We start from the raw sequence: 143,710 nt of genomic DNA, 5'->3' as shown, positions 1-143,710 counted from the left end.
AGAAGTCTGCTGCAGCCGCTGAAGTGAAGGATGCCCCATGCGACAATGCCGCTGAAGTGTATCCACAGAGCTATGTAAGACAGTAGGCGGCCGGCAGTCAAGACGATAGAGTCCATCTACCTCACGACCCGTTCCAATCGTCTTCCCAGTCGAGAGATCCTGAAACAAACAGTAAGATGGGAAAAGTGAGACTAAACAATGAAGAGATTTAGTAATTTGGCTAACTGAAAGTAAACTAAGTGGTGATTTTGGGACACATAAAACAGAAGATAAGGTAAGAGCAGGATGAGGGGAGATATGATCAACACCAGTGATAGGTGTAGTGGACCCATCAGCAAGGGTGATAGACTGAGAGGGAGATGAGAAAGAGCGAATAGAATGAAGCTGAGAAGAGTTACCAGTCAGGTGATTGGATGCCCCAGAGTCAATGATCCATGATGCTGAGCTAGATAGAAGGGTAGTGGGTGAACTACCTGGCTGGCGAAACCTGCAGAGGGAGGACGAGAACTGAGCCGTAGACGCTGGAACTCCTCATAATCGGCACGGGATAATGTATAGGTGGAATCAGCTAGTGCAGGAACAGAAGCAGAGGGAACACAATCTGAAACCGAAGCAGTAGTAGCACCCATGTGAGCCGAGCGTGCCTGACGAAGCTTGGGATGCAGGGTATAGCAATGGTCAATATAATGTCCCTTGCGCTGACAGTGAGTGCAAAAAGAACGGCCACGGCCACCACCAGAACGACCACCACCACGGCCGGTACGACCACGGCCACGATAAGAGGAGGCTCCACCACGAGGAGGGCGAGTACTGCCATTATAGGTCGCGAGAGCAGAACCATCAATAGGAACAGATATCACTGGATTACCAGGAGAGCACTGCTGGACGCGGGAGTAAACCTCAGTAAGGGAAGGAATAGCGCCAGAACCGATAATCTGCTGACGAAGATGCATGTACTCTGGACCCAAACTCTCAAGGTACTGCACAATACGGATCTGATCCCTCTGACGGGCAGCCTCTGTGAGATCCGTGGTAAGTGGCATGTAAACATCAAGCTGCTGACAGAGGCCAACGAATTGGCTGTAATGGGTGGCAAGAGGAGGATCACCACGGCGGAAACGCACCCACTCAGAATAGGTAGAGCAGATCCGACTAATGTTTGCCACGCCAGAGTAAAGAAGAGTAACCTGACCCCATATTCGTTTCGCAGTAGGCACAAGCATCAAGGGCCCAGAGACGTGAGGGGCCATACTCAGCCACAGAAGGGTGTAAACAAGAGCATCCTCCTGTTCCCATCGATCAAAGGTGGGATCCGTCGTAGGAGGAGGATCACGACGAATGACGTGCGCTTTCCCACGGGCAATAAGATACTTCTCGATGGCTGCTTTCCAAGTAACATAGTTTGCCCCATCTAACTTAACAGTAGTGATATGTGGGAATGATCCATCCACAGATAGAGATGATGACGAAGAAGACACCAAAGAGGGTGTCGGACTAACACCGGGAGCCACTCCTGTGAAAGGATTGTCAAGCACCTCCTCCATAACAACAAGCAAGAAAGAAACAGACAATCCAAACTAAGACGAATAACAGGAGATAACAGAATAGGTGGGCAAACTAGGATAGGCCAAGAAAGCTAGACGCGGCTTCAAGAATGACGGGCATCGACGAAGCTTGACAAGAGGGAAGCCATGAGACACAGAGGGGAGCCGCAAAGACAAACAAGAATCAAAGTAGGGTAAGAGATGAAGATCTAACACATAATAACAGGGAGAAAAGAGTGGTAGGGTTTACCAAGTGATGAAAGGAAGAGGCGGAAAAATGATGTGGGTTGAAAAACTTGGGGTGTGAGGCTTACCAGCAAACTTAGGAATTGGGGGCTGGAAAAAAAATAAATTTCGGAAACTTATTTCCAGGGGGGGGTCAAAAAATATTTTCCTGAAAAATTTTGGGGGGGTGCAAATCCTCAGTCCTGGAAAAAGTTTTCCAACCTGGATAGAAAATATTTAGAAAATAATTTCCGCCCTAGGTAAAAAATGTGTGGGGGTTGCTGCGCGGGGGTACAGGACCAGGAGCTTTGCGCAGGGGGGAAGAGAAGAGAGACGTGGCGGGTGGGAGGGACGGAGGGGCTGCTGCCTTCGGCTCGGACAGAACGACTCCTCCTCAGGAGGTAAAAGATGGCGTGCCGGTCTGCCTCCAATGAAACTTTGCCCGGAGTTGGGTTTCGCGGCGAGGGGGGTGGCGGAGAAGATGGAGGCTGCTGGAGAACCCTAGGGATCAGAAAACCCTAAGGCTCTGATACCATGTTAGACGAAAGTTTAGACAGAGAAAATAAAATGAGTTAGGGTTATCTCCCCCTGACTCATATCTTTATACTAAAACATAAAAGAATGTACAAAGCCCTAAATGCCCTTTGGCAAGTTACATATTCCAACAAAAGGGATTTAAAAAAAAAGAATATTTATCTATATTTACCGACGGTCAGGACGGTCGGTGATTTCAACAATGAAAGTGCAGCCATATCCTATTCAACGACGTTTTGTGAGTGTCAGTCTTATCACCGACGCTCCAAAAACGTCGCTGAATAGCATATTCACCAATGGTCAGTAACCATCGGTGTACTTACCAACACTCCAAAAACGACGGTAAATATAAGTATCCAAAGGCCCACTTGGGATTTAATGACGGTCGTAACCGTTGGTGTAATGTTATATACACCAACGGTTTCTTAAAGCGTCGGCGATTAACTTAACAGCAACGTTTGATTTTTATTTATAACGACGTTCATAAACGCCGGTATAAATGGTATCACCGACGGTACATACATTTAGGCACGGTAGCATCAGTGACGTTCACTAAAAGTGTCGGTGTAAGTTACACCGACATTCATTGGTATATACACTGCCGTCGGTGAATATCCCTTTTCTTGTAGTGGGCTCCAACTATCTATATATGTGGGGCCAATCCAAAAGAATGGTTTGGATCTGGGACCGACTAAATGAATGGTTTGGATCTTCCAACAAGGTGGCCCTGCTACATTATTTGAAAAATATGTTCAAACACACGCAAACATCATATAAAGATCTCATCACTGCTAAGCATGTTCAAGACAACAAACAAATCCCTGTATTCAACAAAATTGCTAATTCTTATTTAGAACAGCCTGTGGAAGGACTTCTATCTCCCCCCCCCCCCCCCCCATTATTTTTTTTATCAGCAAACCAATTCCGATGAGATGTAATTATGTATTAAGAGTTAGATGTATTGGTTGACCCTACTCACATGATGTTACAATGATTTTGAGACATTTTTCAGAGAAGCACAATTTCAAACATACTGTTGACAAAATTATAAAATGCATGCATAATGAAAATTTTATTTTTATGATTGTTTTCTACTTTTACGTCACTTGAGTTTAATCAATTAAAAAAATCCAAAATATTCTTCTTAATTTCTTAAACTAACACTATCAAATCTACTATTCCCATGCATTTCTCCAGTATTATAAAATCAAAATAAATTTATATTTTTATAAATTAATTAATTTTATTCTCACAATTCTTTTACTTGCAAAATATCCAAATAATTATAAAATTAAGATGGTCAAGAAGAAAGAAAAATAGGAACTTTTTTTAAGTGAACGGGTTCTAAAAATCGCTAACGACGAGGATGAACGAAGGAGAGGTGCAATCCTTACCCTACGAAGACAGTTGCAAATTTTGGTAATTGTACTAACTCACCTTGTCTTTTATTAATTAACCAGATGTCAAAGATTCACTACAATTCAAAGACAAGGTGAGTTAATGCAATTATCAAAATAGGGTAGTTCCAATATCAGTGGTCTTGTGAAAACTGGCATGTTAATTTTTTTTCATAAATAGCAAAAGTTAGAATTTTTAGATGATGATTGATGACCATGCCTTGCTGAGCATAATGAGGTTGCCACCCTTGATATTTGATCCAATGATAGCCTCTTGGGCTGCCCCTAAGTTATACCAGCATAGAATTTCATGGAAAATATTTTAGCACTTTTGGAAATTAACAAAGAAATCAGGTTTGGATTTGACCATAGGGTGCCGTACACCAAAAGACACTCCAACCCAGCAAACCTAACCATTTGATTAAAGGACTTTTGGCTGTTGTACCTAAGTCATCTCTCCATTCTTTGTTTATTTATTTCTTTCATTCATTTGCAAGCCATTAGTCAAATGGTTAGTAATATCTAACTCGTGTGGTTACTGGGGTATTATTCTCTCCTTAGGCCCCAACAGACAAAAGGTCTAGGTCATACCAATGCCATGTAGGTGGGCCCAATCATTGTATCTCATGTGAACTCTTACATAAATTCATCTCAAGCAGTTGTTTAAGGAATAGATACTCTTTATTATTCTCTGTTCTAATTCCAAATTTGTCAATTCTGTCATTCCTCAATCAATTCATACCCTTTTTATATGTTGTAAAATGCTCAATCTATTGGGAGAATCACAGATGACGATTCTCTATTAATTCTTACTAATATTCTGAGAAGAACATCTCTCTTCACCAAAATGAGTTAGAGTTAGAGTTAGAGTTAGAATGGCCAATCGTGCACGCATTTAGCACCAGAGATAGTCAATGATATTTTGAAAGGAACATCTCTCACATCATGTCCATTGATCCGTCCAGCAAACACAAGTTCAGCACATTGCCATCGGCCTCACCTTGATTGACCCTAATCACTTGATCTTTTTCTTTTTCATTTTTTTTTTCTTTTTTGAAAATTTGAGGACTATATTAAAAGAGGGGCAAGCCCAGAGACAAAAGGGTCAACCTTAATCCCTTGATCTATCAGGCCTGCCTAGGGTTCTGCCAAGAGAGACTAAAGGATATAAAATCCGCATGTTATCCTTCGGCTAACTTTTTTCTGTTGAGTAATTGCTCTTCCACTCAATACCATTGGATCACATATGGCTTGGGGGTTTTGATTGGCATTTAGGTGCAATGTCAGCAAAATTCCTTGTTTGGTTGCCAATAAAGCATTGAAATCCGTGGAGAGTGGAGACTCCGAGATATCTCCTGGTTAATCTTTACATGTCTGATGATGTGTCACCATTGTCCCCTCCCCATAATATCCAAGCCCAAAGCCAAGATTTCTTGGGAATGATGCTTTTTCTCTGTTTCTCTCTCTTCTCTCTCTATTTTGGTATTGACACCCACTACCACTGGTCCACTACTTAATGAGGTAGACAACCAAACACTACTCATCACTATTGTCCGAGCTAAGTTCCAGGCAAATCCAATGCTTATCTCTTCCCTGTAGACTACTTACTCAACAACCCCACAAACAAACAGACCTTGGGCTGACTTTCGTCCCCACTCCATCGGTGGGTCTCGAAGTCAAGCTACTCATTCTTTGGCAGACGAACTAAAGCTATTGACTTAACTTTGCTTATGCAAAAAAACCTGGTGTTGATTTATGTAAGCCTTGACCTAACGACGGGATGTTCTTTCGGCAAGTAACCAAGGTTGCCTCATGTTGGTCCACCATATCAACGGCCTCGATCACACATGCATGTGGGACCCATTGTAGATCATTGGAATTGATCTAATAATGAGCATAGTTTGAAGTAGAAATTGACTAGCAATAATAGAACATCTTGAATTCTTGATTAATGAAAACGGCCATAGCTAACTGTATATGAGGCATGCAAGTTTTATGATCAGAACCATTTATTGGTCTGGTAGATCATGACTAGGCAAGCCACTGGGTCCAAGACCAATGCTGGACTAGATCCCATTTGCAAGATTGAGGCTTGCAAAGAATCAATGAATTAAACACATCTTAAAAGGATGCCCATTTCATTAACTTCAACTAAGGGGCTAAGATTCCAAATAACAAATTTCCTTATTTTCTAGGAAAATTGTCATACCAGCACCTGGGATTTTTTTCATGAAATACCTTTGCCATGTTTCCCTAGGTCCAAACAGCCCTTTAGGGCATGTTTGGATACCATGAATTTATATTCCTGGAATATTAGCTTAGCCAATGGTGAGGGAGGGTGAGAGAAGACACGAGAGGGACTAGGTGAGGAGAGAGTAAAAAAAGAATGAAAACAAGGAAACAAAAAACTCCACTCAAAAAGTTTCTCCTTACAATCATGCATCCTAGCTTAAGAATAAAATAGTTCAACTACGCGGAAGATCAACATCTGATCCCGTATGAGATGTGTTTGTGATTGAGAATGTTAATCTACCGGACCCTTGCAAGGTGACTTACATGGTCCCGATCCCATCCTAAATGACAGTCTTTCTGTTGGATCAAGGTCTAAAAAATCAACATTTTAGGCCCTGTTCATTGTAGATCCGATCGTCGGCCCTAGACCGATTATTGGACTCACAATCTAAAACGAACAGGGCCTTAGCTTCTCTTGGTGAAACCATCAGCGGATATTTGGCTGGGAGGACAAAAAATTCAAGGGCCTAAAAGGCTTGCAATTTTCATTGAAAATAGAGAAAATTTTAAATGACGGAAAAAATTAAATAAAAAATGCAGGAAAATTTATTTTTCATGGTAACAATTTTCAATACAAAATTTCCATGCATCCAAATAACCCGTAAATGAAGCCTAATAAATCAAGGGACAAGGATCATCCGATCAATCGTTGGCCGGATAAACAGCCACACGGCACGTGGGGCCCAAGGGAGTGATTAGTTAAAATACTACTAGGGATAGTCTTTATAGCATTTTTCTAGTAAAAAGTTTTACAAAATTCATTTCCAGTTTCAAACTTACTCGCTATACATGATAATGTCACTTACATTAAGAAAGCTTTCTTAATCTCCACCTTCTCAAAAAGAAAGCCAGCTAAATTCATTATTTAAACCTTGTAGTGGATCTCTTTATTCTCCACCAATGTCCTTTCAATGGGATTTGGTGCCATGTCTTTGTCGTTATGGATAATTGAAAGCACTAGCCATCCACACAGCTATTTTATGCTCTCAATTTTATCAAGACATTGCCAATGGCAACCCAAACCCTAATTTGAAACTATTCTCTTCATTTTTTTATAGGAATCATGCTATTGTAGCACTTTTTGAGCTTACATCTAGGGCAAGCTAGTTGTTAAACACAAACCTAGACTATAATTAGAGAATTTTATATACCACACGATCCAAACCACTCGTTTAGTGATCCCTTTGATGGAGATTTCAATGACCAAAAGTCACTTCGATCGGATAATCCTAACCATTCAATTAATGCCTTGCAAACCAACGATTAGAAGAAATGATACTCACACCCCCTTATTTCATTAAGGGCGGTCCCCCCTGCTTTTCTACTTTTCCAATTACTTGTCAAAGGTTGTTGGGTTCCCAAAAGGTTATCAACAGGCAAAATATAAAAAGAAAGTGTTTAATAAAGCGAGGAGTGTCATTAGCAAAACAAAGGAGTATGGATATCATCTCCCTTAGGAAAGGGATGGAGCACTGTTCCAAATTCATCTAGGCAAAATTTGTCCAGCTGCTATTGTCTAACCAGAGTGAAGGGTGTGGCTCTTTGGCGTAAAGTCATGGGTTTGCTCCCCAGTGACTAGCGTTCGAATCCGCCCTTGCTTACGCGATGCGCGTGGTTTCCGGGTGATTGCGCGCATCCGTAGGAAGATAGTCCTACACCCGAAGGGGGTGGGGACAGCCTTCGTTACCAAAAAAAAAAAAAAAAAGGTGTGAAGGGAACTCTCATATAAATTCATCTCATATTATCAGGGCGTGCTAAACTCAGGGGCGCCCTTGCATAAATAAGATGAAAGGTCGCCCACATTAGTTCAAATCACCAAAGTGCATTTAATGCCTTTGATTTTTACATTTTATATATGGTGCCATTATAAATGCACTTTGGTGACTTTCAACCAATAGGGGTGCCCTTTCATCTTATTTATGCAAAGGTGCCCTCCATATTATCATTCCTCCATATTATCATTCAAAACACAATAAATGTCGCTTGTTTTTTTACAAGGGTAAAAGGGTTTTTTCCTTGTATCATGGTGGTTAGAGGCAAGGTTCTATGTCCTCTTGTAACTATTTTTTAGTATCAATAAAATTTTAAGGTGCCGCCTTGGGTGATAGATAAATTCCTGGTTGAAAAAAAAAACACAAGCACATATATGTTATCAAAACAAGCTGGGGCTGAGGCACATACAGCATGGGGTGGCAATGGCCCCCCAGTGACTTGCAAAATCCCTTTTATCTCTAATTCAAAATCCCTTATATAGCATGGGCGGCCCCCAATGACAAGCCGGCCCCCCATGACCAAGCCGGTCCCCCCAAATGTAAATTCCTGGCTTCTCCCCTGCAAACAAGTCTATTTTGTATCTCTTCAAAGTAAACCATGAATGATTATGACGAGAATACTAAAGGGCATTTTGTTAAATTTAAAACAAGAGAAGGGTTCATAGTCAATGCTCTTAATTTAATTAAATACATAAATCGCACCAGTATCTTACTCTTAGTGCCAGACATGAAGAAAAGTGGCCACCCTCACCTTTATGGTTTTAAATTTAAAACCATAAAGAATGCAACAAGAATGCATCTTCCCAAATAAAAAATTTCTTCTTTCAGTTCTCTCTCTGGAGAGTGAATCATTGAATCCAATTTATATTGAAATGCAGAAAGGGACCATCTTTTGCTCTATGCACATGATAGAGAAGAAAGAAAAGTAGACAACTCTTCTAAGTTTCTCATGATGGGTTTCATAGCTATCAAGAAAATCACCCTCCTCTTCATTCTCATCTCAGCATCATTGCTTTCAACTTCATTTGCAGGTGGGTTGGTGTCAATCTCTCTCTCCAGAGATTTCATAAGCCAGTCAGTTTTCCAAATGATGTAGGAATTCAAGATAATTGTTAATTGCTCAGCATCTTCTAAGCTACAGATTTTTCTTATTATTGTGTTTACAACTTTGAAAACAAATATATATTACTAAAATTCCAGCAGTATCATAAAATTATGAATATTATTAGAACTATCTCTAAGAAGAGGATAGATTAGTAATATTAATTTACAAAATTTTCAAAATTATTTTTTCGAGCCGAATACTAGTAAAACTTATTTGCATTTTTCTTATTTTTTGTTTACAGCTTGAGACTTAAATATCACAGTTCTGTGATATCCATAAGGTTCATCAATATTGCTAAATTTACCTACTGTTAAGATGTGGGCATGCTACTAGAAACAACTATTAATTTCACAATATTGTTGTTAAGAAATGAAACCCGGAATTTTTTCTCTCTGAAACACTAATTTTTTTCTCTCAAATGGATGTTAGAGAATTGTTTCAAAGGTAAAGGCATTTTTATTTTCCAACACACCCTTTTTAGGCTTTAAATGCTCAAACTTTAATTTGATTCTTATCATTTATCTTCTATGAGTCTTTACCATTTGGTAGGTTATTTATTTCCTAATGTATATGTAAAAACTACTTTTGCAGGTGGGAAACTGAGGTTTATGGATAAAAATGTGATACAGGTGGGTGCAAAGACTAAGGTATATCAGTCATAAATAGAGAGAGAAAAGGTTATGTATGCGTGCTAGTTAATTTGGGTGTGCGATCTAGTTGGATGATGGGTGCAATTTGCAATCTAAATAGACACCACCCCTGAATTAGACTGTGATCGCACATCAAAACAGCCATGGAATTAATTTTCCTCTTATCATTCTCTTCTAACTTTTTTTTTTTTTCATTGTTCAAACCAATTTTGTAATTAATAATCAAGTCTTCAAGATGAACAACCCATATTTTTGAAAATTCCAATTGAGATTTCAAAAATTATTAAAATGTATAATTTGCAATCTAAATAGGTTTACACACAAATTGCACCACCACTTAATTAAACCGTGATCGCATACCAAAATAGCCATGGGATTTAATTCTCCTTTTATCATTCTCTTTTTTGTTTTCTCAATTGACAAAACCAATTTTGTAATTCATAACCAAATCTTGAAGATGAACAACCCATACTTTAAAATTTAGGAAATCCAATTGAGATTTCAAAAATTATTAAAATGGCCCTACTTTCAAGGTCGACAATAAGCATAGTTCTAAGTAACACGACTAGGGTTTTGATATTTGTTGTTTCTATATTTTTCTTATCTTCTAAAGTTCATTTTTGTGAAGTTAACAATTTCATTACACTGGTAAAACACATTAAAATAGTAATGTTCTTTGCAACTTTTATCTTCTTGTTCTTCTCGTTCTTCTTTAAGTCTATATATATAATGATCAGACATGAACGGGATTACTTTTTGAAGCCTTTACTCTCTCTCTCTCTCTCTCTCTCTCAATGTTCTTTGTAACTTTTATCTTCTTGTTCTTCTCAGTCTTTTTCTTCTTCTTCTTCAAGTCTATATAATGATCAGACATGAACATGGTTACTTTTTGAAGCTCTCTCTCTCTCTCCTCCTCCTCCTCCTCCCTTTGTTTCTCTCTCTAGCACTTACTAATCAGTCCCATCTCTGTGGTGGCAGCTGCCTCAATTAGCAGCTAGGGTGCAAGGATCATAACAAGAAAGTCATGAGTTCCCTCAGTTTAATTCACCCATAAATAGAAATACGAATCCTAATTTTTACAAGTCAGATAAATCCTAAACACCATCTGTTAAATTCAATATGTTTATCTTTTCCATTTTTCTTTGATTTGAATTTATTTATATTTTGCAGGAAATATCAGAAAAGCCCATGAACAATGAAAAATCCACTCATGTTCATGAGAGAATCCTCAAAGTTCATACAAAAGATTATGATAATTATGATCCTGCCCCAGCTCTAGGCAAGCCTCCTTTCAAGCTCATACCCAACTGATGTTTGCACCCTTCCTTAGGGTTTGGCACTCTTTATGTAGTATTCGAATAATCGGTCGAACATATAATATCTGTATAGATAGAAGGATTACATGTTTATTATACATAGTATGGAGATTGTAGTAAGTTTTGGGCAATGGAGATTATGTGAAGTTATTGTGTAATGGAGATTATATATGAAGTTATGTGTAAGGTATTTCGCTTATGTTATGGCCTCAAAAGGCACATGAACACCTGTAAAGTTCATGCATGATGCACTTACGAATATATGCTTTCTTATTGTACACTTATGAATATATTGTCTATACCTATCAATGCCTGGTGAGTGTTAGTGATGAGTTTTAACAATAGAGAACGGCCGTATTTTGAATTTTATAGGAAATGTGCTTTATTGTCCTATTTTCTTCACCTTATTTGATCTCTAGATTGAATTAATCTAGTTTTAGTAGATCTACTTTAAAATAATGGAATTATATTTCCTGATTTGGTCCAGAACCATGAAAGCCAACATAGAGAGAGAGAGAGAGAGAGAGAGAGAGAGAGAGAGAGAGAGAGAGAGAGAGAGAGATTGCATGGACTTCAAGTTTTTCTATTGCCAAAATTAAAATTTTCAATTCATGCTGCATTGGAATTCACACACCAGTGCAAGCAAACTAATTCTCCAAGCTCCATTTCAAAAGCTTCACTTTCAACTAAGCAAAATGGGATTCTATCACCAAAACCTACAAATTAATTAATCTAGCCTGCCAAGCTTTCATAAGTTTCTGTGTGAACCTTTGGTGGGAGGATTGTGATGTACAAAGTTTAAGAAACATTGATAGAGATTCAATTCTGATAAACAAATAAAAAAGTTGATAGAGATTCAATTCTGACAAACAAATTATTATAAAGGAAATATGATGTGCTCCACATTCCTCTCTATATTTAACCATGACTATTGACATTGATTTAATTGCTTTTGGCAAACTAGCTACATCTTTTTATTTGAATTTGTGTTTTTTTTTTCTGGTCCTTTTAATGAGGCCAAAGGTAAGAACAAAAACAATTATTCATAATTAAATCTTGGTCTTGGTCGATATATAAGATTTAGACTTAAATTAATTAGATTATATATTTTGACCAATCAGATTCACACTGATTAATCAACCTATGAAAGAATTCGCTGGTTGATTATTTTGTACATAAAAAGCCGAACAATGCTTTGGATTGAAGGGATGGAAGAACTATCTCTCAGGTTGCTTCTAATTTGTTTCTCACAGAAATAGCTTCTCATAGTGGAAAGGTCATAATCTTAAAAATCCTTCCATTCCACACCATTATCAAGTAAGCTATCAGTGACCAAGTTTCCTTCTCAGTGTATATGCAAGAAACCTAATCAAGAGAGTGATTCCACTATATCGTGTTGCTGTATATTCAAAATGGTTATTTTAAACTACAAATATCTATTTTTAAAATAATACTACATTCATCTCTTTTTTTTTTGAATGGTAAATAATTGAATTAATAAAGAAACCGGGAGACACCTAGGTGATCGAGATGATCAAGAAAGTATAAATTAAAAAAAAACAGGCCCAAGCATCAATCATCAAGGAGGGAGAAAGTCAAAAGTTTCCAAGGACACCCTAGCCATTCCCTCCCTAGCAAGCCGATCAGCATCACTGTTTGCCGATCTTCTCACATGGTGAAATGAGATGGAGGATCCCGCCACTCGATCTAAAATCTCATCAACACACTGTGCAAACCTTCATGGATGAGCGAAACTTCCCCTTAGCCATTTTATTACATTAAGGGAGTCATCTTCCACAATTACCCGATCAAGGATATTTGGATCTAGTAGCCCTCCTCCTTGATTTACTGCTTATTTGGATCTAGTTGCCCTCCTCCTTGATTTACTGCTTTAATCTTCGCCTCTTTGGAATCTGCAGAATTGAAAGGGAAAGGGAAATCTTGCCTTGATATACCGACAATCTCGCCTTAAATACATTCATCTCTCCTTTAAAATATACAGAAATGAGAGATATAAATGGTGACGATCAATTCTAGGGTCCCAGATAGGGATATGTATGTACAATCTAGCCCATTGATCTTGTAGAACATCATGAGGTGTCCAACATGGTCTTAATCCATACCATAGTTAACGGAAACTTCCTAGTATGATGGGAAGCTCGCTTCTCCGGAAACTCTCTTCGGAACCTAAGTTCTTCTCGCTTCCCAAATTTAGGGGGGGAAGGGTGCTTCCCAAACGCTTTCTACCCGTTTCCTCTTAATTAAGACTACACTTCTTTTTTAGGTGATTATTTCTTCCTAAAAGAATATTTTCTTGTTTTGATAATAATGAAGGAAAATATTTAAAAAATAGTGCATTTAAAAATTGAAAACTCATCTTAAGTTTCAAATAAAAATTATGTGGATCTTTTTCTAAAAACTTAACATTATTTACATGAATAAATCATGTGAAACTTGAAATTCCTAAAACGTGTAATTCTAATTAGCCGTAAGTGTTCATTTTTAGTTGTAATCCTTACCTATGTTAACCCTTCCTCCCTAACTTACAACAATCCTACTCATTCTATGTACTTGTTTGCTTCCAATGAGCATTGGGTTTTTACATGCTTAATGTTGACTTTCAAAGACGCTTCCCACAAATTTCTCTTTTACTTTCTTTAGAACATTTCGCATCCCACATTTTCTCGTTTTGCAACCTCTTGCTTCCCGCATCACTTTTCGTACTGGCTTCCCACTTTGATAACTATGGTCCATACTTGACAGACATCTCGTGCGTAAGAGAAAGAGCTAGAAATTAAAAACTAGCCGTTTAGCTTTTGTTGGCGAAACTCTAGAGGAGGTTAAATGGTCTTTCGTGATCTATATTACATAGGGGTGCAACTCGGGTCAGGTTGGGTCGGGTTGAGGCCAACCCGACCCAACCCGATTTCCAATTCGGGTTGGGTTGGGTCGGGTTGACCCGATTTGATATGGTACCAACAGTTGACCACCTCAACTCAAGCCAGGTTGTTTTTTTATTTTGAGAATCAATAGTGAGTCACCAATAATCAGTTTTTGACTCACAATCGGTTCTCAAAATCCAAAACAAACAGGGACTAACAATTAACAAAGGGAAATGTTATCCGCACTACTATATTTTGACGATCACACTCCTCACTTTATTAAAGTAAGGTATTGCCCACACCATAGGATTATCCAAACCATCCATTGTGGAATGTGGAGACTATGTCAATGTTGACAAAGAAAAACACATACAGAACTTCTTCAGATGGAATACAGTAATATTAATATAAACTAGGATCATATGTATATGTTGGAATTAACATCACTACCAAATGGGAAGTTGAAATTTCCAATTCGGGTCGGGTCGGGTTGCCCGACACCCCAACCCGACCCAACCCGATTATCAATTCGGATTTTTCCAAACCCTAACCCAACCCAATTTGCGAAAAGCTTAACCGGACCCAACTCAATTTTGGGTTGAACCCGACCCGAGTTGCACCCCTTATTATTAAGAGGAACTTGGATAACTTTTCAAAGATTTTCCTCACTCATTTATATCATAAAGGAAATTTCAGGGAAGAATTACTCGTTAATCATGGGGGTTTATGTTCAGATGTAATGAAATGGCTTGAGATTCTAACTTTGTAGATTTTTCTTTTGTCCCCTCCCGAGGCCCTGCTTATATTGTTCATTTTTATTAATAAAAATTTACTTTCTCAAAAAAAGTGAGTAAACATAAAAGGTGCGCTTGGACTATTGGAATTAGCCACTGGAATTGTGATCCTATTCTGATTGAGGCGTTTGGTTAAAAAAAGTGAACGGATTCAAGAGGAGGAAATGGTTCAAAAAAGTGAACGGATTCAAGAGGCGGAAATGAACTAAAGAGATGAAAAATGCTGGAATATGTTTCCCGCCCGAAGAGGTGGTATTCTGATTCCATCCTGGTTGGAATGAAATTTTTATTTGAATTATTTTTTCCATTTTGGTTTCCAAGGTAATCGAAATCGGAGTCAGAATAAGATATTTCAATTCCTGATTCTCGCAAAATAAGGTCAGAATTGTGGTTGTCAGTTGCACCAATGGATACAATCATATAGACACGGCAAAAGCAGTTGCCTCACAGAGTCTGTTAGAAACGAACCTAAAGGCCCATCTTATTAGCATTTTACGATCAGCAAACTCGGTATTATGTGTGATTTGCAACAAACAAAGGTATTATGTGTGATTATTCTCACACATGGATCGTGAAAATGGGTCATTATCTTCTTTCAAAACAAGCAAGAAGCCCTGCAAAACAAGCAACAAGCAAGAAGCCCTACCAAAAATAAAAAATATAGTGTAAACATGGAAAATGAAGTTCTCATAGGGTCCAGAGTTTTAGGCTTAGGCCCAACTTGTTATTTGGCTAAAAGTATTGTGCGGCCCGGCCCACTCTACTTCATAGGATGATTAAAATCGTTCATTTGTTGGACCATAACTTAAATAGGATGTAACCCCGTAAAAAAATCTTCATAGAATGATCCTAACCCTCTGACCTGTACACGGCGTGCAGTCCCTCTGCAAATTGGAGGGTTAGGATCATCCTATGAAAATGATTTATTTAAGTTGTGGCCCAACAAAATAACGGTTTGGATCATCCCATTAGGAGGGCTCGAAGATACTTCTTGAAAAAAAATTGACTTAACAGGCATACACATAAAATCTCATTTTTCCTTGCCATGCATCAAAAGAACAACTTTAGATGAGGCTCAAGCCCGATGCAAGCAAATTACAGATTTACCCTTGCCTGATATTTACACTACTATGTTTTAATAATGAGCCGAACAGACCTCGTCCTTTCTATTTTGATTGGTTGCTGAGAGCTTTTTGGAAATGGTAATTGCCTGACAACTAATTAAATAATAAAAAACAAGGTGAGTTAGTCCCATTATCAAAACACCATTATCAAAACAAGGTAGTGTCAATAACGAAAGTGATTTGCTAGGGACTCACGGAAAGGCATTCTGCGGCTCGCTGTTACATGAAAGAAAAGTCTACAATCGGGCTCACTTTTCAGCAGATTTTGTCTTATTCATTTAATTCATATGCGACCTTACAAAAGCCTGCCACGAAATGCATTTCTAAAGTCTCCAACAAAGCGAATCCCTAATTTAGAGGAATTTAGAAGCGTCCATTGCAGAAGGCATTTCGCGGATGATCTGTTGCATCAGACATCAGCCACATTGGCTCAATTTTCAGCTGATTTTGTCTTCAGTCACGAGCGACCTGCTGTCAGAAGTAACATACCATCTCCAAAATGCTTTCTGCAATGGACGCTAGCAAATCCCAATTTATAATGTTTTGAGGTTTATCAGTTCTCTATAGTCAAAATCGTGGAAACAAACAATATAAATCCTAAGATTTTTTTTTTCTCAAAAAGTATTTTTCTTGGAATCCAAACAGATCTTGATAAAAGAAAGTCGTCAGTTTTGTATTGTCAATGTACAAGATATTAGGGCGTAGTTTTTGACCTGATGAAGAAACAGGGAGGGGGAGCAAGAGGGGAGAGGCCGTGAAGTGGTTCGTTAAGGAAATATTTTTGTAGACTCGTCGTTTTTGGCTGCTGAGAAATAAGTGAGAGAGAGAGAGAGAGAGACTTTTTTTCGAAGGAAAAATTGTCAACTGGTGACAGAAAAATACGAAAATAGTGAATGGGTGACACCCTTTTGAAAGTTGGTGAACGGAGGTCGAAACACCTTTTTCTGACATGGCCTTTTACCCAAATACCCCTCATGGCAAAAAGAACACGTTATACTAGATTTTTCTCTCTCTTACTTTTCACCTACCAAAGTATACCGCCTACCTCTTGCAAATTTCTCCATTAACGCCTGAAACCCACGAAGTGTAAGTGAAGGTTAGTAGCTTATCTACTCTCTTAGGATTAATGCTTCCATTAATGCGTTTGAACCCTGTCTTTAGTGTGTGATAATAACCATGTCTGTATTGTGTGTGATAACCCTATCTTTATTGTGATTGATAACCCTATCTTATAACCCTTTTAAAATTACGACTTAGGGCTTCTGCTTCTATTATCTCTGAAACTGTTCTTATAGAGTTGGTACGCTACTAATAAAGTTGGTATTAGTGTTTGATGACCCGAATATAGACGGTTTATGTAAACCCTTTTGTACATGAATCACAATTTTTTGCACTTGATAATCCCTTATTTGCTGTTGGTAAGTCCCATATATTTACCTGATAAACTTGTTTTGACACGTATGGTCGGGGACAAACGACTTCACTAATCCCTTATTTGCTGTTGGTAAGTCCCATATATTTACCGAAGAAGTATGCCGTTCGATGCAAGGTAGAGGGTTGAAAATGGCGTATAATGGGTACTAATCATATGACCTGTGTATTAGTGAAGTCGTTTGTCCCCGACCATACGTGTAGAACTAAATTAAGGGGCAATGATCACCCTCTTGTCACAGCAGTTTGGGTTGCTCAGACAATTTACGCTTATTTGCTTGCCCAGATGATGTGAGGACGAGGATGATACGAGAATATATCAAGATGCATTGGGGTATAATTATAAGCTATTGGAAGGCGTACAACGCGATGAACATCATACTTGAGATTAAGTGTGAGAATGTGGAGGACTCTTATCGAATATTGCCTGCACTTACAGTTCAGATGATGAGAAGAAATCCCGGCAGCTATATGCGTGTTTTCAGAGCCAGAGATTTACAACCTAGGGGAGATGATAGATTTGTTCGTGAAATAATCAAGAGGGGGGTGAATTGAATTTAACTCAATATTAGGCCTTTTGAAAATTACCTATGAACCCTAATTGGAATTTTTCTTCACTTAATTAAATATTTGGTTAGTGCAAATATAATTGAAGAACAAAATGAAATGCCAAACCAAGCAATAATGGAAATGCAAGAGTGAGAAATGACACACCGATATATAGTGGTTCGGCCAACGGCCTACTCCACTCTACTCAAGGTCGCACTTGAGGGATTCCACTATTGGAGACCTCCACGATGCCCGGCTCCGAGGCGGTTACAATTCCAAGGGATATTAAACAAGGATGCCCTTACACCTTTACAAAGACTCTCCTTCTCCGCCGAGTTCTAAGCGGTTGCTCTCTAGGGAATTAAAAACGGAATGCCCTAGCCACCTATACAAGATATGAAAGATTGATAGCTTGGCTTCTTCTTGAAAGCTTGATGCCCTTTGTAATTCCTTGATTGCTCTTCAATAAAGATTTGCAAGTGATAGCTCTAAAATATCCAAACTCAATAGGTTCACAAGTGAAAGGCAAGTTTGGGAAAACCAAAAATCTTAAGCTTGAAAGGGTTGCAAGTTAGCTTGAGTGCTTAAGAGGGTTTTTCAAATGATCAAGAGAGAGGAAATAATCCTCTAGATGTTGTATAAATAGCCTCTCCTCAAAATATGACCGTTTGGGGGTGTAGATAACAAAAATCAACTTTTAAATCAAAACCCAACGGCTCTTTTTTGAGCTGTCGCAAGGTTCTCGGAGTTCCGAGAATCATTCTCGGAGTTCCGAAAAATATTCTCGGAGTTCCGAGAAATTTTCTCGGAGTTCCGAGAAAATGTCCAGACGCTACTGGACCTTTTCTCGGAGTTCCGAGGGAACTCTCGGAGTTCCGAGAAGCCTAAAAAATCTGATATTTTGATGTGTGATTTTTGGCTTTTGGAACTTGACTCCTATGATAATTTTGGAATGTTTATGAGGGTCCCAACATGTTGGTCCACCACATAAGCATTCACTAAACCGTTGAAGTTCTTTAAGTGTTATTTGAAAAACAATTTTGAAAACACTTTGAAAATACTTTGCCTTGACTTGAAACTCTAAAGAGAAAGGATGTACACTGATACCTATGCAATCTTCGATCCCTCTTTAGCTTTGGTCTTCAAATGATCTTCCATCTTTGGATGCTTGCTTGAGTGATGATGTGAGCTACACTTAGCTCCTTTGGCTCTTGTTTGGTACATCTTCAAGCATGACCAAGTTGAGTGTTGGTTTCTTCAACGATCAATCCTATCTTAAACACAACACTTCAAATCAAATTGATTAGTATTCAAAAACACAATCAATTATGTTTAGAATCATCAAAACAAGATTGGAGAGTAGACCCTTGGGCTTACAGTTCGCTTATTTTGGACATTTGGTCCTAGCATACGGTCTTTTCATCGAACACTCAGGCCTATAATTTTGGTTGATGGGACACATCTGCGAGGGAAGTATCTAGGAATCTTATTGATTGCAATCAGGGTCGATGGTAACAACGGTTTATATCCATTAGCATTTGGGGTTGTTGAGACGGAGAACGAAAATAGTTGGAGGTGGTTTTTTATGTTGCTGAGGCAGTACGTATTGGCAGCGGAGATGAACATATTCACCATATGCTCCGATTGACATAAGGGGTTGTTGCAGGCAGTGCCTAATATATTTCCCAATTCTCATCATAGTTATTGCATGCGTCACCTCGCCGCCAATTTGCGATCGGAGTTCAAAGATGTTCTACTTGAGAGATTGTTTTGGAAAGCCGCACGGACTTTGAGAGAGAGTGTGTTCAGAGAAACAATGGAGAAGATTAAGGTGAGGAATGAACGTGCACACAAGTGGATAAGTGACATTGCGAACGAATACTGGGCTAGTTTTTATTTTAAGGGGAATAGGTATGATGTATTGACTACAAATAGATCGGAGTGTTTCAATGTTGTCCTGAAGGATGCGAGAAGATTGCCGATTGCATCATTGGTAGAGCACAGTAGACATCAGACTACAGACTTCATTCAAAAGCGTCAGAAATTGGGTCATAGTTGGCAAACAAAGTTGACTCATTACGCAGAAGAACGTATAACATTAGCGAGGGAAGAGAGCCGCCAGTATACAACTTATCGAGTTGGGGTTCATGAATATGAAGTACGGTCCCTTGAACATACAAACTTCTCAGATATTGTGATGACTTCTTTTTTGTTATTTTATAAAGAATGGTTGTAATTGGAACATCAATACATAAACAATTTTTTTGGATATAGATATGCTATTTGTTATCTATTTAGTTGTCGCTCTCCTACATCTAAACCATGAAAAGGGACTTATCAACAGTCAGAATTGGATTACCGGCACAAACAATAGGATTATCAACCAATTCCCTAGGTTATCAACTAAAATCTAGGTTATCGACTCTCCCAAAATAGGTCATCAACCAATCCGAAGTGAGGTTATCAACACTCAAAATTGGATCATCAACACATTCCCTTGGTTGATAAAGCTACTGGAATTCAAAATCCAGGTTATCGACTCCCTCAAAACGAGGTTACCAACATTCGAAAGTGGGTGATCGACCGAAAAATTAAGGTTACCAACCTCCCATTTTTTGGGTCATTTACCTTGGAATGTGGGTTACCAACCCAGAAAAAGGGTCACCAACTATTTTTCCGTCCGAGGAGTGAAGCTGCTGGACTTGAAAAGTAAGGTTACCAACCTCCCATTTTTTGGGTCATTGACCTTGGAATGTGGGTTATCAACCCAGAAAAAGGGCCACCAACCATTTTTCCGTCCGAGGAGTGAAGCTGCTAGACTTGAAAATTAAGGTTACCAACCTCCCATTTTTTGGGTCATTGACCTTGGAATGTGGGTTATCAACCCAGAAAAAGGGTCACCAACCATTTTTTCAGCCGAGTAAAGCTGCTGGAATTGGAACTTAAGGTTACCAACCTCCCTTTTTTTGGGTTATTAACCTTCGAATGTGGGTTATCAACCCAGAAAGAGGGTCACCAACCATTTTTCCAGCCGAGTAAAGCTGCAGGAATTGGAATTTAAGGTTACCAACCTCCCTTTTTTTGGGTTATTAACCTTCGAATGTGGGTTATCAACCCAGAAAGAGGGTCACCAACAATTTTTCCAACCGAGTAAAGCTGCTGGAATTGGAACTTAAGGTTACCAACCTCCCTTTTTTGGGTTATTAAACCTTCGAATGTGGGTTATCAACCCAGAAAGAGGGTCACCAACCATTTGTCCAGCCGAGTAAAGTTGCTGGAATTGGAACTTAAGGTTACCAACCTCCATTTTTTTGGGTTATTAACCTTCGAATGTGGGTTATCAACCCAGAAACACACATGTCTAAAACCTGTTTAAATTTACAAGTTTCAATATTCAAATTGAAACACAAACACAAATACACTTCCATAAAACCTGCTTACATTTACAACTTCTCCACATTCATAAACAAGTTCACAATTCCATAAAACCTGCTTACATTTACAACTTCTCCACATTCATAAACAAGTTCACAATTTCATAAAACCTGTTTCACCAACCAAGTTCTCCACCCATTCACAAACACAAACACACTTCCATTAAACCTATTTCAATTTACAAGTTCTCCACCCATTCACAAACAAAAATACAGACCATAACAACTTCCCTTGCCATTTAACAAATCCTCTGCCAATCTCCATTAAAAAATAAAGTTTGATCATCAGAAAAAATAAACATCCATCAACATTAGAAGGTGTTCTTATATAAGTGTGCAGTCCCCAAACTCTCCTCGTAAAAATCTCTCACAGAGTTGTAGTCGAAATTCATGAATGTCTGTCGGCCCAAAGTTCAGTGGTTGACCATGGTAGAGATGCTCAATCGCTTTTAGGACAAAAGCGCCGCAATCAACCCTATATAAAAGCATGCATTGAATGAAGTTACTTTTAAGCTAACTACGAATGAGATAGGAATACTAACAAAAAATTGAAAGTTTTAAGTTTGAACCCACCCATTGTTCTGCTTTCGGAAGCCATCCATCTGTGAATATGGAAAGTCATCGATGTTGCAACCCCGGCCCTTCAAATATTCCTTCATTAATGCTACCTGAATTTAAGACAACGAAGGAATATTGAGTGTTATACATATGGAAGTAACTTTAAATGTTACGGAAGATGTTAATTTACTTACAGTGGGAGATGCTCGCTCCTGAAATGAGTCCCCTTCCATGAGTTGAACTCGACCATCTTTTTATTCACCATATCAACAAGCACAAGAGCCCAATGAAAGTCTTGACAGCATGGGATTACAAGCATCACAATATCTTCTGACGGGATATGGTCAAGTGTACGATGCAACAGCTCGTTCGCCAACCGATCGGAGTCCAACTTATTTTTGTCATCCATTGAATCACGCCCTGAAGTCTTATATCCCTGTACAATGAAATGAATTTTGTGGGAACACTAAATCATGGATAAGTTGTAAAGTAACATGTATAGCTACAAAAAAGCCTCTTACATGTACTGACGAAGGAATATATACAATCCGTCCAATCAAGGCATTGCTGGAGGCGCACAAATACTTCCCATATACATCCAACACCTACAACTACATCAAGTGTCAAAACAAGTTTATCAGGTAAATATATGGGACTTACCAACAGCAAATAAGGGATTATCAAGTGCAAAAAATTGTGATTCATGTACAAAAGGGTTTACATAAATCATCTATATTCGGGTCATCAAACACTAATACCAACTTTATTAGTAGGGTACCAACTCTATAAGAACAGTTTCAGAGATAATAGAAGCAGAAGCCCTAAGTCACAATTTTAAAAGGGTTATAAGATAGGGTTATCAATCACAATAAAGATAGGGTTATCACACACAATACAGACAGGGTTATTATCACACACTAAAGACAGGGTTCAAACGCATTAATGGAAGCACTAATCCTAAGAGAGTAGATAAGCTACTAACCTTCACTTACACTTCGTGGGTTTCATGCGTTAATGGAGAAATTTGCAAGAGGTAGGCGGTATACTTTGGTAGGTGAAAAGTAAGAGAGAGAAAAATCTAGTATAACGTGTTCTTTTTGCCATGATGGGTATTTGGGTAAAAGGCCATGTCAGAAAAAGGTGTTTCGACCTCCGTTCACCAACTTTCAAAAGGGTGTCACCCATTCACTATTTTCGTATTTTTCTGTCACCAGTTGACAATTTTTCCTTTTTCGAATTCAGGTTGAGTACCATTAAACCGGGTCGGGTTCGGATTTATTTCAATTATTTTTTAGCAAAAGCTCAACACGAGACTACCAAAATTTCACGACACTACCAAAATTGCATAGGAAGATTTTTTTCGAATTCATGTTGAGTACCAAAAAACTGGGTCGGGTTCCAGTTTATTTCAATTCATTTTTTAGCAAAAGCTCAACACGAAACTAACAAAATTGCGTAGGAAAAAGCAGACGAAGGTAAGAAAATAGTGTCCGAATGTTTCATTCCCCCTAAATTAGGGTATCTCTATAAAAACTTTCTACATTAATAAGAGAAGAAAGTCATTGACTTCCTATCTTATCGAGTCAATAGACACTCGTTCGAGGTGACGACTCAACCTACTAAAGAGTCAAGTCCATATTGTGAGTTTGTCTAGTCAATAGTCTCCTATAATAATGTCTAGTTGGATGTGAACGTTACTTATATCAAGTTTTTGACCGTCCGTGTTCATTGACAAAAAAAATTGATTGCTGAACGTTTTCTGGGATTGGATGCATGGATTTTATAACGCTGGATTGTAAAATCCTGTTTACAAGCTAAAACTTAGATTTTACAATCTCAAAAATGTACAATCCATGTTTTAGCTTATAAAATCAAGACCATTGATCATATAGAACCTAGTGAGCATCCCATATGGACTCGGGATGGGGTCCCATCCCGAACGGACATTGCTTGCACAAGATAAAGGATGGGTGATGATATTTTCACCCCCACTGCAGTACGCATTCGCCCTCTTTTAACGTGATTTGATGTCAAAAAGCATTAAATTTGCCCACTGTTCATCCTATAAGGGGGCGAATGCGTACTGCAGAAGGGTGAAAATATCATCTCCCTAAAGGATCACAAAATTCAACAGTTTAATGTTTTCGTTGGAACACTAAGGCCCGTTCATTTACGATTCCGACAATTGATTGCCACTCCAATACCGATTATTTTTTTTGAAAAGGACTCCAATACCGATTATTGGACTCAATGTTAAACATAATATTGAGGTATTGGAGCGACAATCAGTTGTCATAATCACGAACGGGACTAAGGAAGGCATGTTCGATCAAGGGGCCTAGATCATCAGACCAAGGTATTCTTAAGTGTCTCTCAGGAAGGAGGTGTAAAACTGAATTTTTTTAGCCTTTTTCAATAGAATACTGGGGAAGTGATATATTTGCCCAATTTTCTTCGATGGCGCTTGAAGTGTTAAAAGAATAGTCATAAATACAACAATGAAGGCTACGGGAAAAAGAGTCCTATACATCGCATCCTAATTAGTAATACAAAGGCTCCGGGAAAAAGAGGCCGATACATCGCATCCTAATTAGTAATACAAAATGTTAGATAATCCTTTCGTGGGCCAACCTCGTTTTTGGTGGACGTGTAAATTGACATCCAACCTGTTTTAATGGGTGGTCATATCAGATTCAAGCCTAAATAACCAAATGACGTATACCCTCTATTTTAAACTCGAAGCTAGATATTTTTTTGGTAGGTAACCTGAGTTCAACCACAAGACCTCACCTTAAGAACAAAGCGTGGACCAATTGCTCTAGAGGCTCAATCCCTTGAACCTAGATATATACTAGGGAAATTGTATGAGCACAACCACGTTTTAATAACTGCACAGGTCTAACTTGTCTTTTCTGTTTTAATTATCCTGTAAGAGCTTTTTGGGAAGTGTAATAACCTTTTGACGGTTCTTTAAATACTAAGAGACAAGATGAGTTAGTGAAAAGATCAAAACACGGTTGTGGTGATATCATTTCCATATATTTATACTTCGCATATCAGAATCGCCGGTAGGGCCCGAAAGTGATCCAATGCATCTACTTGGCGGGTCATATTGTGGGTCGTTGAATGAATGGTGAGATTGTCTGATAAAGTATATATAGGTGGCTCTTTCATAATCAACCAACTAGAGGGCCCACTTTTGTTGGAAGTTGTTTCAAATAGAAAACTACGAGAACAACCACTTACATTCTCGCTTTTACTATCAATCGATTGAAGAAATTTTGGGCATCTGATCACGCAAAGGAGGAAGAAGTGAGGACCAATATGTTTCTTTGAAGAAGCGTAGACGTTTCTTATCATTTCTCGGTGGTGTTTTTGCAAAGATGTCACTATTTTGCAAACTATAATCCTTTAGTAATGATTTTTTCAAAAGTATAGCTTTTATAAAATAATTTATTAAAAAGACATTTGAACCTACTTACGCCTAATAGTTCATTAGACTCCCACGTTTTGGTTACAAAAATGCCCTAAATGATTTCATCATGCTCGGCTTTCAACAAACAACGGGGCGAATTGCGAATTAATTAGCTGGGGATGTGGTGAACTGTCATCTTTGGAGATGTTTGATTTCCTTCCTCTGTGATCTGTACCCTTCTTAGCTTTCTCTTGTCTTGTATCTTGCCTCTATAACTCCTCGGCCTTGGTTTGCCCCCTTGTATATATTGATTTCATCATTTCTAAAAAAGGTCCTTCAATCATGATTTGCTTATAGCCTTTATCATTTCCTTCTTCATGTTCCTTCCAACCTCTTTGAGTGCCTCCTCTTTTCTGACCAAACCCCAAATTCACCTTCTGAAAAAGGCTTGCACAGTTGAAACAACCCAATCAAAACTACATCTATCCCAGCATCAGCCTCACAACTCGCAACCCCATTGGATCTTCTCATTTAAAGATGAAGAAGATCAAAACCAATACTTCTCTCCAAAGTATTACTTCATGTTGAAGAACAAATCCTTGACCCTTGAGCTAGAATCTCAATCCTTCATAGTGTCCCTTGTACATGAATCTCATACACTTATATAGCCTTATGTTAATGTGTAATTGGTTAGAGGTCAGGGTTTAGTGTGAGGAAGAAGAATGAAACAAGATAGAGACTAAGAATCAACTCGAGACTTTGTTCATTAGAATCGAAGGAAAATGATTTTGAATAAAGATTTTATATGAGGGAAATAAATATTCTCCAATTATATCTAATGACATTCTACCAAACAAATTAACCTTTTGTTTAGGATTTTGCCATTCACGCGTAAAGAATGAATTCTTCACCCATGCGAAATTCTCACCTGACATCTCTAAATTATAACCCACGCAAGGTGCACAATACGCCCAACCTCTTTTCAACAATCAGTGCATCTTCTTCACCCTCCCAACTCTAGTGTGCTCCGCGTGTTCTGGGGGGCGTACGTTCCCCTACGACGCGCCAAGTGTTGCAGTGTTACAAACTCAGGGGCATTTTCGTCATTAAAGAAAGCTCCATAATGCCTTGTGCGCAATACGCACCACATGTTTTCCCGCGTTAAGTGTTGGTAGAAAAAGCAAGGAAAGATTCCGCACTCGGGCATTTCGGAAAGCAAACGAACATCTTTAAGTTCCGCCTAGTGCGTCTTACGCACCCCCTTTTATCTAAAGGCATTGTGTAAATTTAGTAGGTCCAGCGAGCAGTGTGCACGTATGAGCTGAAAAGCAAAGGAATGCTTAATACGCACTCCGCGTAGTGCAGAAGGAACCCTTCACAGTTAGGCCTATTACCGTTTCCTCAGGTAAAAAGGCAGAATATCCTACGTGTCAGTATCGTGAAAGCGTGCCACACACGCCTTACCTCACTCCGTCAAAACTAACGGCGCCCGTACAGCCGGGAAACGAACAGACTCTGACGAAAATATAAATACCGTTTTAAAAATGCTTTGTTACTCTTCTCTTCCTCCACGACGATTAGTCTCTCTCTCTCTCTGAAACCCTAGGAAGTACGTTTTATTCACGTCACGTCACGGTCTCGAGGGTTTTCATTTTCTTTTACAGAGATTTTTCGTCTGTTTGCGCGATTTTTCGCTGATGGAGTCTGAGAACATGAGAAATTCGTGAATCAATTATCGAGACCTACTTTTCTTCAGAAAAATTGAGGATTTTACAGTCCTTCGTCTTTCTCGCAGCGAATTTCGGATCGTTTTGACATAATGATGGAAGGATCCTTCGTGTTTTAGGGATTTTGTGTAGAACTTGCGGTGCGATCTTTGAAAACTGGTAAGGAGCGATGGAATTCGATTTTACGAGTGCAATTTTCTGTTCCGTGGATCTCAATCACTCAGTCGTGTTTTTTTTTTCCTGTTATTTTTGGCAGCCGATTTGTTTGCTTCTTTTTATTTATGTAACAGAAATTCATGGCCTGAATCTGAAAACCTAGTCTTCTTGAGCTGTAATGGCGGAATGGACTTTATTTACTTCTTTTCGCTGTGAATTTCATTTGGTTAGGACCTGTTAATATTAGGAGTCGCCCTACTTTTGGTTACTGTAGCTGGTTTCCTGAAGTTGATATTTTTTTTGTTTTATGTGCTAGTTTTAGCAATCGGTTTTGTTTTTTATTCAATTCAGAGAAATTACTTTTCGGATATTGACAAAAAATAAATTCCGTCATTGAGTTTGAAGGCCTTGTTTTCTTGACAGTAATTACAGATTTGACTGTGATTACTCTCTTGACCTAGGCATGGGCAGGGTCTTCTCGAAGAAAAGCATTTGCTTTGATCTTTGGAATGAAACGGATACAATTGGATTATAGGTAGAGGAATCGATTCGTTTCTCCTTTTGGTCTCTCGCTCGAGTTCTAGCAACTCATTTTTTTTTTTTTTTTGGGGATTTAAATAGAAAATTAACTTTCTGCAACCGATTTTGTTGTTTTCTGGTTTTCATTCTAATTTTGGCAACTTGTTTGGTAATTTCCTGTATTTAGCCTTGATTTTGGCTTTATGTGGTGGGAAAAGATCATTTCTTTTGTGATTTAATGCAAAAACGCTTCAGAGGTTTCTAAAATTCGATTTGAAGTTGAGGGTTGTTGGTTTAGTGCTTTCTTTTTATAGTTTGGAAATTCAGTTTCGGAAAGGATCTCTTGAGGTTGAGGAATTATTCTTGTTTTGTGGATCTGTTTTCCCTTTAGTTGTGAGGATTGTTCTGTGGTTTTTTTAGGCGGTTTTATTGATTTTCTTCTTCCTGGAAATTTCCAGCCTTTAGAGGTGACATCATGTTTTAATGTTATCTAGTTTGGCTGGGTTTTGATTTATTTATCTATGTTTCTGTTTGGAGTTTGTCTTCTCGCTATGATTTTCTCCTTGGTCTATTTGCTAGTTGTTTGATTATTATATATGTTGTGAACTTGTGATAGAAATAAAGCGTCTTTGAATTAATTAAAATTCAGATGCTTGTCTGCATTGGATTATATTTTCCATTACTTTTCTTTTCAGGACAACTGGAAATACAAAGTTCTTTTTGGACCATTCTGGAAGGATCCAGAATTTTTCATCATAAACATTATAGTTTGTAGAAGATTTATGAGTCTCTTATCATCCAGTGTATATATGAGCGAGCATGGGTTCTGCATGTTGTGTTGCTGCGAGGGACAAAACTATACCCAGCAGAGCTGTCATCCAATCTTCGAGCAGGAATGTTAGATATTCTCCATCGTGGAGCATTCAATGGGATAGCCGAGCACATATAGAGGAGCGCTTAGATAATCATGTGCGGTTTTCTGTTGACAACTCCGGGCGTCATGGTTCAGAAATTAAGGGTGGGTTGGAAGCAGAAACAGAGAGTTTTTCAGATGGAGGTAGTCCCATGGAGAATTTTCGGACACCGACATGGCAAAAGTCCCCAGTTTGTGAGGGAGCTGCTGGGAACTCCAGAGCCAGTGCTTTAGGTAAAACCTTTTGGATTTATTTTTATTTAAATTACCCAAGTAAATATCCTGTCCCATACCATAGAATTATAGTAATAGCTAAACAAAAGTAAAAGTGATTCTCAACTATTTCTTCTTGCTTTGATGAATAATATCGGAGAAGTTTTCTGTCCCGTTAAAAATGATAAACAGGTTATCTATTTGTGTCAGATTATCTTATCCGTAGTTTCATGGACCTTTTACTTTGTGTTCTTTCCTGCTTTGCAATCTTATGATTCCTAGCGTAGCTACAAAATTATCCAAAGAATTGAGAAGTGCTTGAAAAAACTCGATTTTGATGCCCCATTTTAAATCTTAAAAGATCCTGAATAATTTTTATTTTTTTTTGCAATTTTCGAATTAAATGTGAATTCTCCAAATTAAACCCAAAATTTTCAAATTAAACATGATTTTAACGAACCGTTTTTTAATTTGTCATGCTGTCATACATTATTTTTGAAATTTAAAATTATTGAAGAAGACTCTACAGTGAAGATAAATTCACATCCTAATCTAGCAAACATGTGCACTTAACCATCTGTCATGCATTTGTTGTGTCTTTTAATGTAAGTATACATTCTCGCAAATAGAAAGTCTCATTTTTCTTTATTTTTCCTGAAATCTTCCTGGACATTTTCGAAATTTTCCTACTTTCGCCTTGTCGAATTATTCCTGAACCTTGTAACTATGATTGATGCCTTGGATTATCAGCTAACTTCTTTGTACAGTTTCTTGCTCCTTCCACTGATTCATCGGCTCCTTTCTACTCACTCCACTATTAAGGGGAAAATGCATACTATTGGCTTATGCTATCTTGTGTCGGTTAGTGTGATAGGTCTCTTGTTAACTTGCATTGTTTCTCATATGTTCCACCTCCGACTGTAGTTGTCTTTTTCCCTATGACCTAAACTACTTAAGTGTAATCAAATGGCCTTTTGTCATTATTTTATAGCTCTACAACTATCTTGCAGCAGATCTGGGCAAGTTCATCCAAATAGCAAAGGTTGACACCCTCACTCCCTCCTCTGTAGCATTTATCACAGCTACACTAGTGACTATTCGCCAAACTTAACGATTTACCGGCAGGTATCCTATTCTCCTCACTCCATCCCCGATTTCTTTCTCTGATTCTGCTCTTTATGCCCATTAGCATGTTCGTATTCCTCCACATTTTCATTGCTTACTTAGTCATTTGAATATCCTTGCATACAATACTTTTGTTAAACAAAACGTGCCACCTTTTTTTATGGTTTACTGTTCGAAGCAACCGTCATGGTTCACTTGTTATTTCTTCTGTGGTCCATTTTGAGCTTGAAATCCCATCTGAGTTTGTATCAGTTTCCAAATATGCATAGGAAGTGACCAAGCCATTTCAGGTGTAACATTGATGTCAAAAAAGTAGATTGCACTTTAGATTTACAGTTTCCTCAAAATGTGGCGAGCCCCCGCATCCTTAATTAAGAACTCATTCTATTTCCTTTCAGGCGCGTGCAGAGCATATTTCCTTTCATCACTTCAATGCAATTCCATGAAGAATCATATTTCCTTCTAGCATTGATCATAACTGATTTTGAAGGTGGAGTTCGAAAGATCAAGACCGTTGTTTTTGAAGATCTTGAAAGCCTAATGATAATTGTGTCCAACAAGATTTGGGATCCTGGTGGATTAAATTGTTTTTATTCAATAATTCGACCTTGAGGACAAAGTTTTTTGTAAGGGGGAAGGAATGATACATACCTCTTATCGTGTATGTGTTGTAGTTACAAGTAGTTATTAGATGGTTGTTTGTGTTAGGGTTATGGGTGTTAGTTTTAATTATGTGTCATGTTAGTGGGGTAAATGGGCTGATGATGTGGCTCTCTTTGTGTTTGTATTTCACTTTATTTCAATGAAATGAGGAGAAGATAAAGTTTACAGCAAAGGAGACTTTGTTAGGAGAGTCATGGTTCCTCTCGAATCGAGCCGTTAGGAGGTCCGGTTGCCTCGAATCAACCTCTCACCTCCCTCATTTCTATTTTCTATTTTGTTTATTTGTGTTACGGCCGATTAGGCACGTAACAAGTGGTATCAAAGCCGTTGATCCTACGCCATGCCTGTGTCTTCGGAACTTTTGGAATCCATACGAGATGATTTCCGGCAAATCAAATTGCTTGTTTTGAATATGATGATAGAACACCAACGATTTGCGGAAGGTTTGAACACAATCAGTATAGAGATAAAGGAAATGCGCAAAGAGTATGAAAAGTTGAAACTCGAGAAAGCTGACATCCGTGTAGAGAAGAGTGCAAGAATTGATGGTGACAATGATGGTTCTGTTGACTACTCTGCGAAGGATTATGCCGACTTTGTTCAGTCATTTGATCCTTTCATCACTTCAATGCAATTCCATGAGAATCATATTTCCTTCCAGCATTGATCATAACTGATTTTGAAGGTGGAGTTCGAAAGATCGAGACCGTTGTTATTGAAGATCCTAAAGGCCTAATGATAATTGTGTCCAACAAGATTTGGTATCCCGGTGGATTAAAGCGTTTTTATTCAATAATTCGACCTTGAGGACAAGGTTGTTTGTAAGGGGGAAGGAATGATACGTACCTCTTATCGTGTATGTGCTGTAGTTACAAGTAGTTATTAGATGGTTGTTTGTGTTAGGGTTATAGGTGTTAGTTTTAATTATGTGTCATGTTAGTAGGGTAAATGGGTTGATGAGGTGGCTCTCTTTGTGTTTGTATTTAACTTTATTTCAATGAAATGAGGAGAAGATAAATTTTACAGCTAAGGAGACTTTGTTAGGAGAGTCATGGTTCCTCTCAAATCGAGCCGTTAGGAGGTCCGGTTGCCTCGAATCAACCTCTCTCCCCTCTCATTTCTATTTTCTATTTTGTTTATTTGTGTTACGGCCGATTAGGCACGTAACAAGATATGCATAGGAAGTGACCAAGCCATTTCAGGTGTAACATTGATGTCAAAAAAGTAGATTGCACTTTAGATTTACAGTTTCCTCAAAATTTGGCAAGCCCCCGCATCCTTAATTAAGAACTCATTCTATTTCCTTTCAAGCGCTTGCAGAGCTGGAGAATAAGTCTTCTGGGAGTTTGGCTAGGAAACTTAAAGACCATGGGTTAATTGCTCATTACAGCGATTTACATGACAAAATGGTAGAATGGTCTCTAGGGGGATGGGCCTCTAGAGATCACTTGGCTGAGGCTTTGCAGTTCAACCTAATGTTCTAGGTTCAATCCCAGCTTACCTATCAGGAAAAATGGTAGAATGGTCTCCAAATCCAAACTGAAAATACTGCAAGGAGAGATAGGACTTCCTGTGTTATTTTAAGAATTGTTGGTTGGCGACAGAGAAATTGATGCTTTTCTTTTAACACTCCCATAAGTGTCATCATGGAGCTTCCTGTCATTTTTAAGTTTGGTTAATCCATTCATAAAGTGCTCTATTTTATGCTGTTCTGAGTTGCATGTACGGCCTTCTGGTTGTTCTTATGGGCTTAATATGTCTAGAGTTTCTCATTGGTTTCACATTCTTGTTGTTTCATCATAAAACCATCAAACTTATTCTAAGGTCTTTTTGCAGGCACGATAGAATACTTATCTTAGAGCTTCTGTGTTTTCAGAGATGGCAGCTCATGGACGGATTTGTAGCTTGCCGGTTGTATTTCAAATATCAGACCTTTGGCATACACTCTCTCCTTATCACAGATTATACTCTAGGTCTTAGTCAATGGATGCTAGTGTTGTAGGTTTTGTAGGTGACCACAAAGGATTGTGCCTTTTCCCTGGGATCCACTTTGTAGACTGGTCTCGTTTTGTAAAGGATAAATTTAGTTTATATTGATAAAGTTAGTCTATGTTACTGTGCTGGGGATCTCCTCAACAAGACTTGCACTGTGCCATTTAGCTTTACCTTTTATCGGTTTGAGGACTTGGCTTTTGTAGTCCAAGTGTTGGTTTGCGTTGGTGCTACAGTAATAGAATAATATAAACACAAGCTCCGGACTTAAATTTAAGCCAAAACAAAACCAAGCACATACCCCAATAAATGACAAAAAAGAAAGTAAGATATGGTGCTGCCTAAAAGAGAAAACAATTGAGAGAAGAGTAGATCTCCTTGCATAAACCTCAAAATCATAATTAATCAAGAACTTCCCAAGAGAGTTTTTTACATCATATAAATAAACTTTGTTCACCTCTAAACCAATTTCGTTTATGCCTTCATGGACACAAAACATCCTAGACCTTTCCTACACACTTTCTAACTTTAAGGTTGTGTTCGGCAACCATTCTCCTGATTCTCATTCCGGAATCAAGAATTATAATACATTTATTTTAGTGATCCTAGCAATAGAATTGTGTTCAGTAAACTCATGTCCAAGAGTCAAAATGTTGGTCCCTCTTCAGCGCATTAGTCCAACATAATGAAGCACAATACTTGCTAAAACTTCACTTAGAACGAGCTTGGTTGACGGAGTGGAATGGATCAATTGTTCTAAGAAAAAAAACCAAAGAATATCGTAAGAAATTACCTGTTGCAGTTTCTTCCAAATCATGAAACTCTACAAAATCAGCTTTCAAGTTTTAATGAGAACACATCCCTAATTAGGGGTGGTTATTCGGTTTAAACCGAACCGAATAGACCGAAATTTGGTAACCGAAATAATTTCGGTTACCAAATTTCGGTAACCGAAACCGAAACCGAATAAAAATTCGGTTATAACCGAATTGTGGGAGAAAAAGAGGGAAAAATCAAAATCTCGGTTTGGATCGGAGGGCTAGGATCATCCAATCGAAATGATTTTTTGAGCACAACCTAATTAAGTTGTGATCAATCAAATGGACGGTCTTGATCATCCTACGGAGTGCACATGTAGCACTTTTTTTTGGAAAAAATGGTATTCATCCATAATTTTGGTTATTTCGGTTATTCGGTTAACCAAATTTTTGTTGTTGTTGAGAAAACCGAATAACCGAAACTGAAACCGAATAACACAATTTCCAAAAAAAAACCCGAAACCGAACCGAAAAGAAAAAAACCGAACCGAGCCGACCAATTTGGTTCGGTTATTCGGTTTTAACCGAATAATGCTCACCCCTATCCCTAATAGCATTAGCCCCCATCACATTTCCTTCCCAACTAACATTTCAAACTACCATTTCTCTCTTTTCTTTACTGTCAGCTACTATTTAAACTAAAATTTGCCCAATGGGTAAGCAATGCTAGGCAAAACATTCATCCATTACTAAACCAATTTTCAGTGTTCTTATCAGCTAAATTGATGATCAAACAATAAAAATTTAAATTTTATAAAAACTGGATAAAACAAACAGCTAGAGCAGAAATTCTCAGGCCTCTGAACGATCTGATCCCGGTCTGCAATGAAACCAGGGAAGTCGTCGTGAAAGTGGCAATCCAAGACTACTCCTCTGTGTATGACCTCTCCCCTCAACACATTGGTGCTTGCATCATATAATTGAACGCTCTGATAAAAAAGAATTAACAGGGTTTTTTAGCGAGAGAGTAAATTTTCTCTGGTTTAGAACTATGCTCTATATTTCTAAATGAAAATTGGATAATGAAAATAACTAGAACAAAATCTGTAAGTCATTAGATGGCTTAATAAAGCCCAAAAACCTCCTTGGTGGTTTGATTCCCTTTTTGATGAGATCTTTGATTGGATGACACTCTTCTCGTGGTCTTTTCTCATGTTCGGCGTTCTTCTAATCAAGTGGCCGATTGACTTGCAAGAGATGGAGTTTCTAAGGATGCTCTTGCTCTTTTTGGTTCTTCCCTCCTTAATCCTGTGTTTTCGCTTATGTATTTGCCTTTGCTTAGGCTCTTCTTTGTATCTTGACCACCCCTGTCTTCTATCAATAAAATGGCTATCATTTAAAAAAAAAAAGAACTAGAACAAACTCATAGAGATACGGAATTTTCACAAGCAGAAGCACTACATGATGTTTCTTGTCCAAATTAGAGCTTCCATGTGATGACCTAGATCTCTTATAGCAAGAATTCCCCAATGCATGTTAGGATGTTACTTTTTCACACAACCATCAAACATTTCCAGAAAGCAAGTAAGCTCTTCCACTTTTCTTACGGAGATTCCAGCCTGTTCCAAAGATGATGTCTTACCACCAATTGAAACAATTGAATGCTCTGGGCCTTGAAGTATATTGCCAAGGAAAGCCACTTACACTTGCTTTTTTCTCAAAACACAGCGAATGAGTCCTGGGTAAAGATAGTCTCTGAATCGGTTGTGGTCTTGACTGAAGTGATGTTGGCTAGGGACAATGACAGATGGCGAAAGAAGAAGACAGTAGTGTTGTGAGCTAAGATTGGTTGGGTGTAGATGGGAAAGGCAAGCAGCATATGATAAGGGTCTGTAAGCAGGGTGCACAGTGTTAGCTGCGATAGTGAACCCAACCATTTCCCTGAATTGCTCGGTATTTAGGGTTGGAACATGTTAGATTTAACAGGATTAGGTTTTTGAGAAGCGCCAAGAAGATAGGTTGGAAAGGGAAGAGAGAGAGGAGGAGGAGGAGAGAGAGAGAGGGGGGGGGGGTACCCCATCCCAGTCAGAAACAAGGTGATGATGATCGCTGTGATTGGAGAACCGCAGGTTGGAGATGCCGTTGGAGGGAGGGCTGGAGAGCTCCTTCCTGGGAATGGGAGGAAGGATCACGGTCATGGCATACAGATGAATTGAAAACACTAGGGTTTTCTCCACTGACAGATTTACTTAGGAAGAGTTTTGGATTGCAGATAAATGATGGAGAAAGATCAAGTGTTTTTGAAGCTCTCTCTTTTTGAGTGCGTAAAGAAGAGACGGCGCAGAGAAGTGAGGTCAGATCATCCACTTGTCTCTGATTTTTTTGAAATCAGCGAGTTTTAGAAGGCAAAAGATGGTCATGCTAGTGGATTATATGGGAAGTCGATTTATGCTCACAAACTGGATTGTTGATAATGAAATTTCAAAGGTTTTTCTGTGGCTGATCTCTTTAGGATGGGGGAAAGAAACATTAGAGGACAGGAGACAGAAGAGAGCAATGGCAGTGATGTGGAAGTCCCCTCCTATGCGGGTGGATCAAGCTGAATTTTGATGGCTGTTCTTCTGGAAATCCTACCCCGGCCAGTTTAGGAGGGTTTTTCAGAGATGGCAAAGGGGAATTTGTAGGAATTCTTGGGGCCAATTGGTCGAACAGGTACTAATGAAGTGGAAGTAAAGGCTCTCCTAACTGAATTACAGATTTTCAATGCTAGGTTTGATGGTCAGATGATTAATGCAGAAGATTTCCTTCTTAACACAATCATTTGGGGAACTGGAAAGAGTAGGGATCTATGGTACTTCGCAAACGAAATTGTTAATTTATCTAGGATAGGGATTAGTTGTTGAAGCTAACAGTCTTGCTAAAACTTTGGTCAAAGCTGGAGTTAGTAAAGATGTGCTTACCGAGGGGCAACGTTTGTTCCTTGTAATTATTATCCTTTTTTTGGATGTTCCTGCTACATGAATATTATTATCTTTTCTATGAATAAAATGTTTCCTCCATAAAAAAAAAGGAGGAGTTCAGTTCATCCACTTGCCATTCCTATGTAACAAGGACATACTCCATGCTCTAAAGATTTGCCACTTTGGATACATGTGGGAACGCATGACAGGCACTTGTTTTATCTAATTGAATCAAATCTGTTTTTATATTTTGTCTTATCCTTTGGTATTCTTTATGACTTACATTTGTGTTTTTGTAATTTAACTCATTTCTATTTATCTGGGTACATTCTTCTGAAATTTTTACATGTATTAAGTGTTTCATTCCATACTATACAACAGCTGTATGAGTTCGCATGTTGATTCATTGAGGTTGCCATGTCTGACAGTTTTTTGTATCTGTCTGGTACCCTCAGAAGTGACATGCTCCTGTCGTGTCTACTTATTCATGTTCTGTGTGGTTTAAAATTTGGATGAAGTCCTTAATATTACTACTTATTCATGTTCTGGGTGGTTTAAAATTTTGATGAAGTCCTTAATATTACTACTTATTCGTGTTCTGGGTGGTTTAAAATTTTGATGAAGTCCTTAATATTACTTAAATCAACAATTTGTCTTCCTGCACTGATTCTGTTGATGTTTTTGACATCACACGTTCGATCCACTGTGTATGAAAGCATTTTGTATCTGTACGTTTCTCCATATCTAGAAACCCTGTATGTTTCTCCATATCTAGAAACTCTCTATGTTTCTCCATATCTTGACACCCTATTTTTCAATTACTATAGGCTTGTTTGTTTCTGTGTATGCTCGAGACAATAGAATTTAATTTGCATGAGCAATGTGTTAAGTGGCCAAGACCTATTCAGCCACAAAATGAGAGATTTCTTACTTCCCCTAACCTGGAGTTATTTGGATTTCTTCAGTACTGTCATCTATTTAACTTAACCATAGACATGTGTCATCTATTTAACTTAACCATAGACATGTCAGTCAATGTGAAACATGAGCACAAGGTGCCAGATGGGGCGATGGAATACCCACATGTCTCACACGTCTCATATAGTTTCATGTTACAATACAAATACACGTGAATATTTCTACATAAATATATCCATTTTTTTAATGGTATACTTGTATAAATATAAATATATATCGGAAAAGTGTTGCTACTCGGTCTTGTAGCTGAGCTTATCTACTCGATCGGGTTAAATACAGTGGGGGCCCACATTGTTTGGGTGATCCAAACCATTCATTTGAAAACCCCTTACCTAGATAGGGTCTCCACAAAAAATCAGACCCATAGGATGATCCTAACCCATCCAACAGTGGAGGGAAAAATGGGCAGATTTGTGGATAAATTGTGTCTGTCCATATATATATATATATATGTGTCTGTGTGTGTGTGTGTGTTTTTAATACATATGTAATATAAGAAACAACAGAAATAAATTAAGGTTTTGTCTGCATTCCCATGTTGAGTTGCTTCTGACAGCATGTCGGCACGGCAATTTGGAAGTGTAGCATCCTTTTAAGATGTATTACACATATCCATGTTTTCTTCTGTGAACTATGTGTCTCTATATCTAGTGTAACAGCTCAATGGAAATTTGTTCTTTTATATTCTACAATCTAAAAAGGGAACTACGATATCAATCACACCTCATTTTTCATTCTGTTTCATAATTCTAATTTGTTGTTTAATTAGACATCTTTCCATTATTTGTTGTATATTTTTCATCTGATATTGTTATGCGTGTTGAACAGATCTATCCTCGGGAAGCAATTTAACTGCTGAGGTGCGTTAGAATTAGTTGGGGTGCCTTTAATAGAAAGAAAAACTTTTTCATGTTTATCAAGTTGACTACTCCATCTGATCTTAGTTTGTCATTCCATGTGACTTTAATTTATAGGAAAAGGGTCTGGCAAAACCATCAACAGTAATGATCGCATCAGACTCGAAGTGTTTGGTTTCTGTACCTTCAAATTCCTCTTCATCAATGCCTAAAGCAGACTCTTCATCCTCCCAAAGTCACATGCTTCCCAGTGATCCAACTCCTTCAAGGCGAGCACGCCGTTCACCAGGATATCAACTTTCGAGGCAAGTTTCTGACACCTTAATTCCGGCGTTCCAAGTCACTAAATCATATATTGGGATCTGAAAACAATCTCTTTTGCTGTCTGTATCTGTAGCAATGACTTCACCATGGGTTCCCATGGCGGGTCTTCAGATGGTTGGTCTATGCGCACATTTTCTGAGCTCGTTGCCTCTCAAAGAGAGAGATGGTCTTTTGATGGTGAGAACATGAGTTCCAGCCACTGTAAGATTACCAGATCCAACAGCCGGATATTAGTTTCTCCCTCTACAGATTTGCAAACATGCGGGATATGCTCAAAGCTCTTAACAGAAAGATCCTCATGGAGCAGTCAGAAAATCATAGCCAGCAACGAACTCTCAGTAGTTGCTGTTCTGGTTTGTGGGCACGTCTTCCATGCGGAATGCTTGGAACACTCAACTACCGAAATAGATAGGTACGACCCGTCCTGTCCTGTCTGTTCCATTGAAGATAAAATGGCCTCAAAGATTGCCAGAAAACCATTGAAATCCGAAGTTGATTTGAAGGGAAGAAACAAAATCTCCAGAATTGGGGTCATTGATAGTGATATCGATGGTGAAGCTGTGTCTGGCCAGCGAAACAGAGCCAGAAGAGAGGGGAAAGGTCCCAAGATGGGGACTAGTTCTAGCATGAGGAGCTCCTTTGCAAGGCCCTTTTTGAGACGACACTTTTCAATTGGGTCGAAATCAACTCGGCCTGTGTCGGAAAATGAATCTACACGAAGGAAAGGGTTCTGGGCAAGATCCCTGAAGGAATGAGCTTCTCTAAGGTAGTAAAAGGTGAGCAGCTCCTACCATTGCTTATATGATACTTTACTCAATACATGTGTTACTGAAATTTTCCTTTGTTTTTTTACACTGCTAATCAATACAGTATTTCTCTACCCTGGTGTCATCTTTTGAGACTTCTTCTGCAAACTGTAGTCTAGTTGTTTCGTAGCACTGGGACATTGAGTTCTATGCACCAGAAACCCTCAGTAAACTCGAGCACAAATGACATTAGAATGGAGAGCTTTGAGAACTAACAATGATTATTTAACTCAAAGCTCAATGCTTGAGATCTTCATTTTGCAAATTTCGACTAGTAACATCTTTATTTAAACCCTGACAGCACTAGAGTCATCAGATGGATCAAAATTACGAGTTTCTTGATTTCCTACCATCAACTGCTATTGTTCTTATTTGAACAGAAGCTTGTTTTGTTTTACTTTTTTCTAATTTAGTCTGAGCACAGCATTATTTTCATGTCCCTTTTATCTTTGATTCATGATCCAAAAAGCAGTTATCCTTTGATGGAACATTGATATCAGGTGTTTCTCTATCATTTTCATCCATTTCCATTTCACACCATGGTGCCATGGATCTGCTCTGGTGTCCTTGAATGTTGCACTCAGGATGGCAAGTATGTCATCGGATGATAGAAAACCCCGCTTGCTATCCTGGTGGTGAAACAGCCCCTATGGGATTTCTTTTTCTGAATGTCGCTCTACCTCTTCCACGAAGCTAGCTCCACTTGTGCACATTCCTATCTTTATCATTTAAAGAACAAAACAGAATTATCTGATAAGGTATTATCTAGTCGATTCTCTCTCACCAACTTCTTTCAATAATCTAGATCCCTTCTCTCAAATTCAGTTGAGGAAGACTTTAGGGCTAATGGTTTCTACCATAAGCTCTGATTGTTATCAATATCTGGGAAGTGCGCAATTTTACTCAGTCTATCTAGTTCTTTGTTTGTCCTTAAATAATCATAAACTTAGGTCCTGTTTGGATCTAGGGAAAATAAATTTATGGAAACTTCTTTATGGTTTTTTTTTTTTGGATTCTGTTTCTATAGTTTGGTTCATATCGATAAATTTTCTTGAGCGAGACAGAGATGGTCCACCAACTCTTACCACCTATTACATTAGAGATGGTCAAATTTGAGATTTTATCAGCTGTCCAACTAAAGTCCATTGGGACACGGCAAGGACCTGCTGAGTTGGTGGATTTGTTGGATTTTTTTTTTTTGATACCATTCAAAAAAAAAAATCCACTGTCCAACTAAAAGTTTCTACCCTTTGGAGGGATTGGAGCACCCTGCACTGTGGGTCAGTGTGATGGGTTTACCTGTACAAAAGAAGAAGAAATACTTTCTAGTTTCTACTCAGATTATGGAAAATCCGAGAGTTCCGCTACATTCATGCCTCTCAGAAAGTGGTGAAGTACTGAGTAGTGAGAACAACCAATCTCACACTGGTCCTTGAATCCTAAGGGGCCGTTTGGATACGCGGATTTTAGAATCCGGTAAAACCTCTCTCCCCATCCTGTGATTCCTAAAACCTAGTTTTCTTACTTAAAATCCAAGAAACGCTGACGGGACTAAGGGTCCAAACAGCTTCCTCGTCCACTAAAAAATCCATCCTCCCAAGTCTCAACTACCATTCAAAAAGAAAAAAAATAAAATAAAAAATCCATCCTCTCAATGTCACCTATGCTCTGTTTGGATGCTGGTAGATGTTGGGGGGATTTAGAGAAGAAGTCGTCAAAGGAAAATCAAAAGGAAATCAGTCAACGGGGAGATTGTGAGCAAATCTCCCCGACGTTGTTTGGTTGGGGGTAGGAGATGTGCAGGAGTTTTTTTATCGTATTTTTTAAGTTTTTTTTGGGGAATGTTATCAGCACTACTGTTTTTTGATGAGGGCACTCCTCACTTTATAAAAAGTACGGTATGGCCCGCACCATAGGATTATCCAAACCGTCCATTAGATGGGCCATAGCCTAAATAGATTATGCCCCAAAATTATTTCCATTGGTTGATTCTAACCCTCCGATCTATAGAGGGTTAGGATCAACCCTCTAACATTCAGATTGGAGGGTTAGGATCATCCTATGGAAATGATTTTTGGAGCATAACCTATTTTCAGGACTACCAATTGGCACCTTACAAAAAATTAGGATACCGGGGTCCTGTTTTGGATACCTCAAATAATTTGACACATTTTTTATATGCAAATGGGTTTCACGTTAAGTATGATTATTTGCAAATAATGGGTATAATAGTTCTAGAAATTAAATAATTAATGGCTTCGGACGGGCCTTAATGTCCCATTATCAAATAAGATTAAGTCAAAAATGGATGCTGCCTTAATTAATGGCTTCCAACAAGGCAGCATCCATTGTGAGGGTCCGACATGACCAATATGTTGGGAACAGAATATTCCCAATATATAGGTATTGGAGGTTGTGAGGGTCCGACATGGCCGATATATCGGTAATATTTCCAATTATTAGAAATATATTGGCATCGAATATTCGAATGGGGGAGGCGTACGGTATACCGGGACCTTCAAACCGTAGTCCCTATTGAGGAACATCGATCTATTGAGATGTGGTTGCATTCATGTATTGCAGGCCTTATTCTTTGATCTAAGCATTCCACTTTGCAGGCCTCTAAAATGGATAAATTCTCATTTCGATCGGATGATCATAGCTACAAGATGTCGTTTGCAAAAAAAAAAATTTATTGTGCAGGTAAAATCATGTGATCAAAGTTAATTTTGTATCATGGTGATCTGCAGTGGGGCCACACACACGATCTATTTTTAATCCCATCCCTCGGTAAGAAATGTAGGGTGATTTTATTGCAATCCGATTAGGCATGTAACAAGGGGAGCTCTCCGATGATGGGCTAATTAAAATTGATTTGGTAAGTTTGTGGTGGCAGGACCTACCCTCTCACTCCTTAATAAAAATCAGTTCATATTCCAAGTTTCGGTGTATAGTTTTATCGAAGATCATTATTAAGGCAGGATGATATTGGTTTGTGTGTAGATTGTGTTCGTCCTAGCAACGTACTGCGTCAAAAAAAAAAAAAAAAAGGAGAGCAAAAGAAGGGAAAAAGTTTTCACAGTTTCTAGTAAGTCAGGGGGGAGACTCTGCTTTATAGGATAGTTCCCTACGTTGTCCAAATTAATTTGGAGGAGCAAAACCTTTTGTTCACATGAAATACTAGTTGTTGTTCTATCCAAATTAATTGGCATTAAAGTGTTGTTCAAATGGTCTAACACTAGGCGTAGCTATTTATGAAAATTGTGATGGTTATTCAGTCAATTAGATGCCTAAATCAATGGCTATAAGTTCTTCCACATAAAACCTTAAGGGGCCGTTTGGATACGCAGATTTTAGAATCCGGGATTTCTTCAAAATTGTAGCTAAGAGACAAGAGAAGAAGCGGACCGGCCGTTGTCTTTTACTTGTTTTTTACTTCTCGCCTTTCTTTCCGTCAGCAAGAGAGGAGCAAGTGAGTAGCATATTTTCCCATATTTTCAGGTTTTAAAAACCTCAAGATGCGGAAGAGATTTTTAAACCTGAATTTCTCACTTAAAATCCAAGAAACGCTGTCAGGACAGCATACAACTTCTTGATCATGAACCCTCCTCATTCACACTGTTTTCAAACTAAAAACCTGGATTCTAAAATCTGCGTATCCAAACGGCGCCTAAAAGATCCCTTAGATCAAGGGACTAGCATTGCTCGATCACGGTGGGAGTAGCTACAACGGAGATCTTTTATGTTTGACTGGATCAACAGATCCGATCACCTATAGATGGATGAGTAGCCGAGTAGGCTATAAGCCTATAACCAGCTATCCATCAATTTTCTCTTTTATTATTTGGAAAAAAGAATGCTATGCTAGGAAGACACTTCCACGTTTTATGGATGTCTGTGACTGCCCTCCTGTACTGCCATTTTCCAAGATTTGCAATTTTTTAAGACAAAAGTACCCTCATACTCTTATAAAATGACTAACAATCCTTGCTTCGGTACAGTTAATTTTAAAATGGGATTTTCGCAAAAGATGTCCCCTACTTTACCTTAATTACTTGCAAAACCGATCTTCGAATTTGACAATTTACAACTAAGCTAATTTTGCAAATCCGGTCTTTCCATCGCTTTGTGACTAAATCACCCTTGGCAGATATTTTTACTAAGTCGCATCGAGTGGGGCCCACTATCGTCAAATCCATGCACAGTATAAGATATTTTTTTTTTATGTTTTCTCTTGTCTGGGATCCTGTTCTACATTTTCTACGCCACATGTTATATTTTTTTTCAACTCAAAGGTTATTAAAATCAAAATCAAGCGTTTATAATATATGATAGATAGAGCTCTCATTTTCATATCTCCATACAAAGAAAATATCTTTGGACTTTGGAGTTTCTGCTCATTATACATGACCAAAAGAAAACACAGTGTACGGCAATGAGAGTCATGTCTTGTGGGTGTCCGTAGTGGAAATTCTGTAATATTAGTTATCTCTATCCTCATACGTGGTGGCCTGTGATCGGACCACACGTCCCCTTTAGAATTTCATACATATCCAAACTAGTGCTACTAGGACGACACGCAAGTGTCACCATGTCCTCACACCCTATATTCAGTTTTTATGAAAAACAAGGCCCATATTTGGTTGATAAAATGACACATACGTGTCTTCATATTCGATACTATAGTAAAAAATTTGGACCCATTCATATCAAGATAAGATATTATTGAAGATTACCGACATATCTTTACATGAGCCTCGCTGAAAAAAGAGCCACGTTATCCTTAAACCACACGTGGCACTCCATCTGACCACTCGTCTTCCTCTTCCTCTTCTTCTATATAAACACCACCCCATCTCTCCATTTCTACCATCTCAAACTAAGTGTTATCTCACTGAGTTTTTTTTTTTAACTTCATAGCTTCTTTTGTGTTGGGTTTTTCATTAATCGTTTTTTAGCTATTAATCTTGTACAAAATGTCGGATTTGCGAGATGAATGCGGTAACCCAATTAAGCATGGTGGAACCACCGGGGGCACTTATGGTGCACCAGGGACAAAGGGTGGTTCGGGCATGCAAGGAGTGGGTGGGGGCCATGGAACTGGCGGTGGTGGGGACATAGGCGGTGCTGGGGCTGGATTCGAACAACAGGGGCAGCTAATAAAGCCCGGAGGACAGAAAACTACCGAGCCCGGGTATACCGGGCAGACTGGGCAGCTGGGGCATGAAGCAGAGAAGAAGGGCATAGTGGAGAAGATAAAGGAGAAGCTGCCCGGAGGCAAGAACACTACTGAGGCAGAGTATCCCGGGCAGGGTGTAGATGTTACCGGGCAGGGACCCGAGTATACTGGGCAGGGCGAGAAGAAGGGAATGATGGAAAAGATCAAAGAGAAGCTGCCTGGTGGGAAAAAGGACCAGGGATACTGACGTGCACATGTGGCGTGGTGCATTTACTTATCGTGCGCCCTACACGTACAAGTACGCAGCATAAACAGTGTAATATAAGCATAGGGTCGGTTCCATGGCTAGTTGCTTTGCTCTTGCCTTCAGCACTTGTGTTGTATGTCTTTTTAAAATATCTGAAGTATTATGTAGACTTGCGGGAAAGCATGAGATGTGAATCGTTTGTTTTGTTGTGCTTATTGATATGTGAACCGTTTGTTTCCTCGTATGTCCTTAGTATGACTTTTTTCCTCATCTTCGATCACACGTTGACGTCTTTTTCCTTCACAAAACACATAGCCAACTGTCGTTTTCATTCACAAAAAATGAGGGGCTTTTGGATGTAGGAGTGAAGTTTCTCTAATAATATTTTTCCCATGATTTTCCATAGTTATGGTTTGGTTAAGGGTAAAAGAGGGCTTAACACTCACTCGGTAAAGGGTGCCTAAAAGATAATTATTAGATGAATAAAGGGTAAAGACGAATTAATTATATTTTAAGTATCTTGAATAAAATTTTCCCATGAATTTTCCGTAGTTACAGTTGGTGAAGGGCAAAAGAGCCTTAACATTCACTGGATACCGGGTTGCCATACCAGTTAAAAGAATAATAAGATTGAGAGTGCCGCTGGTAACCCCCACCAAAATTGGCCCAAACAAGAGTGCAGCAATTGAACAGTGAGATAAAGAAAGAAAATATGAGATATAAATGGTTCAAAAAAGAAATCAATAGATGAGATTTACATGGTTCGGCACTTTGCCTATGGTAATATGGCAATCCGACAAGTACAAATTTACTAACACCCTCTTCTTCCAACCCAAGAAATTTATGGAATTATGGAACTTCTTTATGTTTTTTTTTTTTTTTGGATTCTGTTTCTGTAGTTTGGTTCATATCGATAAATTTTCTTGAGCGAGACAGAGATGGTCCACCAACTCTTACCACCTATTACATTAGAGATGGTCAAATTTGAGATTTTATAGGCTGTCCAACTAAAGTCCATTGGGACACGGCAATGACCTGCTTAGTTGGTGGATTTGTTGGATTTTTTTTTACCTTTCAAAAAAAAAAATCCACTGTCCAACTAAAAGTTTCTACCCTTTGGAGGGATTGGAGCACGCTGCACTGTGGGTGAGTGTGATGGGTTTTCCTGTACAAAATAAGAAAAAAAATACTTTCTGGTTTCTACTCGGTGATTTTTTTTTACCATTCAAAAACAAAATCCACTGTCCAGCTAAAAGTTTCTACCCTTTGGAGGGATTGGAGCACCCTGCACTGTGGGTGAGTGTGATGGGTTTTCCTGTACAAAAGAAAAAAAAACTTTCTAGTTTCTACTCGAGTGTACCGCAACCGATTATGGAAAATCCGAAGGTTGGGGGGGTTGGTGGTATCACTGCCCTTAATTTAATATATCTCTCAGCTATTCTATAAAAATCACATAAAAGACAACGAATTATTTATTGTTCCGCACTCATCATGGAGAATGTACAATAGATTACAAGAAGGCAGAAAAAGCCTACATGGTGTCTCACACAACAAGGTACACTTCACGATCATCTTTAGCTCTCTAGATCTCTTCAAGAGGGAAAAAAGGCTCACGATCGGTTTTCGCACTCCACGCCTCAGTATTGGTTTCTCTCTTGTTCTTTACAAAATTTAGACCACGATAGGTCTGACATGTATCTTGTGACATGAACCTCCTGTTGACTTGCTTACCTGTGAAGAACTCTTAATTTCTAGTTACACCTTGAAAGGATCGTTATCTACTAATTGATTCACTGCTGAGTGTTCATGGTTTTTACTGAACCAAACTGGATTAATCTAGTTGGTTTTCATTGTAATTGTGTAAAATTGTGAATCCCTTTTTGAAATAACATTACGTTTGGATGCCAAGAAGATTTTGATTTTGATTTTGATTTCTCACATTTCAGCCCATTTTGCATTGTAATTTGGATTCGATCAAATTCTTGGATTTCTAATTCAGCAGCTGACAGTGGAAAAAATCAGATATCTAAATTTGCTGTGGAAATAAGAAATTGAAAATCCACATATCTCGCAGTTTCCTTGACCCTCTTTGCTCCTCAACCTCTCCCCTCCACTAGGAAGTACCGCCATCCCTCTCTCTCTCTCTCTCTCTCTCTCTCTCTCTCTCTCTCTCTCTCTCTCTCGCTCTCCCCCTCTCTCTCTCCACTAGGAAGCACCCCCCCCTCTCTCTCTCTCTCAAAATGAGCTGCCGGATCTATTCATTTGGTATTCAAAATTCGATTTGGAATTGAGTTTTGAATACCAAATGAGTAGATCTGCCCGTTCATGTTGAGGGGGACAGAGAGGGAAGGGGTTACTTCCTAATGGAGGCGAGAGGTTGAGGAGCCAAGAGGGTGAAGGAAACTGTAAGATCTGTGGATTTCCAATTACTTTTTTCCACAGCATATTTGGAAATCTGATTTTTTTCACTGTGAGTCGCTGATTTGGAAACCAAGGATTTGATCCGGATCCAAATCATAACACAAAAAGGGGCTGCAAATGTGAGAAATCAAAATCTTCTCGGCATCGAAACGGGTAAATGAATAGTAATTGCAATCTGTTTAGGAATTCACGTGGTACATGTATTTAGTGATTAGGCCATTGATTTAGTGGACCACCATCAATCTTAAAATCACTTGGTTAATCCTAACCTTTTGATCATGCCTGTAAAAAATCAAGGGTTGAACTTTTTCGGGGAAACCCAAAAAGTTTTTTCTTTTAATAAAAAATAGACCCTAGGCCGGACCCAAAATTGATTCAAAATGAATAAAAACACACTGACGGGTGAAAAAACCCATAGCCAGAAACAACTAGAAGGATAATGAACAAAACTAACAACAGAAACCTTCGCTAGACGGGAAGGCCTGATCATTACATTATTAAGACAACCCAAAGCATCTCTGGATCGAGTTTTGGAACTTTTTTTTACAATATTTTTTTTCTTTGTTGTCTAGAGGTGAAGTAGGGGCATTCTCATTCATTGCTCATATCCGCAACCATGAGTTTTCCTGCACATTGGATTTCTTCATTATTGAGCATACCCAGTATATGATTGTTATTGAGCGCCTTTTCTACAAAAAAGAAGAACAAAATTAGTGGTTTTTACGCCTTATATCTTCTGGTATTTCTATCCTCGCAGCCTTCTTTGTCATCGTTTTCCTCCTTGATTGACGCTTCGTCACAGTTTCAAGACTATCAGTTGGCACCTTAGAAAAAAAGGACCATCAATTAGGTTACCGGGGTCCGGTTTTGGATACCTCTAAAAACAATTTGATACAATTTTATATGGTATAATAGTTCTAGAAATTAAATAATTAATGGCTTCTGACCTGGCCTTAATGTCCCATCAACAAATAACATTAAAGTAAATACGGATGCTGCCTTAATTAATGGCTTCCGACAAGGTCTTAATTTGCCCTTCACATTTTCAGGGCTGTCTTCATTTACCCTCTCACGCTACACGTCTGGCTTGGCCGTGAATGGTCTACAGGGTTAATAGCTACTTCTCTTACTACATGACGCTTACCTAGCCAACACTTAGATCCGCTCTACCCAAAATTTTCTGGTTCAACCCAACATTATCCACTTGTCCGACTATTGCTAAGCTCTTTTATAAATGGTTAGCTCTAATTCCTTTTTTCGCTTGGGTTAGTATATATTGGCTGATATATTGATAAATATTATTACTGTGAGGGTCCCACATGACCAATATATCGGTAATATTTCCAATTATTAGAAGGGGAGTGATAAATTGACTCCCAAATATGATAAATCGACTCCTCATGTGCCTTTCTCTCTCCTCTGGGTTAGAGAGAGAGAGAGGAGAGAGATAGACACATGGGGAGTCGATTTATCATTTTGGGGGGTCGATTTATCACTGCCCTTATTAGAAATATATTGGTATCGAAAATTCGAATGGGGGAGGGGTTCGATATACTGGGACCTTCAAACCGTAGTCCCTTTGGAGGAACATCGATCTATTGAGATGCGCTTGCATTCATGTATTCCAGGCCTTAATTCTTTGATCTAAGATTCCACTTTGCAGGCCCATTGCAGGCCTCTAAAATGGATAAATTCTCATTTCGATCGGATGATCATAGCTACAAGACGTCGTTTGGAAAAAAAAATTTATTGTGCAGGTAAAATCATGTGATCAAAGTTAATTTCGTATCATGGTGATCTGCATTGGGGCCACACACACGATCCATTTTTTATCCCATCCCTTGGCAAGAAATGTAGGGTGATTTTAGTGCAATGGAGCTCTCCAATGATGGACTAATTAAAATTGATTTCGTAGGTTTGTGGTGGCGGGAGCTACCCTCTCACTCCTTACTAAAAATCGGTCCATATTCCAAGTTTTGGTGTATATTTTATATCGAAGACCATTAATAAGGCATGATGATCTTGGTTTGTGTGGAGATTGAGTTCATCCTAGTAACATATTGCACCAAAAAAAAGGAAGTGATAAATCCGCCCCTTTTGATTACTTTGGACACCCCGCAGCAGTGTATCAATGACTAGAGGGGCAACGGGGCGAATTGCCACGTACACTGCAGCTGGGTGTACCAAGTAATCAAAACGGGCGGATATATAACTTCCCCAAAAGAAGGAGAGCAAAAGAAGGGAAGAAGTTTTCACAGTTTCTAATGAGTTAGGAGGGAGACTTTGCTTTATAGAATAATTCCCTACGTTGTCCAAATTAATTTGGAGGAGCAAAACCTTTTGGCTCTGTTCACTTGCGTTCCCAGGAAAGCAAATCCCTGGAAACACTCCTTTTTTCTTGACAAGACCTTGACAAGATATAATTCTGGTGTTCACTTGCTTTCCTGAGAAAATAACAAGCCTGGGTGGAATATGTCAAATAATGACATGGAATTGCCAAAAATGACGTGGAAATGTCTCTTTTCTCACTAGTGTGGGAAACCAAATCCCATTATTTTGGTCGGATTTGCTTTTCCGGGAAAACTAGTGATAAAAGGTGGGCAAGCAGTTTCTCGGGAAACATTTTCCTGCATAGATCCTGCGCATGTGAACAGGCACGGGAAACCTTTTCCTACACAGTTTCCCTAGATTTCTTTTCCTAATAACACGTCAGAATCCCGGGAAACCTTTTCTTTTCCTTTCCCGGGAAAACAAGTGAACAGAGCCTTTGTTCACATGAAATACTAGTTGTTGTTCAAATGGTCTAACACTAGGCGTAGCTATTTGTAAAAATTGTGACGGTTATTCAGTTAATTAGATGCCAAAATCAACGGTTATAAATTCTTCCACATAGATCAAGGGACAAGCATTGCTCGATCATGGTGGGAGTAGCTACAACGGAGATGTTCTATGTTTGACTGGAGTCTGGATCAACGGATCCAATCACCTATAGATGTATGATTAAGCTATAAGCCTATAAGCCTATAACCACCTATCCATCAATTTTTCTCTTTTATTATTTGTAAAAAACCGAGTGCTCTGCAGGAAGACACTTTCACGTTTTATGGATGTCTGTGACTGCCCTCCTGTACTGCCCTTTTCCAAGATTTGCATTTTTTAAAGACAAAAGTACCCTCATATTCTTATAAAATGACTAACAATCCTTGCTTCGGTACAGTTGAGGAAAAACATGTACAAATAGTAGGTCGAAAACAAATTTTTACATTGCTGCGAGACACCTCTCTCTTTAATCTTAAATATTTTTCATTAAAATTTTTAAAAACCCAAAAAATTGAATTTTAAAAAGGGATTTTAGAAAAAGATGTCCCCTAGTTTACCTCCGTAATTACTTGCAAAAGCAATCTTCGAATTTGACAATTTACAACTAAGAAATCCAGTCTTTCCATCGGTTTGTGACTAAATCACCCTTGGTAGATATTTTTACTAACAGTGGAGATAGTGGGTCCCATGCGATGAATGGGATTGAGTGGAGTTTGTGGGACCTACAATATTAAAACATGGCAGACCCCACCCATGTATGGATTTGGTGATCGTAGTTCACCTATCGGTGTAAAATGGTAGTGCCCACCATGTGCCTGGGTTTAGCGAGAGATGGTAGGCCCTATCTTATCAAAACATTTAAGTAAAAAATGGTGGGCCTCACCCATGCTATGCATGGGTGCAAAATGATGAGCCTCACCTTATCAAAACATGTGTTGTAATAGGGTGGGCTCCGACTTGTTAAAATAGGGTTTGACAAAAGATGTGTGCCCTACCATTAATTTTACACTTATCGTTGCCCACCTACTCCATTCAAATCCATGCAAAAGGTGGGGCCCACCATATTTTGATATGATAAGTCCCACCAAGTCCACTTAAACCCATGCATCGAGTGGGGCCACTATCGTCAAATCTATGCACAGTATAAGATTATTTTTTTTATGGGTACACAGTATAAGATTGTTTTGGTCATATTATGAGTAAAAAAACTATGATGGGTAATTTGATCACAAATTGATTCCAAGACTGGATTTGCAAAATTATCTTCATTGGTAAATTATTAAACTGGCTGGAAGATTGCTTTTGCAAATAGGATAACGAAAAAGTGATGCTACTTGGTCTTGTGGCTAAGCTTATCTACTCGGTCGGGTTAAATACAGTGGGGGCCCACATTGTTTGGGTGATCCAAACCATTCATTTGAAAGTCCCTTATCTAGATATAATGTCCACAAAAAATCAGATCCATAGGTTGATCCTAACCCATCTAACAGTGGAGAAAAAATGGGCAGATTTGTGGACAAACTGTGTCTGTCCATTTTTTCCTATTTTTCCCTTCACTGTTGGATGGGATGGAATCATCCTATGGGTCTTTTTTTTTTTGTGGACATAAGGGACTTTCAAATGAATGGTTTGAATCACCCAAACAATGTGGGCCCGTATTTAAGCCGACAGAGTAGATAAGCTTAGCTAGAAGAGCTAGGCCACATGTATTTTTTTTTTGCTACTCAATTTTTCTTTAAAGGTTATAAAAATCAAACATTTATATGATCTAAGATTATTTTAGTTTTTTTTTAGTTTTTGTGGTGCATAGAGCTCTCATTTTCAGATCTCAATAGATAGATTATATCTTTCGAGTTTCTGCAAGGAGAGTCACGTCTTGTGGGTCTCGGTAGTGGAAATTCTGTCCTATTTAGTTATCTCTATCATTATATGCGCTGGCCTGTGATTGGACCACGTCCCTTTTAGAATTTCATACATATCCAAACTAGAGCTGCTAGGAAGACACGCAAGTGTCACACCATGTCCTCAAAGCCATCCCAGCTCTGCCATATATGATATATTCAATGGCTATTTTTTTATGACAAAAAAGCCCATATTTGGTTGATAAAATGACAACCATATCCCATTGTAGTATACTTGGCAAAAATAGGTAGGCTGTCCGGAAAAAACTTGACACATACGTGTCTTCACCTCCGATACTAGAGTAATAAATGTGTACCGACTTGATATGAAAGATAAGATATTATTGAAGATTACCGACATATCTTTAAACGAGCCTCGCTGAAAAAAGAGCCACGTTATCCTTGACCACACGTGGCACTCCATTTGACCACTCGTCTCCCTCTTCTTCTTCTCTATAAACAACCCTCGCACCTCTCCATCTACACCATCTCAAACAAAGCCTTTGTCACTGAGTATTTTCATCTTATAGCGTTCTTTTGTGTTGGGTTTTTCATTAATCGTGTTTTAGCTATTAATCTTCTACAAAATGTCGGATTTCAGCGATGAATACGGTAACCCAATTCAGCATGGTGGAACCACCGGGGGCACTTATGGTGCACCAGGGACAATGGGTGGTTCGGGCATGCAAGGAGTGGGTGGGGGCTATGGAACTGGCGGTGGTGGGGCCGGATACGAACAACAGGGGCAGAAAGGAATGGGTGGTGGGGCCGGATACGAACAACAGGAGCAGCAAGGAAGGGGTGGTGGGGCAGGATACGGTGGTGGGGCCGAATACGAACAACAGGGGCAGCAAGGAATAGGTGGTGAGGCCGGATATGGTGGTGGGGCCGGATACGAACAACAGGGGCAGCAAGGAATGGGTGGTGGGGCCGGATACGAACAAAAGGGGCAGCAAGGAATGGGTGGTGGGGCAGGATACGGTGGTGGGGCCGGATACGAACAACAGGGGCAGCAAGGAATGCCAGGCTCCGGTAGCTCCAGCTCTGTAAGTAGTTTCATGTATTTGCTTTGCAATACTTTGGTGCCAGTGGTGCTGCTGACACACCTTCCTTCAGGGGCACTGCTTAAAGATCATTTAATTATCATTGGTAACGTGATTTTACACGTACGTTTTGAGATTTTTTTCATCAAAGTACGTGTAAAATCGTGTTCCCTGGGCACTCGTATTATGCCACTTAGCCTGACGATAATGCCCATTTTTTGCCCATGTATACTGTGAATAAAATGATAAATACACTCCACATAAGCATGCCCCGAGAGAAATTCGACGAAATAAAATTTGTATATATGTGGATTATGTATTTATATGTAACTTATTTTAAATATGTTTTCAGTCAGAGGATGATGGAGAGGGCGGGCGTAGGAAGAAAGACAAGAAGGGATTGACAGGAAGAATAAAAGAGAAACTGCCCGGAGGACGCAACACAACTGAGCCCGGGTATAACGGGCAGTCCGAGTATACCGGGCAGACTGGGCAGATGGGGTATGAACCAGAGAAGAAGGGAATGATGGAAAAGATCAAAGAGAAGCTGCCTGGTTGGAAAAAGGACGAGGGATACTGACGTGCACATGTGGCGTGGTGCATTTACTTATCGTGCGCCCTGCACGTACGCGTACACGTACATAGCATAAACTGTGTAATAAAAGCATAGGGTTGCCTCCATGGCTAGTTGCTTTGCTCTTGCCTTCAGCACGTATGGATGAACCCTAGTGTGTTGTATGTCTTTTTTAAATATCTCAAGTGTTATGACATCTTGTTTTCTTACTGTAGACTTGGCGGGAAAGTTTGTTTTGTTCTGCATATTGACTTTTTTCATCATCTTCGATCAGACGTTAACGTCTTTTTCCTTCACAAAATACATAGCCAAATGTCGTTTTCATTCAAAAAAAAGAAAAAAAAGAGGGGCTTTAAGATGTTTATTAGAACCCGCTTCCACTAGGTATTTCATTACATATATAAATGATTTCTTTAGGTATTGTACTGTTTATCGTATTAGACATAAAAATGAATTATTTCATAAATTCATTACATATAAAACTAAAGTAGAGAATCAATTAGAAAAGTATATCAAAATCTTAAGATCTATAGAGGTGGTGAGTACAACATAATTCATCAAGTAACTGCATCTTACTCTCCACAATAAAATGAAATTGCTAAACGTAAAAACAGAACTCTAATGAACATAGTAAACTTTATGTTAGGAAGTTAAGGATTACTTCAAAATTTATGGGGAGAGGGCTAACGATTTCTCCGTGCCTCAACTCAATAAGTGGTCTAACGATTTCTCTATTTGTTTACAGTCAATTCTTGCAGTGAAAATAGTTACTGTTCATTTCTGTTCAAAGTTACAATATTAATTTGGTACAAGGTATTCTCGAATCCCAAATTACAGATAGATTTATTCATCACATTTCTAACAAGTGGGTCCCATGCGATGAATGGGATTGAGTGGAGTTTGTGGGACCTACAATATTAAAACATGGTGGACCCCACCTATATATGGATTTGGTGATGGTAGTTCACCTATCGGTGGAAAAATGGTAGGGCAAACCATGTGCTAGGGTTTAGCGAGAGATGGTGGGCCCTATCTTATCAAAACATTTAAGTAAAAAAATGGTGGGCCTCACTCATGCTATGCATGGCTACAAAATGATGAGCCTCACCTTATCAAAACATGTGTTGTAATATGGTGGGCTCCAACTTGTTAAAATAGGGTTTGGCAAGAGATGTGTGCCCCACCATTAATTTTACACTCATCGTGGCCCCACCTTCTCTATTCAAATCCATGCATAAGGTGGGACCCACCATGTTTTGATGGGATAGGTCCCACCAAGTCCACTTAAACCATGCATCGAGTGGGGCCCACTATCGTCAAATCCATGCACAGTATAAGATTTTTTTTTATGCGTACGCAGTATAAGATTGTTTTGGTCATACTAGTAAAAAAAAGCACGTGCACCGCACCTGCCACTTAAGGTAATTTTACAATTTGTTTAGGAAAATGATATCACCACTACTGTATTTTGATGATCACACCATAGGATGATCCAAGCCGTTCATTAGATGGGCCACAGCCTAAATAGATTGTGCCCCAAAAAATCATTTCCATAGGCTGATCTAACCCTCCAATCTATAGAGAGTTAGGATAAGCTGCTAATATTCAGTCCCTTCCACAGAAGGAAAGACTAATCGATAGTACTACCGATGGCAGGGAAAGAAGACTGAGATACCGATACGTGTCCCAACTGAGTTTTTGCAAGGGCTCCCTTCAATTTAGAATTTTTCTTGAAACAAAGGAAATATTTTTTTTAGGGAGGAGAATGTTTGAGAGGGAGAGATAGATAAGACTGCAAAGTATAGATACATATTACATATGGGAAACCAAGCAAAACTACATCAAGTTTTGAATCTAAAAAATCATAATGATAGTTCCAGCATAACCTAATTTTATCATTTAGCAACCTATCAACATGCAATTCTCCAATTGCCGGCTTCCACCGAACAGGATCTAGTCAGATAGCGGTTTGTAAGAACGAAAGGCTTCCACCGAACAGGATCTAGTCAGATAGCGGTTTGTAAGAACGAAAAAAAAGCATGATCAAAATCTCCAGAACTCTCCCCAAAGCTACTGATAGATCGAAGTGACTTGCTCTTAATAATAATTTAAACTCCGTAAATAAATAAAATGTAAATCAAGTTAGAATGAATACTATACAATTTATAAGGACTTTCTCTTAAAACCACAGGCACCATGAAGTCCAACCAAAAAGTAAAAACATAAAAAAAAGAAGGAAAAAACTACTAAGAGGGTCCCCTACCATGAAATAAATTGACACAGTGAAAACCAACAGGAATTTTGGAAAAACTCATCAGTGCTCGAACTGCAAATTTGAGAAACTTCAAGCAAAACAGAAAATGCACGACAAAAAAGGAAAAATTAGGAACAAAAAAATCCTACATATCCAATAAAGAGATAATTATAAAGCACTGGAAGTAGTCAGCATAGTCCCTTGAAACAGAGTTCATACAGAAAAAAAAAAAAAACAATAAGGATTACATCAGTAAGCGTATTCCAAAAGACACCAACTTTACATCTATTTCGATAAGTGGTGAGAATATTAATGGCATCGCAGACATTAACTGAGATAGCCATGTTAAGTGGCTTTAATCTCAACTATCCATTTGTATTCCGGCTTCCCACTCCAAGAATGGGCCCAACTGCACATTATGTAAACACTGATGGTAGCATGAGACCATAAGAGAAATAGGGGAAAACAATAGAGATGCAGAGAAGCATGAAAAGTAATCCAGGAAAGAAAAAAGAGGAAAATGTAAAAAAAAATGACTGGGAAACGAAAATAAAAAACCAAGAAAAATTAAAAATTACAGAACATGTAGAGCTTAGAGAAAAAATAAAGAAAAGAAAGATGGTGTTAAAAAATCAATACCCAAAAAAATTGGGGAAATCCATCCGTGCTAATCAGGCCATTCTTGGGCATCAACATAAAGAGATGATACCATGCCATCAACTTGCACCTGTTTAGATTATTACCCGCCAATGAAAATGCCCAAAAAAAGTGGGACCTAAAACAAAACATGAAGATTGGGTATGGAATTTAAAGAAAGGATCAATTACCAATGGGGGACAAAAATTAGGTGCAATTATCAGCAGGACCCATGCTTTTCAGAAATTATCAATGAGGGACAAAAGAGGTCTTGTCATTAAAAGCTGGACGAAAATGCCCTTTTCTTAAGCAACACGTTTTGCTTTTGCACTTTTCCCTTCTCTCTTCTTTCCCTCTTTTTTTTACTTTTTCATTTTCAACTTTATTTTTTTTTACCTTACCAGTCATCTTCTTCATCATTTAGCCACCATTGGAGGCGGGAAAACTCGAAAATTTGAAACATGAGTTCATTCCCATCTATTTCTCAATATCTAGGTTTTGTTTTTCATTTGTTTTAGGGTTTTGCATTTCTCCTTCTCCCTTTCAATGGAGGATGAGAGACGAATCGTACGGTAGAAATAAAAAAACGTGAAAATGAACGAGTAAAAAAAAAAACAGGAAGTAAAAACGTGTTCATAAGGGACTTGATAAGCTCATTCGGAATTTGGTAACCCCATTTTGATACTGGATAACCCCAACCCCAGAGACTTGAAAACCACCCCCTTCCAAAACTCCAGTACCCTTGGGCAATTTTAAGGGACTTGATAAGCCCATTCGTAAATTGGTAACCCCATTTTGATACTAGATAACCCCAATCCCAAATACTTGAAAACCCCCTTCCAAAACTCTAGTACCCTCGGCCAATTTTCAGGGACTTGATAAGCCCATTCGAAAATTAGTAACCCCATTTTGATACTTGATAACCCCAATCCTAGAGACTTGAAAACTCCCTTCCAAAACTCCAATACCCTCGGCCAATTTTCAAGGACTTGATAAGCCCATTCAGAAATTGGTAACCCCATTTTTTATACTAGATAACCCCAATCCCAGAGACTTGAAAACCCCCTTCCAAAACTCTAGTACCCTTGGCCAATTTTTAGGGACTTGATCACCTCATTTTTTATACTAGGTAACCCCAATCCTAAAGACTTGAAAACCCTCTTCCAAAACTCCAGTACCCTCGGCCAATTTTCAAGCACTTGATAAGCCCATTCGAAAATTGGTAACCCTACTTTTGAGAGTTACTAACCCCCTTTCAGAGAGTTGATAAACCCCTTCTGCTACAAAACCCCCTGCCTATAGCAACTCTTCTAATGGTATTATAATTCTGCTCATGATATAAATAACAAAGGAAATGGATGTTGTTTTCATTAAATGTGCTTCATGTATTACATCCCTAAAAAACAAATCGCTTAAACCCTAAACAAGATAAATCAGAAACAGAGGAATGAAAAATAGTGCAAAACCCTAAAAAAGAAAAAGAAAAACAAAACCTAAATACGAAGAGATAGATGGTAAGAACTCAACATTCAAGTTTTCAAGATTTCCAGCAACAATGGTGGCTGAACAAGGAGGAAGATGACTAGTAGGGTAAAAAATCAAAAAAGTTATAATGGAAAAGTAAAAGAAGAGGGAAGAAAGAGAAAACAAGGTCAAAACGTGTTGCAAATGCCAAAGGGTATTTTCGTCCAGCTTTTACTGACAATACCTCTTTTGTCCCCCGTTGATAATTTTTGAAAAGCACGAGTCCTGTTGATAATTTTGCCTAATGTTTATCCCCCATTGGTAATTGGTCCTTAAAGAAAAGATGCAGAGGGGCTTTTGTTGTTTTTTGACCTTTTAGAAAAAAACAAACGAAGCAAGAAAAAGAACAACAAGGAGATGACAACGCTGGCCTGCGAAAGTCCAAGTGGCATGATTTCTCCAGAGAAATTGATCACAAATTGATTCCCAGACTGGATTTGCAAAATTATCTTCATTGTTAAATTATCAAACTGGAAGATTTTTGTTTTTCAAATAAGATAAATAGGACTTCTTTTGCAAAAACCGCCTTTGAAAAAAAATGTAATTGCATTCTTAAAATCCTAACTGCTTTTTTTTTTTTTTTTTGTCTTTTTCGTTCCTGAAAAGGAACCGTTTTGAAACAAGGTCTCCCAAATCAAGGAACAGTTCAATCTTCTCTTGTGTGGGATCCTGTTCTAGATTTTCTAGGCCACATGTTTTTTTTTTTTTCAACTCAATTTTTCCTTAAAGGTTATTAAAATCAAACATTTATATGATATAAAATTATATTAGTGTGTTTAGTTTTTGTCGTTCATAGAGCTCTCATTTTCAGATCTCAACAGATAGAAAATATCTATCGAGTTTCTGCAAGGAGATCGAGTACTCCTGTCTTGTGGGTCTCCGTAGTGGAAATTCTGTAATATTAGTTATCTCTATCCTTATACGTGGTGGCCTGTGATTGGACCACACGTCCCTTTTAGGTAGGCTGTCTGGAAAAAACTTGACACATACGTGTCTTCATATTCGATAATAAATGTGGACCGACTTCATATCAAGATAAGATATTTTTGCAGATTACCGACATATCTTTACACGTGCCTCGCTGAAAAAAAGAGCCACGTTATCCTTGATCCACACGTGGCACTCCATTTTACCACTCGTCTTCCTCTTCTTCTTCTATATAAACAACCCTCGCACCTCTCCATCTACACCATCTCAAACAAAGCCTCTGTCACTGAGTATTTTCATCTTATAGCGTTCTTTTGTGTTGGGTTTTTCATTAATCGTGTTTTAGGTATTAATCTTCTACAAAATGTCGGATTTGCGAGATGAATACGGTAACCCAATTCAGCATGGTGGAACCACCGGGGGCACTTATGGTGCACCAGGGACAATGGGTGGTTCGGGCATGCAAGGAGTGGGTGGGGGCCATCGAACCGGCGGTGGTGGGGCCGGATACGGTGGTGGGGCTGGATACGAACAACAGGAGCAGCATGGAAAGCCCGGCGTACTTCCTCGCTCCGGTAGCTCCAGCTCCAGCTCTGTAAGTAGTTTCATGTCTGGTGCCAATGGTGTGACACATTTTTAGGATTTTGTTCACGAGTGCCCCCGGTTAAGCATCATTTAATGACCATTGTGAATATATTGGGAACTTGATTTTACACGTAAATCTCAAAAGGGGTGTAAAAGTATAAAAGTAGGTGTAAAATAATGGTCATTAAATGATACTTAAACCAGTGCAACTATGCGATAATGCCCCTCTTTGGGTGACAAAGTGGCCCATGTATACTGTGAATAAAATGATAAATACATTCCACATTAGAAGCATGCCCCGTGAGAAATTGGAGGAAATAAAATTTTTATATTTGTGGATTATGTATTTTATATGTAACTTATTTTAAATATGTTTTCAGTCAGAGGAGGATGGAGAGGGCGGGCGTAGGAAGAAAGACAAGAAGGGATTGGCAGGAAGAATAAAAGAGAAACTGCCCGGAGGACGCAAAACAACTGAGCCCGGGTATAACGGGCAGTCCGAGTATACCGGGCAGACTGGGCAGATGGGGTATGAACCAGAGAAGAAGGGAATGATGGAAAAGATCAAAGAGAAGCTGCCCGGAGGCAAGAAAACTGCTGAGTCCGAGTATTCCGGGCAGGGTGTAGACGAGTATACCGGGCAGGGACCCGAGTATGCCGGGCAGGGCGGACGTGTAGGGTATGAACCTGAGAAGAAGGGAATGATGGAGAAGATCAAAGAGAAGCTGCCTGGTGGGAAAAAGGATCAGGGATACTGACGTGCACTTGTGGCGTGGTGCATTTACTTATCGTGCGCCCTACACGTAGCATAAACAGTGTAATAAAAGCATAGGGTCGGCTCCATGGCTAGTTGCTTTGATCTTGCCTTCAGCACGTGTGACTGAACGCTGAGCGTGTTATTTATCTTTTTTAAATATCTGAAGTGTGTTATGATGTAGAGTTGGCGGGAAAGCATGAGAGATGTGAATCTTTTGTTTTGTTCTGCTTATTGATATGTTAACCGTTTGTTTCATGACTTTTTTCATCATCTTCGATCAGACGTTAACGTCTTTTTCCTTCACAAAATACATAGCCAGCTGTCGTTTTCATTCACTAAAAAGGAGGGGCTTTTGGATGTAGGAGTTAAAGTTACTCTAATAATATTTTTCCCATGAATTTTCCATAGTGTTATGGTTTTGTTATGGGTGAAAGAGGGCTTAACACTCACTCTATAAAGGGTGCTACACTGGCTAAAAGATAATTATTAGATAACACTCACTCTATAAAGGGTGCTACACTGGCTAAAAGATAATTATTAGATGACTAATGGGTAAAAGACGAATTAATTATATTCTAAGTATCTTGAATAAATTTTTCCCATGAATTTTCCCTAGTTACAGTTGGTCAAGGGCAAAAGAGCCTTAACCTAATGGTTGTTGGACGATTTTACACTTGCTCTCAGAAATCAAATACCATTCACTTTCTTGTTGAGAGTAATGGTTTTATGTCACAACATCATGAATTCAACAAGCACCCTTCCTCCGGATTCAAAGGCTTATCGGAGATCGACTGAGTCTCAACTCATAACTCGTTCTTCGCCCTTTTGGCTTACAACAACTTTCCCGACGCTGAATATAAACCAATCTCCTTTCCTAATAAAATCTCTTTAGCTGCTTTTTACACTCTAGGAGGAGGAGGAGATTTTGCTATCTCATTTCATACTTGCGGAAACTGAAATGGGTCGGAAATTAGGTTGGATTTTTGGTGAAATCTGATCGAAAAGTGCGGCAAGCCTGGCATGTTGTGACCGAGAAAAGAGGCATTTTTTTTATGTGAGGGGCTGTCCGAGGAAAAAAGGCATTTTTAAAAAAACTTGGGGCAGCCCCGCTCTAGGGTAAAATAGTGATAAAGACACTTACAAAGACCCCGAAATACCCCTAATTACCCTTTCCAAATTAGCTGATTACGTAATTCACTAGTATTGAGCGTTTTGATCTCTTAGGCTTAGTTTATTTGTCGATCTTTTGGGCTGAGCTGAGCCTTTGTTCTCCCTCTCTCGCATGTTCCGAGTTGGGTTGTTTTTGTGCTTTTAATGTATCATCTTTCTCATTATCTAATAAATAGGTAGAGGTCCCGCTAAACCCAGCTTACTCATTAAAAAAAAGGAAAAATTGTCAACTGGTGACAGAAAAATAGGAAAATAGTGAATGGGTGACACCCTTTTGAAAGTTGGTGAACGGTGGTCGAAACACCTTTTTCTGACATGGCCTTTTACCCAAATACCCCTCATGGCAAAAAGAACACGTTATACTAGATTTTTCTCTCTGTTACTTTTCACCTACCAAAGTTTACCGCCTACCTCTTGCAAATTTCTCCATTAACGCCTGAAACCCACGAAGTGTAAGTGAATGTTAGTAGCTTAGACATGGCCTTTTACGTAAATACCCTTGAGAACGAAAATGTACTGTGGACCCCGATCCGAAGAGGTAGTGAGGTGAGGGAAACTAGTCCCTACACCATCCTCTGGATCATCCACGTGAATGGAGAGCTCTACCAAGGAACTCTCGAAACGGATGCCACCCTCATAGCATAGCACGAGTGGCGATATAAAAAGAAAGAGATATGTCTCGATCCGGAACCGAGGTTCGAAACCGAGACATACCTAAAATAAACTCAGAGTCGCCATCCATGGACAAGCCATGGAACCAAAACAAATGCTCTGTTTGCAATGGATAACCAGAGATACAAAAGGTCCGTGCCTGATGACGAATGGAGAAGGTCCGAAGAGCGCCCCCAATTCGCCCGAGTGCGAACACTTGGTCTCTTATGCCATTTATTATTAACCTCGAAGAGTTTTGGGCAAAAATCATGTGAAATGGGAACGATCCTCAGGAATCGTCTATCTAAGCATGCATTTCCTGAGAATAGAAATAATAAACACACAAAAAAATAAATGAAAGAGGTGTCATCTAAGCATAGCTAGGTTATGAGTGACATACCTAATGGGTGTCTAAATTCTGATGTGCAAACACATGCAAGCTATAGCTAAATGTATAAGATCAGTACAAGAAAGTAAGAAAACACATCAAAACATATAATAACAACATAATAAATCCTAAGACTCTAAATTATTAGCCCGAGTCCTCGGATGGTCTGGTATTCATCCAAAGAAGCCTACGTATCCCCGCCTCCACGAGAATCAAGGCAACGTAGTTCTTCGCGCCTATTCTAAGCTATGATGCCTAAGACACCTAGACCTCTATCCTAGACTCGATCTAAAAGACCGGACTAGTTATTAAAGTTTATTATATGATTATTTAAATTCCAGTGAATTGTGGATTTTAGGACACCCTATATGCCCTAACTAAATGCAGATTAGCCCTAGGCTAATGCAGGTGGTTCCTACAATCTATGTGTAACTAGGCTGTATTTCCTAAGGAAAACCAAGGGTGGACTAGCGTATCCTACTCTAGTCATCACTCGGCGATGTGGATCGCCGACTGACCGGACGGAGGCGCTCCTATAACTCTAGGACAGACCCCTAACTCTAAAAACAAGCACACAACAAACAAACAAACAAACAACCTATAAAAGACACAACCTAACTCTAAAACTCTCTATCTAGGAGAAACTCCTAACTCTAGAGGAAGATCTTTTGAAAATGAAGGTTTTAAAAGCTGCTTATTCGAAAAGATTTAAAATGCTATCTACAAAAGTTTGGCTGGACTTGGGATATAAATCCCAAGCTGCACTACGTACCTCGTGGAAGAGGATCAAGCCAACGTAGTTCGAAACGAACTCTCTACCTACCAAACACTTACAACAAATCAACCATTTTTTATGTTTTAAGTTTCTAATGTTTTTGAGATTTTTAATGATTTCAATGTTTATGGATTTTAAAATTTCTGATGTTTTCACCCTTTTGGCCAAAGACCGGAGGGAATATACACAACAACACCCTAGGGACGAACCCTAGGATTAACAGGGGAAACTATGCTCTAATAATACTATTATAAGAGCAAATGAGTCAAAGACTCTCTAATAGCAGAAACTGACGAATAAATGAGTCAAAGACTCTCTAATAAAAGCAACTGAAGGATAAAAGAGCTAAAGACTTCCAAAAAGAGCAACCGAAAGATACAAGAGTCAAAGACTCTTCAAACAGAGTAACTGAGAGATACAAGAGTCAAAGACTCTTCAAACAGAGTAACTGAGAGATATAAGAGTCAAAGACTCTTCAAAAGGAGCGACTGAGAGATACAAGAGTCAAAGGCTCTTCAAACAGAGTAACTGAGAGATATAAGAGTCAAAGACTCTTCAAAAGAGATGGAAACATGAGTCAAAGACTCCACTGACAACAACACAAGTCAAAGACTCCACTGATAACAACATCACACAAACAAATGAGTCAAAGACTCTCCTACAACACCACCGAAAAGGCAAATTAGTCAAAGACTCTCCTAAAACATCACCTAAAAGGCGAATGAGTCAAAGACTCTCCTATAACATCACCTAAAAGGCGAATGAGTCAAAGACTCTCTAATCAAGGCTGACTCCTATGCGAATGGACTATCGAATAAGGAGAGGCTTACAAGCAAAAGGAAAAAGAGACCTTGTGCACATTTGGCAAAGGTAGAACACCCAACCGGGCCGGACAGCTACCTAGCCATCAGGGTGCAACAAATGTGCAACCCAATACCCATAAGGGTAGGGGTATGAAGCCAAGCCGAGTAGGGTGTTCTCCCAAAACCAAACGGCGCACTCTAATAACACCATCTAAAGGATGAATGAGTCAAAGACTCTCTAATCAAAGCCGACTCCTATGCGAATGGACTATCGACTAAGGAGAAACTTACAAGCAAAAGGAATAAGAGACCTTGTGCACATTTGGCAAAGGTAGAACACCCAACCGGGCCGGACAGCTACCTAGCCATCAGGGTGCAACAAATGTGCAACCAGATACCCATATAGGATAGGGGTATGAAGCCAAGCCGAGTAGGGTGTTCTCCCAAAACCAAACGGCGCACTCTAATAACACCATCTAAAGGATGAATGAGTCAAAGACTCTCTAATCAAAGCCGACTCCTATGCGAATGGACTATCGACTAAGGAGAAACTTACAAGCAAAAGGAATAAGAGACCTTGTGCACATTTGGCAAAGGTAAAACACCCAGCCAGGCCGGACAGCTACCTAGCCATCAGGGTGCAACAAATGTGCAACCAGATACCCATATAGGATAGGGGTATGAAGCCAAGCCGAGTAGGGTGTTCTCCCAAACAACGCACAAAGAGGAGATCTAACGAGAGAATGAGACCAGGCGGGTCTCCTAAACACACACAAAGATGAGCTCTAAGCGACGAGGCTTGCCTCCAGAGGAGAACTGCCTAACGAGACAAAACGTGTCTCCTAGAAAGGACATCTCTAATAAGACCAATTGGTCTCCTAAAATAGGAAAAGAAACTACCATCTAAAGGAAGAATGAGTCAAAGACTCCCTAACAGTGCTATCCAAAGGACGAGTGAGCCAAAGGCTCTCTAATACTAGACTTAAAGGAAGAATGAGTCAAAGACTCTCCAATAAAAACACCTGAAAGGAGAGTGCTTACGAGACTAAGTAAATCTCCTAAGAAAGACTCCCAGCACATCCATCATTGTCCTGGCAATGATTAAAGACAAAGGCAACTAACAGACCTAGTTGGTCTCCAACTAGCGAGGGTATAAGCTGAGATACAACTTAGAGAAGAACTCTATAAATGAGGCAAGGCATGCCTCCTATGGGTACACTATCCATCAAGATCAAGGTGATCCCCCCGAGATTAAGCTACAAATGAGGCGTGCCTCCAAAGGAGGATCGCCTAACGAGACAAAGTATGTCTCCTAGTACAGGTTCTAGTATCTAAAGAAATCTAACAGAAATCTAAAAGACTGTGCTAGTCTAATCAAAGAGAGAGGAAAATACTACCAGATAATCGCAAATTCCAATCAATTATTATAAAAAACAAGTCAAATATCAGCAAAATATGATCTACAACTAAAGAGTGCACAATCTGTAATAATAGCAATCATACAATGATAAATAATATTAATTAGTCCAGACCAGCCGCTGGATAGCCTAATAAAGTAAAAGAAAACAATATCAAACACTTCTATGCCCAACCACAAACACCACCCCAATATGGGGATGAAATCAGATGATGCTAAAGTAATCATCTGATATCATAATACACATGATAATATTCCTACAAACCGCCTTGAAATCAAACAGTACTCATGTCGATAACATCGAATAGAGTAGTCATCTGATTTCCTTCTTCAATTAAACAATTTATTTAAATAAAAAATAATTAGCCCAGACCAGCCGCTGGGTAGCCTAAGTAAAATAAGCTTTCGAAATAGTCTCACCTGGACAGTCAATTCATCTTCAGAACCTAACTCAAAGTTTAGTACAAGAGAAGAATATTAAAAAATTTAATAGATTATACAAATGCATGCAATGATATTTCTGATTTTTATAAATTTTGATGCATAACAGGGGGCATATCTGAAAGACTAGGCAGGCTTACTAAACAAAAAAGGGGAACGCTACTTGGATTGAGCGAGTCCCCTAAAGATGGGGCTTGAGCTGATTCCAGTTCACATTATCCTCTCATTTCGAATGAAATCAATTTCTAGACAAATGGAGTAATGTACGCATGAATTCAAGCTTGTGAGCTGCTATTTTCCTCTATTGCTCTACTTTTATCATGCTCAAATTTTCAACACAGCAGGTATAAAGTAATCTCATTATAAAGACAAAGTTTATTACACAATCATCAATTACCATTCTATCACCTTACAACTGAAATCAAAATCATAATCAAAACATTTTATCTATTAAAAGATAATCAGATAAACCTGATGACTCTTGTGAAGCACACTAAAGAATATTCAGTGGGAAACAAGGTAAAATGATTAACCTGAGAACCATTAAATCCAAACAAAATTAGAGTATTGGACCTACAATTTCCTTCACATTTTCAGATAGAAGTACATTATTCACATGCACAGACCCCAAAAAGAAAACAAATTGAGGCCAAAACCAAGACACATTGCTCAAGACACATTGCTCAAACATGACATAACATCCTTTAAATACTCGCACATCATCCAAACAAACCTACCAAAGGCCATTACTACAAAACAAAATCAACATTTAAACCCTCCTTCACTACTATCTTCTAAGCATATACAAAATATATCAAACTGATCATACATAAAGACAGATGTCAAAGCCTTATTTCTACTTTTCATTTGAGTACAGACAGCTCCAAAAAAATTCAGAACCAAATATTCCAAAGTAAAATTAAGTCAAATCAAAATGTGAAATTCAAAGTAGGATCTATCAATTGGAGTTTTTAGAAATCCATTCTCAAGAGACAACACTAATCTAAAATCATTGAAGAGAAATTTTACTATTAAAAGTAGTCAAGATTTTGATTCGAATTATAAATTGAGTAAATGTAGAAAAGAGTACCTGAATATGTTTTTGGCAAAAATCTAATCAAGTGGATGAATTCATATTTTGCTTGGGGCTGAATCTGCTCCTTTTTCTTTAACACCAAACCGAATTTATCCTTGCTCTATTCTTTTATAGAAACCAGCTCCGATTGAATTCGTCAAAGCGCTTGGAATAAAAGATCTAACCCGAGAAGCTTGCTGGCTTGATCTTAACCAGAATTTTACCAGATTCTCCTTCTTCAAATCCCCTTCTTGTCTTCTATATATCTCAGATCTGATTCCTTTCTCAAATCTCTTTCAATTCTCCACCAGATCTAATTTCTTTTCTTAGATCCATTTCCCTTTCGGATTTGAAAATGGAAATAAGGTTTTCAAATCAACAGATCTGAGATTTAAAGCTACAAGCTAAAATTTCTGAAGAAGGATAGATAACAGATCTGAAGTTTAGGTTTTAGAAATTTGATTTTAGGGTTTGGATCAGAAAAGATAGGTTTAATGAAGATCAGAATTTAGAACAACGACCAAAATCCGGTTAAATTCTAGCCGGAGAAAAAGAAGAAGAAGAATAAAAGAGACTAGGGCAGATCTTGACCGGAGATAAAGATCGAAGAAGGGATCTAACTGCCAGATTCCGGCAAGACATACCTGAGAAGATGATAAGGTTTAGGTCACTAGATTAGTCGGTGAGAAGAGAATGAAGGAGACGATCGGAAGCAGGTATGGGTCAGATGCCCGGCAGATTTGCCGGATTCTGGCTAGAAGCTCGCCGGAAGAGATGATCGGTCGGAGTTTGAAGGTGAGGGAGATAGCGGTAGTGGTGGAGGGATCTGGAAGAAGAAGAAAAGGGAAATCAAAGCTCGACCGGAGGTTTGCCGGAGGTAAAACCAAAAACCCCAAATCTCTCTTTCTCTCTCGCTCAGCTGTTTCGACGAGAATCCACAGTAAAATCGAATTTTTGGTTTTTTTTTGAATATATATAAAAAAAAATTTTGATATCGGCACTCCACTTTTGGATAAGGCGCGCGAATTATTAGTTGCACTTTCGCCGCTTTGTCTTATTATTAACAGACAAACCTCGGCCAATTTTTCAAAAACACACCCCCCTGTGCGGATAATTTGCCCCCCTTCCAGACTTGCACTACGCTCACTACTTCGGTCCGTTCACTGATCAAACGTGCTCGGATCTCGATGAAATTTTACGGAGACCTGAGGGGCACCCTAACCTGGCTTAGGGTGCAATTTGGGACCCTAACTCACTGGTTTGATGAAATTGCGCACAACTAATTGCGAACCTGGGTCTGGTCAAAATGGGGTGTCTACAGATGCCCCTCTTTGGCAGAGCGTGTGTAACACGCGAATGGCAAAGCTGAACAGACGACACATTTTGACTGACCCGAAAGCAAAGCAAATTTTTGGGTTTTCAGTTTTAAAACGATATTAACAAAGGTAAGACTCAACTAACAATAGGGAGATAACCTCTCACTGACTCTTAACTCGGCGATTATGACATCTCAAAGAGATAGCTTCCCCCTAATACTCACGACTCAACTATCTAAACTAATTAGCAAAGAACGAACGAACGATTACAAAAACACAAACACTTCTTCCTTCTTTTATCGGGCTAAGCCAAAGTAAAAATAACAATTGCTCAAAGAGCACCAATCAAACAAACAAATGAATTATTTCAATCACTCAAAGAATTTTCATTTTTTTTTTTTTTAATTTTTTAGAAACCATGATGCAACTTGCCTAAGACAAGCATAAATCCAAACACTCAAAGAGTTTTTCCTTTTTAGAAACCTGCCAAAAATAGGCCAAAGACCATTGTAATGAAATTCGTTCAAAACAAATTGAAAATCGAACACGCAAAGAGTTTTTTTTTTTTTTTTTTTTTATTTTATTTTTTTTTTTTTTTTTTACGCGGATCAGTCTAAAACTTGATCAATTAATAGGGTATTCGAATATTTGAGCTAAACTCAAATTTTTAATACCGAGGCGAGACTAAGTCTCAAGCCAGGCGATAGATATACAGACCATTGCTGAAAATAAATCTGTTTAACTACCCGAGTAACTCTGACTCCTTTCTTTCAAGGTAGCGAATCACTTCGGATCACGCGGTTCTGTTAAACAGTTCCACATAAATCCAAATTCGTATGTCCTGCTAAACAGTCCCATACAAACCTCTTCGCAGATACACATGACTCCTAACACGTTAGGAAGCTGCACATTGCGGAACGATGATCATGCAAGTCACTACGTGACATTGCAATACTAATCATCGGGGTATTAAATACCCGGGAGAAAGAAGAAAAGACCAATCCGTGCAACACAGGATCGGAAATATTTCCTTATTAAAATTTTTCAAAAAGACCAAACCGTGTAACACAGGTTCGGTAATTTCCAATTCTATTAAATTCTTTCAAAACGACCAAACCGTGTAACACAGGTTCAGTGATTTCAAACTCTGTTAAAATCTTTCAAAAAGACCAAACCGCGTAACGCAAGTTCGGTAATTTCCATTTCTGTTAAAAATCTCTTTCAAAAAGACCAAACCGTGTAACACAGGTTCAGTAACCTCCATTATTTAAAACCTCTCAAAAATGACCAAACCGTGTAACACAAGTTCGGTAATTTTTTTTTCTTTTAAAATTTTTTTTTTTAAAAAAAAACAGATTGAAGGAACAATCAGATAGTGCAACACTAAATCCGATAATTTCTTATTCTATTAAAACACTCTTCAAAACACTTGAAGAAAAGACCAGATCGTGTAACACATATTCTGGTAATTTCTATCTTTATTAAGAAAAACTTCAAGACAGCAGGAAGTTGAGAAACTCACAATGACTGAAAGAAAAGATTAACTCTGAATGATTTCATTGATGAACCAGTCATCTCTTCGCAAAGAGTAACAAAGATGCATGATTTTTATCAAAGACCGGACTCAAGTAACTTGAAACAATTTTTGAAGGTCAAACCTTTTTCAAAGACGCAAAGCATTCTATTGAAGTTTAAAAATCGCTGGAGTAAATTCTAAACTCCTCTGAGACAAAGATTTTTCCAGGAATTTTAACTCCAAAGGAGAATAACCTGACTAAAAAGCTCAATACAAAGAGTGTTCGAACTTCTCTAGTCTCTATTTTATAAAGATATTTATCTCAAGTATCAATGATTACTCGATATCTTTTATGACATAAGTCATAAAAGATGCCCCTAGTATGATTACTTCCATGACAAAATTCATTAGAGAGCAACAAAAAGGGAATGGGCCAAAGGCTTTTATTACTGAATATTTGAGATTACAACAAATTTTCTGATAAACACTTGGGTTTACAAGGCCTTCCACCGGTACAAGAAACTTGTTCTATTCAAAATTTTCTTATCTCTGCCATATGCTGATACCGGAACTGAGCTGAAAGCTTGTCGACATCTGAAAACTGCTCTGCTTTACATCATTCACAGGAATCGCAAATTCCCTGCTTCTCTGAGCCTCTGAGTCTTTATCACCCCGGCTTTGAGAGGAATACTGACTAAACAGGACTCTGGAAATTGACTTTGACTCGACAACAGACTAACTTTGATAAACAACGACCAAAGACTTTGACGAGTTTTAAACAAGACTCCAAAAGAGACTGAATCTGCTTCTTAAACTGATAAACACTTTAAAATGGTTAAAGGTCTATCACTCTTAGAGTCTTTTAGATACCATGTTTTAAGATGTTTCAACCTCTTTTCAAGATCTCCGTCATGGTTATTATCCCTTCAGATTGTTTAGTTTCAATTTCCTAACTCAAAGAGTAGCAAAAGAAGCTCTGATGGTATTTACTCAGACATTAAAGAAGATCCAAAAAGAAAAATAGAAGTTCAACCGGCTTTCAGAAAGCTCTGTCCTTCGTGAAGTCTTGCCATGACCAAATCGCCCTTTTGGGTTTTCGATTTAGCGGACCGCGTGCCTTAATTTTTGCCTGGACTGTCTGCCCTTGCAGATTTTCCATCCAGCAGGCCCAATGCCCTGATTTTTGCCTAAACTGCCCTTTCGGGTTTTCAGCTTAGCGGGTCTTAAGACTCCATCATTTTTTTATTTTTTTTTCTGTTTCTCTACAAACCTGGGCCTAAATACACCAGAAGGACTTTCAGGTAGGCTTAGGTTCAAAAAGGCTAAACCCTAATGTATTTGCATGTTACTGGACCGAATCTGGACCCTCCAGACTTCCTACGTATCCCTGAAGAAATGGGAATCAGATCCGCGTAGTTCGCCCCATTTGGCTTTGCAAAAGACGTGACCGAACCCGAATTAATCAGGCTACCTACGTACCCTTAAAAAGGGATCAGGTCATAACGTAGTTCAAACCACTTTCTTTTCTTTTCTTTTTTTTTTATATATATAAAAAAAAATGCCCCTAGTTTGGGTTCATCAGAGAAACAAATTGTTTTATAGGCCCAAAGGGTTTGCAAAATGGTTTAAAACATTTAGGCTGTTGACTTAAAGCTCAGGTCGATCAAAGACGGCCTCCTGGTGTACTTAAGCATAATACTTTTTTAACTGATCCAGGTTTGTAGGTTCATTTAATTTTTCTCCATTTTCATTGAGGAGTCTTACGGCTTTTCCAGGCAAGACTTCATCAACGATGTAAGGACCAGACCAGTTTGGCCTGAATTTACCTCGAGGATCAAATACCGGTGCCCTGTAGGACTTCAAAACTAGATCTCCGGGCTTCAAATCTCGAACACGAACTTTCTTATTAAAAGCTCTCTCGATTCGCCTCTGATATCCCTGAATATGGTACAAGGCTCTTAACCTCTTCTCGTCTATCATATGCAGCTCATCATGCCTGGCTCTAGCCCAATCAGACTCTGGCAAGTCAGCTTCCATCATCACTCTCAAAGAGGGAATCCTTACCTCAACGGGGAGGACTGCTTCCATTCCGTACACCAAAGAATATGGAGTTACACCTGTTGAAGATCTGATCGATGTCCGATAAGCCCATAAGGCATATGGAAGCTTATCCGACCAGTCCTTATAAGTCTCAGTCATCTTGCTAATAATGACTTTAACATTCTTATTTGCTGCCTCTACAGCTCCGTTTGTTTGAGGTCTGTAAGGAGATGACTTGTGATGTCTTATTTTAAATTCTTCACACAGGTGTAACACCTCTTTCTTGAAATGCGACCCATTATCTGAAATCAGCTCGTGAGGCACTCCATATCTGCAAATAATGTTGGCACGGATGAACTTCGCAACTGTATTCGACGTTATGGAAGCATACGAAGCGGCTTCAATCCATTTCGTAAAATAATCAATGGCGACCAGAATATACTCATGCCCGCTCGAAGATTTCGGATAAACCTTCCCAATTATATCAATTCCCCAGACTGAAAACGGCCATGGAGAAGTCATAGAGTGCAACTCCGAAGGAGGAACATGAATAAGATTTGCATAGACTTGACACTTATGGCATTTCTTCACAAATGCGAAGCAATCTGCTTCCATTGTGGGCCAATAGAATCCAAGCCTCAAAATCTTTCTAGACAACATCTTGCCATTCATATGAGGTCCACAAACTCCCTCATGGGTCTGCTCAATAAGCTCCGCGGCTTTGTCTTCATCAACACAGAGAAGCTGTATGCCATCAAATGACCTTCTGTACAGCTCTTCACCACAAATAACGAAGTTGGCAGCCAACTTCTGAAGAGTCTTCCTCTCTTTGCTTGAAGCTTCTGGAGGATGCCCTTTACCAGCAATAAAATTCTTGATATCTATATACCATGGCTTCCCATCTGGACACCTGGCTAAAATCTCTATTGCATTCACATGTGAAGGGGCCCACTGAAGTTTGACAACTAGCGGCTGAACCTCCATTGATATAGAAATGTCTAACATCGAGGCCAAAGTAGCCAAAGCGTCAGCAAAATGATTTCTGGTCCTTGATAAGTGAGTGAACGTAATGTTCTTGAACTTTCTGACCAAAGATTCCAAATAAGTGTTATAAGGGATCAATTTATCTTCTCGAGTTTTCCATTGCCCATTAATCTGGCAAATGATCAAGATAGAATCCCCAAACACATCAATATCTTGAATCTCCAAAGCTAAGGCTGCCTCTAACCCGGCGATGCAAGCTTCATACTCGGCCATATTGTTCGTACATTCAAACTGTAGCTTGATAGAAACAGGAATATACTCTTTCCGAGGGGATATAAGCACAGCTCCTACTCCTTGTCCTCGACTGTTTACAGCTCCATCAAAGTACATAAGCCACTTACTATCCGAAGCTTCTTCTTCAATATCCATGATTTCTTCGTCCGGAAATTCTGCCTTCAGAAAAGCATTCTCTTCAACGGGTGCATCGGCCAGCTGTTCAGCAACGACACGCCCTTTAATTGATTTCTGAGTGACATAGGTGATGTCAAACTCAGACAGTAATAACAACCACCTAGCGGTTCTTCCTGTAAGGGCCGGCTTCTCAAACAAATATTTTAACGGATCCATCCGCGAAAGCAAAAAGATCTTGCTCGAAAGCAAATAATGTCTAAGCCTCTGGGTAGCCCAAACTAATGCTAGACATGTCTTTTCCAACACCGTGTACTTTAACTCGTACTCCAGCATCTTCTTACTGATATAGTAAATGGGCTTCTCCCTTTTAGACTCTGAATCTTGCTGAGCAAGCATGCAACCCATGGCTGTATCTGTGATAGACAAGTACAACAATAACGGCTGACCCGGAATGACAGGTGATAGAACAGGGGGCAAGGATAGACACTGCTTAACCTTTTCAAAAGCCTCCTGACACTCTTCATTCCATTTCTTCGAGGAATTCTTCTTCAGAAGCTTGAAAATAGGTTCACATGTCATTGTCAGATGTGATATGAACCGTCTCAGATATTGAACTTTGCCAAGGAAACCTCGGATCTGCCTCTCTGTCTTTGGCGGCTGCATTTCTTGAATCGCCTTAATCTTTTGCGGGTCTACTTCGATCCCTCTTTCACTGACCATAAACCCTAAGAGCTTTCCTGATGTAACACCAAAGACGCACTTATTCGGATTTAGGCGAAGCTGATACTTCCTGATTCGCTCAAAGAACTTTCTCAGGGCAACAGTGTGCTCAGGTCGAGTCTTGCCTTTCACAATCATGTCATCGACATATACTTCGACCTCTTTATGGATCATATCATGTAAAAGAGTTGTAGCAGCCCTCTGATATGTAGCACCAGCATTTTTCAGACCAAACGGCATCACCCTGTAGCAGTAGGTACCCCACTGAGTAATGAACGCTGTCTTCATCATGTCCTCGGGCGCCATCTTAATCTGATTGTAGCCTGAGAATCCATCCATAAAGGATAGAAGAGCATGACCAGCTGTATTATCAACCAGGAGATCAATGTTTGGAAGAGGGAAGTCATCTTTAGGACTTGCCTTGTTCAAGTCTCGAAAATCGACACACATTCGAACCTTCCCGTCCTTTTTGGGCACCGGTACGATGTTCGCAAGCCATTCTGGGTATTCAACCACTTGAATGAATTTTACTTCTAACAGTTTCTTTACTTCTTCATAAACCTTCAACTCCCATTCAGTTTTAAGTTTGCGGAGTTTTTGCTTCTTTGGCTTAATACCAGGGATTAAGGGTAAGCGATGCTGAACAATTTCTTCACTTAATCCTGGCATGTCATCATATGACCAAGCAAAAACTTCCTTGAATTCTTTGAGCAAGGTGATTAATTCCTCACGTTCTTCAGGAGATAAAATTTTGCCAATTCGAATCTCCCGAATCAAGGTTTCATCACCTATATTCACAGTTTCAATTTCCTCTTCGAGTGGTTTTGCTCGGCGACTCTCATCCTGTTGAATCATGTATTTGATTTCAGGGGGAGTGTCGTCGGCATCTTCATCAGAGGGGGAGTCTTGATTATTATTATTAAGATTATCAGATTCTGAAGCAGAAACATTAGAAATAAAAGTAGAGACAGGAATGTACACAGAAGAATCTTTTATTTCATTGAATGTTGAATCAAGTACATCAAATGATGAATTACCCACATCGGGCTTTACAATAGATTCTTGAAACAAATTTATAGACTCAACGTATAGATTGACATTTGTGTCAATTGACTCTGAACTATGTACTGAAAGAATATCTGATTCAGCATCTGACTCAATTCCATTGGAAGAAGGGGAATCACCATCGACCTCGGAAGACTCAACCTTTATAGTACCTGCATCAAAAGAATTGTTAGAATAAACAGACTCTGAATCAGACTCAAAGACTGACATGGACTTACGAACAACAGACTTTTTTGAAGGGACACGACTGTTTAGGTAAGTAACCTGAGGTATGACCTGAAAGGTCCAGTTAGTCAATGGTTCCTCTGCCGGGGTGATTAAGTGAGTAGGATTCAGAATCACGGCCCTCTGATCAATCACAGCAATAATCTGCGAATCTTCAAGGAACATTGAATTTAGCAGGTTCGGCTCTATATGCTCTGCCCAATCAGCTTCTGACTCAGCTTCTGAAATCTGCCTACCAGTCTGATTGTCTTCTAACTGCACATCGAAGAAAATTTCAAAACCTGGCAACCTCTGTCCTGAATTCTCATCTAGCCAAGTTTCGGCAAAACCACAGAAAGGGACATCTGTACCCTCTTGTCTGAACCGGCCATTCATTGTCAAATTAATTGGCGCCATTGGTAATTCTAACCCTCTTCGGCGACATTCAGCCCATTTCCTCATCAGCAATTTCATTTCTTTAACTTCCTTCTTGGAGGGCTTGTACCCTAGCCCAAACAGACCATTGAAGGATTCGAACTCAGGGAATTCAGTCAAACCCTGATGGTATTTCCCCAGCCCTGCACCTGGCATGTATCCCTGTCGGCGAACCATCCGAACAACATTCGAGTTTGTGCTGGTTAGGAAACAAATTTCTTCATTCATAGCCTCCTTGAAGGTGATGACACTCACCTCTAGTGAGAACCCAGTCAAACTAATATCCTCAGCTTTCTCCATAGATAGGTCCTGAGTAATCAACCCTACTTCAAGGTCCGGGTCTCCCTTTACTGTTACTACTCCGTTTTTACGAAGAAATTTCAGTTTTTGGTGAAGAGAGGATGGAACAACCCCGAACTTGTGCAACCAAGGGCGCCCAAGTAATAGCAAAAATGAGGCTTTGATGTCCAAAACTTGAAATTCTATTTCAAAGTCTTCTCCTCCGATTTGAATTTCAGTTACCAGGGTTCCGATAACATCTCGGCGAGTACCATCGTACGCCAGAATACCCTGTTCAGATGGGATGAAGTCTGCGGGACCAAACCCAAGAGTTGTAGCTGTACTCAGCGGGCAGACATTCAGAGCAGAGCCATTGTCAACCAACACCTCTGGTACTCTCTTCTTGTTACAGACAACTGTGATTTTCAAAGATTTGGTGTGGTCTCGGCCCTCAGAAGGCAAATCATCATCAGTAAAAGACAAGGTCTTAGATACCCTTGTCATGGCAACCAAGCTCACCAATTCATCAGGAGTAGTGTCAACTGAAATCTGTGCTGAATTAAGCTCTTGAAGGACTAATTTTCTGTGCTTGGACGAGGCCATGAGTAAACCCCATACGGAAATATTGGCCTGAGTCTTTTTCAGCTGTTTCAACAAGCTCTCTTCTTCTTCATCGGCGCTGACCTTACTGACCTTATTCTGGTTCTCAGCGTTTCGCGCATATTCTGCAGGATTTTCAACACATAATTCTTGAGGCTTGAATATACGCCCACCACGGGTCATGTGACGCATCTCGTCACAAAAGTCATCTAGCAACAACAGTTCATCTTCTTCAAAATCCTCAGCCCGTAGGACATATGGAGCTCTTCCCATATTTCTGACATTGTCAGTCTGAAATACACAAGATTGAGATGATGATGACTCAGCAACTTCGTCGTCATCGAAGGAAATCACGTAACGCTCTCTCCTTTCTGCCTCTTCTAGCTCTCTATCATCAAACTTCATGACATAGGTTTTTTCTGTGGTAATGGCACAAATAAGGGTTGATGGATCAAGCAGAGGCTCACTAGCAAAAATTGCATTGATAGTAGGAGGAGGCATGGCATGATGGTTGGGAAGTGGGTTTTGAGTGACGTTTGGTCTCTCCACTGTCAATTCATTTTTGTCAATCAGATTTTGAATGGCATGTTTCAAGGCCAAACAATTTTCAGTCAAATGCCCTGGACCTCTATGATATTCACAATATTGGTCCATCTTCCAGAATGCGGGCAAAGGATTGGGTGGAGGTTTGATATCTGGGAGCCGGATCTTTCTATCTTTCATGAGCCTCTTGAATATCATTATTATGGGATATGGAAGAGGATCAAATTTTCTGTCAAAGGTACCTCTCCTTGGCGCTCTGGCAGCTTCTGCAGCAATTCTGGCCACAGGCCTGGTGTAACTGACAGCATGAACTTCTTTGGGCTGGACCATAGGTCTTTTCCCATCTCGGATCTCTGTAGAAACCTTTGCTCTCAGACCCTTTGCTATAGCATCTTCAGTCTGAGTACCAGTCTTAATTAGATGATCAAAACTTGGATAATGCTGAGGTGCCAGAAAATGGAAATACTGAGGAGACAAACTCTTCAGAACTAGCTTTATCTGCTCTGATTCAGTCATTCTCTGACTTAGCTGGGCAGATTTGCGTCTCCAGCGCCTAATAAAGAAAGTGAAGGTCTCTTGAGGACCTTGCTTCAGCTGTTTTAGGTCCCTCTTCGTGACCTCTATGCCTTCTTCCATCGAGAATTGTTCTATCAATTTCTCAGAAATGTCTTCTAAAGTTCTCACTTCTTCGGGCTTCAACCTCAAGAACCATTTCTTAGCGATTCCTGTCAGAGAGATCGGAAACAACTGCGCCATCTGCTCACGGCTCAGACCGTACTGCTGGGACAAAATGATAAACCACCTCATGTGGTTACGCGGACACCCGGTTCCGTCATATTTGTCATAATCAGGAGCTTTGAAGTTGGGTGGCAGAGATACTGTCGAAGACAGTATCAGTTCAGAGACATCAAACTTCTTAGGCCCCTGGACCTTCATCTGCTCCATATCATGAGCCATCCTGCTAAACTTTTCGGACATTTCTTTCTCAAATTTTTCAAATTTCTCTTTTTCTTTATCAGCCCCCGGAGCACAATACTCTGCAGCATATTGGGCGTCATCTATATCAGCCTCAAAGGGCGAGATATCAGGCCTACGCGCTTCCGGAGATGCAGCGCGAGTATTCTGAAGTACCGGTCTAGAGGTGGAAGTCTTATCACTTATCTGGGTCTTCATATTGGCCATCTCTTCTTTCATACCCGCCATGTCCCGAGTGAGATTCTTCATCATCTCTTGCATACTGAGCAGAAGGTCAGTCGAGTCAGTCATCTGGTTCACTTCAAAGGAACCGGAAGACTCTGGTGAAGGAGGTAAATGTACTGCGGATGACACAGGAGAATCAAAGTGACGAACAAGTCTAGACACTGAAGTAGGTCTAGACCAGGCAGGTTTAGCTTGGGAGTCCTTTTTGGGAGCGATGGTTGCTATCTTTCAGAATCCTGATTGGAAGTTGACAAACTAGATTAAATGATTGACAAATGAAATAAGATAGTTTGCACCAATAGAGAGAAAAGAAAAACAAACATCCTTTGTATTGATTATATTGACAGGTTACAACACCAGCGATTGGTTACATGAAAAAAATGATGAAACCCTGAATTGCCAGCTGTCTATAACATGTATCAAGTAAAATTTCTTTCTTTAAATTTTCATCTATAATGAAATCAGATTTACAATTTTTGACTCCGATTATATTCAAGTAAAACAAATGAAGATGATAAAGAAATGATAATTCCAAGTCGAAGATCCTCAAGATTCTGTAATCCGTGCTCTCTTGGCCTCAAGCTTTCCGGGTAACTCTCCACGTCGGACCTTAGATGATAAAGCAAATCTCTCTTTCATGACCTTATTTCTCCAAGCAGCTATGATGGACTGAATGAGATCAGGAGACAATTTTTCACACAAAGGAGGTGTTACAGCTCCAGGGGGACAAGGGCGCCCTGTGATCTGATGAAGAAGACGGATTGGTGCATAAAAGCTTGACTTTTCTAACCCCATAAGATATACAAAGGGATATGGGTAAGTGCTAGTGATAACTCGCAAGCAAGAATGACTCACACAACAAAATTGGGTTTCCTCCACATGCTGCAACCAATTACGCCACTCATCAATGGATTGTGGTCGGTTGGCCATTGGTTGCCAAGATAAGAAATCTTTCAAGGTGTACTTGTTGTGGCTTATCCTCTGGAGGATAGTGAGTTTTTCACAAAGCCATACATACAAGAGTTTGACACACCCAAAAAAATTGTCATGAACCTCCTGACGAGCAATAAGATCCAGTCCGGAGAAAGATTCTGCGAGTATGGTGGGAACAGGATTCCTCCCTTCATTAATTTGATCCACCACAGCTAACAGGGCCAAAGGAGCGTTATAAGAATCACTACGAAGCACGTAACGTGCGAAGACACCAAAAATCAAGGCATTACGCCGACAATTCTGAAAGCGGGAGTCGGTAGGGTTGACATTTGTGGAAAAAAGTTTGATTAGGTCCTGGACTCGCACGCTTGTGTCGGTGAGGCATGACAGAGCATCAACCGTGGAATTTTTAAACAATTTGCAGAAAAGATAATGAGGGTCATCTGGATTCAAAGGTTGGACCCAAAGTCCCTCCAATGGGAGCTCTAATAGGACACACCAATCCTCAAAGATGGGACAAAATTCAAAGGAACCGAATCTAAAGACATGAAGATCAGGATCCCAAAGATTGGCAGCTGCTTGGAGAAATTTCCAGTCTATACCGAGTATGCTCAGATGATTGAAGGTACTGATAAACTTTTCGGCCATACTCCTTTCTGAATGCTCACGAGGGAGAGTTTTAAGAGTCTCCTTTATCCAACTCTTCAACACATTATTGGCCATGATCAAACCTAATCATCCAGACAAGACAAAATTATGAGAGAAAGGAGATACCCATAAACAAATGAAAGGGATAAATTTGATGATCAATTACAGGAGAAGGATACAGTCTGAGACATTTGAATTTTTCATCAAAGATGAGAGATAATCAAGAGATCAGACAATAGACCACGGCCATAAAATGACAAAGTAGGTCGCTAACCGGATCCAAATCTGGCGATGAATATCATCAACTGTGCGATCAAGAGGATCAAAATGATAGACCATGGTCATAGAGACAACGGACAAGCCATCAACCAGATCTAAGACATAACAAGTAGACAGACAAATAAGGATCTAATCCTACTGAATGATGTATACATGGGAATCCAGATAAGGTAGACCGACTCCAAAGGATAGCAACCATGCTTAACATGTTTTTGGATAAAATCCAGCAGCATGACGGCTATACGAGGAGGTCAAGGTCTAAACTAAGTAAACTGACTCTAAAGAGTAGCAGTCATGCTCAAAATGCTCTACGAAAAATTCGACAGCATAACGGCTAAATAAGAAAGTCAAGAAAAGGCAAACTCACGGTTTTCCTAACTCTAAGAAATAACAATTACGCTCAAAATATTCTGCGAAAAATTCGGCAGCATAACGACGCTAGACAAGGAAGTCAAGAAAAGGCAAACTCACGGTTTTCCTAACTCTAAGAAATAGCGGTTATGCTCAAAATATTCTGCGAAAAATTCGGCAGCATAACGACGCTATACAAGGGATCCCCATAATTTAACCAAAGGTATATGAACAATGGTTACCAGAAAAAGGTAATCAACTGATGGACTGAGCAACGGTGAAAATATACTACAACGGGTCAAACCCTATAATCAACAGATCAAGGACTAAACCTGGCCAAGGTAATGGCGATCAAAAGTCACTGGCTAGATCTAGATCTGAATAACGAAGGGATATAACCAATTGAAATGAATAAGGAACTCTAACTGAGAGGAGAACCCTAATATACATATAATCAGTATATATAAGCATATATATATACACACAAATCCTAACCAGGGGCACCAGCCCTAATTCTAATCTAGCTGAGTCAAGAAAATCTCGACTTAAGACAGACTGATAGTGTGTTAGGACCGTGCTGTAGCTATGTAAAATGAGCTACCCTAGTCTATAAACGGGGCAAAGCTCCTAACTCTAGGCTCCACATGTGTAAGAAACACACGTTCGACCCTATATGAATGCAATATACTAATATAAACACGGGTACTTCCTAGTTGGATTTCACTAGGTCAGTAAGTATATACATAATATATAAAACAAAATAGGGCTCCGGACTCAATCTAATGGGTACTATGCGTATGAAACATACTTAACATGTATAACACAAGTACACCTAGTGTTATACATAGTATGCTTCATTGCTCATCGGCTGCTGTAAACACAAGTACACCTAGTGTTTACGGCTGCAGCACCGGCGCATAGCTTGGTAATAGATACAACAGCACCATCTGGATAGTGATATCCCATGAGGCACGCATTATATCTATCCCGTGGAGCCAATAATAAAAAACAATAAAAACAATGAAACAAATAACAAATATGAAAATGCATGATGTGCAGTGTGTGAATCCCTTGTTTTAATTACGCACCTATCTGGTGCCCCTGGATTCTAACGATAGAATTCCCATTTAAAATGATTTTAACTCAAATTTCTCCAAAGTTAGTAAAAATGGCATTTTTAAAGAGTTAGGCAATGTTCCAAGAACTCCCCAGCAGAGTCGCCAGCCTGTGGACCCCGATCCGAAGAGGTAGTGAGGTGAGGGAAACTAGTCCCTACACCATCCTCTGGATCATCCACGTGAATGGAGAGCTCTACCAAGGAACTCTCGAAACGGATGCCACCCTCATAGCATAGCACGAGTGGCGATATAAAAAGAAAGAGATATGTCTCGATCCGGAACCGAGGTTCGAAACCGAGACATACCTAAAATAAACTCAGAGTCGCCATCCATGGACAAGCCATGGAACCAAAACAAATGCTCTGTTTGCAATGGATAACCAGAGATACAAAAGGTCCGTGCCTGATGACGAATGGAGAAGATCCGAAGAGCGCCCCCAATTCGCCCGAGTGCGAACACTTGGTCTCTTATGCCATTTATTATTAACCTCGAAGAGTTTTGGGCAAAAATCATGTGAAATGGGAACGATCCTCAGGAATCGTCTATCTAAGCATGCATTTCCTGAGAATAGAAATAATAAACACACAAAAAAATAAATGAAAGAGGTGTCATCTAAGCATAGCTAGGTTATGAGTGACATACCTAATGGGTGTCTAAATTCTGATGTGCAAACACATGCAAGCTATAGCTAAATGTATAAGATCAGTACAAGAAAGTAAGAAAACACATCAAAACATATAATAACAACATAATAAATCCTAAGACTCTAAATTATTAGCCCGAGTCCTCGGATGGTCTGGTATTCATCCAAAGAAGCCTACGTATCCCCGCCTCCACGAGAATCAAGGCAACGTAGTTCTTCGCGCCTATTCTAAGCTATGATGCCTAAGACACCTAGACCTCTATCCTAGACTCGATCTAAAAGACCGGACTAGTTATTAAAGTTTATTATATGATTATTTAAATTCCAGTGAATTGTGGATTTTAGGACACCCTATATGCCCTAACTAAATGCAGATTAGCCCTAGGCTAATGCAGGTGGTTCCTACAATCTATGTGTAACTAGGCTGTATTTCCTAAGGAAAACCAAGGGTGGACTAGCGTATCCTACTCTAGTCATCACTCGGCGATGTGGATCGCCGACTGACCGGACGGAGGCGCTCCTATAACTCTAGGACAGACCCCTAACTCTAAAAACAAGCACACAACAAACAAACAAACAAACAACCTATAAAAGACACAACCTAACTCTAAAACTCTCTATCTAGGAGAAACTCCTAACTCTAGAGGAAGATCTTTTGAAAATGAAGGTTTTAAAAGCTGCTTATTCGAAAAGATTTAAAATGCTATCTACAAAAGTTTGGCTGGACTTGGGATATAAATCCCAAGCTGCACTACGTACCTCGTGGAAGAGGATCAAGCCAACGTAGTTCGAAACGAACTCTCTACCTACCAAACACTTACAACAAATCAACCATTTTTTATGTTTTAAGTTTCTAATGTTTTTGAGATTTTTAATGATTTCAATGTTTATGGATTTTAAAATTTCTGATGTTTTCACCCTTTTGGCCAAAGACCGGAGGGAATATACACAACAACACCCTAGGGACGAACCCTAGGATTAACAGGGGAAACTATGCTCTAATAATACTATTATAAGAGCAAATGAGTCAAAGACTCTCTAATAGCAGAAACTGACGAATAAATGAGTCAAAGACTCTCTAATAAAAGCAACTGAAGGATAAAAGAGCTAAAGACTTCCAAAAAGAGCAACCGAAAGATACAAGAGTCAAAGACTCTTCAAACAGAGTAACTGAGAGATACAAGAGTCAAAGACTCTTCAAACAGAGTAACTGAGAGATATAAGAGTCAAAGACTCTTCAAAAGGAGCGACTGAGAGATACAAGAGTCAAAGGCTCTTCAAACAGAGTAACTGAGAGATATAAGAGTCAAAGACTCTTCAAAAGATATGGAAACATGAGTCAAAGACTCCACTGACAACAACACAAGTCAAAGACTCCACTGATAACAACATCACACAAACAAATGAGTCAAAGACTCTCCTACAACACCACCGAAAAGGCAAATTAGTCAAAGACTCTCCTAAAACATCACCTAAAAGGCGAATGAGTCAAAGACTCTCCTATAACATCACCTAAAAGGCGAATGAGTCAAAGACTCTCTAATCAAGGCTGACTCCTATGCGAATGGACTATCGAATAAGGAGAGGCTTACAAGCAAAAGGAAAAAGAGACCTTGTGCACATTTGGCAAAGGTAGAACACCCAACCGGGCCGGACAGCTACCTAGCCATCAGGGTGCAACAAATGTGCAACCCAATACCCATAAGGGTAGGGGTATGAAGCCAAGCCGAGTAGGGTGTTCTCCCAAAACCAAACGGCGCACTCTAATAACACCATCTAAAGGATGAATGAGTCAAAGACTCTCTAATCAAAGCCGACTCCTATGCGAATGGACTATCGACTAAGGAGAAACTTACAAGCAAAAGGAATAAGAGACCTTGTGCACATTTGGCAAAGGTAGAACACCCAACCGGGCCGGACAGCTACCTAGCCATCAGGGTGCAACAAATGTGCAACCAGATACCCATATAGGATAGGGGTATGAAGCCAAGCCGAGTAGGGTGTTCTCCCAAAACCAAACGGCGCACTCTAATAACACCATCTAAAGGATGAATGAGTCAAAGACTCTCTAATCAAAGCCGACTCCTATGCGAATGGACTATCGACTAAGGAGAAACTTACAAGCAAAAGGAATAAGAGACCTTGTGCACATTTGGCAAAGGTAAAACACCCAGCCAGGCCGGACAGCTACCTAGCCATCAGGGTGCAACAAATGTGCAACCAGATACCCATATAGGATAGGGGTATGAAGCCAAGCCGAGTAGGGTGTTCTCCCAAACAACGCACAAAGAGGAGATCTAACGAGAGAATGAGACCAGGCGGGTCTCCTAAACACACACAAAGATGAGCTCTAAGCGACGAGGCTTGCCTCCAGAGGAGAACTGCCTAACGAGACAAAACGTGTCTCCTAGAAAGGACATCTCTAATAAGACCAATTGGTCTCCTAAAATAGGAAAAGAAACTACCATCTAAAGGAAGAATGAGTCAAAGACTCCCTAACAGTGCTATCCAAAGGACGAGTGAGCCAAAGGCTCTCTAATACTAGACTTAAAGGAAGAATGAGTCAAAGACTCTCCAATAAAAACACCTGAAAGGAGAGTGCTTACGAGACTAAGTAAATCTCCTAAGAAAGACTCCCAGCACATCCATCATTGTCCTGGCAATGATTAAAGACAAAGGCAACTAACAGACCTAGTTGGTCTCCAACTAGCGAGGGTATAAGCTGAGATACAACTTAGAGAAGAACTCTATAAATGAGGCAAGGCATGCCTCCTATGGGTACACTATCCATCAAGATCAAGGTGATCCCCCCGAGATTAAGCTACAAATGAGGCGTGCCTCCAAAGGAGGATCGCCTAACGAGACAAAGTATGTCTCCTAGTACAGGTTCTAGTATCTAAAGAAATCTAACAGAAATCTAAAAGACTGTGCTAGTCTAATCAAAGAGAGAGGAAAATACTACCAGATAATCGCAAATTCCAATCAATTATTATAAAAAACAAGTCAAATATCAGCAAAATATGATCTACAACTAAAGAGTGCACAATCTGTAATAATAGCAATCATACAATGATAAATAATATTAATTAGTCCAGACCAGCCGCTGGATAGCCTAATAAAGTAAAAGAAAACAATATCAAACACTTCTATGCCCAACCACAAACACCACCCCAATATGGGGATGAAATCAGATGATGCTAAAGTAATCATCTGATATCATAATACACATGATAATATTCCTACAAACCGCCTTGAAATCAAACAGTACTCATGTCGATAACATCGAATAGAGTAGTCATCTGATTTCCTTCTTCAATTAAACAATTTATTTAAATAAAAAATAATTAGCCCAGACCAGCCGCTGGGTAGCCTAAGTAAAATAAGCTTTCGAAATAGTCTCACCTGGACAGTCAATTCATCTTCAGAACCTAACTCAAAGTTTAGTACAAGAGAAGAATATTAAAAAATTTAATAGATTATACAAATGCATGCAATGATATTTCTGATTTTTATAAATTTTGATGCATAACAGGGGGCATATCTGAAAGACTAGGCAGGCTTACTAAACAAAAAAGGGGAACGCTACTTGGATTGAGCGAGTCCCCTAAAGATGGGGCTTGAGCTGATTCCAGTTCACATTATCCTCTCATTTCGAATGAAATCAATTTCTAGACAAATGGAGTAATGTACGCATGAATTCAAGCTTGTGAGCTGCTATTTTCCTCTATTGCTCTACTTTTATCATGCTCAAATTTTCAACACAGCAGGTATAAAGTAATCTCATTATAAAGACAAAGTTTATTACACAATCATCAATTACCATTCTATCACCTTACAACTGAAATCAAAATCATAATCAAAACATTTTATCTATTAAAAGATAATCAGATAAACCTGATGACTCTTGTGAAGCACACTAAAGAATATTCAGTGGGAAACAAGGTAAAATGATTAACCTGAGAACCATTAAATCCAAACAAAATTAGAGTATTGGACCTACAATTTCCTTCACATTTTCAGATAGAAGTACATTATTCACATGCACAGACCCCAAAAAGAAAACAAATTGAGGCCAAAACCAAGACACATTGCTCAAGACACATTGCTCAAACATGACATAACATCCTTTAAATACTCGCACATCATCCAAACAAACCTACCAAAGGCCATTACTACAAAACAAAATCAACATTTAAACCCTCCTTCACTACTATCTTCTAAGCATATACAAAATATATCAAACTGATCATACATAAAGACAGATGTCAAAGCCTTATTTCTACTTTTCATTTGAGTACAGACAGCTCCAAAAAAATTCAGAACCAAATATTCCAAAGTAAAATTAAGTCAAATCAAAATGTGAAATTCAAAGTAGGATCTATCAATTGGAGTTTTTAGAAATCCATTCTCAAGAGACAACACTAATCTAAAATCATTGAAGAGAAATTTTACTATTAAAAGTAGTCAAGATTTTGATTCGAATTATAAATTGAGTAAATGTAGAAAAGAGTACCTGAATATGTTTTTGGCAAAAATCTAATCAAGTGGATGAATTCATATTTTGCTTGGGGCTGAATCTGCTCCTTTTTCTTTAACACCAAACCGAATTTATCCTTGCTCTATTCTTTTATAGAAACCAGCTCCGATTGAATTCGTCAAAGCGCTTGGAATAAAAGATCTAACCCGAGAAGCTTGCTGGCTTGATCTTAACCAGAATTTTACCAGATTCTCCTTCTTCAAATCCCCTTCTTGTCTTCTATATATCTCAGATCTGATTCCTTTCTCAAATCTCTTTCAATTCTCCACCAGATCTAATTTCTTTTCTTAGATCCATTTCCCTTTCGGATTTGAAAATGGAAATAAGGTTTTCAAATCAACAGATCTGAGATTTAAAGCTACAAGCTAAAATTTCTGAAGAAGGATAGATAACAGATCTGAAGTTTAGGTTTTAGAAATTTGATTTTAGGGTTTGGATCAGAAAAGATAGGTTTAATGAAGATCAGAATTTAGAACAACGACCAAAATCCGGTTAAATTCTAGCCGGAGAAAAAGAAGAAGAAGAATAAAAGAGACTAGGGCAGATCTTGACCGGAGATAAAGATCGAAGAAGGGATCTAACTGCCAGATTCCGGCAAGACATACCTGAGAAGATGATAAGGTTTAGGTCACTAGATTAGTCGGTGAGAAGAGAATGAAGGAGACGATCGGAAGCAGGTATGGGTCAGATGCCCGGCAGATTTGCCGGATTCTGGCTAGAAGCTCGCCGGAAGAGATGATCGGTCGGAGTTTGAAGGTGAGGGAGATAGCGGTAGTGGTGGAGGGATCTGGAAGAAGAAGAAAAGGGAAATCAAAGCTCGACCGGAGGTTTGCCGGAGGTAAAACCAAAAACCCCAAATCTCTCTTTCTCTCTCGCTCAGCTGTTTCGACGAGAATCCACAGTAAAATCGAATTTTTGGTTTTTTTTTGAATATATATAAAAAAAATTTTTGATATCGGCACTCCACTTTTGGATAAGGCGCGCGAATTATTAGTTGCACTTTCGCCGCTTTGTCTTATTATTAACAGACAAACCTCGGCCAATTTTTCAAAAACACACCCCCCTGTGCGGATAATTTGCCCCCCTTCCAGACTTGCACTACGCTCACTACTTCGGTCCGTTCACTGATCAAACGTGCTCGGATCTCGATGAAATTTTACGGAGACCTGAGGGGCACCCTAACCTGGCTTAGGGTGCAATTTGGGACCCTAACTCACTGGTTTGATGAAATTGCGCACAACTAATTGCGAACCTGGGTCTGGTCAAAATGGGGTGTCTACAGATGCCCCTCTTTGGCAGAGCGTGTGTAACACGCGAATGGCAAAGCTGAACAGACGACACATTTTGACTGACCCGAAAGCAAAGCAAATTTTTGGGTTTTCAGTTTTAAAACGATATTAACAAAGGTAAGACTCAACTAACAATAGGGAGATAACCTCTCACTGACTCTTAACTCGGCGATTATGACATCTCAAAGAGATAGCTTCCCCCTAATACTCACGACTCAACTATCTAAACTAATTAGCAAAGAACGAACGAACGATTACAAAAACACAAACACTTCTTCCTTCTTTTATCGGGCTAAGCCAAAGTAAAAATAACAATTGCTCAAAGAGCACCAATCAAACAAACAAATGAATTATTTCAATCACTCAAAGAATTTTCATTTTTTTTTTTTTTAATTTTTTAGAAACCATGATGCAACTTGCCTAAGACAAGCATAAATCCAAACACTCAAAGAGTTTTTCCTTTTTAGAAACCTGCCAAAAATAGGCCAAAGACCATTGTAATGAAATTCGTTCAAAACAAATTGAAAATCGAACACGCAAAGAGTTTTTTTTTTTTTTTTTTTTATTTTATTTTATTTTTTTTTTTTTACGCGGATCAGTCTAAAACTTGATCAATTAATAGGGTATTCGAATATTTGAGCTAAACTCAAATTTTTAATACCGAGGCGAGACTAAGTCTCAAGCCAGGCGATAGATATACAGACCATTGCTGAAAATAAATCTGTTTAACTACCCGAGTAACTCTGACTCCTTTCTTTCAAGGTAGCGAATCACTTCGGATCACGCGGTTCTGTTAAACAGTTCCACATAAATCCAAATTCGTATGTCCTGCTAAACAGTCCCATACAAACCTCTTCGCAGATACACATGACTCCTAACACGTTAGGAAGCTGCACATTGCGGAACGATGATCATGCAAGTCACTACGTGACATTGCAATACTAATCATCGGGGTATTAAATACCCGGGAGAAAGAAGAAAAGACCAATCCGTGCAACACAGGATCGGAAATATTTCCTTATTAAAATTTTTCAAAAAGACCAAACCGTGTAACACAGGTTCGGTAATTTCCAATTCTATTAAATTCTTTCAAAACGACCAAACCGTGTAACACAGGTTCAGTGATTTCAAACTCTGTTAAAATCTTTCAAAAAGACCAAACCGCGTAACGCAAGTTCGGTAATTTCCATTTCTGTTAAAAATCTCTTTCAAAAAGACCAAACCGTGTAACACAGGTTCAGTAACCTCCATTATTTAAAACCTCTCAAAAATGACCAAACCGTGTAACACAAGTTCGGTAATTTTTTTTTCTTTTAAAATTTTTTTTTTTAAAAAAAAACAGATTGAAGGAACAATCAGATAGTGCAACACTAAATCCGATAATTTCTTATTCTATTAAAACACTCTTCAAAACACTTGAAGAAAAGACCAGATCGTGTAACACATATTCTGGTAATTTCTATCTTTATTAAGAAAAACTTCAAGACAGCAGGAAGTTGAGAAACTCACAATGACTGAAAGAAAAGATTAACTCTGAATGATTTCATTGATGAACCAGTCATCTCTTCGCAAAGAGTAACAAAGATGCATGATTTTTATCAAAGACCGGACTCAAGTAACTTGAAACAATTTTTGAAGGTCAAACCTTTTTCAAAGACGCAAAGCATTCTATTGAAGTTTAAAAATCGCTGGAGTAAATTCTAAACTCCTCTGAGACAAAGATTTTTCCAGGAATTTTAACTCCAAAGGAGAATAACCTGACTAAAAAGCTCAATACAAAGAGTGTTCGAACTTCTCTAGTCTCTATTTTATAAAGATATTTATCTCAAGTATCAATGATTACTCGATATCTTTTATGACATAAGTCATAAAAGATGCCCCTAGTATGATTACTTCCATGACAAAATTCATTAGAGAGCAACAAAAAGGGAATGGGCCAAAGGCTTTTATTACTGAATATTTGAGATTACAACAAATTTTCTGATAAACACTTGGGTTTACAAGGCCTTCCACCGGTACAAGAAACTTGTTCTATTCAAAATTTTCTTATCTCTGCCATATGCTGATACCGGAACTGAGCTGAAAGCTTGTCGACATCTGAAAACTGCTCTGCTTTACATCATTCACAGGAATCGCAAATTCCCTGCTTCTCTGAGCCTCTGAGTCTTTATCACCCCGGCTTTGAGAGGAATACTGACTAAACAGGACTCTGGAAATTGACTTTGACTCGACAACAGACTAACTTTGATAAACAACGACCAAAGACTTTGACGAGTTTTAAACAAGACTCCAAAAGAGACTGAATCTGCTTCTTAAACTGATAAACACTTTAAAATGGTTAAAGGTCTATCACTCTTAGAGTCTTTTAGATACCATGTTTTAAGATGTTTCAACCTCTTTTCAAGATCTCCGTCATGGTTATTATCCCTTCAGATTGTTTAGTTTCAATTTCCTAACTCAAAGAGTAGCAAAAGAAGCTCTGATGGTATTTACTCAGACATTAAAGAAGATCCAAAAAGAAAAATAGAAGTTCAACCGGCTTTCAGAAAGCTCTGTCCTTCGTGAAGTCTTGCCATGACCAAATCGCCCTTTTGGGTTTTCGATTTAGCGGACCGCGTGCCTTAATTTTTGCCTGGACTGTCTGCCCTTGCAGATTTTCCATCCAGCAGGCCCAATGCCCTGATTTTTGCCTAAACTGCCCTTTCGGGTTTTCAGCTTAGCGGGTCTTAAGACTCCATCATTTTTTTATTTTTTTTTCTGTTTCTCTACAAACCTGGGCCTAAATACACCAGAAGGACTTTCAGGTAGGCTTAGGTTCAAAAAGGCTAAACCCTAATGTATTTGCATGTTACTGGACCGAATCTGGACCCTCCAGACTTCCTACGTATCCCTGAAGAAATGGGAATCAGATCCGCGTAGTTCGCCCCATTTGGCTTTGCAAAAGACGTGACCGAACCCGAATTAATCAGGCTACCTACGTACCCTTAAAAAGGGATCAGGTCATAACGTAGTTCAAACCACTTTCTTTTCTTTTCTTTTTTTTTTATATATATAAAAAAAAATGCCCCTAGTTTGGGTTCATCAGAGAAACAAATTGTTTTATAGGCCCAAAGGGTTTGCAAAATGGTTTAAAACATTTAGGCTGTTGACTTAAAGCTCAGGTCGATCAAAGACGGCCTCCTGGTGTACTTAAGCATAATACTTTTTTAACTGATCCAGGTTTGTAGGTTCATTTAATTTTTCTCCATTTTCATTGAGGAGTCTTACGGCTTTTCCAGGCAAGACTTCATCAACGATGTAAGGACCAGACCAGTTTGGCCTGAATTTACCTCGAGGATCAAATACCGGTGCCCTGTAGGACTTCAAAACTAGATCTCCGGGCTTCAAATCTCGAACACGAACTTTCTTATTAAAAGCTCTCTCGATTCGCCTCTGATATCCCTGAATATGGTACAAGGCTCTTAACCTCTTCTCGTCTATCATATGCAGCTCATCATGCCTGGCTCTAGCCCAATCAGACTCTGGCAAGTCAGCTTCCATCATCACTCTCAAAGAGGGAATCCTTACCTCAACGGGGAGGACTGCTTCCATTCCGTACACCAAAGAATATGGAGTTACACCTGTTGAAGATCTGATCGATGTCCGATAAGCCCATAAGGCATATGGAAGCTTATCCGACCAGTCCTTATAAGTCTCAGTCATCTTGCTAATAATGACTTTAACATTCTTATTTGCTGCCTCTACAGCTCCGTTTGCCGGAGGTAAAACCAAAAACCCCAAATCTCTCTTTCTCTCTCGCTCAGCTGTTTCGACGAGAATCCACAGTAAAATCGAATTTTTGGTTTTTTTTTGAATATATATAAAAAAAAATTTTGATATCGGCACTCCACTTTTGGATAAGGCGCGCGAATTATTAGTTGCACTTTCGCCGCTTTGTCTTATTATTAACAGACAAACCTCGGCCAATTTTTCAAAAACACACCCCCCTGTGCGGATAATTTGCCCCCCCTTCCAGACTTGCACTACGCTCACTACTTCGGTCCGTTCACTGATCAAACGTGCTCGGATCTCGATGAAATTTTACGGAGACCTGAGGGGCACCCTAACCTGGCTTAGGGTGCAATTTGGGACCCTAACTCACTGGTTTGATGAAATTGCGCACAACTAATTGCGAACCTGGGTCTGGTCAAAATGGGGTGTCTACATGTACAGAGGCTTTTTTTTTTAACTGTAGAGAGGCTTTTTTTCGCTTCGTTTTTAACTATACAGAGGGTTTTTTTTTTACTTTTACTCCATTTTCATTTGAACCACCTAAAACCCATCTTCTCCGGCGTGAGGTGTGACCGGCGTGAAGATCTCTCATTTTTCTCTGGAGTTGGTCGGTTTCCTGCATTATTCCGAACCTCTTTCCTCCGTTATCAAGTGTATTCCAACGAGGGCTTCATTTTTCTGGGTTGGCGACCCTCTTTCTGGGTTGATAACCCACATTCGAAGGTTGGTAACCTTAAGTTTCAAGTCCAGCAGCTTCACTCGGCTGGAAAAAGGTTATTAACCCACATTCCAAGGTTGATAACCCACATTCCAAGGTTGATAACCCAAAAAAGAGAGGTTGGTAACCTTAAGTTCCAAGTCCAGCAGCTTTACTCGGCTGGAAAAATGGTTGGTGACCCTCTTTCTGGGTTGATAACCCACATTCGAAGGTTGATAACCCAGAAAAGGGAGGTTGGTAACCCTAAGTTCCAAGTCCAGCAGCTTGACTCGGCTGGAAAAAGGTTGGTGACCCTTTTTCTGGGTTGATAACCCACATTCGAAGGTTGATAACCCGAATGTGGGTTACCAACCCAGAAAAAGGGTCACCAACCATTTTTCCAGCCGAGTGAAGCTGCTGGACTTGGAACTTAGGGTTACCAACCTCCCTTTTTTTGGGTTATCAACCTTCGAATGTGGGTTATCAACCCAGAAAGAGGGTCACCAACCATTTTTTCAGCCGAGTAAAGCTGCTGGACTTGGAACTTAAGGTTACCAACCTCTCTTTTTTGGGTTATCAACCTTGGAATGTGGGTTATCAACCTTGGAATGTGGGTTATTAACCTTTTTCCAGCCGAGTGAAGCTGCTGGACTTGGAACTTAAGGTTACCAACCTCCCTATTTTTGGGTTATCAACCCTTCGAATGTGGGTTATCAACCCAGAAAGAGGGTGACCAACCTTTTTTCCAGCAGACTGAAGCTGCTGGACTTGGAACTGAAGGTTACCAACCTCCCTATTTTTGGGTTATCAACCTTCGAATGTGGGTTATCAACCCAGAAAGAGGGTGACCAACCTTTTTTCCAGCAGACTGAAGCTGCTGGACTTGGAACTGAAGGTTACCAACCTCCCTTTTTTTGGGTTATCAACCTTCGAATGTGGGTTATCAACCCAGAAAATGGGTCACCAACCTTTTTTCCAGCAGACTGAAGCTGCTGGACTTGGTTCTTAAGGTTACCAACCTCCCTTTTTTTGGGTTATCAACCTTCGAATGTGGGTTATCAACCTTGGAATGTGGGTTATTAACCTTTTTCCAGCCGAGTGAAGCTGCTGGACTTGGAACTTAAGGTTACCAACCTCCCTTTTTTTGGGTTATCAACCTTCGAATGTGGGTTATCAACCCAGAAACTGGGTCACCAACCTTTTTCCAGCCGAGTTAAGCTGCTGGACTTGGAACTTAAGGTTACCAACCCAGAAAAATTTGGGTTATTAACCTTGGAATGTGGGTTACCAACCCAGAAAATGGGTCAGCAACCATTTTTCCAGCCGAGTAAAGCTGCTGGAATTGAAAATGTCTAAAACCTGTATAAACACAAACACAAACACACTTAATATTCTGTTCACAAACACAAACACACATCATATTATGTTTTAATTTATAACTTCCCTACTCATTCAGAAACAGAAACACACATGTCTAAAACCTGTTTAAATTTACAAGTTCCAACATTGAAATTGAAACACAAACACAAATACACTTCCATAAAACCTGCTTACATTTACAACTTATCCACATTCATAAACAAGTTCACAATTCCCTGTTTCACCAACCAAGTTCTCCACCTATTCACAAACACAAACACACTTCCATTAAACCTATTTCAATTTACAACCTCTCCACCCATTCACAAAGAAAAACACAGACCCCCTGCCAACTTCCCTTGCCATTTAACAAATCCCCTGCCAATCTCCATTAAAAAATAAAGTTTGATCATCAGAAAAAATAAACATCCATCAACATTAGAAGGTGTTCCTATATAAGTGTGCAGTCCCCAAACTCTCCTCGTAAAAATCTCTCACAGAGTTGTAGCCGAAATTCAGGAATGTCTGTCGGCCCAAAGTTCAGTGGTTGACCATGGTAGAGATGCTCAATCGCTTTTAGGACAAAAGCGCCGCAATCAACCCTGTATAAAAGCATGCATTGAATAGAGTTACTTTTAAGCTAACTACGAATGAGATAGGAATACTAACAAAAATTCAAAAGTTTTAAGTTTGAACCCACCCATTGTTCTGCTTTCGGAAGCCATCCATCTGTGAATATGGAAAGTCATCGATGTTGCAACCCCGGCCCTTCAAATATTCCTTCATTAATGCTACCTGAATTTAAGACAACGAAGGAATATTGAGTGTCATACATATGGAAGTAACTTTAAATGTTACGGAAGATGTTAATTTACTTACAGTGGGAGATGCTCGCTCCTGAAATGAGTCCCCTTCCATTGAGTTGAACTCGACCATCTTTTTATTAACCATATCAACAAGCACAAGAGCCCAATGAAAGTCTTGACAGCATGGGATTAAAATCATCCCAATATCTTCTGACGGGATATGGTCAACTGTACGATGCAATAGCTCGTTCGCCAACCGATCGGACTCCAACTTATGTTTGTCATCCATTAAATCACGCCCTGAAGTCTTATATCCCTGTACAATGAAATGAATTTTGTGGGAACACTAAATCATGGATAAGTTGTAAAGTAACATGTATAGCTACAAAAAAGCCTCTTACATGTACTGACGAAGGAATATATACAATCCGTCCAGTCAAGGCATTGCTGGAGGCGCACAAATACTTCCCATATACATCCAACACCTACAACTCAAAAAAATTTCTTAATTACCTCAACAATGGGTACTGAAGACAACACTTAATTTAAAAAATGACACTTACTTGGCCACTGAGGACTCCTTTAAGGTTCCACAACGTTTCGAGATCCTCGGCCAAGACTTTTACCCCGTCAACGGTCATGAGAATACGACTGCAAAAATATACAAAGGTTAGAGGAAGCAAGTATCTAACTTTGAATAATGGTTAATTGAAAACAAGTGTACTTGCCTTTGGTCTTGTTTTTTCAACTTCTCAATGAGATCAGTTCGCCTCCGTGTTACTTTCTTCGTTGCCCTCTCACTTTTTTTCTTTGTCACTGGGGGTACTGTATAGGGGCTACTCTTGGCGTAGCTTGCTTTCCTATCCCTTCTCTGATTTTTCACTCTCCTCTCAATGCTCCCTAATTTTTCCGTCCTCTTCCTCTTCGCTTTACCCTCAGGGCTATCGAGAATGTTAACAACATCTGACGCTCCTGTTACAACTGCTTCATTTACGAAGCCAACATCTTCAGCCTGACTCATCACATTTATGACCTCCATATCTTCCTCCTCTCTTCTTTTTTCCCCATCTTTTCTCAATTCTTCCTTCTCCATTTCAGCTTTGTCTCCCTCCTGTCTTCTCATCGCTTCCCACTCCTTCTGTATAATTTCCCTCTCAGCTGCAATCTGTATTCGTAAATTCTCTTTCTCCGCCTCCATCTCCACCCTGACTCTTCTTAACCTCTCCTTCTCCTCTTCATTCTGTCCCCTCTTTTTTTTTATATTGTCCCATGCCTCTCCTATCTTCTCCCACTCTCTTTTTATCCTCCTATCCTCACTGGCCTCCTCAGCACCCTCCTGACCACCCTCGTCAACTACAGTATCCCTTCCTTCAAACGCAGGTGTGCCGATCAATGCTGGGACAGTAGGTGACTGCCCTAATGGTTCTCCCTGCCCAATGATTCCTTCTTCCTCGGCTTCCTAATATACAAATAAGGGATACAACACACAAAATTTGTAAACATTACCAGGTTAAATAAAACATAATATAAAAAAAGGTCCATTGCGATACCTGCTCAGGAATGTACTGCAGTTCGTCCTCTCGTGGCGTCAATGTCACCACTACCTAACGATTTGAGAAAGTTGTTAGATCAGAAAATATTACAGACTATCTAAAATGGTATCTAGTAGATAGGGTCTCACCTCAGATTTCTCTATCTTCCCCTGCTCAATCATATAGTACTTATTCGCTTCATTTCCTTTCGACTTCCACTTCAGAATACGTGGACAGGCATCTGGATTTTTAGGTATCCACAACTTCGTGTGCTCGAAAAGCCACACCTGCACACACAAGACAGACTTTGTTAATATTTTATTAATAGGAAGATAAATAAAAAGGCAAACTATTGCAGAGGCCATGATACCTGCAATGTGAGGGAGCAACCTCCAAGATATTTTCCCCCTGCGACGGATGCGTTTAAATACTCGAGTAACCAATTGTATACTGCTTCCCCCCAGTTATAGTCGCACATCTTCTCTAAATCATTGATATAGGGCCAAAACAGCTGGTCGGCCCGATGTGCAGCCTGAGTGAATAACACAGTAGCGAATAGGTGTAGCATGACATATTTCACACAAGTCTCTATGGAGGGTTGGTCCTCTAGACCAACTAAGGCCTTGATTTGCACAGAAAGGTCAGATGCCAGAACAGATCCTCTACGAAATGGCCACCCAGGCAGTAAAGGAGTGGGTTTACTCTTGTCCGTCCACGGAACCCTCGCCAAATTAATTTTTTTCCCTCTAAGGGGAAGGCCTAAAGCCAATGCAACATCTCTAGCCCTAAATGGAACTGCGATACCTCCTAGCATGAATGTCTTCGTCGCCGGATCCCACTTACTGTGTAGTGCTCTAATTAGAGGCTTATGCATGACAGCCTCTTCTAGTGGATTCTGTTCTAGGCGGATGAAGTCCTTGAAAGGGGTCTTGCCTATAGCATCATAGTGGGACTGCCGGAACTGTGTACTCCGCATCTCCTTAATAAAGCACGATGGAGAACATCGTGCAGGGACATATGGATCCTGTAAAACAACATACATAATCAGAGCTTCAACTTTTATCAAGTAACTTAGATTAAAACTGTAAAAATCAAATACACTTACATGTTTCGCCTTCACTTCACTCTTCTGACCTTTCACGTTGCTTTTCATCTTCTGACCTTTCACTTCAACTTTCTTCTTCTCGCCTCTATTTTTCATTTTTGCCTTCCCACCCTTCAATTTTATTTTCCCCTTACCACCTTTCATTTTAATCTCCTCATTCTTTAAACCCATTCCGGGCTTTCTATTACACTTTCGACTCCGGCTCTCATTTGCCTATTAACACAATTAGAGAATAAAAGAGCATTCTATTGAGTAACAATCTAAAACGAGAACAAAAAGGACTACACTTACACGCGTCTTCATTGTAGACTTTGCCTTCTCCCAATCCAACTATATAACTGTCACAAAAAAGAACATAATTAATTGTAATGTAAGTTCATGTTTCTTAAAATGGGGTTCGCAACTCAAATATGTGATTCTCAAGTGTACAAACCATACCAAAAATTACTATATGAACAATGATTTAAAAGAGGATTGGCAACAATCTGAAAATGGGTATTATAAACTCCCTGAGGGGGTTTTCAACGCTAGAGAAGGGAGATTATCAACCTCAATAGAGAGTTTTAACACTGGAGTAGGGGATTATCAACCTCAACAGGGGGTTCTCAACACAGGAAATGGGGATTATCAACCTCCCTTGAGGGGGTTTTCAACACTGGAGAAGGGGGATTATCAACCTCAGGAGGGGGTTCTCAACACTGGACAATGAGGATTATCAACCTCAACAGGGGGTTCTCAACAGAAGAGAAGGGGGATTATCAACCACAGGGGGTTCTCAACACACGAGAATGGGGATTATCAACCTCAACAGGGGGTTCCCAACACTGGCAATAGGGATTATCAACCTCCCTTCAGGGGTTTTCAACACTGGAGATGAGGGATTATCAACCTCAATAGGGGGTTTTTAATAGTGGAGAAGGGGGATTATCAATGTACCTAGAAAGGATTCTCAACACTGAAAGTGGGGGATTATCAGCCTGCAAAGGGGTTCCCAACACTGCAAATGGGACATTATGAACTACCTAGAGGGGGTTCTCAACACTGGCAATGGGGGATTATCAACATCCTAGAGAGGGTTACTGACACTGGAAATGAGGGGATTATCAATCTACCTGGAGGGGGTCCTCAACACTTAAATTGAGGGATTATGAACCTCAAAAGGGGGTCCCAACACTGGAAAAGGGGGGTACCAACACTGGAAATGGGTTCTCAACACTGAAAAAGGGATATTATGAATCTCAAAAGGGGATTCTCAACACCGAGAATGAGAGATTATCAAAAGGGGGTTCTCCACAGTCAAAATCAAACAAAATAGGGAACAAAAAAAAAAATTAAACCCTAAACATGTAAAGACTTCCAAATACTGATAATGTTACACCACAAAGCACAAAGGTAACTTAATAGAACGAAAAAAAAATGTAAAAAAATATGAAATACGACACCCTAACATACCTGCACGATGGGGATGGGGGAAAAATGAAGCCCACGCCTGAAAAAATGGATTTCTCGTCAGAAAAATGAAGCCCTCGCCGGAAAAATGAAGCCCTCGCCGGAGAAAAATCAACCCCTCGCCGGAATAAACTTGATAACGGAGGAGAGAGGTTCGGAATAATGCAGGAAACCGCACCACTCCAGAGAAAAATGAGAGATCTTCACGCCGGTCACACCTCACGCCGGAGAAGATGGGTTTCAGGTGAAGTAAAAAAAAAAAAACCCTCTCTACAGTTAAAAACGAAGAGACAAAAAGCCTCTCTACAGTTAAAAAAAAACCCTCTGTACAATGGGTTTTTCGTTCTTAAGGGTATTTACGTAAAAGGGCATGTCAGAAAACGTATTTCGACCTCCGTTCACCAACTTTCAAAAGGGTGTCACCCATTCACTATTTTCCTATTTTTCTGTCACCAGTTGACAATTTTTCCTAAAAAAAATACAAATATATAAGAGGGGCTGTCCAAGGATTAAAAAAAAAAAAGGCGAATAAATCACTTCGATTCTATATAGTCAATTCTGATACCCTTGGCGCTACCAAGGCACTGACGTGGTCGACAGGAAGCCCATAACAAGGGTGCCATCAAACATCATGTCATCTGACAAGAATGATCTAACAGTCAACAACACTATTTCTACACGTCACAATCCCACTCCAATGTCTCCAGTAAGACCTGTTTCCCTACTTGCAAAGACTACCCATTTGGTTAGAGGATCATCTAAGGATCTGTTCACTTGTTTTCCCGGGAAAGGAAAAGAATAGGTTTTCTGATATTCTGACGTGGCATTAGGAAAAGAAATCCAAGGAAACTGCATAGGAAAAGGTTTCCTGCGCCTGTTCACGTGCACAGGAACTGCGCAGGAAAAGGTTTCCCGAGAAACTGCTTGCCCACTTTTTTTCACTAGCTTTCCCAGGAAGGCAAATCCGACCAAAATAGTGGGATTTGGTTTCCCACACTTGTGAGAAAAGAGACATTTTCACATCACTTTTGGCAATTTCCATGTCATTATTTGACATTTTCCACCTAGACTTGTTACTTTCTCAGGAAAGCAAGTGAACACCAAAATTCTATCTTGTCAAGGAAAAAAGAGGCTGTTTTCCAAGGATTTGCTTTCCCGGGAACGCAAGTGAAAAGAACTAATGGCAACCATGAATTTTTTTTCATAATAAATCAGTCCAGTAATTATTATTTTTTCGAAAAGAAAGCTAGGGCTACTTCATAGGATGATCCAAACCGTCCAATTGCGAAGCCAAAATGCCCCAAAATTCATTTTCATATGATGATCCTAACCCTCTGATCTATTATAGAAACCTCTGTAGATCAAATGGTTAGGAAATGAATTTTGGGGCACAACCTATTTACGTTGTGGCCTAACAACTGAACGGTTTGGATCATCCTATGAAGTGGACTGTACAATAATTTTCGAAAAATATTGCACTATACAGCCACACACTACATAAAAGACTAATTTTTCTCTGATAACCCATTTTCGACAGTAATTAATAAATTTTATCCCCCATTGCCTATAAATAAGAGGAGCTAGAGATAAGGGTCATGCATGGATTCAGCAATGCTCTCTAGGCCTGACCTGTAAGTTGGATGGAGAAGAGATACCCCCAGTTCCTTCTTCAAAAGGGCATTGGATACTTGCTTCTCACCTCTATTACTATTCTTCTGGATGGTCAAATCTTCTGTACTGGGAGAATGGCTACCGTCCATCTTCCCGGGCCATCTTTTCTCAATCAAGTCTCGTGCAAATGCAAACACTTCTGCTCGGGGGGCTGGGTCATCGTCCACAACATTATATATTTTTCTGAAATAAACAGCACAGTAACATTCAGGAGAGACAATGTCTAGACTTGGAAGGGCTCTGCCAAATTTCACAGTGACTTGGATCCCAATCAATTTTACCAAGACGGAACTGAAATAGAATAAGGAGCTTGAACATCTGATGTATTAGAAAGTACTAAGAGGTGTGAGTTTGGATGGGCATGGTGAATTTCGATTAGACAATTGGATTTGACCCAAACCCGCCGATTACATGGTAAGAGATCGACATTAAAACCAGCCCAACTCACCCCAACAATTGAAATAGTTAGGAAGGTTACTAAGCCTACCTGGATAATGTCATGTCAATACTGGCCTTGAGTGCTCGACATATGTCAGCAACATGTACTCGTGCCGTGTAATGCCTAGATCCCCTCATCCTCGGATCTTGTGACAAAGACTCCTTTTTAATTATGGTATCCAAAGCACTGCAAAAGAATCATTATCACCCATTTGGTAGGTCCAAAAACATGAAAAACCAGAAACAAGTAAGTCATATTTAAAATTTGGAAATGGTTTCTGCGCTCAAGTATTTTGATAACCACGCGCTCCACTTGTTTGTCGTGTAGAATTTAAAGGGATGTCGGAGGATATTACGGTTCTCAAAAAGCTCTTAAAAGCCTTTAAATACTACACGACGAACAAGTGGAGCGCGTGTTTATCAAAACACTGGAGAGCAGAAATCATTTCCCTTAAAATTTCATAGTAAGTTTAACAGATCTTGTGATGTGACCCAAACCATGTTCAGAAGTATCTTAAAAAATAAGCTTTAGGCGCACTTATAAGTTTTAAAACAAGGTTGCTTAGTTTATAGTTGAAGCTGAGTGCCTACCTATGTTCTGAGAAGTGGATCATTTAAGATCTGTTTTTTTCTTTTTCTTTTTGAAAATTAATAAAGTACTTAAAATATGACAAAAAAAATTCACTGACAAATCAACGATATTCTACCATTCTGCCCTTGAAGAAAAAAAATGATATTCTACCATTCTATGTCAAAGCTTAGTTGCAATGGCATTTAAGGAACTAATAAAGCACCCACATCAATTAGACATTAAAGAAGTTGTGTGTGAATTCTATTCCATCTCCACAATCCCTTAAACAATGCAAAGTTCTTACAAATATAACATTATTGTGTAGTATTTTATATACTTAGATCATGTTAAGCTCAACTTGAGGTTGGGTAGAGACTTCTCCAAGACAATAATAACTCAGCCACTTGGATTTTCCACCTTGTTCAGTCAAACTCAGTGGCTTGGACCTTGGTTCGATTTTGTTTTTAAAGAAAGAGAAGATTACAATATTAAGTGGTGTTTGAGAAGCATGATTTGATAAACATGAGGTTCTAATATAATTAAAGGAAAATTGGGCCCCCCTGTACACATGAATCATATAAAGATAAAAGACACCCATATGTAGACACTAAATCCAACACATATGCAGTAATAAAATACTCCACTTTGTGTGAAATATATCCATTGTTAAACATTGTTGCAGCCTTTTGTCATTTCAGATGCATGTTTGCATGCACGGCCACGAACACTGTGCAACTCTTTAGTTGTAACCCGCTTTATCCATTAGATAATTGTTTTTTTTTTTTTTGAAATGGCAAATTAGATAATTGTTATTGCTAATTAGATAATTGTTATTGCTAATTATTTAATTATTTGATGCTTGTGGTGATGCATGTTGAGAAGTTATGACTCTTTGTGATAATATGTAACTAACTGATGAATGTTGACAACCAGGTTTACTACTCGTAAAATATTTTGAGCCCTATCTCAATTACCATGAGAGAAGTTGGCCTCATAGGTGAACTCACGTTCCTTCACTATATTAGGAGGATGATGTTTAATGCTTGCTACTTAGCAAGGCTACCTATAGACATGGGTCCATGAGAGAATTAAGCTTGCTAAGGCATTTTGGGAAAGTAGCTAGACTGAAGCCCAATAACGTATATGCTCGGGAAAGGTCACATGCATTTACCCTATGACTTTTAAGAGCTACTTATTAATCGACCTCCTTGATTATTACAAGATGGTCATTACATTCAAGTGTAGCAGTTATATACCCGACCATATTTTATTGAGTGTTTGAACAAATTGTTAGCAAACTATTTTCTAAATGTTCATAGAATTAAAAATATTTATGTTGTGAAATAAGTTTCTAAGTATCAGTTAACTCGTGGATAAGTGCGAAGTGAGGTGAACATAGGCTCTAGGTTACAATCGTGGTTTCAAATTTCAGTCGAAACATCTCATTTTGGCCGAAATATTTCGGTTCCTATCGAAACGAATCCAGTTGGATTCGGAAAAATACCAGATTTCTCCCGAAATTTTGGGATTTTGTTAATGTTTGCTATTGGAGATAATGTGTTGTTGTGCTAGTTAGATCAGATGGAGATTTAGTATGGTGTACTCAAAGGAAGTGATTTGGTCCCAGGGGTCTCACGCGGTCACGCGCCAATTCTTAGTAACGATCACGGTCAATGGGATATAAGGTAATTTAAGTGGGTTTGGGATTGGATCTAGCATGGTGTGAGAGGGGCAATAAATAAATATAGTAGGTTGCAGGGTTGATGTGGACAACCCCCACATCTAGGACCAATAAAATGTAGCTAAAAGACTAAAATTAAATTAAATAAAACTGCTCCTAAGGCTTCTAGATCACAGGAGAGAGAGAGAGAGAGAGAGAGAGAGAGAGAGAGAGAGAACAACATTGACAACACAATCGACATCAATAGAAGAAAATCACAAGATGAGTAGAATTCTCAGTCAATAAGCATAAAGGAGATAAAGACGTCAGTGTGCACAAATTTGCAAGATGTCAATAAACTAAATGGAAAAATACTAATTTTAAGGTGAACAAATAATACACTTATCTGCCAAAACTCCAGGAGACTTTTGTAAAACTGACAATCATTTTCTAGATCATAGAAAGGTTCATTTCAAATCAATACTGGATAAGTATGAACGAGTGTGCAATAAAGGGTACATACCTTCTTCCAGGACCGTATATACCCCCAAGACGAAAAACATGTGCTGGTACCCCTAGATCATGACCCAGATCTAACCATCCTTTTTCGGCAGCCAACCTTGCTTTCGCAGACTTGGTCGCAGCATTAATGGGATAACTGCATATGATAATTCGTTCATAAATGAATGTTAAACTAACATTTCCCACTAGAATAACATGTCCATAGTGCTTGATCTGCACAAGCTGCTTACTCCTCATTAACCCAAGCACCGCCACAATCCCCATAGACACCTGCAACTCGTAAGATATACTCAACATTATACATGCACAGATACATTTATATACATTCACACACACACACACACACACACACAAACATATGTATATAACAGAGGCTTAACACAATCAAGAACCATTCACTATTACATAATGGTTAACAACATATTCCAAAGAAAGAAGTATTTAACAACATGTTTCAAAGAAATGGGGAGAGGGGATCCCATGCTTCATAGTCTTGATATTGGGAATAAAATATGCAATGGGGAGAGGGGATCCCCCAGTCCAACAGTTTACATTTACATTTTCTTCCATGTTTTCTTATAAAACGTACTAAATCAAGGCTTTCTTAAGGAACATTTTACATTATTTTCCTATTTTTTCCCATATCTTTGTGATTTTCAACTCCCATAAGAAAAAAAAGAGGTGGTTTCAACCAGTACAACTTAATTACATCAAGATCGTAACAGTTCAAGGTGAGTCACAGTTCAAAACTAAGAGGCATAGTAAGGGAGTAAGGGAGTACTCAAATTGAATATAACCTTTATAACCTTTACTAATCTAATAAGAAATATACTGAACACTAAACCAAATGAAGCTTTACTATGCCTTAAAGCCCCCCCGAGGGCCCGAAGCTCTGATTCCACCACCGGTATCCTACAGAATTAAATTTCTGCTTTGTAGCCAAAACTTAAGCCTATAGGACTTGATACCGTATGGAGCCACCGTCACAAGGTATAGCGCACCAATAGGACATAATCCTACCTTCGCTATTTTACTTAATTTGTGTCTCTTTTATCAAATATTGGTGACTAAATGTAGAACGGTGTGTTAACCCATTTCATTGGCTCAAATGTAATCATTACATCAACCTCTCAAGCTAGCATCTATTATTTATCACAGAATAATAAAAAAATCAAAGCAGCTAGCATTGGGATAATAAATCACACATCATGCATAGTATCTTATGCTCTACTTAGCTATATAATTTCAGCTAGTTTCATTCCCAGATTCAAGGAACCTTCTTATTCGTTATTCCAATGGAGCTTAATGATCATAAAGGTGACCAACACAAACAAAATCTACATAAAACTGAGATTCAGGCATGCATTAATCATATCTTACAAACAGGCATACTTGTTGATGACAAATAACACAGCCATTGAAGATTTCCATTGCTTAGTTTATTCCGTAAGATGTCCTGATGTAGGCAAAGCACCTGCATAACAGATCACAAATAAATTGTACAAGATAATGTGTTAAAGATCTCGCGAATTTTTTATAGATTGAAAGATGAAAGAATTTTCAGTTAGCTTACAGGATCGCCGAGGTCCACAATAGGAGGGATAGAAATCAGGAGATGACTGGCATCTTGTAAAGCGTTTAGGCTTCTGAGTCTGAAAAGCAAAAATATAACACCCACATATAGTTAAGCCAAGCTGGAGTTTAGAATAAAAATCCAAGTCATTAGTTCAACTTTCTTACTTCTGCGCATGGTCTGAAAACAAAGTCAAGCAAAATCTAAGTCATTGTGTTTGACTTCTAAGATCACCTGCGTCAGTCTTAGAAAAGAACTGATCCAACCTCAATCGAAACTCAATTTGATTAAAAAAGGTGACATACTACACCATAATGTTAATTTTGTGAGATATGCCACTACAGGTGATGCAGAACCAAAGGGAGAAGGGAACTAGAAGGAGATCTCGGATCTTCTTAAAATTAGGGTTTGCCATAGAACTGATGGATTCAAATGATATGAAAAAATTGGGTTTGGTGGTTTTTGTAGGACATAACTGACTGAGGCTCTCTCTAAAAGAAAGATTGACACATGTAACTTTTGCCACATTACAACACATAATTACAAGGTTGCATAGAAACAATAAAATTAAAATACAAAAGATAAAATAAAAAATGTCACTTTGAATCGGCAATTCTTCTCTTGGCTGCCTTCTTGTTGTGGATGGTCCCCCCTCAAACTCCCCCACTTGAATGAACTCGACCCCGTTAAGTGGAGAAATCTGATCCAACTTTCGCATATCGGTGAACAATGGTTCATCTGTTGCTTAGAGATACTTCAGTCTTGCATCGCTGTTCCATTTTAGCTCAAGTAAAATCCCAACTAGAAGAGCATCTCAAAAATCTAAATAGGTTCTCGATGGAATCACACTATTAAGCTAGAAAAGAGTCACACTTCTCGAGAAACCATAGCTCAGAGTTATGCTGACACATGTCATTCGCTTCTCTGTCTCCTACTATAAGACCTCCATTCCTCCAATGAACCTAGCACGTACTTGTGCTGATATGATGTCGAATAGTGAATGGCAGAAGGCAATGGATGATTAGATGAGTGTGCAACACCAATATCAAACCTAGGAATTCACTGAATTAGTTGCAGGAAAAGGTGAAATTGATATTTTTAGGTTTATATAGTGAAGTACCTGATGGTACCATTGTGCGGTTTAAGGCAAAGTTGGCCGCAGAAGGATACACCCAAGCGTTTAGTATTGACTACTCCGAACCTTTGCACTTGTTGCAAAATTAACTATGTCAGGGTAATTATCTTCATTTCAGCTAATCCTAATTGGTTGTAGCGGCAACTGGATGTTAAGAATGCCTTCCTCCATGGCGATCTACATGAGGAAATCTATATGGAGCAGCCTCTTGGGTATGTTGCTCAAGGTGATGGAGATTGTATATCGACTGATTATGAATAAATCCTTGGTTCGTGATTGACTTATATATCTGATTGATTAATAATAATATGTCCAACCTTGTTGAAAATTAGATTAACCTAATGTGATAATTGGGCTAGGAAGGAAAAATCTTAGGTCCATTCCAGTGTTAATCAGAGCCACATCTCCTTAGGGTCTCTTATGGTATAAATGTTACAGAAAGGCATATTTTAATATGTAAAGCCAAATTGCGCTTACAGAATAGAGCATATTATCTTCCCTACCATACACACAAAATATCATTAGCAACATCGAATCAAACTCCGCTACATCAAGTTGGTGACATGGAGAATTGTTTAAAGTCTACATTTTGTGGCGAGGCTGATTCATGAAACAAACATGGTAGAGTCCCCAACCAGGTCTAGAATCGAATCAAAGTTTCCAAACATTGATATGTGAATAGATAAAAACAAAAATGCTAACAAAAAAATCAAATCAATAAAGACATAAGCTTACTCTAGGTCACTTGCGCTGAAAAGGAACGCCTCAAATCCCATCTTCTCAAGATTCTCCTTCTTAATCACACTGGTGCAAGTCCCTGAGACTTTCCTGAAATTCAAGGTACAAAATGTTAAACTACTGTAAGAATATTTGTCCCATTTCTGAAAAGATTTTAGAAAGCAGTGAAAATAGTAAAAGAATTACATAAAGAAAGAGAACAAACACTGTTCTTACAATTCAATTCAATGCAAATCGAAATCCTAAATTTCAGTTCTAAGAATCGTTTGTTCGACCAATAAAAACGAATCATAAATAAAACCTATCCAAAAATCTCTAGAAAAATCCAAAGATTAATGAAAAACAGGGCAGAAGGACAGATAGAAGAGTAAAAAATTACCAGCAGTCATTCTTCAACTGATTCGCGAAGTACTGTCCGACGAATCCAATCCCGAATATGAAAATGTGAGGTAGGGTTTCCGATCTCTGGATCTTGCTTTCTAACTGAAGGCTGTAGAAGGGATTTGATTTTTTGCATTTCCGAAAAGTTGAAGTTTGAGGCAAGGTTCCAACGGAGAGGAGATGTAATGGTCCCGAAATGTGACAGATTTCCATTTTTGGGAATGTCCGAAACGTGAAATATGTAATACCAGAAAGATGAGAGAGGGGGTGTCCTGAGGGAATGGTCAACCGACCTTAAGATTCTGATATTGGAACTACCGTGTTTTAATAATTGCACAAACTCAGCTTGTCTTTTCTTTTAAAGTGGCTTTTACAGCTGTTTGTGTGCACTTATTAGAATGAGCAATGATAGATTGATAGATACAAGGAAGCCCTTGCATAAATAAAGAGCCTCAAAAGGGCTTCTCATTGGAACCACGTCATTCTCAGTTACATTTTATGGCATGGATCCGATCAATAGCCCTTTTTTTTGGCTCTTTATGCTAAGGGCTCCCTTGTATCTATCATTCCTCAAAATATAGGGATTTGCTAGGGACCTTATCGGAAGGCATTTCGGCGGAATGGCTGTTGCAAGAGAGTGCAGCCACATCAGATGAATCAAATGAATAAGACAAAGTCTGTTGAAAAGTGAGCCTATGTGGCTGCACTCTCGTCCAACAGTCGTTCCGCGAAATGCCTTCTGCGATGGTCCTTAGCAAATCTCTTTTAAGTATAATATGCATGTAAATTTCTGTATAGCTACTAAATAGCTCATATAAGTGAATTTCTTTATCAATACTATCTCCTATATATAATAGGAAAAATGGGTGGCTAGAGGTTATTTAATAAGTTTAAAACTTCTTTTAATTATTAAATATGTCTAAATTTTTATAACTATTATATATCCTATAGATGTAAGTTTCACTGTATCATTTAAATATTTGGGATTTGCTAGCGTCCACCGCAGAAGGCATTTCATGGATGGTCCGTTGCCTCTGACAGCAGCCACCTTGTTAATGAAGAGAGAATCTGCTGAAAAGTGAGCCTATGTGACTGCTGTCAGATGCAACAGACCATCAGCGAAATGCCTTTTGCGATGGACCCTGGCAAATCCCTGAGTATTTTATAAATGTCAATGGGGCACCATTGAGGTTACACTTTTGCAAGGACTAGCGCCCTTCAGTTTAGCATTCTTATCATCATCATCGTCATTATTATTGTTGTTATTGTTATTGTTGTTGTTATTATTATTATTGTTGTTATTATTATTATTATTATTATTAGCCAATTTCACGGAAAGCCATTTCCTACTGGCATTTGATGTTAAGATTTTCAAATCATAGAAAGTACACTAACCTTAGGGCCTGTTTGGATACCTCATACTTTGTATTTGTATTTGGAATTGAGTTTTGACCGCAAAATGAATAGATCCGGCAGCACATGTTGAGAGAGAGAGAAGGGGGGGGTACTTCCTAGTGGAGGGGAGAGGTTGAGAAGCAAAGAGGGTGAAGGAAACTGCCAGATCTATGGATTTTCCATTAGTTATTTTCACAGCATATTTGGAAATCTGATTTTTTTCACTATCAATTGCTGATTTGTAAATCCAAGGATTTGATCCGGATCCAAATCACAAAGCAAAAAGGGCTGCAAATGTGAGAAATCCAAATCAAAATCTTATTGGCATCCAAACGGGCCCTAACCTTACTTCATTGGGAGCTCAAAAAGTAAGCTTTGTTACCATGAAAATGGTCTGTTTCCATGATGTGTTTTTTCCAATTTTATGGTAGATCTGCATGCTACAGGGTGCTGATTGATTGACTTTGTAATTACTTACTTGAGTAGTGTGGGACAGAGATGGTTGCAACATTGTGGATAACTGAGATCTCTAGCCCTTTCTTGCACAAGAGAGAGCTTCTCAAAGAACTTGGTTACAGGGACACTGAACTTAATTTGGCAGCTGATGTAAGTTTGAATTAGATCATGATTCAAGAACAGAAGTATGAGACTTCTCTGAATTGCCACAAACTAATCTATTTCTCCCCCAGTGTTAGATCATGACTTGGCATTACTTATTTTGGCTTTTTACAGATATCATCTTCACACTGGCAAGGATGGTCTGTGGACCATATCTTATGTAATATTGCAAGATGAAACGGTTCCAGTACTAGACACTTTCCAGAAAAATGTTGAATTGGTTTCCTTGACTGAGTATGTATTGGTGTGGCTTTTTCAGGCAATGGCAATGGGTTGCAGTTTGGTTCTATAAGATCGCTAGAATGGTGAAATACAAACTAGCTAAGAGGACACCCAGCAAAAGTAGCCTAAGCCTACCACCAAAATATATTTGAACTGCTATCAAAACCAGGGTCTTCGTCTAGTAGTTAGCCTACACATTGTAAAGATTAGTAGAAAATTGAGATTAGGATGGATATCAGGCCTGTTTAATTCATCTGATTTGATGATTAGTTCTGTTATTACTTCTTTCATATCCAACATAAGGTAGACGGAAAAGCTTTCACCCTCTGTCGGGGCCATGAGAGACTCAACTTCAACTTCTCTGTTAGTCATTTTACTATTACACCCATTTTACATAGAAAGACAGTATGTTACAGTGAAAACTGTGGTTGTGTACTTAAAGGACGTTTGTTATCCACAATTTGTCCCTTCCCAAATTTGATTTTAGTTTGAGTTGTTCATCCAGTACTTGTGTCCGCGGCGCACTGTCAGTGGCCCCAACTTGATCCGAAGATCCAATCCCTTGATCTACAAGGCCTTGTTTAGGGTTTCGCCAGGTGGACCTAGACCCTTGATTTTTGTAGGCCTCAATCTTGGAGATCAGATCTGCATATGCCTAATGTGACTAAGACCATGAGGTCCACCACATTCCCTTAAATAGCAAGAGAATCATCCATAAATGGAGAAATTAGTATGATCACAAGTAGACATAAGCTCAAGTTTAAGGATATTTGTAGAACACATAATATTTCAACAATAAAAAGTACACGACCCGTATCATTTTATCTGAGAGAAACAGCGATTTGAGGGAAATGCAGAATAATTATATGATCTTCATGGAGGCAAACAGGTAAGCAGGCCAAAAAGATGAATATGCTTCATTCAAGTGACCATACTGCACTTCTGTGGCCTCCCAGGTCGAGTACTCCGGCTGGTGATAAGGTCCTGCACTGCCCCAGCATCCATGGCTCCAGAACAGAACAGTGTGTCCTAATCCTTCCCGAAATCAGCATTATAATGAGCCGTCGACTCCAGTTTTTTGGCTTCGTTCAGTTTTCGAACAGCCTGAGACAAATGGAGGAAAGATTAGAATACTCCAATAACAGAATTCTTTCAAAAAGACATCGAAATTGTCCATCCTAGGGTTCCAATATCCTCCAATCCATGCAGAAAAAACTGTTCTCGAGGACCGGGATTCAGAATCTACCATGGAAACATTTCCTTGGCCAAAGTCCATCAGTTTAAAGTAGTAATGCAGAGTAAGATCTAAAAAATTATGAAATGATTGTTTATATGCAAGCAACTATAATACACCATGAGAGCACCCCAAATTATGCAACACCATACATGAGGCACCAGTCTGATGGAGTCATCCATGCGGTGCGTCCATCATATGGTTGGTGCATTTGCACCATGGCCAATCCAGAGAGCAATCTGAAAAGTATGAAATCGTTGTATCCATACAAAGAGACCAGTCACAATACCCCTTGAGAGCACCCCAAATTAAGCAACACCATACATGAGGCAGCAGTCAGATGAACTGGAATCATCCACCATGGCCAAACCAGATTAAGGCACACAAAGGATGATCGGATTTGATCACCGAACAGCACAATGCGGGATTTTCTTGTGGGAACCATTTGTTTACCACTTAATGCAGTAGGGATGGCTCGCCCAAAACACCATTAAAGACTCAGAATACCCAATGACCATGATCTACAGTGCAGAATAATGTCCCCAGATCTGGATACAAATTATTTCAAGTAAAAAATGATCGACCGCCAGACAGTAGAAATGTTAAACACCCACCTCTTGGAGAAAAGTATGAAGGCAGAGTAGAAGGCGAACATGGGTGATGAGCTATATTTAAGACTGGAAGCCCCTAGGAATTGAGATTTTCAAGGTAAAGCTGCACTTAAGTAGAAGATTCATGGAACTTCATGGAAGACAATAGGAATCCAGACAGTTTCCTCCAACAGGACTGAACTGGGATTAGAGCAAAGTGTCATTCCATATTGTGGAAACGCTAAAATGTACAAGCAACAACACAAAGTTTGTTAAAAACCAAAAACCTGTTTCATTTTGAGAAGGGCAGAAGTCGATAATTATAGATTAGATTGATGAATGCACTCCTATCTGATTACCTCAAGTTTGTTTTAGGTGAAATTATATGGTGTTCGCGCGTTGCTGCACGTAATGGGGGTACCAAATGGTGCCACTCTTCATATTTGATTCGACGACAACCTCTGAAAAATGTCGAATGACGTTGGCTACAAGACCAAGGGCGGCACCCTGATTACGGGCAGAAACACATGGACACCAAAGAAAAACTCTTGTTTTAGATTCATAGCATCAGATTTCTTAGTTTGTATGTATGTGTATGCGCGAGTTTGTTCCTGTTTTTGGATTTTTAGTTGTTTCCGTGTCAGACACCTCGTATCTGCGTCCACACTCGACACTCGAATCAGTGTCCACAGATCAAGGCCTTATAGTGAAAAGTGATTATCTCCATCTATCATTTTTACGAAATGAAATTCATACCTTCATAAAGTCTTCATGGATGACATAATCTCGCTCTGCTCTGATTGCTGACATCCCAGCTTCAGTACAAACATTACGAAGATCAGCTCCATTAAATCCCTGTGAGCGTCACAAATAAAGTTTCAAGGCGAGGAATTGAGAAAGTATCATTCATAAGCTTCTCAACCAATGAAGGAATGCCTAACCTCTGCAAGTTTTACAACTGCTTCGTAGTCAATATCACCATGCTTTGCAATTCCAGCAGCATGAATTTTAAGAATTTCCATTCTTGATTGTTCATTTGGTAGAGGGATCTCTATCTTCCTGTCTAATCGCCCTGGACGGAGAAGTGCCGGGTCCAAAACATCAGGCCGGTTCGTTGCCATAATCATTTTAACCTTGCACCCATATCACAGAAGTCAGACGTAGGCATTTAACAACGTCAGTAAAAAGAAGAAAGAATTTAGTATTTGAATGCATGTATTTCTACATGCAACACACTTGAGCATCTTCATTTATCTACAATTTAGTATACTGGATTTATTGTTTTTTCAAACATCAATATCTATACTGTACAAAAACAAGAACACCTGTTCCTAGAACCATCATTTTCCCATTGGCCACCAGCTTCAGTCTAAAGTGATAAAATGGCACTTTTAAATGTAAGAAACAACATCAGACATCCTGAATTGCAAATATATATATATATATATATATATATATATATATATATATAGCAGAAGAGAAAAGGAGAGAATTATTTGAATTTCTCCCACATCACTTTTTTTGACTTTTTTTAACAAAGGCACCCATTCAGCCCACATATTTTCAATCCTACCTGCTCCTTTATGCTTTTTAACAAAGGCAGCCATTAAAGCCACATAATTTCAATCCTACCCCCCTCCTTTATGCTTTTTTAATTATGGAAACCTCTATAGATTGGAGGACTAGGATCAGCCTATGGAAATGATTTTACGGGCACAACCTATCGATGTTGTGTTCCATCACATGGATGGTTTGGATCGACCTATGATGTCGGCCAGTGCATCGCACGGGGTCTTTTACCGGTATATATATATATATATATATATATATATATAGAGAGAGAGAGAGAGAGAGAGAGAGAGGAAAATGATTGTGAGCTTGAAGCTCATATAGCTTATATGAGCTAGAGGGCCCAAACACATGTGGGCCCACATTGTTAGGATGATCCAAAGCATTCATTTGAAAGGCCTTTACATAGATATGGTGTGTATAAAAAATCAGCTCCATAGGATCATCCTAACCCATCCAAAAGTGGAGGGCAAAATGGACAGACACCGTTTGCCACAAATCTGCCCATTTTTGCCCTCCGCTTTTGGAGTGGTTAGGATGATCCAATGGAGCTGATTTTTGGTACACACCCTATCTATGATGGGGCCTTGCAAATGAATGGTTTGGATCACCACAAAAAATGTGGGACCCATGTGTTTGGGCCCTGAAGCTCATATAAGCTATATGAGCTTCAAGCTCATATAAGCTATATGAGCTTCAAGCTCACAATCATTTTCCTCGTATATATATATATATATATATATATATATATATATATATATATATATAACACAATTGCAAGAGGGGGAAGCTTACTAGAATGTCCCTATGCATGTAAAATTTGACATAAAACATCCCTAGCTAAACTCACAATAGAAAGTTTATACTATAAGTAATTAATAATTACAAGCTGAAGGAAATCTGTACTCTGCAAAAGAAAAGAAAAAAAATTTAGAACCCTCATTTTTCCTGTCCCCCGCCCAGTTTTAAGACTAAGGGCCTGTTTGTTTGAGATTGTGACAATTGATTGTGAGACCAAAACCAAATTATTGGACTCAAAATTACAATTAAATTTGAGTCCGACAATAGGTTTGGGGCTCACAATCGTTTGTCACAATCTCAAACGAACAGGGCCTAAAAGTGATGAAAATGTCAATTATGTACAATAAAAAACAACACCAGATACTTAAAACTTACAATAGAAAGCTACAAGTGGAACAAAAATAATAACTATTCCAAGGAAAGATTAACTAAAGCAACAAAAGTATCCCTAACTACAAGAACAAGTATGATTTGGACTAACATAGAATCCCTACTTCTTTGGGGCACTTGTGTAAAATATTCTTCCTCGTTGACATGGAATCAAGCTTCTTAAATGTTATTTCAAATTATTCCTAGGTTTTTATTGACTCTGCCAGTTTCCACTAATATAGGAAAGTCAAAAGGGTTTTTGATTGACTCGATCAGGTCCATTAACTTGAGCGAGTCAAAGAATTTTTTGACTGACTCGGTAGGACCAGAACCAAGTCAACTTGGGAAAGGCAATGGTTGACATAGGGAGTTTATAAACAGTGCATGGAATACTTATATAAGTCAATGATAAACTAACATATAATCAAATAAATTTAATAACTATAAACAATAAAATATATAACCCAAGATATTACCTCAACAAGAGAAATAAATTTACTTATTTATTTGATATAGTTATAATTTTCAAGACTAAAAGTCTGAAACCAAAATCATTTCAAATGATGCAAACCTTACACCTTATTAATGGTGAGCCTCTTGGCAATTTGACTAATTTACTATGAAGCTGATAAAAGTGCAAACCATAGTAGGATGCAAGTAGTGGGAAATCCCGTGCAAGACGTGTGAGCATATTTGCACATGATTTGGCTAACCGGTATACGGCTGAGAAACATGGAACACTGAACAAACACAACAGCACGATTCTAAAACTAAGGCATTGAGTACCACATACGAGAAAAGGTCGCAAATGGAGTTGAACCAAGTAACATTGCAAAGGCATAATGATAGTAGAGGGTCGGGATATCCCTGCCACGCCTTACCTCTGAAGTATGACATTCTACAAATACTTAATTATAGTTATTTAACTTTCACTTCAAAGTTTATCTTAGAAGGCATACCTTTCCAAGCTGATCAAACCCATCCAGCTGATTGAGCAGTTCCATTAGTGTTCTTTGGATCTCCCGATCAGCACTTGTTCCCTCACTAAAACGGCGCCCACCAATGGCATCAATTTCGTCCATGAAAATGATGCATGGCTTGACAAGAATAACCACAAAAATTAGAGGAGCAATTGCTGAGAACCAAGAGATGAGAAAACTACTTTTTTTAATAGTAAGAGATGTGAAAATTGCTATGTTCACATGTAAAGTAACATGCTATTTTACCTTTCAAAAAAAAGTACCATGCTATTTTGCATGCATTGGCGTGTCAGGAAAAGGGTTTATCCAAGGAAGTGCAGAATATCCAATTATTTAACCAACAAACATTCATAATTTCTAAATGGCAATGCAAAACCACAGTAACTCTAAATACTTCTGACATGCATTGCATAACTAAAGGGATGCTGATCTGATCTTCAAGGATAGAACTAGTATTCAGTTGTTAGATGGAAATATCAGAAACTGAAAAGTAATCTAAGAATTGACTTCTTACTTGGTGATCACGAGCATATCCAAACATTTCCCGGATCAGGCGTGCACTTTCACCTATGTATTTATCAATTATAGCACTGGAGACAACCTACAATCAGAAAATGTGTTCATAAAGTTCAAATTGAAGAAATTTTGCCGATCAATTATTTTCCCAAAACTAAAAAAATAAAAACACCAACCTTAAGAAAATTGGCATCTATATTGCTGGCAATGGCCCTTGCTAATAGTGTCTTCCCTGTTCCAGGAGGACCATAGAGAAGAACACCCTGAAATCATTTATCATGCAAGAGAATGAAATACCGAATTGCTTTTGTAGGTGAACAGTGCTGCAGAAACAAACCAAATGTGATGAAAGTATCACCATTATGCGATGGTGTTACCTTGGGGGGTTTTATCCCTACTCTAATGAAGAGTTCAGGGTTCATGAGAGGTAGCTCAATAGATTCCCTGAGTTCCCGGATCTGATCAGACAACCCACCCACAGCAGAGTAGCTAACATTACCGGGATCTTCATGAAGCATATTATAAACAACTGGATCGACCTGGAAACCAATTATACAATGGACACCATCAACTCAAATGGCATCTCTTCTTAGATGAGTGTAGGGTAAAATTGGACTATAATTGAAGAACAAGTGATCCTAAAATTAGCATTTCAACTGATAATCCTCCCAAAATAAAAAACACCATTAATCAAGGGAGACAAGTACCTCACGTGGAAGAGCCCGCATGATTGTAAGAGTAGTCATGTCAAGAACCACTCTGGTTCCTGCTGTGAGTTTCTCCTTGTCTACTTTACTGCGGCAGCCAACAACATATCTGGGACCGCTACTAGCTTTGACTATCACTGGAATAACACAAAAGGATTGGTTCCCCAAACCTCATTAACAAGAGCCTCCCAGTAGAGGAAAAAAAAGGGAAAACTGCAACCCAACCTAACAGCTAACACTATTTATGCTTGATAAAAAAAAAATATCCAAACCCCCATATAACGGAAGAAAATCTGCATGCCAAAACAAAAGATTCACAACACCAAACTTTGACCATCGGCTCAATCTATTCAAACTCACCATGCACAATTCTGATGATATTCTTAACCATTAAATACTTCATTATGCAATATAACTGATTATTTATAGCTCCAACAATCAAACATGAAAACTGACTAGAGAATGATTCTTCAATAATATAGCACAAGGTCAGGACCCGAGGGTGAAACTCAGGAAAAATTTTGGGAATACGGATTGAGCTTTTACCATAAAATCGGGTCGGGTTCAAGTTAATACCAATTCATTTTTTTTACCAAAAGCTCAACCTGACGCAACCCAAGTTGCAACCGTCCCCTACAAACTTTAATTCCTAATACTATGCTCAACACTCTCTCACCCCTTTTTTCAAAGGGATTTGCTAGCGATCATCGCAGAAGGAATTTCGCAGATGGGCCGTTGCATGTGAGAACAGCCACCTCAGATGAATTAAATGAATAAGACAAAATCTGAGCCTCTTTGGCTGCTCTCACATGCAACAGTCAATCCGCAAAATGCATTCTGCGATGGTCCCTAGCAAATCCCTTTTTTCAAATTAATAAATAATTTGGAACAAAAAAATGTTTAAATAGATCAGATTACAAAGTTGAAAAAACATTTTACAGCTGAGAATATGAAAAAGAACATTTGGAAGTAGCGGGGCACTTACAGCGCTCATTATCAAGAGGCCGGAGAACTTCACCTATGATTTGTCCAACACTCTGAAGGGACTTCAAATCATCTTCAGTCTTGGCGAAGTCCTTTTTTGCTGCTCGTAAATTCTCCCTCACTGCATTTCCGTAATCCATATTAGTTACTTGAGCAAGTATAATTAGTAGAGTCAATATAAACGTAGATATTAAATAAATGAGAATTTTTGTTTCCACTTCATATGACAACTGATCAGACAAATAATGATGAAATATGGGTACATGCAATGTCGGCTAAAAATAGTGTCCAATTCGAGACAAAGTGAACATGTGCTGACTTAAACGAACACTAAAAGGCATGTGTCCAAAATTCAAACAAAGAATTGTCTGGACATAACTAGCAAACATCTCTACCAAGAGCAAACTAGGATAATTCAATCCTTGAATATGTGTTGGTTATAGAATTCTCAAAGATTATTAGATTGTAGATGTGTTTGTTATAGAATTGTGGATAGTTAGAGGGTTGAGGATCTCCGAGTCTTACGAGAGAGTGGTACAGATGTGTTTGTTATAGAATTCTCAAGGAGAGTTAGATTGTATGATTTATCTTTTGGCCTTGTTGCACGATGACGTAAGAAACAGAAACTAACTAAACACGTAGTTGGAGACTTTCTACCATCCATAACATTGTAAAAGACAAAGGGATGTGGATCTCTGAGTCTTACGAGAAAGTGGTGCGGGTGTGTTTGCTATAGAATAATCAACGATGAGGAGTTAGATTATATGATTAATCTTTTGGCTTTGTTACAAGATGTTTACGTCACCGGTGGAAGCTGATCATTACATTTTGGTGGCAAACTCCTAAGGCACCTTCAACGAGATCTTTTTTTCTAACTGGAAGTTTAAAGACAACTCAACAAGGAGTCGGGAACATTTTTTTATTAGGACCGTTCCGATACCCCCTAGGGAACAAAGGCTTTTGTTGAACAGCAGAAACCAACAAGATCAACACACTCGACAGACTTACAAGTAAAAGGGTGAGGTTAGCAAACAAGTGTTGAACATTGTGGAACACATATTCATTCATTGCAAGTTGGCTCGAAGAATATGGCGTGCAGTTCATAAATGATTTGAGATTTATTGGGTGCTCCCAGGTTCAATTGAGGAGCTTTTAGAGGGGCAGAGGGATGTTCACCTTGGCAATAAGGATCAAGCGATTTGGATTGTGAACCCCCCTTCCTCCTTTGCAATGTTATGAATCATTTGGAGAAAAAGAAATCAAAATAGCTTAAAAAACTGGCAGGCCTTAGTCGATGGGACTCTCCAAGCGAATAAGAATGTTCTAATTGAACGTTAGTGAGGAAGGATTTTAGGAGAAGTGAGACAAGATTTTTCATGAAATGGAAAGAGATTTAGAAGGTAGGGCAGCAAGAGAGTATATATAGTTCATAAAGTGGGTTCTCCACCTCCTCTTACAGTTCAAGCTGAACTTGTGAGGGTTGTTAGGGTTAAACAAAAACCCACCAACTCAAATCCTAAACTAAGTTTCATTCCATTAGTTTCAAAACCCTAAGCATGAAAACCCGGATCTCAACTTCCCGCCAGGTTCATTTATATATAAATTTCCTATCACAATCTCAACCCCAAAACATTCAACATCAACAACAAATTAAAAAGAGATACAAACCAATTTTTTAAATCAGACAGATAAATCGAATCATCTCAAAAAGAACAAAAACCTTAAATCCGATTTAGAAACTTTTACATTAGGGCATCGAAATTCTAGATCGGGAAAGAAGTAAATAAAAGAAAAGATGTTACTTTTGTACAGACCTGCTCTTACTCTGGAATCGAGCTCCTTGTGCTGGAGGAGTTTTTTCCTGTATTCACCAACCACGTTCCTTCGACGGGATGCATCTTCTCCGTCGTTCATTATCAGAGCGACGGAAGTTTATTTCTCCAGCCTCTGGTTTTTTCTTGGAGAGACTGTAAGGGGAGGGTTTGCCTTGAAGAAGAAGAAATGTGATAATGAATGTCACTATGTAATAATCTCTTTTGTTTCATGTTTATTTATAAGAATCGTTTGAAAAAATACATATGGCTTATTTTTACTCAAATGCCATCGAAATAATACTTACAAACTTATAAAAACAGGGAAAAATACAGATAACATTTTCAACTATAATCCTGACTTTTAAAAGTCACCGACGCCCGTGAGGTTTCAACTTGTATAAGGTAGACCTCTTAATTGATGGTTCATCCATAGATCGAAGGGTTAAGATGATCTTATGGAGCTGATTTTTTTGGCACACCCTATCTATGTCAGGGTCCATCAAATGAACACTTTGGATCATCCCGATAATGTGAGCCCACTATATTTTTGGCAGTGTTTGGATTCATGTATGGGGTTTTGAGGGGGTATGGGGTTTTCATTAGCATTGATAGTGTTTGAAAAGATGGGGGTCTACCTTATACAAAATTTAAACCGGGGGAGGGGGGGGGTGTAGTTGGTGACTTTTAAAAGTCAGAGTTACAGTTGAAAATGTTAGAAAGTTGAGGGGGTGTGACTGTATTTTTTCCCTATAAAAAATTAGAGGCGTATTTTCATAAAATAGTATAAAAAATCGGATATAGGACTGTCATGCGTGCTTTTGTTGGCTGTTTTGATCCAGTCGATAATAATTTTGGATTCTATGATAAGGTCCCAAATGTGTCGACTGATCTATGTAATGTGTCTAGATCATGCCCATTTACGTTCAGATTCGAATGGTCCATTGGACCGTCTGGTTCCATTGACACCCCTATTCCAATGCTTCAAAATATTCGTAGTACATAATTATCCTCATTGGTTGGGTTTCTCGTCCCCAAATAGAGAGCTATGGGTGATTGTTTTAAGTGGATTTGCACCACTTGATCACACTTGATTGTAGGGGGCTTTTGCCTAACCGTTAGATTTCTGATTGTGATTCTACGATTCAGATCTCTACAAGGTCATGCCTATTCACGAGTCTACAACCTAGATTGAACATGGGTGATTGCATGACCGTTAGATCATGCCCCGGTCAGGATTATATAATCCAGATTGTATCTACCTGTTGGTTCGCATTTGGTTGCGATCTTGCGATCCAGATCAGAAACGTTCATGATCCATATCAACTGATCACATTAACTCATCAGGATCAATTCCGGTCTTGTCAATGGCGCAGATTGCATCACGAAAAATATAAGTGTGTGCAAAGTGTGCCAATAAAGCATTACCCCGCACCGCAAACATTCTTTGCAACCATGAAATAATATCACATGCAATATTAGTGGGGCCAATTAAGAGATGGGAGAGTCCAATGATCTTAGCCATCCAAAAATTGTTATCAAATAGGACGAACGAGATTTTATATGGTGCCCGAGCATGAAGTCCAGTGTAAGGACTTCACACCCTTAATATTTGATCCAACAGCAGCCCACTTTTTAAGAGCCTACATTGGACTTCACACTCGGGCACCATATAATTTCTCTAGAATGTACACAAGAAAAAAAATGAAAAGAAAAAAGAAAGAGTGCAACACCCACATTCCACATGAAAAAATTGCACTAATTGGATCAACTCTTCTAAAAGCAATGCTGTGAGTGTTGTTTGTAATGGAGATGAAAGGCAACTCATCATATGTACAATGTTTGATACATACAGAACATGCAGCTACCTTCCATAGTAATAACACAGAAGAAGTATAGAGCACTCAAGAAAAAAGAGTAACGGTACAAAACAGATTTTGGGAGTATACAATACCATTTTAGACACTACTTTGCACTTCTGTTCCAAAGATCAGAGCTTCCCCAAACTCTTAAGAAAAAGAATGGAAGATTTAGTACTCAAAAAATGAAAAAATTTCCAGCTTGGGGGAAAACAAATATCAGGAATGAGAGTGGCCTTTCACCTTTCGCTGCAATACTTCCTTTAGAACTACAGCAATTCTACTTGACATGTGTTGCTCCATAAACCTCTCTTTCACCCTCTCGTAGCCTTTTCTTCCCATTGTAAGCCTCCGCTCGACATGGGTAGCAAGTTTCACAATGTTATTTGCAAGGGGTTGAACACCTTCTTTCCCCACAGGATGCAACAAACCTGTAGATCCATTGACAACAATTTCTGTTGTCCCACCAGCTGCCGTTCCCTGGTTTTTTGTCAGTAACGAAGATATTACTAATAAGAGCTCAAGAACACAATAACAGAAAGGCTTAAAAACCATACTAGTATGGCAGACTTACAAAAGTAACAATATAATAATATATCTATCTTCTTCAAATATTAGGAAAGGAAGTTAAAGAACAAAAGTAACGAAAAAGAAGAGGGGAGTTGGAAGAACCCCAACACTGTTCAACCAGAAACCTGGCAAACAGGTCAACCAGCCTGCCTAGTGAATCTACACCTGTTGCACTTAATTGAACTGATAGAATTTCAGTTTCCTTATGCCCCCAATTTACTTAAGGGCACAGGCACGCAGCACAGTAATCACAAGGGGTGTATTGCCAAACTGTCTTAACCAAAGTAATATAAAGTAATATGAAATAATCTTTCAAAAAGTAATGTAAAGTAATATAAAATAATCTTTCAAAAAAAAAGTAATATAAAGTAAGTTTGCAATTTTCTATAAAGTAATATAAAGAAGTTACCAAAGTTTGTCAAACAAGAGGAAATGTTTGCCCCACAAGACTAGTCCCTAATAATCAAACTTCCTCGGAAACTATTTAGAAGACATTTTTGAATTTAACAGCTAAAAGAAAAGCAATCTGACATGCACAACCGATAGCTTAGTAGCTAATAGAGAGGATTAACAAGCCTAACATAAAATTCACATTTGTGCAATAAGAAATATAGAAGTAAGAACAAATGCATACAAGAAAGGGTTAACAATGACTGTAGAGCATAATAAGCAGAACATTTACCAAAGAGAACATTTTTTTTTGGTGAGTAAGCTGGATTGAACCTTTGACCTCATGGTTGGAGAACAAAACCTTAACCAACTGAGCTAAAGGCTCAATCCTACGAAAAAGAGAATGTCCTATATACAGTTTAAAATTCAGGATTACTTTACAAATGTTTAGAAATGCTTACCAATACAGGCAGCTGAAATGCCATAGCTTCAATGGTTATCCGCCCAAAACATTCTCCTCGGGCCTAAATGAGGAATGGAAGAGGTCAACATTTGGCAGGGATATTGCACTTTTCCAAAATGTCAACATTTTAAAATTTTCTGTCACAATCAAGTTCACAAATCTGACTTCAAGCTACAATTTTAAGGAAATATATATTGGGCAGAACCACATAAAAAAAGAAATGAAAACCAAATAACTAGCAATTGATGTTGCAAGGAAGCATCAGGTTGATTAAATTACAATGTAAACAAATGTGAGTTGCTCTCAGAGCATTTCTCTCGTTTTTATAGTTTATTTTTGCCTTAGAGGTGTTGTTGTCCATTGTCACAGATACATGATTTATAATTATTACATTGAGATGAAAACTCCCAATAGCTAGTAATTGATGTTGCAAGGAAGCATCAGATTGGTTAAATTCTATGAAAACAAATGTGAATCATGTGTCCTTTATACTCTCGAAGCATTTCTCTCGTTTTTATATTTTATTTTTCCCCTTGAAGGTTGTGTTGTCTATGTATATTGGTATTTATTACAGAGGCACATGATTTAGAACACTATTACATTGAGATGAACCCTCCCTGGATAACAAGGATCAGGTCTCATTGCCATGAATTCTAACATTTGCATTGAAGTTATATAAATTAGGGCTGTTTTTGTGCCATCAACTAAAACAAATGTGTATTTGTCTATAAAAAAAAACATGCAGTACGCTCAGTAAGTGGCATGCTTGGTTAACTAGATTTCCTTGTGATCATTTTCATCCCCTCACTTTAAGATTTCCATTTTCTGGGATTATTCAGTGACCATCTTCTACAAATGTTGGTAATAGATTATGTCAAGATATTACAGGAAGAAGCGTCCCAGCTCAAGTGAGCCCTCCCCCAGGTTTCCTGAAGTTGAACTTCAATTTGGGATTAGGTGGGATTTTTTAGGCTCAATTGGTGAAAAACGTATGAATGTGAAGGAATGAAAACTGCTGCTCAGAAATGGTGTCAAAGATCACTTCTATAGAATCCTCTAAGCTCCATGGATATTCGGCTGGTCCTTCATCCATGGATATTCATTGCACTAAAAATTCACAGGACTGTATATCTCTGTTGAAAAGATCAGCTCCTTGTAAGCCAATGTATGGATCCAATTGCTAAGCATATAGTCCGGAGTATTTATTTCTTCAGCCCATCATATATGATTAATTGCCAACCATTCCAGTGTTCTATACATTCCTAAATAGCGTATAACTAGAGCTGACCTGTCTATCCAAGGAGGCATTTTCCTATGTCAGCCTGAATTTGTAGATTAGTACTTTATTGATGTTCACAATGAGGATTTGTTTCGGTTTAAGACAACAATCCATTGCAGGCTTACAGTTTTAGAATGAAAACAGTAAATGATATTTAGATTGCCTTTGAACAAATTTTGATTGTTGGAAAAAACAACTGTATATGGCCAAAGAGGGTGACTATGAAAAGTCAACCTTATGACGGGACCACGTTTCCAAAACATGCAAACAATATTCAAAAGAACTAAAATAAGGGACAAATTTTAATTCAAAGGGTGCATGCACAGACGGGGAGACAGAAGCAAACAATATCAACTGGAAAATTAGATCTTGATGAGAGCATAAATAAAAAAACAAAATATCATTTCACTTGTAGCTCAAATTTCAAAAACACTGAAACTACCTGAAACTAGAAAACAAATAAGAAACAAAATATCATTTCGCTTGTCGCTCAAATTTCAAAAAACATTGAAATTACCTGAGAGTTTTGGACGAGCACATCAATTGCAGCCAAATAAGGAGCTACATTTAGGGATTTATTGACAAAGTGCACTTGATTCTGCATTCTATTATCTGACACAAAGTTGCGGAGTTCGGTTTCAAACTTGGTCTGAGCATTCATGTCACTTCCGACTATCACTGCATGCATTGATGGAACCTGTAGCTTCTTCTCTCGGATCAACTGCAGACTTTCATGAAAGGAACGAAGAAATAAGTCCTGTCCTTTCCCACGTGAAACACCTGCAATTTATCTAATGCTCAGCGCTCTAACAACACATAAATCAAAGTTTGCAAAGACCAAAAGATCAATTACGACAACTACAAAATCTCCAAGTCATACCAGCAAGAGCAGATGCAAATAGGCTCATAAGAAATTTCAGAAAATAAGTGCCAAGCAAAAAAAGGAAAGAAAAAAGAATATATTGAATGCATTATCTGACATTGATGATCACGGTGAATATTCTCCAGGATTTGCTAGCGTCCATCGCAAAAGGCATTTCGCAGATGGGCTGTTGCATGAGAGAGCAGCTAGCAAATCCCATATTCTCCATACGCACAGTTAACTTTGACAGTCTATTAGTCAATTTTACAAAAACAAAATACTTAAATTCAAATATAGCACAGCCAGGAATAAACTTGTCACAGCCAAGAACCCGCTTCAATGTCAACCTTGCAAGGGATGGCTGTTTTTGTTTATCCTTTCCAAGATAACCAGAAAATAACTTAGAAGCACAGGTGTGGACGAGCTTCTTAAACTAACAAATAAGAAGGATCACATTGCTACTCATGGCTAGGGCATGGCGCCCTAGAACCAATTAAGCATCTAATAAGCGGAAAGTACATACTATTTATGATGGCAAAAACAAGATCTTCATCCCGCAATCCAAGGGACTCCCTCACATGCTCACGAAGAACCCTTCTGGCTACACTATCTTCGGCTACTTGCATTAATTCTTTGCTATTTCCTAAGTGAACAACATAGGTCTGAGGCATCCTGATCCTGTAAAGTGCCATGCAATGAAGATGAATTACTATAGCCGCAGAGAAAAGGAAAAAAAAAATAAAAATTAGACACTACAATACACTACAAATCACGCCAGCATAGAAAGAACAGCCAAAGAGTCAAAAAAAATTTCTCAAAGAAATATCCAACAGCAAACTCAATATAATTGAAACACATAATTATGTAATTGTATACGCTGGTGCATTGTATGTATGAACATAGGCTGATAGGCAGGCATATAACCACAAATTTGCCCAGAGGTGTAGGTTCATTTATAATCCTGAATGGCTTGGCACAGTTCTATAAAACAACCTCATCTTTATCATGAATAACCTCAACAAACTCTGGAAATAAATTACTGCCAGTTGATAATGAAATCCAAATGTATCTTCAAATGTCGTACTAGCTGGGAAGCTACAAATCTTAGATCCCCCTAGGATATGATTATATTCTTAGAAGAGTTATCTAATCTAGGAATAATTTTTTATTCGAGTGATAACAGAAATTTTATTGCAGAAAAATCAGTACATACATTTTCAAAAAAGAAAAAGAAAAATCAGTACATTAAACGGGAAGAGATGTCCCCAAAAACAAAATTGTAATTGGATATTATCCAAGGATTCCAAGAAATTCCATCGTCCTTTAAACATATACCGAGATCAGCAAATTAGATGGCAGATGGTCTTGTAAGAGAGGGAGTGAATGGGATAATCTTATAAATGCTAACTCAGTCCTGCTGTGGAAGATATTTAAGCTTATAAGCTTCTTTCAGTACGTTTAAGATATGTCATGCTAGTATCCAAGGGCCAAGAGAAAGTCCCACCCAATAACATTCTTTCAGTCCTCTTCCACAATCAAAAGATCCAGATAGATCTTCCAAAATACACCCCCCCTTCCCGCCCCCCCACCCTCCCCCCCCCCCCCCCCCCCCCAAAAAAAAAAAAAAAAAAAAAAAAAAAAACCTCAAACTCTGAAATAAATAACTTCCAGTTGGCAATGAAATCCAAATGTATCTTCAAATGCCCTACTAGCTGGGAGGTTGCAAATATTAGACCCTCTGAGAGGTACAGTCCAAATTGAAGCAATCTCTGATAACATACAAGACAAATGGCAAGCCAAAGTGAAGATATTAATGATCATCCAATTTGATTTTCCTCATCTTTCTAATGACCAACTATATTACTTCAAAATTTCATAATCCAAATTACAAACATGATATCAACTTTTGGTTAGATCAAGTCAAATGCAACACAAAAGGCATTAGATAACGAAAATATTATAAAAGAACGAAGGTAAGCAGTTGCAAGAGCTAGGCATGCACATCTGTCCCTTTTATAAGTACTAATAAAATATATAAATAAAGAAAACAAGAGGAACTACATTTTTTGAGAAGCATGGAGGTGACCCAAGCAGGTGGACCTACACAACATCTACAGGCATGCATGCCTGGGAAGACATGGCAGAATCATTATAATTTATAAAGCATGGACTTGAAATGGAAGTGGAGACTTTAAGGACTTCTGAACAATAAATAACCAACCAGATTCATGATTTATATATGGGGAAACGAGATACCAGGAAAGGCAGGGGGGTTAAGATATTGGCAGCATACCCTAAACGCTCTCGAGTTCTATTCTTCCAGTACTCTGCAGTTGTATGAGAATCAATCATGGCACCAGCAACAAAAGGGAGGTGCCTAACATATTCCACTTTGAAGTAATGCCCTCGCATTTCATGAATCCACCACAAAACCTTTGGAAGAACACGAGGAACATTTTCCTTGAGAACAGCATCCATCCACTTCCCAGAAACAGCCGTGTTTAGAACAACCAAATCAGCTTTAAGAGCTGTATCTATTGCTTCTTGACCCTTTGCAGAAAAAACCTAAAAAGGTGTGAACAGACATGATTAGAAGGTATATATATCATGATGACAATCTAGTGACCATTTAAGCCTCCAAAAATTGGAAAAAAAAAAAAAGTTAAGTTGATATTTGTTCTAGCATGGACAGAAAAGCCACATTGGATAACATTGGAGTTCAATTACAAAGAGAAGCCACAGTTTGCAGTGCACAAGTGTCAGTAACCATGCAAACACTTCAATGGCGGAATTGTACATATCAGAATATAAACAAAGTAATGACGAAAAGACACTTTTCTTATCAACCGTGGAACTATTATAAAAGAAGCAGAAAAATTCCATCCATCACAATTGCGTAGAATTACTTGCAAAAATCCATGTGTGAAAAGAAAAAAATGTATGGTTCTTATTCCATCTTATTGTCAGCTAAACTTAGCTGCAGCCATTGATAAGCAGAAAAGCGGGCGTTACAAATATTACGTTTCTTATTCCATTGTATGACTATGAACGTACAATTTAATCGAAAATCATAAAATTCATACAAAGTTAGATTCAATCATGGTATTCAAATTGAAAAAATAAGGTTTGATTTGAATCGTAAATAGTAATATTTTCAAAGCCATGCCTTAAATCAAAATAAAAACGCTTGTGCTTGGAGTATCGGCAATATACCTTGCATATCGGCCAATATGGCCGGTACTTGCGATTTTTTGTGAACCTAAACCCCGATATGAGGGGTTCTATTGATTATCAGATCCCAACGATATGTGATCCGTATCATCCGATATTTTGAACAATGGATTTGACACTTCAACTATAAAGAAAAGAAAGAACAAAATTATTACATCTATGAATTTCTAATTTCTCAAACAAGCTAGTGCACAATGGCTTTCCAGTTTCATAAAATTTCACTAGTTCAAAAAAAAAAACAAGAAAAAGTGTACACCACTAACTCAAATTTAGCTTTGATATAACAGCCCCCTATAATTCCAAGGAGTTTATGGCTAAGATTGTTCTTTGGAACAAATTGCTTAAAATTTTCTGAACCACCTTCTATTTCCATATAATTGTCAACTAATGTGAAGAATCTAATATCCTTCTACAATCAATGTCAAGAAGAATCTAATATCTTTCTTAAATCAATAAAGAATAACATGCATTATTTGCATGGTCACAAGTATCTTTCAAATGTTATCACTTGACAAACATTTTTTTTTTTAAATGACTTAACATACATATTATGGCTACTTGTTCGAACAAATGCAATTGTTTAGTGATCCATCGGTGCGGGAACTTTTCAGTTACAGTAAACGGAACAAGTTTCAAGATATAATTGCAAAGCCTGGTATCCAAAACTCACAACTCCTTAAGAAGCATTCACAAATTGGAGCTGTCTAAAGAAAAAATATTGCAGGAATATGAAACTAATGTTGTATTAAGGAAAAATACATATATCAGGGCCACAAGAAATTTAAATAAAAATAAATAAATAGAAGTTATAAGGATGCCACAAATATGTTGAGAGTCAGCAGTTGACAACAAAAAAGGTACACTACCTGTACTCCTCGGTCCAACATTCTATGTTCCAAACTGTATATAACTTCATTCGTTTCCATTGGCTTTTGGTTAGTGATCCATACTACTTGGGCACCAACACTTCTCAGTAGAAATGCTAACTCCATCAACAATAGCGGCCCCCCTGCAAAGACATACCCCCTTTCATGAATGCTTCTGATGTAGAGAACTATTTAAGATGCCACAACCAGCTAAGCAAAAAATAAGTTCATCAATTGATTGATTTTCTTTCAAATTGCTACAAGAACCATATGTCATATAATAGGTAATGCCGAACCACGTCTGCATTTTTTTCACAAATTCACACAATTATTGTTGTTGTTATTGTGAAACAAACAATAGCCAAAATGTGAAACAACCAATTACTCCAAAAGCTTAGGCTTTTAGAGTCAGTGTTATTTAATCATTTATACTTCAACAGCTATCATGAATAGAAAAAACAGACATACGCGTATCAGAAATTCAACCAAAAGAAAAAAAAAGACATCTCAAAAAATTAAAGGGAAGAAAATGAAACAAATTGTCGATCATATGTATAAAGTCCGTAATTGAAGTACACCATTACAGAATAAGTAGATTAATACATATGACATTGCTTAAAGTTCAATTGAATTAAAGAAGTCAGAACAGAAAAGAGAAAAAAATCGAAAAGTACCTGAAAGAGAAAGCTCGTGAGAAACTAAGAGTACGAGCTTCGACCTCATGAAATCGAGAGGATTTGTAAAGCTCCCACTCTTTGTAGAAAACCGAGTCTGATCTGCCATAGCTTCGGAGGAGATTGGATGGCAAGAATCGAATGCCGCTCTGATAACGAAAGCAATAACTGTCGAGATTGAGAAGATGAGAAGCAGCAAAAAGAGCCATTTCTTTTGGAAAGATATCCATCCAGTGGTTGATTTCGCCATTCCTAGGGTTTTAAATACTTGCTCGTAAGACTGATTTCGTCATTCTAGGGTTTGGATTCTGCCTCGAATGCTGATTTCGGCACGCTAGGGTGCGAGATTCGGTTCTTGGTACTGGTTTCTTCATTGTAGGGTTCATTGATTTCAAGATCCAAGGGTTTTAGGTTTACAGATCTAGTTGCTGGTTTTTTACTCTTCTTCGCTAAAAACAGTGAAATATTAGAACAGAATTAAAATGGAAAAATTGCCAATGGGGACACCAAAATACAAATAATTCTGAACGGGGGACACACTTTTGAAATATTGTAGGGACGGACGAAATTGGGATTATCAGCTCTCTAAAATGGGGTTATCAACCCTCTAAAGGTGTGTTTGGCGTACCGTTTGAAATAGCGTTTAAAACGCCGTTTTGTAAAACGGCATTTTGGTTCAAAACGGTGTTTTGCCAAACGACATTTTCATGTTTGGTTGGCCAAATCAAAACGGCAAACGAAGGTATTGTGTGTTTGGTTGCAGATGCCCCAAAACGGAGTTTTAGTGGTAAAATGACCAAAAAGGGCATTGTTTGGTTGGCTTCAATGTAACTCCACTACTCTCTCATTAGGCCCAATATTAAAAGGTCATTAGGATCTCATTCAAACACTGTTAAAATTTAACATCATTGCCACACAAAAAAATGGCTATACCTTTGGGGTTCTTCTCCTTCTTCTTCTCAACGGCCGGATTTGACGGACGAGTGGAGGCGCTGAGGCAGTGAGGCGTGAGAGGGTTTGCAACTTTGCAGAATAGATGAAGAAAGTAAGAAACTAGGGTTTTTTTAATTCTTTTGTCTTTAAAAAATTAAAATTAAGAGATCATATAATGATATCAGCAGCCCCTTGTTTTAACAAATTTGTGTCCTCAAGAATGATATTAACACCCTCACTTTTTTTATATTTGACGTAACGCATAAAATACCACGCATATACGTAAAAATGAGTTTTGGTGAGGGCAAACATGTAAAAACCCATAGCCCAAAAACGGTGTTTCAAACGCCAAACGGTGTTTTAAACGGTACGCCAAACACGCACAATGGGGTTATCAAACTCTCAAAATGGGCTTATCAACCCTCTTTAACAATTTTTCAAAATTGAGTCCCCTGTTCAAAATTCTTGTATTTTGGTTTCCCCCATTGGCAATTTTTCCTAGCTACAAATTACAACTACAATTAGGAAAAATTATTAAAAAAATGCAAAGTTCTGTCTAAATTGTGAATAAAGGGTAGTGATTTGAAATTTATAAAAAATGTGCTGTCAGGCGAGAGAATATGGCTTTTAGAACAAATATACCCCTCCTACGTCTTTTTTCCCTTCACCTTTTTGCACCTAACCCTATGCACTTATTACCTTCTCACTTACCACCTTCTTCTTCCTCAAGGCTTTTCTAACGTGGAAAACTCCATGAAGGGTTTTGAAGGTTGCCATTTACAACATAGTTTTGTATTCACGAGGGTTTATTCATGATAAACTTATCGAAGTAGTGTTACAAAATACAAAGAAAATGGATTTTGAGCTTAAAACTGAATTTTGTTGTTTTCCCCATTTTCAAGATAAATCCATTTTCTTTGCATTTTTTTATTCTAAAACATCAAAACCAAGCTTCAATTTATGATTGCCTGCATGACACTAAGATCACAACGTATATCCCTATTATCCTTGGAATTATTACTCAATTTGAAGATAAAAATCCTTGGAATTATCCCTATTCTACTGGCGCGGGTCCAAGCTCAGACCCGTAATTGCTAGGTATAAATAAAACTCAAAAGATAAGATTTGCCCAATAATTTCTCCCATTTTTTTTTATTTTGAAGAAATGTGTTGAGGGAGTTTAGAGGGTTCCACGTCACCAGACAAGGGCCCGACAGCCCCAGTGGTTAAACTCCCCGTTTTTGCTAAATTCCAAACCAAACACATTTAAGCAAATTAGTAGAATAACATTCCCTGGTATTTTTCTCAAAAAAAGGTCACCGAACAGAGCATAGTGATTTCGGGGTATAAGATGTGGTTCCCTAGTGGTTCTGGGGTACAAAATGTGGTTCTCCAGTGGTTTCAGGGTATAAGATGTGGTTCCCTAGTGGTTCCGGGGTATAAGCTGTGGTTCCCTAGTAGTTCCGGGGTATAAGATGTGGTTCCCTAGTGGTTCCGAGGTATAAGTTGTGGTTCCCTAGTGGTTTTGGGGTATAAGATGTGGTTCCCTAGTTGTTCCGGGGTATAAGTTGTGGTTCCCTAGTGGTTCCAAGGTATAAAATGTGGTTCTCTAGTGGTTCTGAGGTATAAAATGTGGTTCTCTAGTGGTTCTGGGGTATAAGTTGTTGTTCCCTAATGGTTCCGAGGTATAAGATGTGGTTCCCTAGTGGTTCCGAGGTATAAGATGTGGTTCCCTAGTGGTTCTAGGGTATAAGATGTGGTTCCCTAGTGGTTCCAGGGTATAGAGATGTGGTTCCCATCAATGTGGTTCCGGGGTATAACACCTTAGAACCACTATATTATGTTTCCAATAGGTTCAAGATAGTATTTTTGTAGTTTTAAAAGTAATCATGGCTCTATCATTGGTGTTTAAACCTATTGGAACCATTAAGTAGGCCTCTGAACCACTACTTAGTGGTTAAATAGTGGTTCCAAGACTGTAAATTGTGGTTTCCAAGTGATTGGTACATTGTAATACTACTTTATTGGTCTTCGAAGGGATAATGACTCTATCATTGGTGTTTGGAACATATTGGAACCATTACTAGGCCTCATAACCACAATTTAGTGGTTCCGAGAGGTTACATAGTGGTTCCAACACTCTAAATTGTGGTTCAAAGAGTCCAACTTGTGTTTAGTACATTATAATAGTATTTTAGTGGTTTTAAAAGTCATCATGGATGTATCATTGGTGTTATAAACCTATTGGAACCATTACGTAGGCCTCGGAACCACAATCTAGTGGTTCCGAGGAGGTTAAATAGTGGTTCCAAGAATCTATATCAAATATTATTGTACGACATTCGAAATGATGATGACCTAGCAATGGTAATGATGCTTTTTGAGAATAGCCTCTTCAATTGTATGAGCCTGTTCATGTGAAAGTCCCTACCAAATCCCATATTATAGTTAAACAGACGGTGGAGGATCTGAGGGAAAAAAATATAGTGGGGCCTGCTTATCTGAGTGATCTAAACCATTTACTTGCTGGGCCCTTTCATGTAGTGTTATAAAATCTTCTCTACAGGATGATCTGATTTGTTAAAGCTGTTTTTATGGGCTCCATTCATTCTAACCCTCTATAATCCTAATGGTTCTGAGCATCCTATGGGAACCATTCATTCTAACCACATTTTCTACCTCGGAACCACTAGGGAACCACATTTTATACCCCGGAACCACTAGGGAACCACATTTTATACCCCGGAAACACTAGGGAACCACATTTTATACCTCCACATTTTCTACCCCGAAACCACTAGGGAACCACATTTTATACCCCGGAATCACTAGGGAACCGCATTTTCTACCCCGGAACCACTAGGGAACCACATTTTATACCCCGGAAGCACTAGGGAACCACATTTTATACCTCAAAACCACTATGAAATCACATTTTATACCCCGGAACCACTAGGGAAGCACATTTTCTACCCAGGAACCGCTAGGGAAGCACATTTTCTACCCAGGAACCGCTAGGGAACCACATTTTCTACCCCGAAAACCGCTAGGGAACCACATTTTATACTCCCGAACTGCTAGAGAACCACATTTTATACCTCAGAACCGCTAGGGAACCACATTTTATACCCCAGAACTACTAGGGAACCACATTTTATACCCCGAAACCACTAAGGAACCACATTTTATACCCCGGAACCATTAGGGAACCACATTTTATACACTAGAACCAATAGGGAACCACATTTTATACTCTGGAACCACTAGGGAACCACATTTTATACCTCGGAACCACTAGGGAACCACATCTTATACTCCGGAACCACTAGGAAACCACATCTTATACCCCGGAACCACTAGTGAACCACATTTTATACCTCGTAACGACTAGGGAACCACATTTTATACCCCGGAACTACTGGGGAACCACATTTTATACCCGAGAACCACTGGGGAACCACATTTTATACCCCGAAACCACTAGGGAACCACATTTTATACCCGAGAACCTCTAGGAAACTATATTTTGTACTCTAGAACCACTAGGGAACCACATTTTATACCTCAGAACCACTAGGAGACCACATGTTATACCCTGGAACTACCAGGGAGCCACATCTTATACCCCTGAATCACTAGGGAACCACATCTTATACCCCGGAACCAATAGGGAACCAAATCTACTGCCTTCCGTCGGAAGTCCGAACGTTTGTTCGGAAGTCCGAACAAACCTTCGGACTTCCGAATGGGACCAGTAATTTGGTTACGTATACTGACTTCCATTCGGAAGCCAGTAAAATAGGGATAATTCCAAGGATTTTTATCTTCAAGTTGAGTAATAATTCCAAGGATAATAGGAATATACGTTGTGATCTTAGTATCATGCAGGCAACCATAAAATGAAGCTTGGTTTTGATGTTTTAGAATTAAAAATTGCAAAGAAAATGGATTTATTTTGAAAATGGAGAAAACAACAAAATTCAATTTTAAGCTCAAAATCCATTTTCTTTGCATTTTGTAACACTGCTTCGATAAGTTTATCATGAATAAACCCTCGTGAATACGAAACCCTGTTGTAAATGGCAACCTTCAAAACCCTTCCATGAAGTTTTCCACGTTAGAAAAGCCTTGAGGAAGAAGAAGGTGGTAGGTGAGAAGGTAATAAGTGCATATGGATAAGTGCAAAAAGGTGGAGGGAAAAAAGAGGTAGAAGGGGTATATTTGTTCTAAAAGCCATCTTCTCTCACATGACAACATTTTTTTTATAAATTTCAAATCATTATCCTTTATTCACAATTTAGACAAAACTTTATTCACAATTACAAATTACAAAATAAAAAAGCGAAAACAGGCGGGGAGACGTGTCTGTTTACCAAAATACCCTTAGGGTACATTTGGATTGCCATAATCGGGAATCTGTATGGGTATCCGATTCCAACCTACACGATTCGATTCGGACGTTTGGAATAGTTTGTTTGGATAACAGAATGGGAAAGGACGCTTACCTCCGATCAGAGATAACGAAGGAATATTTAGTGCTATTTGACTAGACCTGGCAAACGGGTGGGTCGGGCCGGGTCAACCCGCGGGTGATGCGGTCAGAATTTTGGTGACCCGCGCGGCCCGCGGGTGGGCGGGTGGGCCGGGTCAACCCGCGGGTCACCCGCAAATTCAAACAGTAGTTTATTTTGGAAAATATTATCACTGGATTTTGATGAGGGGGGTATGGCCGGCACCGTGGGATGATCCAAACCGTCCATTAGATGGCCCACAGCCTAAATAGGTTGTGCCCCAAAAATCATTTCAATAGGTTGATCCTAACCCTCCGATCTATAGAGGGTTAGGATCAAGTGATCAACCCTCTAACATTCAAATCGGAGGGTTGGGATCAACCTATGGTGCTAGCCACAACCTATTTATATTCTATGGTGCCAGCCATAACCTATCTAGGCATCAAACCCTTAAAAAATAGATTAGCATGACAAAATCTAACTAGATTAGCATAACAAAATCACCACCCTTTAAAAAGCCAAGTGACTTGCGGGTGCCCTCGGGTTGACCCGACTCGACCCGTGTTTATGCGGGTTGGGTCACCTGCGGGTTAGTTTTGATGGGTCACTAAAACTCAGACCCGTGCCCGCAAATTTGCGGGTGGGTCGGGTCGACCCGCGGGCACGGGTCGCTTTTGCCAGGTCTATATTTGATACCCGGCAAAGGGGTGGTATTCTCATTCCCGGAATGGGGAGAAAAAAACAGGCGTTAAATCTCCACCTAATATTAGGTTTTCTCGCTTTGGTGACTTGTCACTCGACTGCAAATCTTGAAGGTATCTCTCTCTCTCTCTCTCTCTCTCTCTCTCTGGGTGGAGAATGATCTGCCCAGATCGGTTTTCATCTCTCCCTCTCTCTCTCTCTGTCTCTCTCATCTTTTGTGTAATACCATAGTTGATTTGATTCAACCAATTGGCTAATGACAAAGAAGTTATAATGGGCGTAACCCTCTCAAATTTCTGCACTAATTTGATTTTTTTTCAAAAGGTAAAAGAAATTTAGTAAACAGCTGTCTTCTGCACTGATTTGATGCAGCCAATTCAACAAGCCCCAAACTCTCATTTCTGCAATGGGAATTCTAATGGGTTGAATATTGGACACAGAGCAAGAATTCCCCCACCCACTCTCCACTCTCTAATTGACCCTCTCTTTTCTTTGTTTTAAAATGTAGGACAAAGAGCAAGAGGAGGGGGGGGGGTGTTGTGTTCCGTGCCCACTTGGAAGAAATAAATTTGTTTAGATTTTGTTGCTTTTCGGATTTCCTTTCTACTTGTTTTGGATAAATAGGAGTGTTATTGATAAGGGTTGGTTAGATTACAGATTTTCTATAAATTTCATGTATGCAGACATTTTGAAAAATGAAGAAATTTGTTAAAAAATTGTGTCTTGTGCACAAAGGAGGATTGATCCTTCCCTCGAAGTGGATCAAAGGCCGATCTTCCCTTTAAGAAGATCAAAACCGTTGCGAACCGATCTAGGTTTGTAACAGGGAGGGGGGAGGAGAGTGACGGGATGATTTGTGAGATTGGGTAAGTTTTGAGATGTACTGAAAGAAGCTTACTTTTCATTTTCTTCTTTTCTAATGCTTCTGTCTTTGATTTTGGTTGTTCTAAATTTTATTTTTCTTTGTTCGTCTTTGGATCTTTAAAGCAACTGTTTGAGATTATGCTGCTTACTGTTTTCATTACTGTTGATTGAATGGGAATTTGTTCCTTTAGCAGCTAGAGACTGCAGAAACAGTTCTATAGCTAGCATAATCACAGATTATTCTAAGTACTTGATTAGCTAGCATAATCGCATAATAGTTAAGTGTCCAGATTCTCCAATTGGGTTGGAATGTGTTAGAACATACACACTTGTTTAAATCGAAGTGAAAGAATTTTACTCAGTAGGAACAAGTCTTATTGATTGAGACTGTATGAAATAATTATTGAGAATTTGATTCAATTCCGACGTTGGTCTCAGATGAAACCAAACGCTAGAATTGGAATCAAGATTGATTCCTAGAAGAATTCCAATGCTTACACAAACGCTAGAATGGAATCGTTATTCCGTTTACGGAGGGAATTAGAATTGGATTGGAATGTGATACTGATACCGATTCCTGATTTCGACAATCCAAACGCACCCTTATCTTAATCAAAACGATGCTAAATTGATGAAATGATGAAATTAACCTTCCGCTTCTGATTTTAATTTCTTCATCTTACAAATCATTCCTTAATTTGTTACACTCACATAGTGTACCACAACCCAAATTATCAACAATAGAATTTTGCTAGTGATATCCGCATGACCATGTTTTGATAATGGGGAACGGACCTTGTTTTACACATTAAGGAGCTTTTTGGGAATTGCAATAGCCTCTGACAGCTGGTTAAATAATGTAAAACAAGGCGAGTCCACCCCAATATTATCAAAATGTAGTCATACGAATATCAATGAGCCATATATATATGGGGCGCGGTTCGTGAGCTAAAGCTCAGAAATACACCATCTCCATGTTCTTCGACTCATCCAACCCATTCAGTCTGTAGGACCTCACATAGATAGGGTGTTCCTAAGAAACCATCTCCATACCATAATCCTAACCATTCGATCTATAGAAGCCCATTTTCTAGTCATCCATTTCAAAACCTCCACAAATCATAACCCTAACCATAACCTATAATCCTAACCATAACAATAACCATAATCCTAACCATAACCTATAGAATAAATGGGTTGGATCACTAAAACAACTATGGGAGATGGGGTTTCTGAACTCGAATGACTAGAAACAGGGTATGCATAATCACAAGGTCTCGTGTAGGATATCTTTTGCAGTTGGAGCATAGAGAGCAATGACATGTTTCAAGATAACAGGTGATGATGAGTAGTTCCTGCGATGGGAGAAGACATATTGAGGCTTCTCTTGAGTTGACTAGATGAGTTAACTCGGGGTTGATACGCATGTGCATTGGATATGTTGATCAATTCATGTAGAGTTAAAATCAGGATGATTTAATGGTGTGTGTAGTTGGTGTTTTAGAAGACCGGTGTTGATTTGCGGTGATACACCAGAGGTAGAGACACCAACTAGAAATGTTCAAGGTAGATATGGAACAAGCCAAGGTGGAGATTGTTGGGTTGTTGTCTTGTTTTAGGAATTTGCCTTTTGTCTCCTAATATGACTAAGAGAGGGGGAGAGATAGTTGATGGTTTCTAAAATCGTGTAGGCTTTAGGTATTAGGATTTAGGAGAATACCTCAGTATGTAAGGTATCTTTCAATATCATGATGGATAAGGTACAATACACCACATGAAAGGCGATAGTGAGAGCACGGTTTTTCTCTTGATCACTGTGAGTTGAGAGAAAGGGTTTGACAGAGATTTCAAAGGTGAGAGTACCAAGATATCCAAGCTTCTATAGTTTTCCAAGCAAATGTGAAATGTTTGAAGTGAAATGCCTCTGATTATATGATCTCGTTAGAAAGCTAGGAAACTTTTGGTTTCCGCGTTATCTGATCGATTATGTATCGAGAAATGCCTGCAACTTCCAAATTGACCAAAACATGGATTTGGGCCATCTGACAGAATAAAAGGCCAATACAGGCCAACTAAGAGCATTGGAATATCTAAAAAAATAAAATTAAATAAATAAAAAATTGCTGCTGCAGACTGCAGACTGAGGCTATTTTGAATTTATTTATACTAGAATTTTCTTATATGGATTAAACTGTATAATAAAAACCCATTTGTTCTGATAACTTATATGCAATTCAGTCAGTTCCTTGAGAAAAAAAAGAATGAGAATTTTCACAAAACATCTTTCCAATTTACAGCAAATACATTGCACAGTTTCGAGATTCAGTCAGAAACAAAATCAAACCATGTCTCAGAAACGATAGAGGAATCAAATTTTGAGGGTTGCATTCAAAACCTATGACCACGCTTATCATTTTACCGAATACAATTAAATTAAATGATGGAAAAAAAATTGCACTGTTTTGGAAAGTGAAATTGAACTCAATGAAAAACTGAAAAAAATGTGTCGAGAAATCGAACTTTCTTTTATCTAAATTTAACATGACAATAGAAGATAAAAGTTACAATAATATATTAGTAACCTTGATTACCAGCAATTCCAGGGACGATTTCACCATTTTTGCCCTAAATTTCAATCCTGACGAGATTATAGGAAGTTGTGCGGATGAGAAGAGCAGAGGGGTAGGTTTGTCATTTGTGGAAAGTATGTCGGTTATTAATCACCTTTGGAGATGGGCAGGGCCATTTAACCCTAAATTGAAGTGCTTTATCCAATCATTATTGTACACGTGTGCAGATTAACAGTGCAATAGGTGGGCCCCATTGTCTTTGTTAAATATTGAAGATTTCCATTAATCTTTGCTTATCTTACAATCAAGCGTAATGAGTGTTTATATAGAACACTCAAGAGGATAAACGTAGAAACTAGTATCACAAGATTTATGGAAAGAGATTTGACAAGATATGAGAAGATAATCTCAATACCTAATCTAGCCTGCCTCCATAATCTTCCCCAATTAATCCAAATCAAATCTTGGAAGATGTGATTTTATTCTACCTAATCAAACCATAATTGCCTAATCTAACCTATTGGTGAGATCTCACATATTCTAACATGCCTCCTCAAACGTATATTGATTGAAAATCGATATACGTTTGATTACAATGAATATCCCAAAAAAAATGTAAAAATTTGCCAATTTTGTTACACGTTGTCACGATTGATGTCTGCTTGATGTATGTTACCAATATTGTTGAAGATGATGGCCGCCTGTTGTTGAAGAATGTGTCGCATTAAAAGGTGAGCCGCGAAGAGCTTCAATGAACTGAATTGGACTCAAGCCTGAATGGGCGAGTTATTAGGCTGATTAGAATATTGAACCTTCTGAAAATGGGTCACAATGGACCAATGCCGGAATGGGCAAGAAATGCGTCACAATGGACGAATGCTGGAATGGGCAAGAAATGACCTCTATGGGCAAAAGAAAGCCTCAATGGGCAGACTTCACTGGTCATCTTGAGATACCGATCCTTATGAAAGAGAGAAATTGCTCTCTCAGGCACGAACCTTAAGGAGAGAGGCCCCTCAACTGAGTAGAGCTCCTATTTCGGGTATGCACCACAAAGAGATACCTCAACCGAAATAGGCGAAAGACAAAAATATAAAGAAAGAGAGGAAAGAAATAGAAGAGAAAACAACGAATAGCGGCTAGGAATGGTGGCAACAATTATCGACGAAAAATTGGACATTGGGAAAAAGTGTGTGTAGACACCCCATTTTGACCTGACCCAAATTTCTCAAAAATTGAATAAATCCCGAAATCTGAGTCTCGGAGCCAAATTCGAAGTCCCTAAGAATCAAAGTCAGTCTCAAGTTCCCGAAGTGTCTGAAACCGATTCCCGAAAAGTCCAAGAACCAAATGTGAAGAAAACCCGAATGATTACTTACCCATTGTGCCCGTTCTTGGGTGCAAAATTCCCAAGAGGTTGCTGATGTTCCCAAGAGGCCCCTGCAAATTTTTTAGATAAGCTGGGCGAAAAATTGCCAAAAAGGACAAGCCGAGCTTGTGCCGTTACCAAAGCTAGGTTGAGCCACTATCAGTTGCAAGAAAAAGAGGTGTGAATTTAAATTTCAAAGGTGTGCCTATACCAACCCAGGTGCATTGAAACCAAGATTCAAATGACATCCCCCTTTCTACCCAGACCACCCCTATAGATTAAAAAAAGAATAATGAAATTGCACTAGATGGGGCTGTCCTAGACAGAATGGGGGGTGGCAAAATGAGCCACCTCTCCACAAAGGGCACCGATTTAGGGTTCAAGAGGGGGAGTTGCAGAGGAGGAGGAAAAAAAAAAAATTTGAAGGGAGAGGAAGAAAGAAGTTGCAGCCACCCCTCCACCACCCCTAAAAACCCATCTCTTCTCCTCATCCACCGAACCACCACCACCACCACCCTTCGCAAAAACCTCCACCACCCCTAAAAACCCATTTTCGGCCTCCATCGCCACCCCCATCCTCAGCTCCACCGCCACCACCTCCAGCTCCACCACCATCCAACCCTTCGAAAACCGTCCTCCATCTCCACCTCCACCTTCCTCCAAACGCAAAACCGAAACCCCCTTTTCTACACCTCAAAAAATCCGAAACCCATCCACCATCCTCCACTCACCTCCACCATCCTCCACCTCCAGCTCCACCACCACCCAACCCTTCGAAAATCCCCCACCGTCCTCCACCTACACCTTCCTCAACCCCCAAAGCCGAAACCCATTGTCCCCACCTCCAAAAACCGAAACCCACTTCGAAAACCCATCAGCAGAGTACCAATTCTCAGTCCAACATAGGGTCTTCATTTTCGCAAGGACAACCATCACTGCCTCAACAGCTCTATCAGCAGCACATCCTGGTATCATTTTATTCCCCTCTCATTCTAGTTTAATTTCGGTATAGTGCCTTCTTTGAACGTATGGTGTTTAGCTTATGGAACTGATTTCCATTTGATGTTCTTGCCGATGGTTTTCATCCCTGAACGGTATTATTATGGTCAAAATTTTAAATTGTGACTGCATCTTTGATTCATTTCAAATGCCCTGTATGTGAGGAAATCAGATTATACCTGAATTTCACAAATGGAGTGGCCCAACAAATCTGGTCTCATTCGATTCCTTGGTTTTGGATCCAAATGCAATAGGATTTAATCTTGAGACCAGACAGCCTATTTGTGGTGGCAATATTGTGTTTTCAAATTGAACTGATAATGCTTCCTAATTCGGTGGCTCTAATGCTCCCATTTCTATCTTTTAATGTCTTTGATCTTTATCAATTCATTGCCTGATAATGTCAGCTATGCTTGCTTATTTCATTTAGTTTATCAAGTTTGTGATAGCTGAAGCTGGTGTTAACATCTGTGCAGAAACTAAATCACCTGTTTTGTGTTCCAAGGTGTTTGATAAAATTTCAAGATTATTTTCCGATCAACTTGATTGGATGATGATGTGTTCTTAGCCTTAGGGATTACTTCCTGGTTGAAAACGTTCATTAAGGCTTGGGATTAGCACCTGTGTTCAATTTGTTTATTCATCCTAGGCAATTTTCCTCTCAAGTTCAGGCGATGACGGAATGATTCTCGAGTCGACCCTTTGCCCTTCACATCCTCTTTCCCTTCTTGGGATTCTTACAGGGTGTAGGGGGGTTTCCTTTCTTTTTGAGGTCATCATTTCTTATGGGATTCAGAGGTTCCACCTTGTCCTCCTTTTGGAACTACTCCTTTCACGTTCCTAGGGATCTTGCTCAGGCTTCGGGATTCCCTCGATTATAGGAACGTCTCGGCGGGTTTAGGCTATGACGGACGGCAACCTCTTGAGCAAAACCCCCTTTCAATCAAAAGGGATAAAAACAACTAAAAACAATAAAAATCCAAAAACAATAAAAATTCAAAAACACTCAAAGCGTATTTCGAAATGCTGGTTTGAACTACGTTGGCTTGATCCCCTTTCACAGGGTACGTAGGCAGCTTGGGATCGTCATCCCAAGTTCAGTCAAACTTTTCAATAAAATCATTTAAATCCTTGAAAAAAATCATTTCAGCATCCAAAAATATCTTTCAAGCTTTTTCAAAAATACAAAAACCAAAATGGGCAAGGATGGTGATTGCCAGGTCACTCGGAGCCTTCTTTTCATTTCATTTCCGATTTTGATCGTGGTTTGCCGGTTTTATCGGTTTTCCGATGTTTTATCGGGTTTTGGGACGGGCGACGACGTAGCGTGGCCCCTTCACAGGGATTGCCCTCGCTGAGCCCAACGATAGGCTATGATGATCGTGAGACTTATCCGATCTTCAGCGGATCAGGATCGCTGAGCTTGATTAATTAGAATCGCTCCCTGAGCCTATTGTACGCTCCCTTTTATTTTCCCTGGCATTCTCGGTCCTCATGTACCGTTGATTTTCCGATTCATTTCTTTCCTCGCATCTTTTAGCTTATCGTGTGTTTGTCTTTGGTTCCTTGTGTGTTTATTTGCAGTTTGCTTATTCCTTGTGCGTTTAGTTTCACATGCTTATTTACATGCTTAGCTGTGACCTTTATTTGCTTATTTATCATGATCATATGCTTAGCTGTAGATATTTACTGCTTTTCTGCTTATCATATCTGATATTACTTGCTTAGCTGTAGCTGTGCATGCGGATGTTACTGCTTTCCTAGATGTGATGGGTTATGAGTAGATGCGGTGAGTTAGGATTTGGATGTTTATTTTCTTTTGCCCATCCCCGGGTCATGCATGCTTAGCTAGATGTTTCTTTGGGGATACTCGTTCCCATTTCACATGATTTTAGCCCAAAACTCTTCAAAATTAATTAAAAATGGCATAAGAGACCAGGTGCTTGCACTTGGGCGAATTGGGGGCGCTTAACACCTTCCCCATTCGTCATCAGGCACGGACTTTTGTATCTCTGGTTATCCGTTGCAACAGAGTATTTCATGGGATCCAGGACCTACTTCCCTGGATGGCGACTCTTCTTTGTTATAGGTACATCTTGGTTCCGTGCTAGTCCTTGAATCGAGAGGTATCTCATTTGTATCGCCACCCATGCTGTGAGTGGCATCATTTCGAGAGTTCCTTGGTAGAGCTCTCCTTCACATTGTGGAGATCTTGGAGGATCGGCGCGGGATCTCGTGTCCCTCGCCCGTCGTCCTCGGGATCGGGGTCCACAGTGTGCAAATATCAAATAGGTGTTTTGAAAATGCAAATCCCTTTTTTTTTATTTGTGAAGGTGCTGACAGCCAAATAAGGAGACCGTGTAATTGGCACAAGATGATGAGAGGGGTGCATTCAAGAAGATGAGGGGTTATTGAAGGCAACTACGAAAGTCTTGAAAATTAGATGAGAAAAGAATGCAAGGAGATTGAACAAGAATGCTAAGGAATTATGCTAAGGATGCACGGAGATTGAAACTGATGAAGCTGGTAAGGAAGGCAGTACTAGTGGTGTTAATTTGAGAACGAGAATGTGGGAGCGATGGTGGCCGGGTGGACACCTAGATTGGCTGTCCGCTGGAGATAGCAGCTATTTGTCTTGTGGTCACTCCAAGA

The 143,710-nt window shown here is 39.0% G+C and overlaps 10 protein-coding genes and 1 long non-coding RNA gene across 19 annotated transcripts in view; 6 read left to right on the top strand and 5 right to left on the bottom strand.

Moving 5' to 3' along the window:
- Positions 1-8,483: 8,483 nt before the first annotated feature.
- LOC143883295 (protein CASPARIAN STRIP INTEGRITY FACTOR 1-like) lies at positions 8,484-11,119 on the top strand. Of its 2 annotated transcripts, none has more exons than XM_077386637.1 (3): positions 8,484-8,795; positions 9,461-9,516; positions 10,690-11,119. In XM_077386637.1, exons 1-3 carry the CDS (start codon positions 8,714-8,716, stop codon positions 10,828-10,830), a joined length of 279 nt encoding a protein of 92 aa, XP_077242752.1. In that variant the 5' UTR covers positions 8,484-8,713; the 3' UTR covers positions 10,831-11,119. The 2 variants fall into 2 exon arrangements, with proteins under 2 accessions (XP_077242752.1, XP_077242753.1); XM_077386638.1 differs by having other exon boundaries at positions 8,491-8,795; positions 9,461-9,498.
- A 10,312-nt stretch (positions 11,120-21,431) lies between these two features.
- Positions 21,432-21,911, bottom strand: LOC143883293 (uncharacterized). The gene is made up of 3 exons (XR_013252354.1): positions 21,802-21,911; positions 21,623-21,717; positions 21,432-21,524 (listed from the first exon to the last, which is right to left on the bottom strand). It is a non-coding gene; the product is annotated as an uncharacterized LOC143883293 (long non-coding RNA).
- Positions 21,912-26,571: 4,660 nt separating this feature from the next.
- LOC143884534 (uncharacterized) lies at positions 26,572-39,087 on the top strand. Of its 3 annotated transcripts, none has more exons than XM_077388158.1 (5): positions 26,572-26,908; positions 28,120-28,571; positions 37,855-37,886; positions 38,001-38,188; positions 38,281-39,087. In XM_077388158.1, the coding sequence occupies exons 2-5, from the start codon at positions 28,244-28,246 to the stop codon at positions 38,960-38,962; spliced, it is 1,230 nt and encodes a 409-aa protein (XP_077244273.1). In that variant the 5' UTR covers positions 26,572-26,908; positions 28,120-28,243; the 3' UTR covers positions 38,963-39,087. The 3 variants fall into 3 exon arrangements, with proteins under 3 accessions (XP_077244273.1, XP_077244274.1, XP_077244275.1); XM_077388159.1 differs by lacking the exon at positions 26,572-26,908 and adding an exon at positions 27,294-27,440; XM_077388160.1 differs by lacking the exon at positions 26,572-26,908 and adding an exon at positions 27,734-27,891.
- A 4,798-nt stretch (positions 39,088-43,885) lies between these two features.
- On the top strand, positions 43,886-44,683 carry LOC143884533 (uncharacterized). Its single transcript, XM_077388157.1, has one exon. The coding sequence runs from the start codon at positions 43,990-43,992 to the stop codon at positions 44,437-44,439; it is 450 nt and encodes a 149-aa protein (XP_077244272.1). The 5' UTR covers positions 43,886-43,989; the 3' UTR covers positions 44,440-44,683.
- A 7,383-nt stretch (positions 44,684-52,066) lies between these two features.
- Positions 52,067-53,412, top strand: LOC143884532 (uncharacterized). The gene is made up of 2 exons (XM_077388156.1): positions 52,067-52,627; positions 52,977-53,412. The coding sequence occupies exons 1-2, from the start codon at positions 52,169-52,171 to the stop codon at positions 53,202-53,204; spliced, it is 687 nt and encodes a 228-aa protein (XP_077244271.1). The 5' UTR covers positions 52,067-52,168; the 3' UTR covers positions 53,205-53,412.
- A 2,649-nt stretch (positions 53,413-56,061) lies between these two features.
- Positions 56,062-107,395, bottom strand: LOC143884530 (NAD(P)-binding Rossmann-fold superfamily protein). 4 transcript variants are annotated; one of them, XM_077388152.1, is made up of 9 exons: positions 107,119-107,395; positions 106,737-106,829; positions 104,867-104,945; positions 104,674-104,767; positions 103,524-103,563; positions 103,295-103,429; positions 100,590-100,727; positions 100,061-100,285; positions 56,062-56,179 (listed from the first exon to the last, which is right to left on the bottom strand). In XM_077388152.1, the coding sequence occupies exons 1-9, from the start codon at positions 107,331-107,333 to the stop codon at positions 56,077-56,079; spliced, it is 1,122 nt and encodes a 373-aa protein (XP_077244267.1). In that variant the 5' UTR covers positions 107,334-107,395; the 3' UTR covers positions 56,062-56,076. The 4 variants fall into 4 exon arrangements, with proteins under 4 accessions (XP_077244267.1, XP_077244268.1, XP_077244269.1 ...); XM_077388153.1 differs by having other exon boundaries at positions 104,686-104,767; positions 107,119-107,392; XM_077388154.1 differs by lacking the exon at positions 56,062-56,179 and having other exon boundaries at positions 99,926-100,285; positions 107,119-107,391.
- Positions 58,798-60,141, top strand: LOC143884529 (uncharacterized). The gene is made up of 2 exons (XM_077388151.1): positions 58,798-59,134; positions 59,505-60,141. The coding sequence occupies exons 1-2, from the start codon at positions 58,904-58,906 to the stop codon at positions 59,880-59,882; spliced, it is 609 nt and encodes a 202-aa protein (XP_077244266.1). The 5' UTR covers positions 58,798-58,903; the 3' UTR covers positions 59,883-60,141.
- LOC143883292 (uncharacterized) lies at positions 93,627-94,477 on the bottom strand. Its single transcript, XM_077386636.1, has 3 exons — positions 94,419-94,477; positions 94,240-94,334; positions 93,627-94,141 (listed from the first exon to the last, which is right to left on the bottom strand). Exons 1-3 carry the CDS (start codon positions 94,473-94,475, stop codon positions 93,991-93,993), a joined length of 303 nt encoding a protein of 100 aa, XP_077242751.1. The 5' UTR covers positions 94,476-94,477; the 3' UTR covers positions 93,627-93,990.
- Positions 107,396-110,049: 2,654 nt separating the features above from the next.
- Positions 110,050-119,137, bottom strand: LOC143884528 (26S proteasome regulatory subunit S10B homolog B-like). Of its 2 annotated transcripts, XR_013252958.1 has the most exons (11): positions 118,920-119,137; positions 117,107-117,226; positions 116,122-116,258; positions 115,792-115,953; positions 115,591-115,677; positions 115,413-115,499; positions 114,878-115,015; positions 112,121-112,312; positions 111,936-112,034; positions 111,204-111,420; positions 110,050-110,459 (listed from the first exon to the last, which is right to left on the bottom strand). XR_013252958.1 is itself a non-coding variant. In XM_077388150.1 (10 exons), the coding sequence occupies exons 1-10, from the start codon at positions 119,017-119,019 to the stop codon at positions 110,385-110,387; spliced, it is 1,197 nt and encodes a 398-aa protein (XP_077244265.1). In that variant the 5' UTR covers positions 119,020-119,137; the 3' UTR covers positions 110,050-110,384. The 2 variants fall into 2 exon arrangements, 1 of the variants encoding a protein (XP_077244265.1); XM_077388150.1 differs by lacking the exon at positions 111,204-111,420.
- A 1,517-nt stretch (positions 119,138-120,654) lies between these two features.
- LOC143884527 (uncharacterized) lies at positions 120,655-129,618 on the bottom strand. Of its 2 annotated transcripts, XM_077388149.1 has the most exons (8): positions 129,111-129,618; positions 128,437-128,579; positions 126,633-126,904; positions 124,863-125,017; positions 123,995-124,257; positions 122,197-122,259; positions 121,019-121,255; positions 120,655-120,924 (listed from the first exon to the last, which is right to left on the bottom strand). In XM_077388149.1, exons 1-8 carry the CDS (start codon positions 129,358-129,360, stop codon positions 120,907-120,909), a joined length of 1,401 nt encoding a protein of 466 aa, XP_077244264.1. In that variant the 5' UTR covers positions 129,361-129,618; the 3' UTR covers positions 120,655-120,906. The 2 variants fall into 2 exon arrangements, with proteins under 2 accessions (XP_077244264.1, XP_077244263.1); XM_077388148.1 differs by having other exon boundaries at positions 120,655-121,255; positions 129,111-129,616.
- An 11,380-nt stretch (positions 129,619-140,998) lies between these two features.
- LOC143884522 (G-protein coupled receptor) overlaps positions 140,999-143,710 on the top strand; it is a 19,959-nt gene continuing 17,247 nt past the window's right edge. Inside the window, exon 1 of the mRNA XM_077388145.1 lies at positions 140,999-141,027. The gene's annotated coding sequence lies outside the window, so the exon portion shown is untranslated. The remainder of the gene's footprint in view (positions 141,028-143,710) is intronic.

This window comes from Tasmannia lanceolata, unplaced genomic scaffold (assembly GCF_043159265.1).
Source record: "Tasmannia lanceolata isolate RefF3 unplaced genomic scaffold, GAP_Taslan_0.1 ptg000008l, whole genome shotgun sequence".
Classification (NCBI taxonomy): domain Eukaryota; kingdom Viridiplantae; phylum Streptophyta; class Magnoliopsida; order Canellales; family Winteraceae; genus Tasmannia; species Tasmannia lanceolata.
The sequence above is the reverse complement of the archived record's forward strand: the minus strand, read 5'-3'. Positions and strand labels throughout refer to the sequence as shown.

Excerpts from the sequence above, each read along its gene's own strand:
- LOC143883295 (XM_077386637.1), top strand. The coding sequence starts at position 8,714 with ATGATGGGTTTCATAGCTATCAAGAAAATCACCCTCCTCTTCATTCTC. Across the intron at positions 8,796-9,460 it reads GCTTTCAACTTCATTTGCAG|GTGGGAAACTGAGGTTTATG; the intron begins GTGGGTTGGTGT and ends CTACTTTTGCAG. Across the intron at positions 9,517-10,689 it reads AGGTGGGTGCAAAGACTAAG|GAAATATCAGAAAAGCCCAT; the intron begins GTATATCAGTCA and ends TATATTTTGCAG.
- LOC143884534 (XM_077388158.1), top strand. The coding sequence starts at position 28,244 with ATGGGTTCTGCATGTTGTGTTGCTGCGAGGGACAAAACTATACCCAGC. Across the intron at positions 28,572-37,854 it reads CTCCAGAGCCAGTGCTTTAG|ATCTATCCTCGGGAAGCAAT; the intron begins GTAAAACCTTTT and ends CGTGTTGAACAG. Across the intron at positions 37,887-38,000 it reads GAAGCAATTTAACTGCTGAG|GAAAAGGGTCTGGCAAAACC; the intron begins GTGCGTTAGAAT and ends TTTAATTTATAG.
- LOC143884533 (XM_077388157.1), top strand. The coding sequence starts at position 43,990 with ATGTCGGATTTGCGAGATGAATGCGGTAACCCAATTAAGCATGGTGGA.
- LOC143884532 (XM_077388156.1), top strand. The coding sequence starts at position 52,169 with ATGTCGGATTTCAGCGATGAATACGGTAACCCAATTCAGCATGGTGGA. Across the intron at positions 52,628-52,976 it reads GCTCCGGTAGCTCCAGCTCT|TCAGAGGATGATGGAGAGGG; the intron begins GTAAGTAGTTTC and ends ATATGTTTTCAG.
- LOC143884529 (XM_077388151.1), top strand. The coding sequence starts at position 58,904 with ATGTCGGATTTGCGAGATGAATACGGTAACCCAATTCAGCATGGTGGA. Across the intron at positions 59,135-59,504 it reads GTAGCTCCAGCTCCAGCTCT|TCAGAGGAGGATGGAGAGGG; the intron begins GTAAGTAGTTTC and ends ATATGTTTTCAG.
- LOC143883292 (XM_077386636.1), bottom strand. The coding sequence starts at position 94,475 with ATGGTCGAGTTCAACTCAATGGAAGGGGACTCATTTCAGGAGCGAGCA. Across the intron at positions 94,335-94,418 it reads AGGAGCGAGCATCTCCCACT|GTAGCATTAATGAAGGAATA; the intron begins GTAAGTAAATTA and ends TCTTAAATTCAG. Across the intron at positions 94,142-94,239 it reads TTCCGAAAGCAGAACAATGG|GGTTGATTGCGGCGCTTTTG; the intron begins GTGGGTTCAAAC and ends GCTTTTATACAG.
- LOC143884530 (XM_077388152.1), bottom strand. The coding sequence starts at position 107,333 with ATGGAAATCTGTCACATTTCGGGACCATTACATCTCCTCTCCGTTGGA. Across the intron at positions 104,768-104,866 it reads TTGTGGACCTCGGCGATCCT|GTGCTTTGCCTACATCAGGA; the intron begins GTAAGCTAACTG and ends TCTGTTATGCAG. Across the intron at positions 100,728-103,294 it reads ATATACGGTCCTGGAAGAAG|TGCTTTGGATACCATAATTA; the intron begins GTATGTACCCTT and ends ATTCTTTTGCAG.
- LOC143884528 (XM_077388150.1), bottom strand. The coding sequence starts at position 119,019 with ATGAACGACGGAGAAGATGCATCCCGTCGAAGGAACGTGGTTGGTGAA. Across the intron at positions 117,227-118,919 it reads CGATTCCAGAGTAAGAGCAG|TGAGGGAGAATTTACGAGCA; the intron begins GTCTGTACAAAA and ends ACGGAAATGCAG. Across the intron at positions 110,460-111,935 it reads TCCATGAAGACTTTATGAAG|GCTGTTCGAAAACTGAACGA; the intron begins GTATGAATTTCA and ends CATTTGTCTCAG.
- LOC143884527 (XM_077388148.1), bottom strand. The coding sequence starts at position 129,360 with ATGGCGAAATCAACCACTGGATGGATATCTTTCCAAAAGAAATGGCTC. Across the intron at positions 126,905-128,436 it reads TGTTGGACCGAGGAGTACAG|GTTTTTTCTGCAAAGGGTCA; the intron begins GTAGTGTACCTT and ends ACACCTTTTTAG. Across the intron at positions 121,256-122,196 it reads CATTTCAGCTGCCTGTATTG|GGAACGGCAGCTGGTGGGAC; the intron begins GTAAGCATTTCT and ends ACAAAAAACCAG.